We start from the raw sequence: 144,179 nt of genomic DNA on the forward strand, positions 1-144,179 counted from the left end.
AGTTTGCACATCACTGACATAGTCTATTCACTGTTTTCTTAGTTGTCTTCTTCTTCTCTCCCTGCAAACTCATCTCAAATGCCTCCATAAGACTCAAGAGGATTCCCTTCATGTATCCCCATACCATCTCAGCCTCCTCTCTTGTGGCTTCTCTTTGATACTGCAGACCTGGCTCTCATTCCCAATGACACGATTATGCATGTGGTCCAGCAATGTCACCCCTCTCGCTGCCCTCAAACATCTCATTAGAATGGCTTCAAGTCTTCTCAAGTGCCTTTCTTTGGTTGTTCATGTCTCTGATCCATACAGAAGAGCTAGTCTTACCATGGTTTTGTATAGTTGTCCCTTAAGTAGTCTGGGTCTTCATTTATCATAAATCATAGAATGATAGAATCATAGGACTGGAAGGGACCTTGAGAGGTCATCTAGTCCAATCCCCTGCAGTCATGGCAGGACTAAGTATTATCAAGACCATCCGTGACAGGTGTTTGTCTCCACTTATCTTGCATCAGACTTCCCCTGCACTCAGCAGCATTGCTTGTAGTTCTCTGTTGATTTCTCCATTTGTTGCTAACATGTCCCCAACGTACTTAAATGCAAAAGTCTTTTTTAGGTGCTAGCCCTTAATGTTTATATTCATCTGTCTTGGTTCCATGCAAGTCACCCACATGACTTCAGTCTTTTCTATACTTATTTTGAGGCATAGTTTGTTAGTTCCCAGTTCCAGGCATCAGTTGCTTGGACCTGGACCAAATGTTCCTCACTATCAGCCATTAGTGCAATATCATCTGAATAGATCAACTTTGTACCATTTTCCATTTGGATCTGCTAACTTATGAAGTTCATCACAATTATGAATAGAATGGTCTAAGTGCTGATCTCTGGTGGAGTCCAACCTTCACATTGAAAACCTCAGTTACACCAAAGGGCTACAGCACTTTTCTCATGGAGTCATCATACAAACCCATCACCATGTGGACAAGGTCCTCTGATACCCCATATTATCATAGCAGAGACACCAACAGTAGCCTACATACTTTGTTGAATGCTTTCTCCAAACTGAGGAAAGTCCAATTGTGCTCAATGTTTCCTTGCAGCTTCTTTTCCACCAACTATCTAGTGATGAATATATCATCAGTTGTCCCTTTTCCTTTTCTAAAACCAAACTACTCCTTCCTAAACTGGGCCCCACTATTCAGTGAATGCAACTATCAATGATTCTCTGTAACAATTTCATGCAGTGGGATAGCAGCTTAATTCCTCAATACGTTGAACATGTATGTCACCTTTTTGTCTGTATATCAGTACCAGTATGGACTTTCTCCATTCTTCTGGGATTTTCTTCTCTTTCCAAACTACATACAGGACTTGCATGAGCTAGTATACACCAACCTCTCTCAAGGTTTTGATAATTTCTGCTGTGACTTCATTCAGACCTGCTGCTTTTCCAGTTGCCATCTTCAGCAATGCAGGCATGACATCTGCTTCTGATAGGTCATTGACATCCATAATTATCAGTTCATATGATAGTAGTGTAACATATAAAGGATTCTCCTCATTAAGTAGACCCTCATAGTGTTCTCACCATCAGTTACTGTGTTTTCTTTGTTAAACAATTAAATTACATATTTTGACATGGAGATAATATGATTGTTTGACTTTCAATTTCCTATTTTCTATGAGCCTACAATAATCAGAACTTGTATTTTCCCTTTGTTGCCATTGATCCAAACCGTTTTAATATCAATGTGGCAGGCAGGCCCTGTCTAAAGGGTTCTTAGCACTTAACTGAGGATGGCTAACATGGTAGCCACCAGAAAAGCAAAGTCTCATTTTTATACTCCTCTCCCTTCTTTGAGGATTGCCCCCAGTTGGAGTGCAGGGGACAAGCAGTCTCTTGTGGATGTTATGTTTAAACTGTCTCTGTGATGAAATATAAATTTCTCGTTTACCTCTTCCCTGGATGGAGAATGGCCACTTAAGCAGGTGATGGCCCTTTAACACCTGGCTGGGGCCAGCGTGTCTTTTTGGGTGTTACCCAGAATTACAGCATATTTCAGTAACAAACATACAGTAGAATCTTATAACTTCATACATAGTGTTGCTACACATATTTCAACAGGATAATGATATTCAGAAGATCGTAACTTTTCAAATGATACCTCACAAGGCATACTTTATACAAAATGTATCATAGTCTTGTAAAAGGATGAACATAATGGTATAGACTGTCACATCCTTGCAAAGGAAGAGTTTCTGTGCTGGCCCTGTGTGGATGGGCATGCAGTGTACCACTGAAGTGAGCTAGGGGAGGAATCATGACATCCACAATTATATGCATCCACCAACACCCAGGCATGTGACACAGAGAGGCTGTAGTACCTATTATAATTCAGAGACTGGAGTTCCAACCTTAGGGGGTATCACTGAATTCCCATCCCCTGGTCCCAGACTGGAAGGTGGCTTTCACTTTCGACTGCCCACACTACTGTCTGCATAAAGTCAGATCACTCTGGCTTCGTGTGTGAGAATAAAGTGCCCATAAGTATTACTTCTTTTTTATTTATTTGTTTGTTTTAAAGAAGTGGAATCTCATTGAGCTATAACACTTCTAACCAAGTCTTTGAGTCAGATAAGTCCTGAACAGAAGGCTATGGAAAGCTATTCTACGGTTTGGGGCATTTTTTTTTTTTTTGAAAGCTTGCTTTGCATTTTCTGTGGCTGCTAGCTGTAATGATAATAAAGGGCCCTTATGCACAGCATCTGACTGAATGAATATATGGAGTCTAACACAATATGTGAAGAGAAAGAAAATTGGAAAATTAATAAATTCCTTGAGTAATTGTCATACAGTGAAATAGCTTTGTTCTAACAAAGCTGTTGGCATCCAACCTGGAGTTTATGGACAGTCTAATTTCTCATTAGCTTAAAACACAGAGATGCCTGTGCTCTCACAGAAGGAAATGTGGTGCCAAAAATCGATGCAGTTTGATTACTCTGCTGAAATTGTAAACAACCCTGAGATCTAAGTCCTAATATACAGCGTCCACCGTTAAAACTGATTGCCTGGTTTCATCATGTTCATCCTAAAAACAAAAATTGTGTAACTACAGAAGATGAAGTTAGTGGAATGGCCCTACCCACAGCGCTAATCATCAAAATGCCAGGACTTGGCACCTCTCCTGCTAGCCTCAGCCAAAACTGTAAGGATCCTCACTTCCACCTCATTGTGCCCATTTGGCAGTGCAGCTTCTACTGGAGTTTTACTGTCACTGGCTTTCCTGAGTCCTGGGTGCCCCCAACCCCTCATTCTCCTCTTGCTCCCATCTGTGGAGGAAGGAATGGTCTAGAGTTCAGAGGGGCCAATCATTTAAATTACCGCAGAGTCTATTTACAGTAAATTTATCATCTATGCCCTGACCCTGGAAACACTTACATGCTTAACTTTACTACCATGGGACTACTCACCTACAGTCAAGCATGCAGTCAAGCATGTGCCTAAGCATTTGCAAGACTAGGGCCTTAGAAGGGGCACAAAAATGATGAAGGGCCAGATTCTCAATCCCACTTCAGATTTGATGAGTTTAAAGAATAGAAACATTCAATCTCACAAGATATAAAGGGAGATGTGTGAGCCATACACCCTAACCCAAACCTTAGTACAAAACTCCATGGCCTCAAACTAAAACTTTTTTTTAATTTGAAATTTGTATTTTGTCCCTCCCCATTCCACTCCTGTGTGGCCTTCCCCCTTTCCCGCTGGAGGTTTTCATCTAGAACTGGATAGGGATTTTCCAACCAAGTGTTTTGTCTTTAGAAAAGGACAACATTTATCAGGAAAGGGCCAGTTTTGATGACTCTCCCTATTCCCAAAAAAATTGAAAAAAAAGGGTTCTGAAATTGTTAAAACATCTCATTTCAGCATTTTCAAAATGAAAAGTTTTGTCTTTTGGTTCAAAACAGCTTTTTGGGTTGAAATTTTACTTATACTTAAAGCTAAAAATAAATGTTAAAAAGTCAAACCTGAAACAAAACATTTCGAAATAATAAAAACAAAATGTTTTGGTTGATCTGATCTCCTCCCTCCCACCTGCGATCATCAGTTTGTGAAAATTTTCAAGATTTTGACTTTTTCTTCTGATTCCGGATGTGAAATCTCAAATTTTTTTGTGGGACAGGTAAACCATTTCCCATTCACCTCTACTTTCATCTGCCCAGGCCTAGAAGCACTTAATACCATAAAAAACTATTCCTGTGATTTCCCAGGCCAGGCAAAACCATGAGTAATGTGGAATTCAAAATATTTCCAAACAATTAAATTTACATTGAAATTTTAGATGCTTTATAACTGGGCTGGCGCAACCCATTAGGCGACCTAGGCGGTCGCCTAGGGCACTACAATTTGGGGGGCAGCGACCGCGGTGGTATTTCGGTGGCGGGCCGCCTCTGTGGGGGGCCGCCTCTGTGGGGGGCGGCATTTTGGGGCGGGACCTTCCGCCGCCTAGGGCGGCAAAAAAGCTGGTGGCGCTCCTGCTTAACAAGACTGAACATCTAAACTTTTTGTGATTGCGAGTGAAAACAAAATCACTGCTTTTTACTGGTAACCAAACCTGCTTACTATGGCCTTTTGATGAAGCACTTTGATTTTGTCAGTAATAGCCATATAAAACTGCTGCTTTTTATGTAGTCATAGACAGCCTGATTCAGAATCCACTGAAGTCAATGGAAAGACTCCCATTGACTTCAGTGGGCTTTATACCAGTCCTACTGTTAATATAGATAAGCAGTAAATATGTCCTTTTCTTTACCAACCACATCATGCCCTTTAAGGTCACATGAAATGTCATTCAAATACCTAACAACAAATACTAAAAAAATGAGTTAACATCTTTTCATTCAGGTTATAAATAACTTTAAGGTATAGTATTCTACTGAGACCAGGTAACTCCCACTACCAGTGCTGAGAGTTAGCATGGGCATAGAGGAGAACAGGAACTTCTCACCAAGACCTATGTTATAGCTTCTTGTGCTTTCTGGACCGGGTGTCTCAAACAAACATTTTCAGTGTGGACCACATCTTAATACAAATCATCTCACTGAGCACATTTTCCTTCTCCGGTTATGTGGATGACTACACTTCCATTTGCAATCCCTGTTACTACAGCCATTGCTTACATTAAAAATTAACATTATATATATTTGCTGTTTTAGTGCAATACTGTTTTGGCACTATGAAAAAAAAATCATCTCATTCTATTTTTGCTTTTCATTGAACAGATTACATCATCATCTAATTTGATTTCAGTATTGTTTTAAATGAAGAAGAAAAATGTTAAGCTACTCTTAGGGTTTAGAGCAGAGGTTCCCAAACTTTTCTTATTGTGTACCCCTTTCTAGATCTACCAACTGCCTGTGTACCCCTACCAGAATACAGGTTTTATATTTTAATTTTTTAATGCCCAAGCATTGTAGAAAATGTACAAATTATAATACATATAAACACACAGAATATATAGGACTATGATAATAATAATACATATACAGTAACTCCTCACTTAACATTGTAGTTATATTCCTGAAAAATGCGACTTTAATCAAAACGATATTAAGCTAATCCAATTTCCCCATAAGAATTAATGTAAATAGGAAGGGTTAGGTTCCAGGGAAAAAATTTTCACCAGACAAAAGACTACATAGATATATACACTCACACAGTATAAGTTTTAAACAAACAATTAAAATACTGTACACAGCAATGAAGATTGTGAAGCTTGGTTGAGGTGGTGGAGTCAGAGGATAGGATATTTCCCAGGGAATGCCTTACTGCTAAAGGATGAACTAGTACTCGGCTGAGCCCTTAAGGGTTAACACATTGTTGTTAATGTAGCCTCACACTCTACAAGGCAACACAAATGGCAGGAGGGGAGACAGCATGGCAGACAGAGGCAGAGACACACACCCTGAGAGATAGATAGAGAGAGAGAGATGCGCATTGCCCCTTTAAGTATGCTGACTGCACTTTAAGTACATTGCCCTTTTAAGTAGATCAGCAAGTTGAGACAACAGCTGCTGTGAGCAAGCTCCCTTTGTCTGAGCCCTGTCGTGTCCCCCCCGCTCTATAGAGATGGGGTAAGCGGGGGGCAGGAGCAGGGGGGAGGTGGACACCCTGACATTAACCCCCTCTTCTGCCCCCCCGCACAGCAAGCAGGAGGCTCCTGGGAGCAGCTCCAAGGCAGAGGGCAGGAGCAGCACATGACAGTGGGGGGAGGGACAGCTGAACTGCCGGCAATTGCTAGCCTGCTGGGCTTCTGCCGCACAGGGAACTTAGGGGAGCGGGGAGCTGATAGGGGAGCTGCTGGTCCACCCTGGTTCCAAGCCCCCACCAGCTCGCTCCAACGGGCTGCTCTTTCTGCAAGCAGTGGACAAAGCAGGCAGCTGCCAAACAACGTTATAAGGGAGCATTGCACAACTTTAAACAAGCATGTTCTCTAACTGATCAGCAACATAACAATGAAATAACGTTAACTGGGACGACTTTAAGTGAGGAGTCACTGTAATTTATGCCTTTAGTTTTAATGTACGCTTACTTTTGACCAACTTAAACAATGGCTTAATAGTACTACTCACCATTAGTCTGATGGATGAGGTTGTTCGAGCACAGGCGCATAATGTTTGGAGTTAGTAGTAGTTTTCTGCACAAAGGCCCTGACGATACTTTAATTTCATTCCAGTGAGTGATGAAAATCCACTTTCACACAGGTAAGTTGTAGCAAATGGCATCAAAACCTTGACAGCCCTGTCTGAGAATTCAGGGAACTCTGCTCTCATTTGGATCCAAAACTTTGCCAACTGCTTTTGTTAGAACTCAATCTTGAGTCCACTGTCAGTTGAGATGTCCAGGAGATTCTCTTCTTTTATTGACTAATCTTGGGGCAAGGGTACTGCAGAAAAATTTGTGAAAGGGTAGCAGACCCATCTGTTTGCGTTTCCCATTGAAGGAAAGCACTCATGTAATTGCCTTGCTAGTTCAGAGAGATGTTGTTTGATGTCACCCTTAATGCTGTCCTGCAACTGTAGTTCATTTGTTGTCAAGAATTCATGCACATTTGGGAAAATTTCAGTGTGGTTTTCCTCCACACAGTGAGCCCAGAATTCCAGCTTTTTTATCATTGAGTCAGTTTTGACTTGGACATTGAAGACAGTTGCATTCAGCCCTTGAAGTTCTAGTTTTAGCTCATTCAGGCGAGAGAATCTATCTGACTAGTAGCCCAACTGTGAGACCCAGGCCATGTCATGCAGACAGTGAGCAAGTGGGAATGAGTGGTCTGTAAAGAATAACTTGACCTCGGAGTGAGGTCAAAGAACCATGCAAAGACCTTGCCCTGTGACAGCAATCGGAGCAATAGATTGACGTGCTTGCTTCCCACATCATTACATTCTGGAATTCAAGGGTCGAGTTTTTATAACATTTATAACATTTACCATCATTAGAGCTTTGTCAAGCACCTCCTTCAACTTAGTAGGCATGCTTTTGGCAGCAAGTGCTTCCTTATGTATACTGCAACGCACCCACATCACGTTGAGAGTGACTGCTCTGATACGTATCACTACTCCAGTATGCCTACCGATCACTGGCTTTGCTCCATCGGTGCAGATGCCAATACATCATGACCAGATGATATCATGTGGATTTATGAAGCTGTCAAGCAACCAGAAAATCTCCTCAGCCGTTGTTCTGGTAGGCAGCGACTGGCAAAACAAAATGTCCTCCTATTGCACCTTCGCAAATATACTGCACATACAGGAAAAGGTGAGCTAAGACTGCCTTGTCCATGGATTCATCCAGCTGCAGAGCAAAGTCCTTGCTGCTAGTGACACAGTTCACTGAGTTAGGACATCATTGGCCATGTCATCAATTTGACATGAGACTGTGTTGTTTGATAATGGCACTAACTGAATTAATTTTAGGGCCTTCTCTCCAAGCATAGGGCTTACAATGTCTGCAGCTGCAGATAGAATTAGTTACTCCACTATGGTGTGAGGTGTTCCTGACTTTGTAACTCTGTAACTCGCTAAGTCTGAAGCTTCGAGGGCCTTAATATTGTCATCAGCATCAGAGGGCAAAACTTTCTTGCTCAACATTACCTGCGCCCACATCCACTTGAAAAATTCTGGTGGTTTGTCCTTGAGTTATTTATGTTTTGTTTCCAAGTGTCTACATAGAAGAGATGGTTTTAGGCTGCTATTCAACAGGACTATCACACACTGTGGCTGAGAGTATTCACTGTCTCCAGTCCAAGTAAATCATGTTTCAATGTACTTTTCGTCATATTTACCTCTCTTTGATATAGATCCTGTTTTATCCCTTCTGTCAAAATTTCACTTCACAGTCAGAGATCCACCATTACACAATTTCTCATGTACCCCCCACAGATGTCTCGCGTATCCCCAGGGGTAAATGTACCATAGTTTGGGAATGCCTCATCTAGAGGTATGTTGAGAACACACACTCACATACACACTCTCAGTTTTTCCAATGCACAGATGTTGATGGCGAAACATAGTCTTATTTTTTTTTACAATGCAAAATATATTCCTGAGTATTTATACAGGAAGATTTTTACATTATCTTTTGAGACATCATACTCTGATTATAATTTAAAAGCAGAACTAATAGCTATTGGAATGCATTTCATGATACGTTTGGCACCAGGAGGTTTTGGCTAGAAACGCAGTAACTTGATTTGATTAGTCAGTTAGTGTCATTGCTGATGATCTTTTTATGCTAAATTTATGCTGAACTTTGGCATAGCAAGAGAACAGTTGATACAGTGGCAATGCTGTGGCAATAATAAAAAGAACCCTAGATGAATATTATATTGTTGTTGTACTTTCAGAATGAATATCAGTGAAACACACATTTGAAATATGATGGTGGAACCAAGTAATCAGTTGTCATAGCACTGCATACAGAAATCTTTAATGATTTGTGCTGGATGTGAATGATAATTGAGTTTAACAGTGTAAAAGTACATCTACACTCATGACTGTATATGTTCCATGAGCGGGCTTATGCCATAACTCCCTCTATTGTCCTCACAAACTCCTGAAGCATGTGTTTCAAGGTGAATAAGCTAGCATGCCGGAGGGTGTGGGTAAGTACATGACTTAGCTATGTCCCTGCCACATACCTATGCCAATTTGCAGTATAAATGGAGGAGGGGTGAGGGGTTTGTACTTGGTCTTGAGTTTCATTAGTCTTCAACCCCCATTCCTACAATGAGTGGAACCCTTTTCTTCCTGGATCTTGACCCTTACAAAATCTATGTCCCTGTCCCCTTGTGCACTGATAGTAGCATGCTGCACTGACCACAGCAGACCAGCTTTCCATTAAACACATTACAGGTGACAATGGATCCAGCTCCAAGAGCAGCTGCTTGGCCTGCGAGCATGCTCAGGTGCTGCTCAATGGGTAGGGGGAAGTACACTGTCTCCTCATGATTTCGGTTGGAGGAGCAGCAGGAACATTCACTTCTACCAGGACATTTCACAGAGGCTGGAGCAGGCAGGCATTCAGCAAACTCCGACCCAGTGCTGAGAATGGATGAAGCATTTCAGGCTCCTGTACAGGGGGGCGAATGATTCCAGTCGTCGGTGTAGAAGGACTCGTCATACCCTTCTAGGAGGAGCTTGCTTGAGCGCTGCCAAGGCACCCCCAGTACTGAGGTTGAAGTGGCTCTCAATCGCCTCCTCAACTCTTCTGCCTTGTTGTCTGCCAGGGTGAGGAGGCAGCAGGGAGCACGGAGGATACCCTTGAAGACCGAAAGGGTGAGGATCAGGTTAAAGAGGCCCCCAGTGATGAATGTGAGGAGGAAACTGAGCTGTGGCAGGAACCAGGCTGGCAAGGAACTCAGACTGGCAAATTACAATATCGCCTCTTGCTTTGATGTGAAGTTCCTGATTTTAAGATTGAGGGCATTTTGAAGTAATGTGCACTTATTGTTCCTCCCTGGATAATAAGCCATGCATTGCTATGTCTCTGTGTGTTTGAACTGAAATGCTGAAGCCCCATCCCCTTATGGAAACACCTTCAACTTCCCTCTGTCCCTCCAGTCCCCACTCTTCTTCACCCTTAAATGGTCCTCCCATGACCCTCCATTATACATCGAAGATTTTATTGATTTCTGATGAGCCACAATTACTATGTCTGTACATTGTCTTCTAAAGCAAATTTTTCAAACATAGAAGAAAGGAAAAATCAGTGGCTCCCTGTGTCTGTGCATTTCTTGGCCCCGTTAACTGGCAATGGTCCTGGGGCTGCGCAAACTGGTATATTGATGGGTGGTGGAAAGGTCCTGGTTGTGGAAAGGGAACTCGGCTGTAGAAAACTTACAACTGGTTCCCTCAGGAACTGAGAGCACTCTTTCTTCCTTTGAAGTTTACAGACTTCCAGAGCTTCTTCCCTCCCCTCCCACATCTTCTCTTCCCTGGCCAACCAGAAAGGAGGTGGCAGATGAGAGATTGGGGTAAGGTCGCAGAGGGGAAAGGGAACACACAACTGCAGAAAACTTTAAATTGGTTGTCTATTGAAAAGTTAGAGCAGACTTTGTCCCTTGGAAGATTACAGTGGCTGGCCCTGGTCTCTGCCCTCTATGTACAGAAAGCCATGAGAGGGGGTGGGAGAAGGTTCTGGTCTGGGGGTCAGGAAAAACAGTGCAGTATCCCTTTCCAGTTGTCTGAGGGGAAGGCATGTGATGCTGAGATGTATCTTTGGGAAACCTAATAAACTTGCATTGTGCATCTTTCTTTCCCTGTCCATTTCACCATTGTTAGGCAGGCAAAGGGGAAGGAGTTTCGGATAGAGCTGGGAGGTGGGTGTGGTTTGTGGTTCAGATCGTATTTTACATGAAATCTTCATATGCTAGCTCAGTATGGAGTCCATTTCCAGTTGAATTGCTTCCCAATCCTGCAACTTATTTCAGAAAATTTATATTGCAACAGGGAACTCCATCTGGTTCTTGAGGTTCAACCTTGGAAGTGCAAATCTTCTTGGTCCACTTTCATAGTTGACCAAACTACTCCATTCAGCAATATGTAGCAGAAACATCTCCCTAGCACAGATTGCTGAAGCTCCTCTCCAGGACTGGAAAGCCAGTTCTTTTTTTCCATGCTGGTACCTTGAATATTGCTATGTTCTCCAAATGTTGGCCAGCCGCAAAGGAAGAAATTGTGAACTTATATCATAGCCCCAGGAAGGAATTTTCCCACTTTGCCTCATCCCTTTAGGACAATCTAAACATTTTAAATTGATAAAAACACAAATAAATATTTCTCACCATTATGTGCCTCTGCTCCTGTCTCATGGGCAGGTAAAGGTTTCTGAGAACCAAGGATATTGAGACAGTTACATTCCTGGAATGCTGAAAAGTATCAAAATTGTGGCTTCTACAGCAAAGTTATGTTGTGTGTGTATGTGTGATGGGGTGGGTGGGTTTCTCAGCTTGTTCCAAAGGCCAAAAATATAATACTGTTCTTCTCATTGAACTGCAGGAACTATGGCTCCCAAGAGCAAAACCGTGTTGCTACGAGGGCAGGAGCAGCACCCCAGAGGGTACAGGTAGACAAAGGCAGGCCCTGGATGAGCTGCTCATAGAAACAGGAGAAATCATGAGAAATCTCAGGGCAAAGGAGGAGTGGTTCTTCAGCAGGAGGAGACACTCCTGAACGAATTTCTGGTGGTGGAGACATGTCATAGGGAATGGGAACAGTCCCTAATAGAAAGTCTAATTGAACTGGTGGCTGACAGACTGCAGCATCCACCAGCTGCCAAGACTCCAAACCTACCCATCTGCAGCCTCTTCCTCCTCTGACTGCCGACCAGGGTGTTGCTGAGCCAGAGGATCCCGTTCCAATGACCCTCCTGACCAACCTGGAGGAAGACACTGAGCCTCCAGGTATCCCAGAGCACCACCATGAACTGGCCCCTGAAGCTCCTCACAAGAGATGTTCCTGCTTTTCACTGAGAGTAATTTTCCTCCTTTATTCCCCCTTTCTGAGGAGGGAAAGGAGATGGGTGCAAAGACATGGAACTGTGGGCAGTGTTCTTGGGTGGGATCAGTTAATTTTTTAAAAAGATGTTCTGATTTCAAAATCTTCCCATTAAACCTTCTACAGGTTCAGAAATATCTGAAGTCCTACAGGTACACGTGAGAGAAGGGGAAAGTGCAATGCATGTGTTATGTGCTTTAAAAACACTACAAATTTTCAGTGTAACAGATGGGGGTCAATCAAAGTCTTAATGGCTTTATTAAATGTTTTGAAAATCCAAACCCAATAATAATAACAAAGAAAGAGGGAACATATGGGAAATAATAGTCTGCCAGCATCCTGTACAGAAACTGCCCCTCCCACCCTCCGCCCCAAAATCTGAAGCAGTTCAACTGTAACAGGAATTAGTGCTCTCTAGTAGCCTGCTGACAATAAAAAGTCACAAAACTCAATGGTTGCAATACTTCCCCCCACCAAAGCAAACCACCATAAGCTCATTTAAAAAGTTTAAGCATTTCTGATAAGAGAGGTTTCAAAAGAAGTTTGAAAAGCAAGGAAGGAAACATTGAACAACGAGTGCATAACAACTTGGCCACCACCCTCTTCAGCAGAAACCCAGCCCCTAACACAATGCAGGTGCCCTGTTATCATTGCCTTTAATGTGGGCAATGTCACAGGCAGGAACAGCTAATGACTTTCAGCTACAAGCACATCAAAGGTGAACAAAACCCGCACAGAGCTGTAGCCCCATAAGTATGTGCCAATGTTCCCTTATGTGCATTTCAAGCTGCCTTACAGGATGCGAAGGTGTCCCATGGCACAGGCAGATGTCATTCTCTGCCTCTGTGCTGTTCCAAGATGTGAGCACATATGGCATTCCTGGTTTCCCTTGCCTGCTGGGAACCAGGACCAGCATGCTTATGAGTGGAAACTGGTTGCTGGTGCAGAGTTTGTTAACCAGACTTGTCTTGAGCCTATTCGGGATGGAGAAACTCTCCTTTATCGTCACACATGTTATGTAGTGCACCTCAGGTGACGATCACATAAACACATTTTTGCCACACTGGCATACAGACGGGTGCAAAGGCAATACCAATGAGCTTTCAGCCTATTGAGTATTCCACAACCATTCTGAGCTTGGTTGGTTGTTGAAGTAGACTTACGTGGGCTTGCTTTTTCTTTTCTATAAGTGGCATTTTCTATACACAGTGTTATACCCATGTCCAGTACAGCATATGTGGACTCTCTGGAGCTGGTATGGAGAACACGAGTTTGCATGAACATGAGCCAGCACTTGGGTACGCATGACAGTGTAGACATAGTCTAAAAGAAAACTGTAACTGTTTTGCTCTGTACAGTGTTGTAATACTGTTGAGGTGTATCTTCATCATTTTTACAGTTGTGTTATTTCTCAATATTTAAAAAACATTTTGTAAGCTTAAAACTGAAATTTGTCATCTTATCAGTTTTTCCTTTGTATTCACATATGTACATGATAATGGGAAAGCCATTACATTTTGTAAAATTACTTAGCTTTACTGTTTCCCGCCACCCCATATACACACACAATGAATGAAATGTTGTATTCCAAGTAGAATAACACACTCCATAAGAAGGAATTGTTAGAGATAGCAATAGAACTCTGCAAATGGAAACAGGTGGACTTCCAGGTTATACCTCAAAACAAAGGCCACTCCACTCCTGTGATTTTACAACCTAAGAGCTTCAAAAAACACCATTTATTTATGAAAGACTTATAAGAACCATTACAAATTGCATACAGCTGCAAGTGCAGTATATTAATAAAGCATTTATATTGAAATGTACAAGCTTAAAGAAAATAAATTTCCAGTGAGTCCCAATATAAATGTTTTGTACATTTTAAATATTTGTTAATATGTAATTTATTATTTAATCAAGCATTTATATGTATAGAATAGGCCCACATTTTAAAAATATGCATACAAACAGTAGTTCAGTGTACAAAACATGCATTTGCACTAACAAAAGGAGTAATTGTGTGCACATCTGTATGTGCATGCATGTGCAGTGGACTGTGCTAAGTGGGTGATTTGGGTGGGCAACTGAGCATTTGTGTGCACAGGTTTGGATGTTCAGAAAACTTGGGAAATTTCCAAAGCAGAGAGTGGATGGGTATAGTTCTGAAAATGTGGCCCTTCTTTCTTGCATGCATGCTGCCTGAGTTCTCTCACCCTAGCTGTGCAGCTAGCCAATGAGATAATTAAAAGTCAGCTGTCATAAAGCTCAGCTACTGCTGTGCCTACTTATTGCCTAACAGCCTCATCACCTCTTTCCTGCTCTGGACCTCCAAACACTCATCAGGGAGTCATGCAGGGTCTGCTTGGTGACATCTGGATTATTACGAGGGCTGACCAGAAAACAAAAATTCTGTTTGGTGAACACTGAAAGGTTTTGGCATATGGCTCCATTCCACAATGGGACAAAACGGAGACCTTTCCAAACTTTTTAATGGAAAACAAAAAGGATTGAGAGACGCTCCACTCCAGAATGGCCAGTAGCCCTATGATCTGCAACTGGGGCATGGAAGGTCAAGAATGTCTTCCTTGGCCCATGAATCCTGTTTGGAGAGTTATAGGCCAGTCCTAAATATTTCAGCTATAGGAAGCACATACAACCATAGCATGGTCTTGATTTTATTTTTATTTTAGTAAGACTTTTGACACAGTCCTTCATGACACGCTCATAAACAAACTAGGGAAATGTGGTCCAGATGAAATTACTGTAAGGTGAGTATACAACTGATTGAAAAACCATGCTCAAAGAGTAGTTATCAATGGTTCGCTGTCAAACTGAAAGGGCATATCTAGTGGGGGTCAGTCCTGGGTCCAGTGCTTTTGAAGATTTTCATTAATGACTTGGATAATGGAATGGGGAATATGCTTAGAAATGTGCAGATGACACCAAGTTGGGAGAGCTTGCACACACTCGAGAGCATAGGTTTAGAATTCAAAATGACTTTGACCAATTGGAGAATTGGTCTGAAATCAACAAGATGAGATTCAATAAAGACAAGTGCAAAGTACTTCAGTAAGGGCAGACAAATGAAATACACAACTACAAAATGGGGAATAACTGTATAGGTGGTAGTACTGCTGAAAAGGATCTGGGGGTGAAAGTGGATCACAAATTGGAGAGAGTACAGAGGAGAGCAACAAAAATGATAAGCTTTAGAAAAACCTGACCTATAAGGAAAAGTTTAAAAACGGAAGGAGGACCCGATAGTCTTCAAATATGTTAAGGGCTTTAATAAAGAAGATGGTGATCAACTATACTCCATGTCCACTAAAGGTAAGACAAGAAGTAGGGAGCTTAATCTGCAACAAGAGAGATTTATGTCAGATATTAGGAGAAAGCTTTTTAACTATAGGGGTAGTTAAACTCTGGAATAGGCTTCCAAGGGACTCACCATCACTCGAGGTTTTTAAAAACCAGTTAGACAAACACCTGCCAGGGATGGTCTAGATTTACTTGGTCCTGCCTCAGCCATGGTTGGACTTTGGGGGGAGGGGGCATGGGAGGTGTTGCCCCCCCCAAATTGCAGTGCCCTAACCACAGCAGGCCAGCTTTGGGGGCAGCTCCACTCCCCCACCCCCATCTCCCCGTCGAGCCCCACCCCTTGGCCAAGTCAGAGGCTGGAAGATGGCCAGAACCGGACAGTGTGGGGTGGCTGCTGCTCTGGCTAGGTCCATGGAGCAGGCAGCCCTGGCATTCTCCTGCCTGCTGGCTGGTGCCTGGGGATGAGGGGGCTGCTCCACAGCACCCAGTCCCCTTTGAATGCTTGTGCAACTGGTAAGAGCTGCCTGGACGGGGGACCCAGCTCCGAGGCTGGCAGAGCCCTTGGGGAGGAGCGACCACGAGGGGCAGGGGACCCTTCCTGCAAATAGCCCCTAGCTACTCCCTCCCTGCACTCTGAGCTTTCCCCCTGCCTGCTTACAGGCCCTAGCTACCCCTCTCTCTGCATCCTGAACTACCCCTCCTGCCCAAACACACACCAGCTACCCCTCCCTGCACCCTGAACTTAGGGTGCCAAGTTTCTTATTGCACAAAACCGAATACCCTTGCCCCGCCCCCTTCCCCATCCCTTCCCCAAGGCCTCACCCCGTCTCTGAGGCTTTGCCCCCCAGTCACTCCGTCTTCCCTCCCTCTGTCACTTGTTCTCCTCCACCCTCACTCACTTTTACTGGGCTGGGACAGGGGGTTGGTGTGTGGGAGGGGGTTGTAGGCTGTGGCTGGGGTGTGGGCTCTGGGGTGGGGCCGGGGATGATGGGTTTGGGGTGCAGGAAGGGGCTCAGGGCTGGGGCAATGGATTGGGGTGTGGGCTCTGGAAGGGAGTTAAGGTATGGAAGGGGGTTCTGACCTGGGGCAGGGGTATGGGAGGGGGCTTGGGGTGCAGGCTCCAGCCAGATGGTGCTTACCTCAGGCGATTCCCGGTTGGCGGCGCAATGGGGCTAAGGCAGGTTCCCTGCCTGCCTTGGCTCCGTGCAGCTCCCAGAAGAGGCTGGCAAGTCCGGCTCCTAGGTGCATGGGTGGCCAGGTGGCTCTGCATGGTGTGCGCCGCCCCCACAGCTCCCCTTGGACGCGGTTCCTGGCCAGTGGGAACTGTGGAGCCGGCGCTTGTGGTGAGGGCAGCACGTGGAGATTCCCTGGCTTCCCCTGCACCTAGGAGCTGGACTTGCCAGCTGCTTCTGGGAGCCGCACGGAGCCAGGGCAGGCAGGAAGCCTGCTTTAGCCCCACTGTGCCCCCAACTGGACTTTTAATGGCCCAGTTAGTGGTGCTGATCGGAGCCTCCAGGATCCCTTTTTGACCGGGTGTTCCAGTAGAAAACCAGACACCTGGCAACCCTAGCTGAGCTACCCCCTGCCTGCACACAGCCCCTAGCTACCCTTCTCCTTGCATCTTGAACTACCCCTTCTGCCCACACATCCCAGCTCCCTCCTCCCTGCCCCTTGAGTGGTTTTCAAACTTTTTGAGCTGAGCCCCTCCCTTTGGGTTATAATTTTTGGTTGTGCATCCCCACCCCCAATCCGGACAGGCTGGGTGGCCTGCTGAGGTAAATCAGGGGATGAGGTTGTGCTCCCCCACCCGGTCCTGTTGTGTGGAGCTGGCCTGATCCCCGCTGGGCCCTGCCCCCCCAAATATAGAAGTCAAACTATGCCTATGGCCTCAGCACATTCAAGATGCACCTTCCCTTAGTTACTCTATCCTGGCCCCTGCAAATTGCTTGTTACCTCAGCCCCCAACCCACCAGCTACTGCTCGTTCTCTGTCTGTTTGAAACTTTCTCTCTCACTCAGGTTCTACTGTATGCTTTGGATGTTTTATAATCACTTTGTTGTGGGGTTCCTGGGTATGCAATGTTCAGAATAACCAATGAGTGGCTAGTGCCTGAGTGACTTACTTTGCACTTCCTAGTTTAGACGTGCCTCTGACATGACTGATAATAAGGTGATAAGTAACAGTGAGCATGGATTTGTCAAGAACAAATCATGTCAAACCAACCTGATAGATTTCTTTGACAGGATAACAAGCCTTGTGGATGGGGGGAAGCAGTAGACATGGCATATCTTGACTTTAATAAAGCTTTTGATACTCTTGCCCGAACTCATAAACAAACTAGGGAAATGCAACCTAGATGGAGCTACTATAAGGTGGGTGCATAACTGGTTGGAAAACCGTTCCCAGAGAATAGTTATCAGTAGCTCACAGGCATACTGAGGTCCCGCAGGGATCAGTTCTCGGTCCAGTTCTGTTTAATATCTTCATCAGTGATTTAGATAATGGCATAGAGAGTTTGTGGCCAATACCAAGCTGGGAGGGGCTGCAAGTGCTTTGGAGAGTAGGATTAAAATTCAAAATGATCTGGACAAACTGGAGAAATGGTCTGAAGTAAATAGGATTAAATTAAATAAGGACAAATGCAAAGTACTCCACTTAGGAAGGAACAATCAGTTGCACACATACAAAATGTGAAATGACTGCCTAGGAAGGAATACTGCAGAAAAGGATCTAAGGGTCATAGTGGACCACAAGCTAAATATAAGTCAACAGTGTAACACTGTTGCAAAAAAAGCAAACATCATTCTGGGATATATTAGCAGGAATGCTGTAAACAGCACACAAGAAATAATTCTTCTGCTCTACTCTGCGCTGATTAGGCCTCAACTGGAGTATTGTGTCCAGTTCTGGGTGCCACGTTTCAGGAAAGATGTGGACAAATTTGAGAAAGTGCAGAGAAGAGCAACAAAAATGATTAAAGGTCTAGAAAACATGACCTATGAGGGAAGATTGAAAAACTTGGGTTTGTTTAGTCTGGAAAAGAGAAGACTGAGAGGGGACATGTACAGTTTTCAAGTACATAAAAGGTTGTTACAAGGAGGAGTGAGAAGAATTGTTCTTCTTAACCTCTAAGGATAGGGCAAGAAGCAATGGGCTTAAATTGCAGCAAGGGTGGTTTAGGTTGGACATTAGAAAAAACTTCCTAACTGTCAGAGTGGTTAAGCACTGGAATAAATTGCCTAGGGAGGTTGTGGAATCTCCGTCATTGCGGATTTTTAAGAGCAGTTTGGACAAACACCTGATAATACTTAGTTCTGCCTTGAGTGCCGTGGACTGGACTAGATAACCTCTTATATATCCCCCAAGGTCCTTTCCAGGCTTATGATTCTACGACTGTCATACGACCTGGCTAAGCACACAAGGGACTCTGAAGATGTTGACTCGGCACCCAGCCCCTAAATTACACCTCAGCACCACTCTCTTGGAGTACTCAGCCCCTAAAGTGCTTTAGCATGACCCCTGAAGGTCCTCTGAGTGCCCCAATATGCAGTGAACCATAGCAGGGACATTGCCAAAGGACACAATCCAACACCCACTGAAGTCAGTGTGAGCCTTTTCATTGACTTCAGTGGGAGCTGGATTGGGCCCCTATTGTGAAGGTGCTGTGTATTATCAATAGAGGTGCAGATTTTCAAAAACACCCACAGGATTTAGGAGTACAAGCTGACTTTCAGGTAGACTTGTTCTCCAAAATCCTTTAGCAACTTTTGAAAATCTCCAAAATGTTAATGCTATAACTCATCAGTAGGCAGAAGTGAACGCAAGTGCCAAGAAGTAAGATTTTTTTATTCTTATTTTTCAGCTTTTGTACAGAATTTATCTGAAATTTCATTTTCATAATGTGAGCTGCATAAAGTTATTCAAATGATCAACATTCTCATTTCATTTAGTCATTCTTTTTGAGCACATAGCAATGGAAGTTTCTGTTTTGTTTTTTTACACCTTCTTCTTTACTCCCCAGAGAGCACGTGCTAAATATCTAGGCATAATAATTATACTGTCACTAAAATATTCTAATCTCCTTATAATTTAATTAAAACATATTTGCAGTGGATTCATTCAGAGATAATGGATTGTGGTGCTTTGCATTCATTTAGTGATTTAAATGCAATCAGGTTCAGTCAAAACAAAAATGATGCAGCCTAATAGCTCTGGGCACAAATTAACTGATCTGAATGGGTTTGTTTTTCCCCCAACAATCCTGATATCTTATTGAAGAATCGCAAATCCCAGTGATACTGGGAAAGACTTCTGGAATTTCTCAAAGCTTTTTGACATCAGTGTTGCATACATGAGTATAGACAGATACAGGGCCGGCTCTGGCTTTTTGGCTGCCCCAAGAAAAAAAAACGGGGCGGCGCGACCGGAGCGCAGGTGCAGGGGGACCGGCAGGGGGGGGGGGGGGGGGGGGAAAAGGAGGGGGCGGGCGAGAGAGAGAGAGAAGGGGGCGGCCAGGGCTACAGCAGGGGTGCTGCCACGCGGCCCCTCCCGCTGCGCCGCCTCCTGCCGCCTGCCGCGAGGGCTCCGCTCCGGTCGGCGGGGAGGGAAGGAAGAGGACTGCCCTGAAGGGCGCTCTGGTTCTCCGCGCCGCCGCCCTACAGGGTGGCCGGAGCGGAACAAGAACAAAACCAAAACCAAAACAAAACAACAACAAAGAAAGCGGCCGTGCCGCCCTAGGGTTGGGTAGAATGCCGCCTCGAACAATCTGCCGCCCCAAGCACCAGCTTGCTCAGCTGGTGCCTGGAGCCGGCCCTGGACAGATAGCATTGTTCTCAGGAAATTAAAACCTGTACATGGCACACAATCTGTTTCACTTATATCTCTATGTGCAACTGTTCTTGTTGTGTTTATCAATAAGCAACATACAACCCATCCATATTCAATCATTCCCATTCATGTTTTCTTCATGCCATATTCCTCATTAGATCATCCATTTATTTTACTTAGTGTATCAACATTCTGTCTCTTTCAGAAAATGCATAGATAATCTTACCGTAAGAAGTGAAGGAAAAGCTAGAGACTTCTTTTGTTAAAAATGTAGGGGAGAGGGGGGATGAGGCAGGAAATCACTGCAGACAATCAAATCAGTCTGACTGCTTTGAAAACGTCAATTCAAAATATTTTTTTAATTTTTCCACATTACAAGCCGTTTCTCCAGATCAATAGCTATAAAATGCTAATTAAAGTCTAGATTCTGCCACTCTTATTGACACTGAGTAGTACCTTATTTTCTGAGAACTACTATTGGCTTTCATGGGACTACATATGGACTGAGGTACTAAGTGAGGGTAAGGGTGGCAGAATCTAGCCCTAAATGAAATGAAAAGATCAAGAACTATACACTGGGGGAGAAAATGGATCCAGTGTTTTTATATATCCCAGTGTTTAATTTTAATAGCTTTCTTGGACATAATGTAACCCTATTGGTCCTGCTTTGAGCAGGGGGTTGGACTAGATGACCTCCTGAGGTCCCTTCCAACCCTGATATTCTATGATTCTATGATTAGCTCCCTCCCTAGGTTTTCTCCAGCGGAACTTTTTTCAATCTCATCAGAAGCCCATAATGATTTCATCCAGTAAAGTGAAAATCACATCAGCAGAGCCAATTGTTAGGTGAAAAGCTATTGACAAAGGGCTTGACCCTGCAAATCCTCCTCATCTGAACAGGACCATTGGGACAGCTCTTCAGTAGAAGCTGAAGGATTAGGCCTTGTTTGGCCGCTGATGTGGCCAGTCACCTGAAGATGGTTATTTAGACTCCAGAAAGAATCCATAATTCATCAAAGAACATCTTAGATCAGTGTTTCTCAATGACTAGCCCGGGGATGGTGCCGATCCCTGAGATCTTCCAGATACATTTTAGGAAGGCAGCAAGCCAGTTTGAGAATCACTGTCTTAAATAAACTGACTTCTTCCCACTTGACCATTAAACCTAGGAGGCCCATTACCTACTGTGCTGTATCTGAAGATAAACTTTAATTCTTCACTGTCACAAATGGTAAGAAGTGGGAGTGTTGCACAACTACTAGGCAAAGGTAACTGATGAGGCTTGTTAAGAATAGATAAGCACAGATATTCTTATAGGCCTAAAATAAGTTTATGGAAATGCTTGTTAACAGCTCTATGAACTCTATATGTCAATCAGACAGTTGCTTACAATGAGAAAAATCTGATAACCTAACTGCTTTTATCATCTGCCATTTGGATATAAGTCTGAATAGGAGCATTTGCCCAACTCTTCCCTGGTGTGTTGGTACAAATCAGTCTGAGTAGGACTTTGGTTTTGTAAATTAAAGCAGCTGTCAATCTTCAGTGGGGGTGTTGTGCTTCGTAACACTGTCCGGGTGTGGGAAGTGAATCTGTCACCTGTCACTCTGTTTGACATGAGGCTGCTCAGTCAAAGATTGATAACTGCACACAATGACAGTGTACAATTCTTTAAAATGTTAAGCAGATGTTTAAGGAAAAGTTGGCAGTGAAAAAGCAAAAAAAAAAAAAAAAAAGAAAGAAAGAAAAGTGCATTCTTCTCTTTTTAGAAGAGTGAAGAAAAATGCTTGAACCAGTCTGTGAAATAAATCATGCGTTGATTGATTTTGACAAGTCAGATTGCTCAGATCTTAGTGGAAAGCATTTAAAACATTGAAGGGCAGCAGGAGTGACTTTGACAGCTTGCTATAATCTGCAACACAATTGCATATTAACAAGAGGTATTGGTACGGCTAAGATTATGTCACAGAGGTCACGGGATTCACAGAATCCATGACTTCCAGTGACCTCCATGACATTGGGGTCCCCTGCAGCTGACCAGCCGCTGCCTAGCAGCTGCGGGTGGCAGGACCCCCCTGCAACTGACTGGCTGCCAGCGGCGAGAGAGGGACCTGGGGATGGGGGGGCCCCCAGCAGCTGTTTTCACTAGCAATCACAAAAAGTTTAGATGTTCAGTCTTGTTAAGCAGGAGCGCCACCAGCTTTTCTGCCGCCCTAGGCGGCGGAAGGTCCCGCCTCGAAATGCCGCCCCCCACAGAGGCGGCGGAAGGTCCCGCCGCCAAAATACCACCGCCCCCCAAATTGTAGTGCCCTAGGTGACTGCCTAGGTTGCCTAATGGGTTGCTCCGGCCCTGGGTGGGGGGCCCCTGCAGCTTCCCAGCCTCCACCACTGGCAGGGCCCCCCAGATCTCCTGTGGCTGTGGGCACCCCCTGCAGGCTGTGGGCACCCCCCACAGCTCCCAGCCCCACAGGGCGGTGGGGGGACCCACTTAGCCCCTGGGCAAAAGGGTTCCTGCAGCTCCCAGCCACTACAGGGCGGGGGAGCAGGGTGCTGGACCCTCCTCCTCCTCATTTTGTCATGGATATATTTAGTCAAAGTCAGGGACAGGTCACGGCTTCTGTGATTTTTTTGTTTATTGCCTGTGACCTGTCCCTGACTTTGATTAAACATATCCATGACAAAATCGTAGCCTAGGTATTGGTTTTAGAGCATGCAGAGCAAAACTCCATATTTTGTTTTCATTGGCTCTCTGGTTTCCTACCTGAGAATGTAACAGAAGCTTAGAATTTCATGGAAAATCTTGGCAGCCTATAAATGTACAGAATTATATGGAATATATCTTAATAAAAATAATAACAGCAAACACAACATTCAAGCTATGAGATAGGCGCGTGGCCAGAATTTTGATATTGTTGAGTATTCTAAATATGACCCAGATTCAGACTGCTGCTTGATTTCAGTGGGCTCTCTGCAGGTACAGTGGTCTGATCGTATGCAACAAACTGTAGAACATTCCATTACAAACATAAATAAACAAATAAGTACATAAAACCAGACTTTCCAGATCATCTCTGTGGAGATATTCTCAATGGTGGGAATTTTTTTTAGAAAACATCCCAAATACAGCCAAAATGTTGGTCTCTTTTGCAGTGATCAGTGGAACCTGATTCAGAGGAAGAGAACGGGATAGGAGAATCCAAGCCCACAAGAAACAGTGAGAGCTTCTCTCTTAGTTTAAGAAGAATTAAATAGTCCACTGACAGTTGGAGTCTTGTCCTGCCCTTTGGGGAGATCTTCCAATATTATGTAAAAAACCCTTTTCTGCTGGCAATTTGCTAAACTTAATGCAATTTTGAGATTTTATTTCTGCATGTTTTTTCAAAGGGGGAAAAAGATAATACTATAACAAGAGCTTTGAGATTAAATATGGCAGATGTCACCAGTAGTATCTACGGAGTATGAGGCAAGGGGTACTTACTCGCTCCCCCACTCCTCTCAATCCCTCATCAGCCGTGTTATAATGTTTTTTATTTGGATCTGTTTTTTTTATAATTCCTGGGGATTCGGATGTCCAGCTGCACTCCACAAAAACAAACAGCAAACAATGTTTGGGATTAAAGTCCCTGTACAGTTTCTTATGGACTAGTTCTTACTGTACACACCATCCTCCCCATTTAGCAGCTCAAGAAGGGAATGGTGGGGTTGCATTCTTCTCTCACTCATACTGCTTTCATACCAGCGTAACTCCATTGATTTCAGTTTCTCCTGATTTATATCAGTGTAAGGGAGAGGAAATTCATCTGCCATGTCTTAGAAAACAGCTTCTCCTGTAAATCATACCACCAGGGGATTCCGAAGGGATCTCTGATAATGAAAATATTGCTGGATTAAATAACAATAAATCCTTGTCTCCTTCTTTGACTCAAATGGGAAAAGAAGCTAAATTCAATTACACTGTCTGTTAAAGGCTTAGAAACAAAATCTCAGCATCTCGAAAAACCAGTTGCACTATGGAATACAAGGAACAGGAAGATGCTAATGTCAACATCACAAGCCTGGTTGTATACTTTCCTAACACTCTGTATGGTGCTCAACCTGTGGCCCATGGGCCTCTTGAAGTCTAATCAGCACACAGCTGCGTCCCATGTGACATGGCTCAGGGCCAAACAGGTAGTATTGGATGCAGCCCACATAACACACTGTGGGCTGCATATGTGACCCAGAATGGTAAAATAGGTTGAGAACCACACCTTGACTCAGATATTGTGGGGAAAGAGACCTTGTATCATTTTGTAAATTTTCCATCAATTGCATCTAATAATTTGCTTAAATATATTCAACCTTTACTTGCAGCAAGCTGAGCCTTAGCTGTTTGAAAATATAATATGCTTCAGGTTAGATGGTTGAAGACACCAGCTTCTTTTTCTATATTTTAGTTTCTTTAACTCTCTTTTTCCCGGATATAGGACAAGTGAAGTAACGTGTTCTTTAAACTCAGCATTCCTGCTCTCAGCAAAGCGCTAATATAGTTCACTCAAAGATGTTATTTTGTTTGACACACGTAGAATGCCAGCTCCTTTCCATTTTCAGAGAAAGCACAATTAAATAGCTGGGGCCTGCTTGAACAACAGCAACAAATGCAGCAACAAATGCTGAGTCAATCTGAGGAGGTGAAAATCCCTTTGGCTTATGGGGCTTGCTTATGGATATCTAGCTTTACGGGGCTGCCACTACCAAAATAAAGACCAGTCGGGTAATTAAAGATAAGCAGTAGCTAGTTTGCTGGTATGCATCCATGCTGATTTAGAAGCACAGAAGTGATCATGTAAACCAGCAGCCACATTTTACCTTTTGGGATTGACTTAGGGACCAAGAAGTATGAAAGGAATAAAATTAAAAAGGAACCGAGATGAATGAAATGTTTGGGCACCTTCAAATTGTGGGCTAATTAACATCTGAGGCTTTTCTCACCGAGATCATCATTTCAATTCCATTCTGGCAGTGAAGGAAAAAGCAGGGCATATAAGGCAAATTGCAACTGGAGGCAGTATGGTCATTAGCGAGTCTATCGATACATCCCCTTCTTTCTGATATCAAAGACAAGCAGCAGTCAGTGAACACATCCAAGGCGTTCACTGCTTTGCTGGAATCCTAGTAGCATTAGCTTCTGTAGGAAGCACCTGTTTCTCTCCATGAAAAAGCACTACTCTTGTGCCTCTGTATTTACCTATGGTACTTTGCCTAAGAAACACCAGATATAATACATGATGGGCTTAATGAATTAAAAATTGTACCCACAGTGCTGGATGTGGCCAGACCAGGGATTTTCATAGATGAGGATGCAGTACAAACAGTATTGTGAGTAGGATTCATTAAAGAATGTACATGTTAGCCTGTATGGCCATGCATCTACTAGATATAGCTGACCACATCAGAAAAGCTTTGTTTTGAAGACACCAGGGCTGATCAGATGCGTTTAGCTGCAGTTTATCTGGATCTTTATTAACTGCCTGTCAAAACTTAATCCGGCGATTTCTAGATAAAACTGCCAATGAAGTGAGGGCATAAACAATGACAGTGGAATGCAGTCTATTGCTTTGTCTAGCCCCAATTCAGGTATCAGTGGCTGGTAACCAGAGTAGCTGCACCGATACAAACTCCTAGCATAGACAAGGAAAGTGGTGCATTGCACCACTTGAATTTACTCCGCCTCCAAGCTGACTTCAGGATTAAGTTGTGCCATGTGGTCAACATTAGGGATTTGCACTGGTGTAAGTATATCGATGTGTGTGGGCACATCTTTCTACTGCAGACAGGGCCCAGAAGCACACTAATATCTGATTTTCACTTAATTAGAGACAATACCCTTAGGACCTCCACAGTGAGTCTGTCTCCAATTAACTCTCCATGCGGGGAATTCCCTAAGGGATTCAAATGCCTGGGCATAATATGTCGCACAATTTAATGCTAAATCTGCAGCCCACTTCTGTTATCAGCTGACATTGCATTTGGTACTCAGATTTCCATATGACTGCTCCTCTCTTTGAGGATACCTGAAATAACTGGGATATTGCAGACTAGGATTAAAGTGCATTGGCAGAATTATTCAAGAAAACTTAATTTATGCCTGGCTCTTGCAAGTGTTATCAGTCCTTCGTTTGGGATGAGCACCAGGTATACTTAAAATATAAATGTATGGAAAAAAGGCAAATGACACTGATAATGTCCTTCATAGAACTTCGAAGCTCTGAAAGCAGAGCAGGAGGAATTAGCGACAACATGATGATTTTCAACTTCTTTAAAAATCAGTCTCAATAGAATACTGCAATTACAAGTGAAAAGTTATTGTATGACCAAATGCATTGTGTTGCTGGTTTTTGATACATCACTGAATGTCCTGAGTCTCTTCACTTCAGGTTGCTAAGCCATTCATCACATGAAAGGGAAAAGGAACTTACCATTAACTTTCTTGCTTTTGTTGCATTATGTTATAAAACAGCAACATACCAGGTTCCAAGTCTGATTTTTTTCTTAAACAAAAAAACCCCTTACCTACATGGATCTGACTGCAGGGTTAGGGACTAAGATGCTGATACTGGAAACACAGGTGTAAGTGAGTAGTTCCATGGAATTCATACAGAACATATTTATCCTTGGGCAAACATGCGTCCTCTCTGCATTATAGATCCTTGCTCTTTCAACAGCAGAAAATAAATCAAGACTTATGTCCTGATCTTGCCAAGACTTCCATTTGACTTTAGTGGGCATTGGATAAGGTCTTTTGTGTCTCATATCCTCCTCTTCTGGATGAATCTAAGCATCATAATATTGAGAATTGAAGAATAAGGTAAAAGGAATTCTAGCTTATTATTCAGGAGTTTCTACTTGAGGTTCAAAAATAAATCTGATTCCAGCCCATTGCTTATTACTTCTACCCTAGGTTTTCTGCTATGATATTACTATCTAACAGCTGAATCCATGCCTAGACACACTTTCTTAAGAGCCAAACCCGAAGATAGTCATTTGAGAGTTCTATATGCTTTTTTTGGTCCTGGGGAGATGGCCGAGATCCCCAACCACTTAGACTAAAAGAATTCAAACAACCTTTTACATCACCAACGTTTCAATCTAACTCTCACTGAAGTCATTATAAAGACTCCTATTCATTTCACGGAGAGGTGGATCATACCTTAAACAAGGACTTTGAATAACATTCTTAGCTGGTTTGGCTTCTTTAACTGTGAAACAGATACAGGGCAGCTAATTACATTTTAGAAATAATTTTAAATCTACTGTATGTACAAATAGTATTATTATTTATTATTTGTATTATTGTGGTAGCACTTGGAGCCCCAGTTAAAGTCAAGACCCTACAGCACTGGGTGCTGTACAAACACATGGCAAGTGATGCTCCCCACCCCAAAAAATTTACAATCTAATTTTAGCCAAGATGTAACGCGTGAGTGTGACAAAGAAACAAAGCAGATGATCATGTGGTTACATAGGGAACAATTCCACAGCTTGAAGATTCCACATGGTTTCAAGTTTTTTAAAAACAAAATAATTAAAAAATAAGTAGACCTTATATGGTCTTTTGTTCCTTTGAATTCTTTTACTCCATTAACAAAGAACAACAGAAAACAAATCACAAAACAAAACAAAATACCCTCGCCACTCATAAGAAAGACCTGTAAAATAATGATAGGCTCCTCTACAAATTTATTTAAAACTCTTAGATTTTGAACCAAAAATCAATACCCCATCATTTCGTCTATTTTGGCCAGAAATTTTGTTCAGGGTCATATACATTTACAAGATTTTTTCAAAGTTAGTAAGCACATCAATTTCCTTCTTTCTCTGATATAAAATACAGTTTTAATTTATCAAGAAAATGGAAAGTGGACTCAGATACAAACAGATCAAAGTAATATTGCTAAAAGACCTGATTTCAAATTACTTCCTTCATCAAATACATTATTTCCCCCTTTTTATAAAGTACAAGTACTGCTACGTATGCTGAACCTGTCTGATCTTTAATCAGATTCACAGGTAATTTACCAGATTTATTTATGTATGTAATCTGTCAAAGGAAGAATGAAAGAGAATTAAGATTAGAACGCACTGTAATTACCTGATTAAAGGTTGAGTTTTCAGCTTCCAGTTTTACACTCAAAGGAGGAGCAGAGCCCTTCTGAAGCCTTCAGAAATTTCATCCTTTGTCCTATTGTGTACTACCCTCTTTTCACTGGTTAATAGAACATTATATCCCTTAAAAATGTTTCTAGGAACCGGTGCACTGGCTTGGAATTCATCCTTCTGCAGATATTCCTGTTGTGACTGTAAATGTAAAGCTAACGTTTCATTTGTGAATAATACTGTGTTTAAATATACCCTAGAAGTGGGGTCTGAAAATAGGTTATTAAAATCAATATGAATTATACAGGAATGTGCAGTGTAAATTACTTGGATCCATCTAAAATAGTCTAGCCCTGAATAGGATTCATGAAATGGAATAGTTCCTTTCAAGTGAATATAATGTACACCAACATATACCAGCTTTTACTCCTTTGGATCTCAGGAGACACATTTTGCATGTGGGTCTTCCGCCACCCCACAAAGGGATTGTGCTCCTGCATCCTCCTAGGGAGCCCTCTATTGGCCTGGGTTTCCTAGCAGGAGGGAATGAGGAAGAGAGTGGGCATCATACTTCAAAGGCCTGGTCTATACTACCCGCCTGAATCGGCGGGTAGAAATCGACCTCTCGGGGATCGATTTATCGCGTCCCGTCGGGACGCGACAATCGATCCCCGAATCGGCGCTCTAACTCCACCAGCGGAGGTGGTAGTAAGCGCCGCCGACAAAAAGCGGCAGAAGTCGATTTTGCCGCCGTCCTCACAACGGGGTAAGTCGGCTGTAATACGTCGAATTCAGCTACGCTATTCACGTAGCTGAATTTGCGTATCTTAAATCGACTCCCCGCTGTAGTGTAGATGTACCCCAAGTTGCTTAAGGATGATTTAAAAAGGTGAAGACATCTTGAGGCTCTGTGAGCTTTTCTGCAGTGCCCTCTGCACTGGGGAATCCATCTTTAACACAGGGCTGGGGTTCTCAAACTTCATTGCACCGCAATCCCCTTCTGACAACAAAAATTACTACATGATTCCAGCAGGGGGGACCAAAGCCTGAGTCTGCCAGATTCCCACTGCCCTGGGTAGGGGAGCCAAAGCCAAAGCCCGAGCCCCACTGCCCTGGGTAAGGAAGGGGTCAAAGCTGAAACCCAAAGGCTTCAGCCCAGGCAGGGGGCCTGTAACCTGAGCCCTGCTGCCCAGGGGGCTGAAGCCCTCAGGCTTCAGCTTCGGCCCTGGGCGGGGGGCTTGGATTTCAGCCCTGAGCCCCAGCAAGTCTAAGCCAGCCCTGGCGATCCCATTAAAATGGGGTCACAACCCACTTTGGGGTCCCAACCCACAGTTTGAGAACCACTGGCATAGGGGAAACTTCGTAGCTGCTCAATAGAAAATTTCTGTCCTTTTTTGGTATTGAGTTGAAAAGCTGATAGCCACAAAGAACACTGAAATCACTGGGCCCTTAAGCTAAAAGTTACCTTGTGTCAGGGATACCTAGAACTCAGGACACAGACTGCCCCATGAAGGCAGACTCCTTCCCATGCACATACAGACAGGCTGCTCACAACTCACACACACCAATACATGTAAATTGCCTAGGGAGGTTGTGGAATCTCCATCACTGTTGAATTTGTTAAGAGCAGGTTAGACAAACACCTGTCAGGGATGGTCTAGATAATACTTAATCCTGCCATAAGTGCAGGGGACTGGACTAGACAACCTCTCGAGGTCCCTCCCAATCCTACATTTCTATGATTCTATGTAGGTTCCCCTCACTAGACAAACATGCACTACACACATACACATTGGCTGGGGTAGTAAAGGGAAGAAGAGAATGAGAACTATAGAGAGGTCAGATGTTGATAGATGTAGATGGAAAATGTTTCAGTCTTGTTCAGTTGCTGAGATACAGTTATGATAAGACACAGAAGAACTGCGTTAATGGACTCATTAGATAGTTATCAATGTCATAAGAATAAGACCGTGATCAGAGAAGGGGAAGTCTAAGAGTATGTCTACACTGCAGTTAGACACCCGTGTTTGTGTTTGGCCCATGCCAACTGACTCAAGCTCACAGGGCTCAGGGTAAGGTGCTGTTTAATGTTGGTATAGACATTCCGGTTCAGGTTGCAGCCTGAGCTCTGGGACTCTCCCCTCTCACAGGGTCCTAGAGCCTGGGCTTCAGCCCAAACCCGAATGTCTACAGTTAACACCACAGTTAAACAGCCCCTTAGTCCGAGCCCTACAAGCCTGAGTCAGCTGGCACGGGCCAGCTGCGGGTGTTGAATTGCAGTGTCGATTATCAAGACAGTAGGGGGACGAGATAGCAGGAAACAGAACAATTTGCATTTCAGCAAACACAAGCGGGGGAAGAAAGAGCATGGAGCTTTCTTCACCACCAGACTCTATGTTGCCTTCCTCACAGTCTGAATAAACTTTACTTGGAGGGGTAACCTTCAGAAGCATCCACTTCAAAGGTTCAATGGACTATAAAAGGGGATGGAGAACCACAATTTATCTCTTTCACCTAAGAAGACAAAGGCAGCCACACCTTTGGGCCTCTGGAAGAGACCCTGACTGAGGAGAGGGTCAGCCACCATCTTCCTGGAAGATTGTGGGTGAGAAAGGCCATCTTGAACAAAGCCTTGAATCAAAACTTGTTAGATTACGTTTTAGATTTTCAGATGTGTGCTTTGATGTGCTTCTAACCATTTCTCACTTTATCTCTTGTACTTGAACACACTTAAAATACTATCTTCTTGTGTTGTTAAACTAGTTCCACTATTAATCTAAATCAACAGTGCTGCATTTGTAGTAAAGTGAATGTCAACTTCAATTCAGGTGGCAAACTGGTGTGTTTTGTCTCCTTGAAGGAGCAAATGAATCTCATTATTCCTGTGAATGTTGCAGGAGAGGGCTCGACATATCAGAGCACATGGGTCTGGGGAAGTTCGGGACTGGGAGTGTGTTGGGGTCACCCTGCAAGTAGTGGAAGCCAAATCAGGGCTGTAGACAGGCTGCTGGGGTCAGAGCTGCTGAACCAGGGCTGTCTAGCACACAGACACTGAGGGTACATCTACACTACAGGGGGGAGTCGATTTAAGATACGCAAATTCAGCTACGTGAATAGCGTAGCTGAATTCGACGTATCGCAGCCGACTTACCCCGCTGTGAGGACGGCGGCAAAATTGACTTCTGCGGCTTTCTGTCGGCGGCGCTTACTCCCACCTCCGCTGGTGGAGTAAGAGCGCCGATTCGGGGATCGATTGTCGCGTCCCGACGGGTCGCGATAAATCGATCACCGAGAGGTCGATTTCTACCCCCCGATTCAGGCGGGTAGTGTAGACCTAGCCTCAGGGTAGGCTGGTTGTGTGGCCCAGGTTAGGAGCTACAACAAGAAAACATTGTGAGGCACCCAAGGTTACAAAGCAGATGGTGACCCAAACCCTCACTGGTCTGGATTGCACCCAGGAATATGACAATGGAGCAGCGGTAAATGGCATCCTTGAAAGACAGCAGAACATAGAAGGTATTAGTGGATTTTTTTGATTGTGGCATTACTGACCTAATTAGCATATTCAGAGCTACTGTGACACAGATGAATAGTTATTGAAGTGCCGAAGCTTGGAATGTATTTTGCAGCAGGTTTTCCACCTCAGCGGCACTGACTGCTTTAGCTGGCTTTGTTCTTTTAGGGTGTTGCCCCTATATATAGGCTTTTACACCACTGTCTCTCTCTTCTAATTGAGGGTAGGGAATAGCTGATGAATATACAATCTGCTGAGTACATTGAATATCGTTTCCCTTTCTCATTTTGGTATTTGTCAGAAAAAGAAATCATTGCTGGACCTTTTGTCAATATTCATGGCAATGATGAGGTTGTCTTGTTTCATTGCAAAAGCACTTTGAACAAGAGTGACTTATCACAATATTGCTGTGCTTCATAGGCTTTGTTCTCTTTCCTCAGACCCAGATGATATCAAAACCTGAAAATGGCATAAGATTAATGCATTCTGTGATGAAAACTGCAAGTAGAGAAAGAGGTATATTATTAATCAATTGTTGTGACTAGTTTATGTTTTTAATCTCATGGATTTCTGGGGCTACTTTCACACAGAATAAGGGCTGCAGTACTGAAGTCTACAAGTTACTTATGAAGTTTTAGTAAATTACTCGAGGGAAAGCAGCCATGGAACAGTTTTTCATGAAAGCCCCTGTATCATATCAACAATGTAAGAACTGCACACACACATACAAATCCTCTGGCAACTGCATCACAGCCTATCAGCACCGTTCCTAGCTGTTTAGAATAGTTGTTAGAAGGACTACATGTTTTGGATTTTGCAGGTGTGACGTTATGAGTCTAATATAATATCTCATTGAAAGGTGACAGGGCCGGAAAGAGTTAATTAACTCACAGACTGACCTGACCCATGGTCGAACTTTAGAGACTGGTTAGGAAGATATGTAAATAAATAGAGCTTTGAAATGCAAGTCTGCATTGTTAGAGGTAGAAGGGTAGATGTTTGCTCAGGTCTTGTGATGTAAACAAACAAGTCTTGTCTATTGCTATAGCTTTGATTCAAAGATCAAAAAAGGAGTAGTAATATTTAGGAAGATACTTGAGTGAAATAGTATTATTGTCTATATGTCTCTTTGAAGGTTGTGGTAACCTGTATCTGAACTGTTTAATGGATAAATTACCCTGTGCTTATTGCGATGATGTTTAGGAGAAGGAAAGTTAAGCCTATTGTTTTCTCAAGCCAAAAGACTGCAGGAAATGTATAAAAACCTCCTTCATCTCAGATGTGCTTTGGGTTTCAAGAGGGGGAAACCTTAAGCCATAAGGATTGAGATCCCCAGTCACTGACTGAAGTCACCCTGAATATGGACATTGGACTATAACCTATGGACTATTTCTAAAAGGACTTTTGGCAACTACAAACTCATCTCTGCTATGTATCTGAACCTCAAGAATTGAATTCAAGTCTGTATGTATATTGATCTTTTAACCAACTCTCTCTTTTCTTTTTTAATACATTTTAGTTTAGTTAATAAGGATTGGCTATAAGCATGTATTTTGGGTAAGATCTAAGGCCTGGTCTACACTAGGAGGTTATGTCGAATTTAGCAGCGTTAATTCGAATTAACCCTGCACCAGTCCACACAACAAAGCTATTTATTTCGACATAGAGGTCTCTTTAAATCGATTTCTGTACTCCTCCCCGACAAGGGGAGTAGCGCTAAATTTGACATGGCCATGTCGAATTAGGGTTAGTGTGGCCAGAATTCAACGCTAATAGCTCTGGGAGCTATCCCACAGTGTACCTCTGTGTTGACGCTCTGGACAGCAGTCCGAGCTCAGATGCTCTGACCAGCCACACAGGAAAAGCCCCGGGAAAATTTGAATTCCTTTTCCTGTCTGGGCAGTTTGAATCTCATTTCCTGTTTGGACATCGTGGCGAGCTCAGCAGCACTGGCAACGATGCAGAGCTCTCCAGCAGAGGTGACCATGCAATCGCTGAATAGAAAGAGGGCCCCAGCAAGGACTGATCGGGAAGTCTTGGATCTGATCGCTGTGTGGAGCGATGAGTCCGTGCTTATGGAGCTGCGATCGAAAAGACGGAATGCGAAGATCTATGAGAAGATCTCAAAAGCCATGACGGAGAGAGGATACAGCCGGGATGCAACGCAGTGCCGCGTGAAAATCAAGGAGCTGAGACAAGCGTACGAGAAGACCAAAGAGTCAAACGGATGCTCCGGATCCCAGCCCCAGACATGCCATTTCTATGAGGCACTGCATTCCATTCTAGGTGCGGCTGCCACCACTACCTCACCACTGTCCGTGGACTCTGACGATGGGGTATTGTCGACGGCCACTTCCTTGGAACTGTTCGCGGATGGGGAAGATGAGGAAGGAGATGAGGAGGATGAGGCAGTCGACAGCGCTTTCAACGCTGATTTCCCCGACAGCCAGGATCTCTTCATCATCCTTACAGAGATCCCCTACCAACCCTCCCAAGGTGCTAACCCGGACCGTGAATCAGGGGAAACATCAGTAGGTAAGTGTTTTAAACATTTATTTTGAATGGAATAGGCATGGTATGTTAGCAATGGGTTTTTAATGATTAGTTTGCCCTTGGCGCTTAACTTTTTAGTCCTTGCCAGTGCAGCTACTGGAAAAGTCTGTTAATAATTCATAGATTATAGGACTGGAAGGGACCTCTAGAGGTCATCGAGTCCAGTCCCCTGCCCGCATGGCAGGACCAAATACTGTCTGGGGATAGAGTAGAAATCCTCCTGGGACATCTCCAGGAAGCTCTCCTAGAGGTAATGTGAAAGCCTTTGCATCAGGTTCCTGGGGAGAGCGGCCTTATTGCCTCCTCCATGGTAGGAAACTTTTCTGCGCCAGGCTAGCAGCAGGTACTCCAGTATCATTGCCTGGCAAAGCATGGCAAACGGGGGCAGGTTCAGCTTCTGTTTAAACAAAAGTAATAGTCACAGGTTACCCCACTCACTCTGGAACCTAGCTTTCAAAGCTTCCCAGATGCACAGAGCGTCCCGCTGGGCTCTTCTAATCACACGGCTGTCTGGCTGGGCATAATCAGCAGCCAGGCGATTTGCCTCAACCTCTCACCCCGCCATAAACGTCTCCCCCTTGCTCTCACAGAGATTGTGGAGCACACAGCAAGCTGCAATAACGATGGGGATATTGGTTTCGCTGAGATCAGATCGAGTCAGTAAGCTTCTCCATCTCCCCTTCAGACGTCCAAAAGCACACTCCACCACCATTCTGCACTTGCTCAGACGGTAGTTGAAGAGTTCTTTTTCACTGTCCAGGGCGCCTGTATAGGCTTCATGAGCCAGGGCATTAGCGGGTAGGCTGGGTCCCCGAGGATCACTATAGGCATCTCCACATCCCCAACAGTTATTTTGTGGTTCGGGAAGTAAATACCTTCCTGCAGCCATCTAAACAGACCAGAGTTCCTGAAAACACGAGCGTCATGAACCTTGCCCGGCCATCCGACGTTGAAGTTGGTAAAACGTCCGCTATGGTCCACCAGTGCTTGCAGCACCATTGAAAAGTAGCCCTTTTGGTTAATGTACTGGCTGGCCTGGTGGTTCGGTCCCAGGATAGGGATGTGAGTTCCATCTATAGCCCGACCACAATTTGGGAATCCCATCGCAGCGCAGCCATCTATGATCACCTGGACGTTTCCCAGGATCACTACCTTTGAGAGCAGTAGCTCAACGATTGCGTTGGCTACTTGCATCACAGCAACCCCCACGGTAGATTTGCCCACTCCAAATTGATTGGCGACTGACCGGTAGCTGTCTGGCGTTGCAAGCTTCCAGAGGGCTATGGCCACTCATTTTTGGACAGTCAGGGCTGCTCGCATCCAAGAGTCCTTGCACTTCAGGGCAGGGGACAGCAACTCACAAATTTCCTGGAAAGTTCCCTTACGCATCCGAAAGTTTCGCAGCCATTGTGATTCATCCCAGACCTGCAGCACTATGCGGTCCCACCAGTCCGTGCTTGTTTCCCGGGCCCAGAATTGCCGTTCCACAGCATCAACATGACCCATTGCCACCATGATGTCCACGGCGCGGGGTCCCGTGCTTTGTGAGAGGTCTGTGCCACTCTCAGACTTAATGTCCTCACCGCGCTGCCATAGCCTCCTCACCCGATTTCTCAGCATCTGCCTCTGAAAAAGGTGCATGATAAGGCGCAAGGTGTTGACAACGGCCATAACTGCAGCGATGGTCACAGCGGGCTCCATTCTCGCGGTGCTGTGGCGTCCGTGCTGTCAATCACCAGAAAAGTGCGCGAAATGATTGCCCGCTGGCACTTTCATGGAGGGAGGGCGGGAGTGAGGGTTGAATGATGACAGTTACCTAAAACCACCCTCGACACATTTTTTTGCCCCAACAGGCATTGGGGGCTCGACCCAGAATTCCAATGGGCAGTGGGGACTGCGGGAACTGTGGGATAGCCACCCACAGTGTACCCCTTCCAATGTCGATGCTTGCCCCATTAGTGTGGACTCACAAAGTCGAATTACTGTCCTTAGTGTGGATACACACGTTCGACTTTGTAATATCGGTTCCACAAATTCGCTTTAAGTAAAATCGAACTACTCTCGTAGTGTAGACATACCCTAAGTTATAATTGGACCTGGGTAAGTGGCTGATCCTTTGGGGTTGGAAGAACCTTTCTATTATATGATGAGATAAGATTTTCAGTAATCATCATCATATCTGATGTGTGTCTGGACGGAGGCCTGAGGCTGGGCACTTTAAGGGAACTGCATTGTTTGAACTTCTGAATAACCAGTGAGGTACTACAGAAGCTGTTTTGTGCTGGCTTGGTGAATCTAAGTATTGGAATATCCACCAGCCTCTGGGGTTTGTCTGCCCCATTTTGTTTGCAGTTCACCCTAATTGAGTGACCTCAGCTGGCTCCCACGGGCAGCATCGTCACAGCAGGGTGAACCCAGAATCCAGGGTCTTGCCTGCCAGAAAACTGTCCTTGTGATCACATATCATGGTCATTCAGTCTCACTTAACACTTCAGCATTTTTTAAAACAAGGGTCTTAACAGAGAGGTAAAAGAGCATGTTCACATAAACTTGACTGATTGGTGGCATTAGGCAGGCAGGATGGATGGATAGTGTGTGGGAGGGGATGTGGGAGGGAGAAGGTAATGTAATGGGGGTTTTATTCTTGAGGAAGTCCATTCACAAGTTGTTACATGTTGGAAGGTCAGAAAAAAGGTTGGCTGAGGATGGAGAAGTTGGAATATCACAGAAGCGCTCATGACTTTAAGTGTAGGCGGGAAGGAGACTAGAGTGACCAGATAGCAAGTGTGAAAAAATTGGGACTTTTTTTTGGTGAGGTGTGGGGGTATAGTTGCCTATATAAGACAAACCCCCTAATATAGGGATGTCTGGTCACCCTAAAGGAGACAGAATGTGAAAGTAAGAGATAGCGATAGAGGAAGATAGATGAGAATAAAATAATCTTATGAGAATCTTACCGCTGGCTTGTTATTAAGTCAATATAGGCATGTTTGGGTAAGGCTAAATACCCCACCTATGGATCTTTGCTCCAAAAAGCTTGTAATTTAAGGAACATTTGATTTGTTATTTTTCTACCTAATAGCCATTACTCTTACTGTTATTATAAAACTAGAAACACTTTCTTGAATTACATGTACGGTTCAATTCAAGAGAAGTTCCCTATCCCTAAACAGATCTATACGTCCGTCCCCCCCACCCCCCAATATGAAAACTTATGGAAATAAGCTAAGATCACAAACAATTCTGACGTCAACCTTAAGGCACAATTCTCATGACAGAACATTAAACAAAAACATCTCTGTGAGTACTTTTTTTGTGTGTTCAATGTATGTTCAGGTATATACATACAACAGTCACTATTAAGAAGTCAGCACATAGTAAAAGTTACCACATACAAATACGGCAGCTTTGTAGGTACAGAATGAGAAATAGCGGCAGTGTCTCAGATATCACAGTGTAATAATTGTTGGTAAATGCTGACTTTTCAGTGGAGACTATTGTAGGAATCACAGCTGGCTTTGGCACCCACAAAAAGTGGAGAAGGGGACTTTTCCAGTTTCTGGGTAGTCTATATTATGGGCTTGCTCCAAAACCAACTCAAGTCAAGGGAAAGATTTCCATTCACTTCAGTGTGCTTTGGATCAGGCCCTAAGTACCAAATTCTGCCCACGTGAAATGCCTTTTGATTTCAGTACAGATTGAGAATGGGTTTCTAATGGTAGATTTGTCCCTTTTTGTGGGATTGAGAGGTCCGATGGTATGTGAGCTCATTAATTAGGCAGAGAAGGGAACATGTTTGAGGGCATCTGGGTTGGCAAAAGGAGTGATTTAAGGAACAAGAGGCCCAAAATTTCTAAAGCAAGCTCTGCTATCGGTATGAGCTCTGTGTGATTATTTTCCATTGGAAATACAATATTGACATTTTAATGTGTTTTATTTTATTTTGGACATAGAAAATATATGCACTTTTGAACAACATCAGCCCACATTCCTACCTTTTTTTGATTTCTAAATACTTGGGGAAATCCTACTATTGGGAGTTCTGTTTGTATTTGAAAAGTAAAGCCTAGGTGAGCCTTTCAACTTGATGGGTAAAAAACAATGTTGTCGTGTAAAAAAAACAAAGTAATAACATGCAGTCAGCTGAAAGCTATTTCCTTTTCCTCAGGAACAGATTAATTACTTACAGATTCTTAATGGCTTTTACAATGCTAGTTGCTAACCTTTCAGTGTTGCTTTGCTTTCTTTTTGTGTTGGGAAGAGGGGAGGGAAAGGCTGTGAAAACCTTTAGCAGGAAGACGGAATCAATTTTGTGTGGCGTGAGAAACTCCAAATGAAGAGCAGAAGGCTGGGATGTAGACTTGAGGTATCTACTGCTCTACAGTACACACACTTTTGTCTTCCTCCTGTCCTAGGTACCTGTTATCAAACACTCCAGTATAGCAGCTACAGACACATCATCTTCACTAGCAGAGTATGAAAACCTCTGGTCTGTTTGTTTATTTTATTAACTGTGCTGATGAAAGCCAAGGGACTGTCAGAGCAGCAGCCAGAAGACTTCTGTTCATCAGTCAGCCAGGCTGAGTGTAAACACTTCACAAGATTGTGCCTCCTCAAAGAACCTCAACCCCCACCTGGATGTTGTCAGAGATGAAATACATTTTTGCATTGCTTCATGTCGTCTTTTCCCGAGCAATCATGTGGCATTGCTCCACGGTGGGTCTGTAAGTTGTAGGATACAGCCTGCTGGGATTAAATCGATAAAGAACATGAAGCACATTTCACAAGGCAAGCTGAACTCAATTCTGGTTACAAATATGAAACACAGTAATTGAATTTCCTGGGGAAAAGAAGTCATATTCTAAAACCAGGAGACCGCATGCCTCTACTTCTAAAAAAATTTAAAAAAAATTGTGCAGGCACATATTTTACCTTTGCAATAGTACCAGGGGCTACTTAACCTGTACAAAACTGTATTGTTAACTGGTACAATTAGAAATGTAAATGTTTAAAATACAGAGTAGGCTGTACAGTTACATGTGAACCTAGGGGGGAAAAATTGAGGTTATCTGCTTTATCTTCAGACTGACAGAGTACACTTATTTTAGATATCATCATTCCTGGATATATCACCACAGCAAATAGTACTTTTGGGAACGGTTCCATAGTGTTACACCATGATGTGGGTTTCATGATTATTATTTCCAAGGACATTGCTGTCATCAGACTGTTTTAATTTGAATTAGAGTAGGGTGACCAGATGTCCCGATTTTATAGGGACAGTCCCGATATTTGGGGCTTTTGCTTAGATAGGCACCTATTACCTTCCACCCCCCATCCTGATTTTTCACACTTGGTATCCGGTCACCCTAAATTAGAGGGTAAACAATCTTTGAAAGATCCCTACCAGTTGTTAGGGTTTGCAATAGCTTGTTCTTATAACATTTAAATTTTGGGCCTAAATCATCCTAACTGTATCTCGCTAACATCAAATCCAGCTTTGTCCCTGGTGGGGGTGGTATCGCCTTACACGCTAATGGGGTGGTATCAAATGGGGGTGGTATCTCCTTACTGATAAGCTAATGGGGGTGGTATCTCCTTACACGATGGCAGTGTTAAACTTAAGGAGTCTATATTTTTATGAATACATTCGTATATTTTCTAGGTTGACCTGCTATGTCCAATATGTAACCTGTTTCTCCTAGGGTTAGGACTTTCTGTTAGTGTACACACAATTTTTGTTATAGCAAATGCCCAGAAGGAAGGTTGAACCTGGTTCTTGAACTTTAATAACTGGAAAAGTATAAATAATAATTTAAAGTTTTCCAGAACATGCATCTTGCATCTGAAGAAGTGAGGTTCTTACCCACGAAAGCTTATGCTCCCAATACTTCTGTTAGTCTTAAAGGTGCCACAGGACTCTCTGTTGCTTTTTACAGATTCAGACTAACACGGCTACCCCTCTGATACAGAACGTGTTAATTAGCTTAAAAGGGACCTGGTTTTGAGGGGGTATCAAATTCACCTGTATGGTAAATATGCATTTCCAACAGTTCCAGTCTGAGTTAGAATTGTTAAACTTTTATGCCCTGAATCCAAATTTGGGCATAATTAAGCCCAGGTTGAACCAATTCCCAGCTTCTACCAGTTTCCTCAGTTATCATATAGTCTGTCTGTCTTTAGAATCTTCTGCTTCCTGAACCCTACCACTCATCTCAGCTGCCAATCCCAGATGCTTTATACTGCCCCTTAGGCCTGGTCCACACTAACCCCCCACTTCGGACTAAGGTATGCAAATTCAGCTATGTTAATAACGTAGCTGAATTTGAAGTACCTTAGTCCGAACTTACCGCGGGTCCAGACGCGGCAGGCAGGCTCCCCCGTCGATGCCGCGTACTCCTCTCGCTGAGCTGGAGTACCGGCGTCAACGGCAAGCACTTCCGGGATCGATCCCAGAAGATCGATTGCTTACATCCGGACCAGGAAGTAAGTATAGACGTACCCTTATATATACACACAATTTAAGGGTGCATAGCTCACAGTTCTGATTGGCTGATGAACTGTCCTCTTTCAAATCCTCTTAGTTCATGCATTTTATTCAGAGGCTTGGATAGCTCTATACTTGGGCCCTTGCTGGGGGGCCCGAAAACATTTTTTCACCGGGGCTCGAACCCGCTCTTGGCGGTCCTGGATGCAGCTGTGCCGATGTAGTGCAGTATTGAAGACAAGCCCTGAATAATAGTATAACAGTTGCACAATCATCCAATTCACAAGATCCAGCTGTTCACTAATTGTAATGAAACAGCTGCTGATATATTTTAAAGCTCTACTCCCCACCATTTTTATATAAAACAATTGTATTTAAAACTAACTCAAAATAGCAGCACTATTCTATTCGTGATTATACAGATTCTTTGACTTCATTCATCACCATTGCTGTTTATTTTATATATAAAAACTAAAACCCTCCCCCCCATCTATCCAAGATACAAAGCATTTATGTTAGAGAAAGCAAGGTCGAATGAATGTGCCTTGCACTTGGACTGGAAGGCGGTGAGGTTTGTGATGGCCCTTAGTACTTGGGGGAGTTCATTCCATAGTTTCTGACTGGCCCTTGAGAAAGTTCTGTCTTTCACACTGACCAGGACTGAGACCGTGAACTTGATTTGATATTCTATCTGGAAGTCGGTATAGTGAGTGGAAGACAAATCTGATGCACTCGAAGTAGCCTGTGTTACTGGGGTGGGGGGGGGCGGGTGCTGCAGCATTTTGTATTATTCGGACTTTCCTAAATGCTACAGGCTTCATACCCAGGTGTACCACATTGCTGTAATCCAGCCAAGGGTGATGAAGTTGTGAATAACTGAAGTCAGGTCATTGTCCACTAGAATAGGATGTTGATGATTAAAAAGTGTTACTCACACATGCTGCTATGTGGGAGCTTAGCATCAGTGGGGAATCCAAGAGCATTTCTAAACCACAGACTGAAATGACCAAGTGTGGGTGTGTATTGTTCACCAAAAGGAGACTGCACTTTGGCTGCAAACTATTCAAAATACTTTCCTTTGCCTAGCAGCAGCATCTTTGTGTTGCTCAGGTTCAGTTTTAGCCTCAACCATGATCTGATCTGATCCAAGCACTGAGCCATCTTGATGCTAATAGTGTGGTCATATATGGTAAAGGACAGATATAGCTGAATATCATCTACACGTTGCTGGCATCTGAGGCTATGTTGTCAGACCTCTTTACCTAGTGGCTGCATGTAGATGTTACAAAGAACCAGAAAGAGAATTGATCCTTGTGGGACTCCACAAGTCAGGGGTCTAGTGATGGATTTGCCGTTTCCCATCACTATTCATTGGGTGCATTCCTCCAGGAAGGACTCAAATCATTTTAGTGCTTTATCCTGGACAGCTGCCACCTATCTCATGGCCAACCGTGTTGGGTGCTACAGAGAGCTGCAGGACAATGAGAATGGATGTCTGCCCTTCACTGACAGGAAGAGATCATCCATCAGTGCCAATACAATAGTTTCAGCTCCATGTCCTGGCTTGCATCCAGACTGTGCCAGGTCTAGAATGTTGGCTTCAATTAATAGAATATCAGGGTTGGAAGGGACCTCAGGAGGTCATCTAGTCCAACCCCCTGCTCAAAGCAGGACCAAATCCCAACTAAATCATCCCAGCCATGGCTTTGTCGAGCCTGACCTTAAAAACCTCTAAGGAAGGACATTCTGCCACCTCCCTAAGTAACCCATTCCAGTGCTTCACCGCCCTCCTAATGAAAAAGTTTTTCCTAATATCCAACCGAAACCTCCCCCACTGCAACTTGAGACCATTACTCCTTGTTGTGTCATCTGAGAACAGTCTAAATCCATCTTCTTTGGAACCCCCTTTCAGGTAGTTGAAAGCAGCTATCAAATCCCCCTGTAAGGGTGTGGACTCACCCCTGCGACACCTCCTGTTGGTCGTCCTTGGGAATTAGTTCATTTTCCAGCCAGGAGTGCCCTCTGCAGGCCGGTGATCCGCCTTACTACTGGCCCCCGTGTCCCCCCTCCCAGGACCCGGTGCCCCTTTCTCTGTGGTGCTGTCCCCTTGGCAGTAACCCCTCAATCTCAGGGTCTTCCCACCCAGGGGATCCCCCACCCACTATCCCCACTTTGCCTCAGTCTTGGCTGCTGCCAGTCCTCATCTAGCCCACATTCACTGGGGCAGACTGTAGTGTCTAAGCCACTCATCACAGGCAAAGGGGTTTGGACTTGCTGCCTCTGGCTACCCGTAGGCTGCTCCCTGCAACCCAGTACCTAATAGGCCTTACCAGGCCTGCAGCCTGGGGCTTTCTTAGGCTGGAGCTCCCCGGCTCCCTTGGCCTTTCCCCAGCCCTGCTCCACTCCAGAAACCTGGTTAAGCACCCTACAGCCAGGCCCTTATCTCTCTCTGAACGCAGAGAGAGACTGTCTGCTTGAGCGCCTGACTCAAGCCTTTATAGGGCCAGCTGGGCCCTGATTGGGTCATGGCCCCAGCTGAGCCTACTTCCTCCCAGTCAGCCCAGGCATCTTGCCCTTCCACAGCCCTCCTCCAGGGCTGTTTTAAACCCCTCAGGGCAGGAGCGGGTAACCACCTGCTACACCCCCTCATTCTTCTCTTCTGCAGACTAAACCAGTTCCCTCAGCCTCTCCTCATAAGTCATGTGCTCCAGCCCCCTAATCATTTTTGTTGCCCTCTGCTGGACTCTTTCCAATTTTTCCACATCCTTCTTGTAGTGTGGGGCCCAAAACTGGACACAGTACTCCAGATGAGGCCTCACCAATGTCGAATAGAGGGGAATGATCACGTCCCTCGATCTCCTGGCAATGCCCATACTTATACAGCCCAAAATGCCATTAGCCTTCTTGGCAACAAGGGCACTCTGTTGACTTATATCCAGTTTCTCGTCCACTGTAACCCCTAGGTCCTTTTCTGCAGAACTGCTGCCTACCCACTAGATCCCTAGTCTGTAACAGTGAATGGGATTCTTCCATCCTAAGTGCAGGACTCTGCACTTGTCCTTGTTGAACATTATCAGGTTTCTTTTGGCCAAATCCTCTAATTTGTTTAGGTCCCTCTGTATCCTATTGCTACCCTCCAATGGATTCCTTGAGTACCTGCTCCATGATTTTGCCGAAGACTGAAGTGAGGCTGACTGGTCTGTAGTTCCTCGAGTTCTCTTTTTCCCCTTTTTAAAATATGGGCACTATATTTGCCTTTTTCCAGTCGTCTGGGACCTCCCCCAGTCCCCACAAATTTTCAAATGGCCAATGGCTCTGCAATCACATCAGCCAACTCCCTCAGCACCCTTGGATGCATTAGATCTGGACCCATGGACTTGTGCATGTCCAGCTTTTCTAAATAGTCCTTAACCTGTTCTTTCATCACTGAGGGTTGCTCACCTCCTCCCCATACAGTGTTGCCCAGTGCAGCAGTCTGGGAGCTAACCTTGTCTGTGAAGACCGAGGCATAAAAAGCATTGAGTACTTCAGCTTTTTCCACACCATCCATCACTATGTTGCCTCCCCCATTCAATAAGGGTCCCACATTTTCCTGATCTTCTTCTTGTTGCTAACATACCCGTAGAAACCCTTCTTGTTACCCTTCACATCCCTTGCTAGCTGCAACTCCAATTGTGCCTTGGCCTCCCTGATTACACCCCTGCATGCTCTAGCAATATTTTTATACTCCTCCTGAGTCATCTGTCCAAATTTCCACTTCTTGTAAGCTTCCTTTTTGAGTTTAAGCTCACCGAAGATTTCACTGTTAAGCCAAGCTGGTCGCCTGCCACATTTGCTATTCTTTCTGCACTTCACGATGGTTTGTTCCTGCACCCTCAGTAAGGATTCTTTAAAATACAGCCAGCTCTCCTGGACTCCTTTCCCCCTCATGTTACTCTCCCAGGGGATCCTGCCCATCAGTTCCCTGAGGGAGTCAAAGTCTGCTTTTCTGAAGTCCAGAGTCCGTATTCTGCTGCTCTCCTTTCTTCCTTGTGTCAGGATCCTGAACTTGACCATCTCATGGTCACTGCCTCCCAGGTTCCCATCCACTTTTGCTTCCCCTACTAATTCTTCCTGGTTTGTGAGCAGCAGGTCAAGAAGAGCTCTGCCCCTAGTTGGTTCCTCCAGCACTTGCACCAGGAAATTGTCCCCTACACTTTCCAAAAACTTCCTGGATTGTCTGTGCACCACTGTATTGCTCTCCCAGCAGATATCAGGATGATTAAAGTCTCCCATGAGAACCAGGGTGTAGCCTGATTTAGGGTGTACTGATAATATTAATTTTGATAATATGGGAATTTAATTTATTAATTTAATTGTATTTGATTTTAATAATAATATTAATAATAATTATTATTAATATTAATTATTATGGGTTTAGGCTGGCCAATCTGTTTGATCAGAAGATAAAAGTTCTTGTCCTGAATCAGGCTCCACAGAATTTATAAAGGACCTCGGGGGTATGACAGGAAGCTCACACTGAGACAGATATAGTTTTAAAGACTTTTTATTAAAATTAATAATAGCAAGTAAATGGTAAAATACTCAAGAGTTACAAAGTTATAATTGCATTACTGCTATTCAAAAGATACATATGATAATATAGTATTACATGCAACAAATCTATGGTTAACATACTCACACCCTTCCTTGATAACCTGGTGGTAAGAGACACAGGACCAGCCTTGCAGTTCAGGTTTTTCAATTCTTGAGTGAGGGATGCAGTGCTTAGAAAATGCTAAGCGCTATCAAAGCTGACTAGGGTTTACTTGACTAACTTAAACTTAAATAAAAACCTAATAAACAAACTAAGAATAAAACTTAGAGAAACCAAGCTTAGCCTAGTTCCCTTGAAACTTAAAGTTTAAGAACTAGTATAGCCTACAAGTAGTAGCAGTCATTGTAGATAGAGTGGAGGAAGTAAATGAGAATAGAGTAAAGGGAGAACAGAGATAGTGAGAAATGGAGATGGAGTAAAGTGAGAACGGAGGAAATGGAGAAATGGAGATACTCTGTTGAGGTGGGTTACCTCTTTTATAGGGCAAATGCTGGACCTCCTTCCTCTTATGCCCAAATTTCATTCCTCACCCACAGAAATGTTAGGGTATACTTACCCCATAGGCTAATATGTATGTGCATATTGATGACAGGTATGTACACACATCAGTCTCTTGTGGTGTACTTGTTAAATCTGTGGGAAACCCCCCCTATGCCATTTTCCATTGTCTATTGGTCTAGATAAAAGGTCATAGACATAGGCGTGGGTACTCATCTATTTAGGTAACAAGCTATAGGTCAACTTTGCTTTTTTGAGTAAAAGGTCTTAATATAGATATGCTAACTTTGCCTTAGCTTAACATACAGGATATGGCCTGTCGGTCTCTTGCATTACAGCCAAACTTTAATATAAATCTACAAACCTATTAATACTTAATCAAATACTTAAACTATAAGAAAAAATATATATATACACATAAGCAAGCAGGTTAGTCCTATAGGCTACAATGGCCTGCGATCTAGCTTCTGCTAGTTGCCAGAAGAAAGCCTCGTCCACCTCATCCCCCCTGGTCTAGTGGTCTATAGCAGACTCCCACCACGACATCACCCTTGTTGCTCACACTTCTAAACTTAATCCAGAGACTCTCAGGTTTTTCTGCAGTTTCATACCAGAGCTCTGAGCAGTCATACTGCTCTCTTACATACAATGCAACTCCCCCACCTTTTCTGCCCTGCCTGTTCTTCCTGAACAGTTTATATCCATCCATGACAGTTCTCCAGTCATGTGAGTTATCCCACCAAGTCTCTGTTATTCCAATCACATCATAGTTCCTTGACTGTGCCAGGACTTCCAGTTCTCCCTGCTTGTTTCCCAGGCTTCTTGCATTTGTATAGAGGCACTTAAGACAACTTGCTGATTGTCCCGCTTTCTCAGTCTGAGACAGGAGTCCTCCCCCTTGCACTCTCCTGCTCGTGCTTCCTCCTGGTATCCCATTTCCCCACTTACCTCAGGGCTTTGGTCTCCTTCCCCCAGTGAACCTAGGTTAGCCAAAGATCTTGTTGTTGGCCATTGGTTAGCTTTCCGATGAGCTTTTCGATGAGCTTGCTCAGGAATGGAAGGTTTGATGCTGGGTGGGAATTGGCTAAACCTGTAAAAGTATCCTATGTGGTTTTCTTCAGCTTTGGTCAGACTATTGCATGTTTGAAGAAGGAAACAAAGATTCCTCTCTGAATGATGCATTGACTATTTCAGGCAGAAATGGCACCGATATATCTTTCAGAGAAACATAACCAACTGGTCGAGCAATATAAATAGAAAGATTCTGTAGGCCCCATTTTTAGAGGTGCTGAGCAGGCCCTGGAGATGACTAAACCTAAATATATTTAATTTTACAGTTCACAATAAAAAAGAAAGAGATTTGTAACTTCCTAAGATCATTTTTACCTTTCAGGCTTCTGCTGGAGGTGGAAGTGGAGGAGTTTTTGGTACAGAGGTTCTGCGGGCCTAGTTTATGAATCACTTAATTATCCTGCTTCACCTCAAAGAACATTGGCCAAGTCTGTAACAACATAGCAAAGTGAGACTGGCACAAATGTGTCAGCCCCCCATGGCTGCTGTTTATTGTAATGTGCATGTTCCTCTGCTACTTTCAAAAAGGCTGTGCTTACACAGATTTTTTTTCCTCCTAAAATTTCTTTCAGTTGTTGATGCCACTTGTTAAGCTCCACTAATAGCAGCAGCAAGAAGGAGTGCTAGTGTGGAGAGGGCTTCTGGCAAGTGCTCTTGTTTTAAACATAATGCCATCTAATCCTTCTCGGAGGAGATCCCTTGTCTTATCTACTGAAGCCATAGTTGCTGAACTGGTGGTAGCAAAATCCTAACAGAGACAAAGCCAAAGAGTAGGGTGACAATTACTCAGCAACTTATTTTCAAGAATCCATGACAGTCTGCTTCAAGTGATGTGACACAGCAGAACTCTGGCTCTCCTCTAACCAAGATGGTAGATCAGCTGACACTCACATCAACAAGACAGCTAATGTAAAATGTGTCAGCTATGTTAGGGGTGCATTCCCCACCCCCCATTAACTCTTCTGAAAGTTCTGCAGCTGGCCCAGTGTTTAGAAACACAGGAACTGATATACCAGTTCAGATTATCCTAGTCTGGTATCCATTTTCTGAAAGTGGCCAGAACCGATGCTTCAGGGGAAGGTGCAAGTAAGTGACTAAATGTTTTTTTTGTCAAAAGATGCAGTTTTGAAGCCAAAACATTTTGGAGAGATATCAGTTTTGATAAAGTTTGCGACAGGAAGGTTTCTGAGGTCCAGGGTGGACTCTGGCTACTTTGTATAAAATACTTGAAAAGTCATTGAGCTAGAAAGAGAGACATAATGAATGACTCTATAGCCTGGTGATTAGGGCACCCACATGGGACACCCAAGTTCGAGGCCCTGCTCCACTAATTATTTATACACAATGAACATCTTCAGCAGAAGAGATTGAGAAAGCCCTGCTCTATGTGTTCTCTTAGCCCAGTGATTATGGCAGTCTCCTATAAAGTGGGAAGACCTGAATTCAAATCTCTGCTCCATATCAGGCAGAGAGGGGAGTTGAGCCCAGTTCCCATATTCCACATGAGTACCCTAACCACTGAGCTAAAAGTCACAAGGTCACTTCCTCCTGTTCTGTGAAAGGTGCCTAAGTCCAGAAAAAAAAATGTGACCAAAGTTTTATGGCAAATTAAGGTCAAATTTGTGAATAGTTTCTGGTTGACTGAAACTGCATTCTTTTGGGGAAATATGATTCTTCCACAGACATTGCCCATTTCTAGTTACAGCACAGTTATCAAAGATACCATGAATTTCCCCCCATCTGTGGCACAGGAAGTAACTTTGGTAACAGTTGACAAATGGTGATTATTAATGGCAGACCCTGTACTTAATTGTTTGTGATTCTTTCAGATTTCACAAACTAAACAGAGTTGATAAGGGTCATCCCGTGAATGGAAAATCTCTGATGAGCACCACCTTGGACGCAAATATCCACGATTTTTGGAATGTTCAAAATCCAGGTAAAATGTTTGTAGATTGAGCTCATTTCTAATACGGAACCAATGCCCTGGCATTCAGGAAGGGAAAACATTCTCATTTCACAGATTTCTGTTGTCTGGGCTTGGGGCTGAATTTTTCCCTCCAAGAAAACTGTTACCAGCCCTCAGGAATAGGTTGGGTCCTACTTTTCATCATCTAGGGGCAAAGTGTACAAGAGAAGGAGAGCTAAAATCAAATCCTACTTTGTCAGTCACCATTAAGGCTTTCACATCTGGAACAAACTGTGCTTCAGTTTGCACACACCAGATATGAAATGTTATTGAATCACAGTCATCTACGTTTTCCTTATGAACACAGTAAGAGCTCTGTGGGGATGTTCTTTTTGATAATGTCTCTTATGTGAGATGCTATTGATCAGAGGAAATGGAGGAACTACTACGAGACAGAAAGCCTAGACTAATTTTTCTCATTCCAATGTTATATAAAAAAAAAAACCCTTAAGATACAGAGCTAAGAGCAGTTGGATTCTAGAAAGTCACTAAGGTCTAAGTTTTTAAGTGGATACTTTCATACTCAGAGAAATGGCAAAAACAGCACACGAGAGACAAAAACATTTGGAAACTAGAAAACGTGCTAAAAGTTAATGGCAAGAACTTTTAAAGTGACCAGTGATTTTTGGTGATTACTTGAGACACTTGAAAGGGGCCAGATATACAGAAATTGCTGAGGATCTATACTGTGAAAAACAGGCCCCACACGTCTCCTTTAACTTCCAGGCTACTCTCTACTCCTGGAGTACTATGCTCTCTGCACTGTAGGATTTCAGAGTGAAACTATCTACAGTTATTGTTAACGTTCCACTTTGCTCTGGAGCTACAGAACAGGATAGATGTGCTGGGGCTTTGAGGCAAAATAACATTTAATAATTTTCAACTGGAAGATCTGCTTTGTCTGGAGCACAGCAGGGGAGGGAGAAAAGAGGGAACAGATCAAGGGAAAGTTAGTAGCAGTCTCCCTTGATCCTGCCAGGAGTTTGAGAGTGCGCTACAGAGTTAGTGTTCTCCTCCCTTTCAACCACTCATCAGCACTCCTAGTTCAGTCTGAAGCATAGAGCTGCAAGAGTGCTACATGTGCTAATTAGGGAAGTGCACGGTTTAACACATTCAACTGCTCCTCCACTCGGTTTTGTGCATCAGGCTGAGCATAAAGCACTGATCATTGGAGTGCCAAGCGACATAACATGACAGCTGCTCTTTCCTACTGCCTGTAATACTGGTAAGTGAAGGAGAAGAGAAATGGTCTGAAAGGGAGTGGGAAAATGATGATACCCAGAGGTATAGGTCCTGCTCCTTATGATCATCTGGATAGAATGTGGTCCGGGGTGTGGGATCATTTTGTTTCAAGGTACCAGGAAATGTGTCACTTGCAACCATTGCCACAAAAATGGTTAAATATCCTCTGTGGCAGCAAAGATCAAAACACAAAAACGGCTATGTGGAAAGTCTTAACAATAGCATTGGAGAGCCAGTATGGTGCTGGCAGTAGCGTTGTAGTGCCAGAACAATGGCTGTCCTGAGGAAGTGTATGCATCTAATGAATAGCCACAGCAGAAGTGGAACTTGGTGGAAGACTGGTTCCAAATATTATGGGCCAAGTCACGACTCAGTCAGGGAACTTTTCTTTTGAAAAAACATTAGCCCTGTAACATATGCTGAAGGGCCAAACAAAAATTAACATTTGCTAACATTTGTTCAAAGGAAAAACAGTACGCTAGCTAACACAGGCCATTCCATGATGGAGTGAAAGGAGAGGCTAAGATTTTATTTAAAATGTTCTGCTGTTTTCCAGCTAGATCAGAGATTGTCAAAAACCTGGGCAATCTCTAAGAAAACAAGTGAAATTGTTTCTGCTGGCTCCTTGATCAGCAGGATCTATCAGGAATCCTAGAAAGATACCATCTGCCCTTTCCCAAGTAACCTACATTACTAGTGAAAAGCAGAATCAGAGTAGTTAAGCTGGGGGGAGAGGTAGATTAGGTTCAACAAGGACAAGTGCAGAGTCCTGCACTTAGGACGGAAGAATCCCATGCACTGCTACAGGCTGGAGACCGACTGGCTAAGCAGCAGTTCTGCAGAAAAGGACCTGGGGATTACAGTGGACGAGAGGCTGGATATGAGGCAACAGTGGGCCCTTGTTGCCAAGAAGACTAATGGCATATTGGGCTGCATTAGTAGGAGCATTGCCAGCAGGTTGAGAGAAGTGATTATTCCCCTCTATTCAGCACTGGTGAGGACACATCTGGAATATTGTGTCCAGTTTTGGGGCCCCCACTATAAAAAGGATGTGGACAAATTGGAGAGTCCAGCAGGGAGGGCAACGGAATTATTAGGGGGCTGGGGTACATGACTTACAAGGAGAGGCTGAGGGAACTGGGCTTGTTTAGTCTGCAGAAGAGAAGAGTGAGGGGGATTTGATAGCAGCCTTGAACTATCTGAAGGGGGGTTCCAAAGAGGATGGAGCTCAGCTGTTCTCAGTGGTGGCAGATGACAGCACAAGAAGCAATGGTCTCAAGTTGCAGTGGGTGAGATCTAGGTTGGATATTAGGAAAAACTATTTCACTAAGAGGGTGGTGAAGCACTGGAATAGTCACCTAGGGAGGTGGTGGAATCTCCATCCTCAGAGATTTTTAAGCCCCATCTTGACAAAGCCCTGGCTGGGATGATTTAGTTGAGGTTGGTCCTGCTTTGAGCAGGAGGTTGGACTAGATAACCTCCTGAGGTTTCTTCCAACCCTAATCTTCTACGATTCTATGATTCTACCCAGATAGGGGAAAAAGTTCATACTCAGCTTTGACAAAATGTTTTAGAGCACACAATAATATTCAGGCAAACCATAGCTGGTTCATAAAAACAAGCTTAACTCAACAAAGGTTGATTTATAAAACATTCATTCATTTCACTCCACAACTCCTTTTCCCATTTACACAGCACTAGAGGTACCCAAGATTCTTCACCACTCCTTTCAGAGCACAGCACAGGTTCCTAGGTCTTGGAGTTCCAGTCCTTTTCTCTTCAAACTTCTCTTGACAGAATCTTTCCATTGTATCCTCAGTCTTCCACATCCTTTCTTCCTATCCTCTACCTTCTATGCTTTCTTTACTGGTCATCCTTCTCCCAATCTTATCTCATGTCCAGCCCACCTCAAAAGGGTGCTCTCCAGATTATCTATCATTGAGAGTCCTGGATTCATCTTGCCCCTAATGCACACTCTGTCTGCTCTCCTCTTGCCTGGCATTCTCTTCAGTATATTATTTTCTACCTATATCTTCTTTCTTCCATTTTCATAAGACCCACCATTTCCAAACCATAAAGCAGGCAGGGACAAACATACACAGCAAATACTTTTCCTTTTAGTTTGTTACTTAACTGCTGGTCTCATAGTACTGCTGCCACCTTTTTCACTGCTTCCCACACACATTGGGTTCTTTTTTCAATTCTCCAGATCTCTCTCTAATGGTACTAAGTGTACTTTCCATGTACAGAAATCATTTCTTCTGCTTCAACTTCTCTCCTGAATCTTCAAACAACAGCTCCTCTTCCACCTTCCCTACTTGCATAAAGTTTGTGTTGACCATCAAACCATAGTCTTCAAACACCAATGCTATCTTTGATCCCCTGTTTACCAATTCTGCTCTTCTGTCAGCCAAAAAGGGCTAGATCATCAGCACACATTAGTTTTCTCTGGGTATGTCTACACTGCAATATAAGCCCAGGGTTAGTGGGACTCGAGTCACCTGACCTTTGGTTAGACAACCCAGGGTTTCAGCATCTACACTGATTGTTAACCCTAGGTTAAGAATTTTCTAACCCAGGCTCAAAACTTTTCAACCAATCAGGAATTTACATTAATGGACAGGCTGGGACACTGTTTATGACAATGTCATTTGGTCGAAATAGAGTTACCATCCCCATCAGTATTCTGGGGGACCTCGCATGCTCCTTTTGCCTTGGCTTATGAAACCATACCCTGAGATCAGAGGGCCTGGCAAAATAAGGTTTAATTACACTCACAGCAGGTGTAGAATGGTTGTTGAATGTGCTTTTGACAGTTTTAAATCCCATTGGCGATGTCTACAGATGCTATCCGCATTACTGTGGCTTGCTGTGCTCTTCACAATCTTTGTGAAGCAGACATGAGCCATTTTCTTCTAAATGGACCTATGACAGTGAGGGGCTGCTGAATTGGTATCCTCAGCCAGAAAGTGCAGCTACCATAGCTGGAGCTTGGTGCACCTGGGCAACAGAAATTTGGGATGCTTTGTGCTCCCACATTATGGACTTGCATGGCCCAATGGAAGAGGAGGGATAGTACCTTAATGAATGTGCCTGGGGTAGGGGGAAAGGGACTGATTGCTTGTGGAGGCTTGAGGATGGGTGGAGGGTTGATTGCCTGGCAATGTACTTATGAATGACCTGACCACTTATCAAATGGGGGGCAGGTGAGTTGATTCACAGTGTGGATTGATGTAAGGAAGTGATTGATGTAGCTAATTGTAGTAAAGAATAGCGTTTATATACAAAATTCCCAATTGTCCCATATCATGTGTTTCTATTTATTATTTGAAATACATGTTGTATGATGGGATGCAGTGATAGCAATATATTTTTTTATAAAATAAAAAGCTTTATTTATAAACATGTTAGAAAAGTACATTAACTCATTGTCAGGCAGCTGCCATTACTACAAAACCACAGTAACACAAAACCTTTAAAAAAATCACCAAAAAATAAAGTGCAAGAACAAGTACAAACTGTGAAATCATGTACAAGGCCGAAATTTCCCTACTGTTGCATCACCCCATCCTCCTTTCCCTTCCTTCCACATTTGCTGCACACTTGATGCTAGGGGAGTAGGTGGGAGGTGTCCAGCTGGGAGGAAGTCAAGATGGAGAACCTCATGGGGCACCAGCAGCTCATAGGGCCCAAGCCACCCAGCCATGGAATTGCCCGAACAGGTCCTGGACTGCACAGAGGTACCATGGAAAGGACACAGGCTATGGTACGGGTGCAGCAGGAACTGGTACTCTTGAAGTCATTAGTAATAGCAGCAGCTGCTCAAACAGTTCTTTCTGCTGGGCTCTGTAATCCACTCTTAGTCACTGTTACTGGTCTCAGTTGTATAGCCAGCCTGAGCCTTTCCTTTTGCCTTTTGCCATGCCTTTCTTCTAGCTGTAAGTCCCTCTGTCTTTGGTACTGAATGTGCTTGTTGGATCTGTCCAGCACTTCCACCATAAGTTCATCATGGAAATGCTTTCTCACAGAACGGTGAGTGAAGATATGTTGCCCAGGCTTCTTCTGCAGTGTGGGCAAATTGTGTAGTTACTGCAGTCTGCAGAGGTTGAGGGGCCTGGAATAGGACACAACACAGAAGGTTACTGCCCCAAGGAGCACAGAAAAAAATCCTTGTGGAATTTCAAGGACATAAAATGTTACTTTTCCAAACTGAACTTCAGTATATTGTGAGAGAGATGTTTCAGGCCACAGAAACTCCGCAGGCACAGCCACAGTGAAAGAAGTGCCAAGACAATGGTAAATTGAAAAAAAATTAAATCTGCTTTTTCCTCCCTTGAAAATTGCAGAACAACTTGGGATTGGGGGGGGGGGTGGAGGAGGGGAGGGAGAGGGCAGTTGGTGGCTGAGCTACAAAAGGTTTCTCTATCATTTCAGGCATTTCACATTTGGAGGACATAACAGTTCTAGTGGTGCCAAGCTGGCAAAGACAGATGTTATTCCAAGTTGCTGGTGGGAAGCCAGCAGTATATGGTCTAGTTATTACTTACTTGAATGCAGGGGACCGGACTAGACAATCTCTCAAGGTCCCTTCCAGTCCTATGACTCCATGATTGTTGAAGTTTAATGTTTCACACCCCACAGATGTTGTAGAGTCAATTTTGATATATTTGTTGTATTACTGTAACGTTCATGTGTGTAACACATGTGTTCTATTTGTGTGGAAAAAAATAATGCCCCCTCACCCCCCCACAGAAAAACAACAAAAAAAAAACCCAACCTCAACCCACCATACAAGAGACTTTAGAAGAACAGAGAATGTCTGACAGGCTTATTAGCTTTTTGAAAATGTTCAAATAAAGTTGCTATGAAATTAACAACTGTCATGCATCTGTGAAACTGTGACCTGCTTTGTTACCATTATGCATGATAGTTTTATAAGCCGTGTACTACAACTAGAAATCATTAAGCAATTATATTCATGCACTGATTAATTACTACTCACCAATTTACCAGGTGGCTGAATTTATCTTTTATCCAGCATTTTTTTTCCTGTGCTAAATAGCAAAGCTCAGTCTATTTCCTATGTCTTTTTGTGCCAGAGGGCTGATTTTAGCTAGCTAAACCTAATACATCACAGCTGCTAGTAAAGGAAACAGATAGAAGAGCAGGTCTGAAGATCAACTTTCTGAGAATCCATCAAGGTCTGCTGTGAAATGCAGATATCTAAGTGTGCTGAGCTAATAACTGTTATACTGGACTTGCAGATAAGAAAAAAAGGTTACTTTCATAATTTAAAGCAATTTTGGTCCCACGCAGGATTTAGGGAGTAATTTCCTCAGTTCCAGCTGAATCTTTCCTAACTAGAAGACTCCTAACTCGAAAGTCTCCCATGAAATTACATGTAACAAGGAGTCAATTTACAACTATTTTCTCTCTTTTATAACAACATTACTGTTACCCAAAGAGAGTATCACTTGCATTGCAACATGCATCTAAGCATGTGTAATGCTGCCATTTCGGAAGATGCACTTCATTTCCATTCCTCGTTACTTTACTTAGTCTGCTATTGGCCCCAAAGAGATTTTATTCTGACAAATACAATTCTGATTTTCTTTTCTGTTTTAAATGGTTAAATTTGGGACTTGTGAAAGTGAGGGGAAAAGCAGTGGTAGCTGAAGGAAATGCTGATGTCAGGCAGGTGCAGCTGTGGAAGCTTCTGCCAGCATCTCTGCTAAAGCAGCTGAATCCTGACCTGCAACAACTACTGCTTTATCAGTCTTTAAGGTAAGACCACTCCCAAGTCTGAAAGATCTTTGGGACACTTTTACAACTTGTTGATGTAACACCGTGTACCAAATGGCCCAGGGGTTATTATAGTAATCTTATTAATAAATACATTATAAAAACGTCACCTTCATTGATGCCCTACAGCAAGTATTAGTATTGCCAATCCCAGAAGTTCCAACATCATGACCCATGTTAAGGGTTTTCCCTTCATCCTTCCCTGGCTCTTGTCACGCAGACAGAAAGCAGAAGACCAGAAGTCCAAAGTACAGGCAATGCGATATTTATTGGGGTTAATCAAGCAGCATATCCATAGTTCTGTATGCCACAGAGACTTCCCAGTGTTCCCCTTTCCATTCCTTAGCACTCATCATTACAGCTGTAGTGCATGGCCTGGGTCCCACCTCTTACAATTTATGGTCATGTTCCATTTTGGAGGGTCTTGGTACCACCCCTTCTGTATCCCATAGGAGGGGTAAGGAATGAGGTTGTGTACTGGCCAATGCCAGGCTTTTCTTTGGCTTTTAGTGTTTCTTATACCTCCCCCCTACATCACCCTTGCCCCTCATGACTGGTTGCTTGATCTTGTCTTGGGAGAGGAGTTGAGGCAGGACTGTCCTTTAGGGTGACCAGATGTCCCGATTTTATAGGGACAGTCCTGATATTTGGGGCTTTGTCTTATATAGGCTCCTATTACCCCCCTCCCACTGTCCCGATTTTTGACACTTGCTGTCCAGTCACCCTACTGTCCTTCAAGTGTACACTCGTATATTAAACTCTGCCCAGCAACACTTTAGCTCTATCTCTTTTCACCCCATCTGCTTGTGGGCAGATGTAACACACAGTGTCTTTGTTCACACATATTAGTAAGAACATACAAATATCAATAGACAAATGGGAAAACGACCCAAAATTCTGTCCCAGGCAAATATACAGGCCTGAATACTACATAACCTAATAACTCCTAACAACCCCGAACCAATATGTCATGAGATTGATCCCCCCCCGACATATCATAAGATTTGTTAACAAAAAGATGAAATTATGATTGGGTTTTTTTTGCGGAGGGTGGGGGGTAGATGTCTATATTCTAATTTTTGAACGTTCCTTGCCCAGCACACAAGTATATATATATCAATTAGTATTGCCAGCTCTCCCAAATGTAAGGAGAGTAAGGAGATTTTGGACCCAACACTCCTACATCAACTAATTATGCAGCTTGTCAGCCCCACATCAATTTTGTGGTCCACCCAATACCTAGACACAATCAGCTTTGCACAGCCCCTTCCCCCAGAGCCCCACCTCTGCTCCTCCTGCAGCTCAGGAGGCTTTTCACCCTCTTTCAGATATGAGGGGAGCAGCTCTGGGGTCTTTCCCTTCCCTCCCAGGGCTAAGGGAGAAGAGCTGCTCCAGCTGGGTTCCTCTTCTCTCCTTTCCCAGGCCTGGTGTTGCTGGGATGTGGGGAGAGAAGTTGGGAGAAAGAGAGGGAAGGCGGTATAGAGCTATCCAAGCCTCTGGGCTCTTTTCTGTTTTCTTATCTCTTTCCCTTGTGAAACTGGTACCAGCTGTTCTCTGAACCTCCTCCCCATCCCAATTCCTGAGAGGAGTGGGGAGAGCTCTGCCTGCTTCCTGAAACAGCTCTGATTGGCTGCTGTTCCCCAGGAGATGGGGAAGGACTCCAATCAGAGGCAGGTTTTCCTTTTGGCAGTTTGAAAATTGCCTGAAAACCGTAGCTTTTCCTTTCTCCAGGAGACTAGCTACAGCAGGGGCCAACATACATTAATGGCAATAAAATCACAAGAATCGTCACCAATGCATGGCCTCAAGTCTAAAGAGACCGAAAGCAAGGCTGCAATTTTTAGAAGCAGTTACTGATTTTGAGTGCCTTTGATTTTGGCTTGAAGATACTTTTGACCTGATTTTTAAAACGGTGCTGAGTGTCTGCTGCTCCTGCTAGCTTTCATGGGATCTGGGGGTGAAAATCAGAGGCAAAGATCTCAATTTGGACATGCAGGAACTGAGGTGCTTCTAATTTGTGATAACATTTTAAAAAAAGAGTGGCCATTCTGTCTGCTATGATTTTTGCTATTTTAGTTTACTTACAAAGTTAGGCCTCTATTGTGCAATGAGCTAGGTGGGGGATCTGATGCCCAAATGGAGCTCACTGCAGGACCAGGGCCTTCGAAAGAAAAAGGCAGACCTGTAGTTTCAGTAATTCCATTGTACTCTACTTAACTCAGAAAATTAGTTAGAAAGCATCTTGTTTTCAGCTAAGTTAGTGAGATAAGACTGACAATGTACATGCTTGCCACACGTGTTACTGAAAGTGCAAAAAGCCAAAAAAGGGAAGATTTTCTGTTAAATCTTTGTTTATATTGATCTCCCACTTTCACTTGTATTTGTTGTGCCATTTGATTTATTAGAATTTTCCTGCTTTTCCTTATCGTAGTGTGCTCTTCTATAGAAAAAAAAAAAAAAGCAATTTAAAACTTATTGTGGCTTGAAGGCACATTATGCTAGAGCCAGTGAGATATCCAATAGAAAATACACTTGCATTTCAAATGGTCAATTTGATGAAGTGAGTGAAGCTAGTTTACATACCAAATGATACAAATGGCTATTTTATGTCACAAAATAACCAACATGTTATAAGGAGATCAAGAACCTAATTAAATTGCCATTTTCCACATATGCAAATATGATCACTTAATGTATACAGACAGCTGAAGTAAGCACAGTGAGTTAAATTTGTAGGAAGTCTCTCAGATTAGTAAGCTTATTAAAGTAATATTTCATTATGAAAGGAAGCAAAAAAAAACAGTAATTAGCCTAATGCTTTTGCTACTCAAAGAACATGATTAAAAATGATGATTTTTCTAAATTCATTCTTTCATTTCCCACTTATCATTGAAAATAGGTTCTAAACACTTATTAGCCAGATCCTCAGCTAGTGTAAATTGGTATAGGTCCATAGAGTGCAATAGAGCAATGCCGATTTTCACCAGCTAAGGATCTGGCCTTTTGTACTTGGTGTTTGGCATTTCTTTAGCAAGAAACAGAACAGAGAAAATGTTTCACTGAGTTAGGAGAGTGAGAAAAAATGGCACTAGAAGTGTTTCTATTTCTTCCAAGATTAGATCTGTGAATGCTTTCCTTCCGGGGAGTGAGGGATCACATTTCTTCACTTTGCCTTGAATTGTTTAGGGCAGAAAAGCCATATTTACTGGGCCAGATCCTTATGGCTACTTTTTTCTCTTAGGCCTGGTCTACACTAGGCGTTTATGTCGAAGTTAGCGCCTGTCATAACTATAAAGGGAAGGGTAATAGCTGTCCTGTGTACAGTACTATAAATCCCTCCTGGCCAGAGACTCCAAAATCCTTTTCCCTGTAAAGGATTAAGAAGCTCAGGTAACCTGGCTGGCATCTGACCTAAAGGACCAATAAGGGGACAAGATACTTTCAAATCTTGGGGGGGGAAGGCTTTTGTTTGTGTTCTTTGTTTGGGAGTGTGTTCGTTCTCGGGGAATGAGAGGGACCAGACATCAATCCAGGTTCTCCACATCTTTCTAAACAAGCCTCTCCTATTTCAAACTTGTAAGTAAATAGCCAGGCAAGGCGTGTTAGTTTTCCTTTGTTTTCTCAACTTGTAAATGTACCTTTTACTAGAGTGTTTATCTTTGTTTGCTGTACTTTAAACCTGAGACTAGAGGGGAGTCCTCTGAGCTCTTTAAGTTTGATTACCCTGTAAGGTTGATTTCCATACTGATTTTACAGAAATGATTTTTACCTTTTTCTTTAATTAAAAACCTTCTTTTTAAGAACCTGATTGATTTTTTCCTTGTTTTAGATCCAAAGGGGTTTTGGATCTTGATTCACCAGGAGTTGGTGGGAGGAAGGAGGGGAATGGTTAATTTCCCCTTGTTTTAAATCCAAGGGGTTGGATTTGTTTTCACCAGGGATTTGGTGAAGGTTTTTCAAGGTTTCCCAGGGAGGGAATCCATTGAAAATGGTGGCAGCCGAACCAGAGCTAAGCTGGTAATTAAGCTTAAAAGTTTTTTATGCAGGCCCCTACATTTGTACCCTAAAGTTCAAAGTGGGGATCTCAGTCCTGACATGGTGGCAGCGGTGGGATCATTTTAAACCCAAAAGCCAGTGAGATTTTTTTTTCCTTCTAGCTGCTTGGAAAGCCGAGCTGGAAGTAGATAGATGAATATCTTATCTCTCCTTGCCTGAAGGCAGAGGTGTTAAGTTTTTTTTACAGGTCCTTTGTTAAGAGAAGGGTTCAATTAGCAAATGACTGGTAAAAGGTATTTACAAGCTGAATTGTTTTTTTTTCTTTTTACATCCTCGGGAGTAGCTAGTTAGCAAGTTTCAGAAAACAGCTTCCCAGTTTCAGTCAACTGCAGAGGGGGTTACCCAGCACAAGAAAACAGGAAAATGACTACCAAAGAAGTAGCTAACAAAATAGAACTGGCCAAACTAGAAGCAGAAGAAAATGAAAGAAAACATCAGAGACTGCTTCAATTAACAAAACTCGAGACAGAGCAGAGAGAAAGAGAAGAAAAAGCCAAAGAGGAGGCCCACAAGAGAGAGATGGAGCTGAAAGAAAAAGAGATGGAGGAGAGAGAAAAAGAAAGGAAGCATGAACTGGAAGTAGCAAAGGCTAAGCAGGATGCACCAGCCAATGCTAACAACCCCCCTCCAGGTACCACTTCCCATCCCAGAAAATTCCCCATCTACAAGGCAGGCGATGATACTGAGGCCTTCTTAAAAAATTTTGAAAGGGCCTGCCTTGGATACAGCATCACTGCAGACCAGTACATGGTAGAGCTGAGGCCGCAGCTCAGTGGACCCTTAGCAGAGGTGGCGGCTGAAATGCCTAAGGAACACATGAACAGTTATGAACTTTTTAAAAACAAGGCCAGACTCAGAATGGGGCTAACACCCGAGCATGCCCGTCAGCGGTTCAGAGCCCTAAAGTGGAAACCCGATGTGTCATTTACCCGTCATGCCTACCACATTGACAAAAATTGTGATGCCTGGGTATCAGGAGCAAATGTTAAATCTCTGGAAGATCTGCTTTCCCTAGTAAAAATGGAGCAGTTTTTAGAGGGTGTTCCTGAGGAAATAGAAAGGTACATCCTAGATAGGAAGCCCAAAACTGTAACTGAGGCGGGGGAGATTGGAGCCCAATGGGTGGAGATGGCAGAAAAAAAAAAAACTAGTAGCAGTTGGAGCGAATATCAGAAGGGGCAAGCCAAAACAAAACCTTACCACCGGGGACAACCCAAGGCCCCACCCACATCCCAAGGGAAACCCCAGACGCCTTCTCACCCCACCACACCGGTCTCCACCAACCAACCTCGTCCCGGTGATACCTTAGCAGGGCGATGTTTTAAATGTAATGAACTGGAACATATAAAGGCTCACTGCCCCAAGAACCCCAACCGATTACAGTTCATTACACCCCAATCACACCAAAGATCCCCAAACCCAGATGCCTCTCTCATACCCTCGGAGCGAAGGGAAACCTTGAGAGTGGGTGGAAAGAAGGTTACCGCTTGGAGGGACACTGGGGCTCAAGTGTCAACTATCCACCAATCCCTAGTGGACCCCAAACTCATCAATCCAGAGGCTACAGTGACAATTCAACCCTTCGTGTCACAGTCTGTAACCTTGCCTACAGCCACGTTGCATGTCCAGTACAAGGGCTGGTCAGGAATGTGGACTTTTGCAGTCTATGACAATTATCCCATTCCCATGCTGCTGGGGGAAGACTTGGCCAACCATGTGAAGCTAGCCAAGAGGGTGGGAATAGTCACCCGCAGCCAGGCTAAGCAAGCTTTCACCCCCATCCCTGTTCCTGAGCCGTCCACCAGGGCCCCGTCTGTGTTACCGGAGACCCAGACAAAGGTGGTGGAACTGGATCCCCTGCCAACGACTGCAACAGCCGTAGTGGATCCAATCCCAGAGACCCAGCCAAAGCCAGTCCCAGAACCGGAACTGGCAACGCAACCAGCACCAGAACCATTGCCAGCCCTGAGTCCAGCGCTTGCAAACCCGTCTACAACTCCAATGCCAGAGGGCACCAGTGAGCCTGACCTGGCGGAAGCAGCAGATAACCCTACCCAAGAGGCTCAGCCAGAGCCTAAAATCCCACATAGTGCACCAGCGGACAGCGGTTCACAGTCAATGGAAACAGCCCCAGCACCTGCATCGCTTCCAGAGGGACCAAGCCCCAGTCCACAGTCCAAGGAGGAACTGATGTCTCCAGCATCAAGGGAACAGTTCCAGGCCGAGCAGGAAGCAGATAACAGCCTTCAGAAAGCTTGGGCGGCGGCGCGGAGCACCCCACCGCCTCTCAGCTCTTCTAACCGATCCCGGTTTGTTGTAGAACAAGGACTTTTATACAAGGAGACTCTTTCTGGTGGGCACCAGGAAGACTGGCATCCTCAAAGACAGTTGGTAGTTCCCATTAAGTATCGGGTAAAGCTCTTGAGCTTAGCCCATGATCATCCCAGTGGCCATTCTGGGGTGAACAGAACCAAGGACCGGTTGGGGAAGTCCTTCCACTGGGAGGGAATGGGCAAGGACGTTGCTAAATATGTCCGGTCTTGTGAGGTGTGCCAACGAGTGGAAAAGCCCCAAGACCAGGTTAAAGCCCCTCTCCAGCCACTACCCATAATTGAGGTCCCATTTCAGCGCGTAGCTGTGGATATTCTGGGTCCTTTCCCAAAGAAGACACCCAGAGGAAAGCAGTACGTACTGACTTTCATGGATTTTGCTACCCGATGGCCGGAAGCAGTACCCTTAAGCAACACCAGGGCTAAAAGTGTGTGCCAGGCATTAACAGACATTTTTGCCAGGGTAGGTTGGCCCTCCGACATCCTTACAGATTCGGGAACTAACTTCCTGGCAGGAACCATGGAAAACCTGTGGGAAGCTCATGGGGTGAATCACTTGGTTGCAACCCCTTACCACCATGAAACCAATGGCCTGGTGGAGAGGTTTAATGGAACTTTGGGGGCCATGATACGTAAATTTGTAAATGAACACTCCAATGATTGGGACCTCGTGTTGCAGCAGTTGCTTTTTGCCTACAGGGCTGTACCACATCCCAGTTTAGGGTTTTCACCATTTGAACTTGTGTATGGCCGTGAGGTTAAGGGGCCATTACAGTTGGTGAAGCAGCAATGGGAGGGGTTTACGCCTTCTCCAGTCTAGACTTTGTAAGCAACCTACAAAACACCCTCCGACATTCTTTGGCCCTTGCTAAAGAAAACCTAAAGAATGCTCAGGAAGAGCAAAAGGCCTGGTATAATAAACATTCCAGAAAACGGTCCTTCAAAGTAGGAGACCAAGTCATGGTCTTAAAGGCGCTCCAGGCCCATAAAATGAAAGCGTCGTGGGAAGGACCATTCACGGTCCAGGAGCGCCTAGGAGCTGTTAACTATCTCATAGCCTCCCCCACCTCCAACATAAAGCCTAAGGTATACCATGTTAATTCTCTTAAGCCCTTTTATTCCAGAGAATTAAACGTTTGCCAGTTTACAGCCCAGGAAACAGATGACGCGAAGTGGCCTGAAGGTGTCTACTATGAAAAAAAAAAGAATGGTGGCGTGGAAGAGGTGAACCTCTCCACGACCCTGGGACGTCTGCAGCGACAGCAGATCAAGGAGCTGTGCACAAGCTTTGCACCAATTTTCTCAGCCACTCCAGGATGGACCGAACGGGCATACCACTCCATTAACACAGGTAATGCTCAACCTATTAAAACTCCACCCTACCGGGAGTCACCTCATGCCCAAACTGCTATACAAAGGGAGATCCAGGACATGCTACAGATGGGTATAATCCGCCCCTCTAAGAGTGCATGGGCATCTCCAGTGGTTCTAGTTCCCAAACCAGATGGGGAAATACGCTTTTGCGTGGACTACCGTAAGCTAAATGCTGTAACTCGTCCTGACAACTATCCAATGCCACGCACAGATGAGCTATTGGAGAAATTGGGACATGCCCAATTCATCTCTACTTTAGACTTAACCAAGGGGTACTGGCAAGTACCACTAGATAAACCCGCTAAGAAAAAGTCAGCCTTCGTCACCCAGGCAGGGGTGTATAAATTCAATGTACTCCCTTTCGGGTTGCAAAATGCACCCGCCACCTTCCAAAGACTTGTAGATGGTCTCCTAGCGGGATTGGAAGAATCTGCAGTTGCCTACCTCGATGATGTGGCCATTTTTTCTGATTCATGGGCAGAGCACATGGAGCACCTGGAAAAAGTTTTCGAGCGCATCCAGCAGGCAGGACTAACTGTTAAGGCTAAAAAGTGTCAAATAGGCCAAAACAGAGTAACTTACCTGGGGCACCAGGTGGGTCAAGGAACTATAAATCCCCTACAGGCCAAAGTGGATGCTATCCAAAAGTGGCCGGTTCCAAAGTCTAAGAAACAGGTCCAATCCTTCTTAGGCTTGGCTGAATATTATAGGCGATTTGTACCCCACTACAGCCAAATCGCCGCCCCGCTGACAGACCTAACCAGAAAGAAACAGCCAAATGCAGTTCAGTGGACTGATGAGTGTCAAAAGGCCTTTAACCAGCTTAAGGCAACACTCATGTCTGACCCTGTGCTAAGGGCCCCAGACTTTGACAAACCGTTCCAAGTAACCACAGATGCGTCCAAGCGAGGCGTGGGAGCAGTTTTAATGCAGAAAGGACCGGATCAAGAATTCCATCCTGTCGTATTTCTCAGTAAGAAACTATCTGAGAGGGAAAGCCATTGGTCAATCAGCGAAAAGGAATGCTATGCCATTGTGTACGCGCTGGAAAAGCTACGCCCATATGTTTGGGGACGGCGTTTCCAACTACAAACAGACCATGCTGTGCTACAGTGGCTTCATACCGCCAAGGGAAATAACAAAAACTTCTTCGGTGGAGTTTAGCTCTCCAAGATTTTAATTTTGAAATACAACACATTTCGGAAGCTTCTAACAAAGTGGCTAATGCACTCTCCCGGGAAAGTTTCCCAGAGTTAACTGGTTAACAATTGTTTTTGGAATGAAACATATTGTTAGTTTTTATATAATCAGTAGTATGTCTAAAGGTACATGTGTCTTATTAACTCTGTTTTCTCCTAAAACTCCAGGAAGAAATCACAGCCAGTGTGGAACCGAACATCCAACACTATCTGTGATTTGTGGGGCGTGTCATAACTATAAAGGGAAGGGTAATAGCTGTCCTGTGTACAGTACTATAAATCCCTCCTGGCCAGAGACTCCAAAATCCTTTTCCCTGTAAAGGGTTAAGAAGCTCAGGTAACCTGGCTGGCATCTGACCTAAAGGACCAATAAGGGGACAAGATACTTTCAAATCTTGGGGGGGGAAGGCTTTTGTTTGTGTTCTTTGTTTGGGAGTGTGTTCGTTCTCGGGGAATGAGAGGGACCAGACATCAATCCAGGTTCTCCACATCTTTCTAAACAAGCCTCTCCTATTTCAAACTTGTAAGTAAATAGCCAGGCAAGGCGTGTTAGTTTTCCTTTGTTTTCTCAACTTGTAAATGTACCTTTTACTAGAGTGTTTATCTTTGTTTGCTGTACTTTAAACCTGAGACTAGAGGGGAGTCCTCTGAGCTCTTTAAGTTTGATTACCCTGTAAGGTTGATTTCCATACTGATTTTACAGAAATGATTTTTACCTTTTTCTTTAATTAAAAACCTTCTTTTTAAGAACCTGATTGATTTTTTCCTTGTTTTAGATCCAAAGGGGTTTTGGATCTTGATTCACCAGGAGTTGGTGGGAGGAAGGAGGGGAATGGTTAATTTCCCCTTGTTTTAAATCCAAGGGGTTGGATTTGTTTTCACCAGGGATTTGGTGAAGGTTTTTCAAGGTTTCCCAGGGAGGGAATCCATTGAAAATGGTGGCAGCCGAACCAGAGCTAAGCTGGTAATTAAGCTTAAAAGTTTTTTATGCAGGCCCCTACATTTGTACCCTAAAGTTCAAAGTGGGGATCTCAGTCCTGACAGCGCCGTTACATCGAATTAACCCTGCACCCGTCCACACCGCGAAGGTATTTAGTTCGACATAGAGGTCTCTTTAATTCGACTTCTGTACTCCTCCCCGACGAGGGGAGTAGCGCTAAATTCGACATGGCCATGTCGAATTAGGCTAGGTGTGGATGGAAATCGACGCTAATAGCTCCAGGAGCTATCCCACAGTGCACCACTCTGTTGACGCTCTGGACAGCAGTAAGAGCTCGGATGTTCTGAACTGCCACACAGGAAAAGCCCCGGGAAAATTTGAATTTGAATTCCTTTTCCTGTCTGGCCAGTTTGAATCTCATTTCCTGTCTGGACATCATGGCGAGCTCAGCAGCACTGGCAACGATGCAGAGCTCTCCAGCACTGATGGCAGTGCAATCTCAGAATAGAAAGAGGGCCCCAGCATGGACTGATCGGGAAGTCTTGGATCTCATCACTGTGTGGGGCGATGAGTCCGTGCTTTCCGAGCTGCGATCCAAAAGACGGAATGCAAAGATCTATGAGAAGATCTCTAAAGACATGGCAGAGAGAGGATACAGCCGGGATGTAACGCAGTGCCGCGTGAAAATCAAGGAGCTGAGGCAAGGCTACCAGAAGACCAAAGAGGCAAACGGACGCTCCGGATCCCATCCCCAGACATCCCGTTTCTACGAGGCACTGCATTCCATCCTCGGTGCAGCCGCCACCACTACCCCACCACTGACTGTGGACTCTGAGGATGGGATAGTGTCCACGGCCGGATCCTCGCACATGTTACCGGACGGGGAAGATGAGGAAGGAGATGAGGAGGACGAGGCAGTCGACAGCGCTCACAACGCTGATTTCCCCGACAGCCAGGATCTCTTCATCACCCTTACAGAGATCCCCTACCAACCCTCCCCAGCCGTTACCCCGGACACAGAATCTGGTGAAGGATCATCCAGTAAGTGTTGTAAACATCTAAACATTTATTTGTAACAGAACATGATTATTAACAATTTAAAAAATGGGTTTCTCATGATTAGTTTGATTAACTTAACGGTTCAGTCATGGGCAGTGCAACTATTTGAAAAAAATCTAGCAATGTCCGGTTTTGCATGATTGTCCTGCCCAAGCCGCTCTACTGTTTAGTCCCTGCTACTGCAGCTACAGTAAGATGCGGTCTATATGTCCGGGGATGGAGCAGAAATCCTCCTGGGAAATCTCAAGGAAGCTCTCCTGCAGGTAATTTGAAATCCGCTGCATTAGGTTCTTGGGGAGAGCGGCCTTATTGGGTCCTCCGTAGTAGGACACGTTGCCGCGCCACGAGACTAGCAAGTACTCCGGAATCATTGCTTGGCACAGCATGGCGGCATACGGCCCTGGTCTTTGAAGTCTTTCCCGGAGCATTCTCTGTCTGTCGCTCTCAGAGATCCTCATGAGGGTGATGTCGCTCATGATGACCTGCTTTGAATGAGGTAGGGGAATGTTAGTGTTGGGACTGCTTTACCGTTCCTTTACAGAACTGTAACCGCTGGTTTGCAGCCACGCGGTGGAGGCGGGAGAGGGTCAGCCGAAAGGGATCGTTCCCGGGGACAGCCGCGAGGGTGTGGGACAGGAGCAGACTTCCTGCTTGCCGGATTGCTGGCAGCAGGGACCGACATTGATTTCAATGTGAAATGAGGCCATTGCTAATATTAAAGTTTTAAGCTGCCACGAATCTACGGCTTACCATGTCTGCGTGCAAGAGCAATTCCGTTGTCCTGACAGGGTTCTCAAAATTGCTCTGCAAAACCCCAGACACTGAATGCGAAGGCCGAGAATTCGACCTTGTGCTGAGTGCGCATGTGATAGGTGCTGTGCATGGTCCTGTTCACAGAGAAAGACTATGTTCTTTGTTCACAACTACATTTATCTTTCTGAGGAATTCACTCCTTTTTTCCCATTCCCACAGCCCCATCTGCGACTGTCTCACAACCTAGCCTGTCATCACACTCCCAGAGGCTAGGGAGGATTAGGCATAAGAAGAAGAGGACACGGGAGGACATGTTCTCAGAGCTTATAGCCTGCTCCCGAGCCCAGGCAGCACAGCAGACCCAGTGGCGGGAGAACTTGTCCCAAATGCACCAAGCCAACATGGATCGGGAGGAGAGGTGGCGTCAGGAAGACCAGCAGGCGACTCAAACCCTGCTTGGACTACTGAGGGAGCAAACGGACACGCTCCGGCGCCTTGTGGATGTTCTGCAGGAACGGAGGCAGGAGGACAGAGCCCCGCTGCAGTCCATCTCTAACCGCCCTCCCCCGCCACCAAGTCCCATACTCCCTTCACCCAAAGTGCACAGAAGGAGAGGCGGCAGAGTCCCTGCTAACTCTCACTCCACCCCTGCAGAGAGCTCGAGCAGCAGAAGGCTCTCATTCCCCAAAGTTTGACAAGTTCTTTCCTTCCCGCCTGACACAAGCCCCCGTCCAAGTTTCACTTCCCAGTCCCATGTGTAGTTGATAATAAAAAATATGTTTCTGTTAACTACTGTTTCCATCATGTTCTTTTGGAGGGGGGGGGAAAGGGGGTTGGTAATTGGACAGGACAGTCACCTTTGGCAGGGTACATAGTCGGGGGCAGGCACAGCAGCAGGGCACATACATAGTGCAGTGATGCAGTGACTACTTACCCTGGTTAGTCTGGGAGGTTGTTTTCATGTTATGTGGTGGGGGGTGGGTTGCTCTGTGACTTTGTGTCAGGGGAGGGCAGTTAGAGATCTTAAGCGGCGGTCCTTAGGCAGGATCACAGAGCCACACAGCAGGGGATCTGTAACCGTCCCCCCCCGCCACAAACTCACATAGACCCCCCATACACACAGTCCGTATCAGGAGGGGTGACAGGCTCCGTTGAAAGAACCATCCCACCGCAGCGGAGCCTGTCAGTCCTTGAGTTGAGAAGCTGCATTCGTGCGACTACACTACACCCGCTCCGCACCACAGTCTGCGTCCCAGTTTTAAAAAATTCCCGCGAAAACAGTATTAAAGAAAACGGTGTGCTTTAACAAAGTAGAACTATTTTTATTTTGAAACGTGTGTTGGAAGTGGGGTGAAGGCTTCTCTGTACACAAAATTAGAAAGTCACAGGTTACCCTGCTCACTCAGGAACTTTGCTTTCAAAGCCTCCCGGATGCACAGCGCTTCCCGCTGGTCTCTTCTAATCGCCCGGCTGTCTGGCTGTGAGTAATCAGCAGCCAGGCTAATTTCCTCAACCTCCCACCCCGCCATAAAGGTCTCCCCCTTGCTCTCACAGAGATTGTGGAGCACACAGCAAGCTGCTATAACAATGGGGATATTGGTTTCGCTGAGATCACAGCGAGTCAGCAAGCTTCTCCATCTCCCCTTGAGACGTCCAAAAGCACACTCCACCACCATTCTGCACTTGCTCAGCCGGTAGTTGAAGAGTTCTTTTTCAGTGTCCAGGGCACCTGTATAGGGCTTCATGAGCCAGGGCATTAGCGGGTAGGCTGGGTCCCCGAGGATGACTATAGGCATCTCCACATCCCCAACAGTTATTTTGTGGTCCGGGAAGTAAATACCTTGCTGCAGCCGTCTAAACAGACCAGAGTTCCTGAAAACACGAGCGTCATGAACCTTGCCCGGCCATCCGACATTGATGTTGGTAAAACGTCCCCTGTGGTCCACCAGTGCTTGCAGCACCATGGAAAAGTAGCCCTTTCTGTTAATGTACTGGCTGGCCTGGTGGTCCGGTGCCAGGATAGGGATGTGAGTTCCATCTATGGCCCCACCGCAGTTTGGGAATCCCATCGCTGCGAAGCCATCTATGATCGCCTCCAAGTTTCCCAGGGTCACTACCTTTGGCAGCAGTACATCAACGATTGCCTTGGCTACTTGCATCACAACAACCCCCACGGTAGATTTGCCCACCCCAAACTGGCTCGCGACTGACCGGTAGCTGTCAGGCGTTGCAAGCTTCCAGAGGGCTATGGCCACTCGCTTCTGGACAGTCAGGGCTGCTCGCATCCGGGTGTCATTGCGCTTCAGGGCAGGGGACAGCAACTCACAAAGTTCAAGGAAAGTTCCCTTCCGCATGCGGAAGTTTCGCAGCCACTGTGATTCATCCCAGACCTGCAGCACTATGCGGTCCCACCACTCAGTGCTTGTTTCCCGTGCCCAGAATCGCCGTTTCACAGCATCAACATGACCCATTGCCACCGTGATGTCCTCGGCGCTGGGTCCCCTGCTTTCTGAGAGGTCTGTGCTACTCTCAGACTTCAGGCCATCACCGCGTTGACGTAGCCTCCTCGCCTGACTTTTCTGCATCTGCCTCAGGGCAACCTGTATGATAAGCTGCGAGGCATTGAGAGCGGCCACAACTGCAGCGATGGTTGCAGCGGGCTCCATGCTCACAGTGCTGTGGCGTCCGCGCTGTCAATGACTGGAAAAGTGCGCGAAATGATTTCCCGCCGGCGCTTTCAGGGAGGGAGGGAGGGCGGGAGTGATGGACGGATGACGACAGTTACCCAAAAGCACCCTGGCCCCTTTTTTTTTTAACCCAGAAGGCATTTGCGGCTCCACCCAGAATTCCAATGGGCGGCGGGGACTCCGGGAACTGTGGGATAGCTGCCCTCAGTGCACCGCTTCCAATGTCGACGCTTTCCCCGTTAGTGTGGACTCACAAAGTCGAATTACTGTCCTTAGTGTGGACACACACGTTCGACTTTGCAATATCGATTCCAAATATTCGATTTAAGTAAAATCGAACTACTCTCGTAGTGTAGACAAGGCCTTATTCTCTTATTCCTTTCCTACTCTTCACAGTGGAAGGCTTCATTACATAAAACAAACTGTTTTAAAATAGGTATATTTTAAAAAGCGACATGTAAAATTTACCACACTTACTTCAATAACAATAAGTCATTAGGGGATGTGCATTAAATAGGTGGTTGGCACACTTTTGGGTGGTTGAAGACACTCTGCTTTCAGCTATGTGCTCTACAATTCATTGACAGTGTACCGAATAATCGACTCTTGTGTCTTATCGATATAATAGAATTTAGCTCACATTCTAAGCCTTGCTGGCTCTGCTTTACTAAAAAGGGTAGAAAGCAATAGAAACTCATTTTGGTAACTAAAGTGAGCATATAGAACTGAATATACACAGGGAGCAAAGCAGATCTGTTGAGTAAGAAGAGGTGGGTTTTTTTCAACGTAGATTTGCATTTTGGGTAAAATTCACTCCTGTGCAATGATCCAGCAGAAGGCCCATAAAACTACTGAAATTCAATTTATTAAGCCCTATTTCACACATAAAACTTCGGGGTTAGTAGAGAAGCCTATTGTCCCATGTATATGAGTCCAAAAGATAAGCACCTGCTGTAATCCTGCATAGAGTTGCTCAAACTCTTTTGTGGACTCTGTTCCACAAAATATCTATTACTAATTTTTTTTTGCAGAAATTTGCTGGATTTTTTTTTTTACACTATGGGCTGATGATAATTTCAAGAAAATCTACTTGTTCATCCATAATTATTAGCACTGAAAGTGATGTTATAAAACAAAAGCTATTTGGGTGTATGTATTTGAATTAGAACAAGTTGGAAGTATTGCGAGTACATGCGACATAAAGTCAGAGACTTTGAGAAAGGTCAAAGTGGAAGAGTACTTAAAAGGCACAGTATCTTGTATCTTCTGACAGGAATAGTCAGTGAAGTGAGGGATAATAAATGAAAAACTAGCATTTAAATATAATTTGCCTTGCTGTTATCTGTCTTCTTGGAATATGAGAATGCTACTTCCTCTTTGCTGTGTACTGTGAAAACAGAAGTCCACCCACTGGGATCTATTGTATGTGGAAAACCTTTATTTTAATGGTGAGTTATTTGTTCAGTGTTGTTCCAAAGTACGAGTAATACAGATACAGTATTACAAATCTGGAAGAATTTTAATGGAATACTAATGTTACTGTGATTCCTACTGGAGTATCTTTACACTGTGTATATAATAAACACATTCATACTGTAAAGCATTTTACATATGAAAATTGTCTCCTACAATTGTCTGTATATATGCTTTATCTGTGTGCAATACAGATTCAAAATCAATTTAATCTCTGCCTCGGTGAGGAGATTTCTCTGTGAAAATTCTGAACTGTAAGAAAAAGTGCAAAATAAACTCTAGCTTGAAGTCTGAGATTAAAAGTTGATTTTTAAATGAAATAAGAAAAAAACAACAACCACTTTTGCATCCAAAGCCTGTCAGGAGTATTGAACCAATTCAGCTTATCTTCGAGAGTCACTTAAATATAAATACACACAACCAAAGAAGAAACAAACATGGTTCTGAAGGTTACATTAGATACAACATGACTGGAAAAATGTATTAGATGCTGACATCAGAAGTCTACTCCAGGTTATGAAAACTGGTGGTGTACAGAGATTTTGCTGAAGAAAAAATGATTTATTATTCCTATTTCATATTTCTCAAGTCAAAGCCAATAAAATGATCATCATTATTGTCTGACTTCCTGCAGCTCTCTTCTGAGCAGAATCTTAAAAAGATTTCAGACTGATTTTAAAAAAAGAAAACAGGAAAATGGTAAGCAAACTGTTCTACATTTCTCCAAAGCAGTGGCTCTCAACCTTCCAAGACTACTGTACCCCTTTCAGGAGTCTGATTTGTCTTGTGTACCCCCAAGTTACACCTCACTTAAAAGCTACTTGCTTTCACAGACATAAAATTACAAAAGTGTCAGAGCACACTGTTAATGAAAAATTGCTTACTTTCTCATTTTACCATATAATTATAAAATAAATCAATTGGAATATAAATATTGTACTTGCATTTCAGTGTATAGTATATAGAGCAGTATAAACAAGTCATCGTCTGTGTGAAATTTTAGTTTGTTCTGGCTTCACTAGTGCTTTTTATGTAGCCTGTTGTAAAACTAGGCAAATATCTAGTTGAGTTGATACCCAGAGGTACGCATACCCCTGCTTGAGAACCACCGCTTTAGAACATGCCTTCGCTATCGATTTCTTAATTAAAGCATCTAGCAGATTAATATTGTGAAAGCTTTTCTTCATTAGATTATTTCCAATGGTGTGGACCATCTCAAATTAATGGAATTAAGACAACAGATTAGAGCTCTTTAATCCTGACCGTCTCCTTTTGTTTGTTTGCTTTTGATGGATTGTGTTTTTTGTTTGAGGACCTAGGATCTTCACTGGAAAAAAAATGACATCCTTTAATTCTGCAAGGCCTTGAAACAATAGGTCTCCTTCTAGTCATCCCTTGTGGCTTCAGGGCGGCCCTGCAAGTGGCCCCTTGCCACAGTTTCCCTCTTGGGTTATCCAAAGTACTCCACTTCATGGTCTTACTTAAACAATACCCATCCTGGGGGCCAGTTTATTACAACAAGATAGTCCAAAACAAAAGTCCCAAAACACAGTCCATATCACCCCCAGTATGCATAGTCCTTGTTCTCACCATACCCTGGTGTCTTTTGTCACAACTAAGCTCCTTATCAATCATTTTCCATCCCTGTGCCAGGACAGCCACCCCAGCCCTTCCTTTCGGAGCCCAACCCGGCTCTTGCCAGTGGGAACTCCCACAGCCTCTTTGCAGGAGCATCCATGCTGTGGGAGCATCCCTCACTCCCCTGGGACCTCAGACTGTTCCTTGGGGTCCAGGTCTCCAGCAAGGAGACATCAGCGAGTAAGCCTCTCCGCTGCTCCTACTTTCTTCAACCATCTCTGGCCCTAGGCTCCATCTCTCTGGCTTAGAGCCAGCCGGGTATCTCCCACTGCTGCTGCTACCACTGCCATCTTCTGCCTTCTCCAGCCCTGGCTTGGGGACACCAGCCAGCAAACTCCTTTTGCTTCTCTCCTGACTTCAGCCCTCCCCCAGGAACCACCTTCTGACTCCAGCAGTGCTCATCTCCTGTTCTTCTTCTGCCTGACTTCTGACTGACCTTTTATAGCCGCCCTAGTTTTGCCCATCCCTCTTAATTGGCCTAACTGGGAGTGAAATACGAAAGCTGAGACTGGTTTCATTTAACCAGCTACTCTGTTACCAGCCCATGAAAACCAAAATGATTTTAAAACAAACAATTATCTAATTTAACTCTCTCTTCTAGGGTTCCCATTGCCACCCCTTTTGCCTCTGGCCATCTCAGACTGTCAGCTTTCTGAGACATAGACTGTCTTTATCTTTATCTTGTGCAGCATGGAACACATCATCAGGGTCAAACATAAAAGCAAACAATTTTAGCCTACTGTCTCGCCAGTCCAGGATATCAATGTCAGTAATCAGAGAGAGACTGCCATAGGAAAGGTGTCAGATTGTCTATATCAAGGCAAGGCTCAGACACCGATCCAGTTGAGAGAGAGATGAATACCCAGAGCATGAGTGATTAGCCTGTGAGAACACAGATCCACATAGGCTATGTCTACACCAGGGGTCGACAACCTTTCAGAAGTGGTGTGCCGAGTCTTCATTCATTCACTCTAATTAAAGGTTTCGCCTGCCAGTAATACATTTTAACGTTTTTAGAAGGTCTCTTTCTATAAGTCTATAATATATAACTAAACTATTGTTGTTTGTAAAGTAAATAAGTTTTTTTAAATGTTTAAGAAGCTTCATTTAAAATTAAATTAAAATGCAGAGCTCCCCGGACCAGTGGCCAGGACCCAGGCAGTGTGAGTGCCACTGAAAATCAGCTTGTGTGCCGCCTTTGGCACCTGTGCCATAGGTTGCCTACCCCGGTCTACACTATGAGCTAGGGGTACGATTCTCCTACTACTGTAGATGCAGTAGCAAGGGTAGTAGTGGCAGAGGCATGGCTGAACTGGTTGGAATACACTTGGCACTGCTAGGCTGTGCCTCTGCTGCTGCTACCTGTGCTAGTGTGACTACGTGACTGCTATTTATACTCACACTAGCTTGATAAATAGCAGCAGGGGAATCATGCTCCTAGCCGGTAGTGTAGCTGCACTATGCGGGGGAGAATGAGGAGAGCTGGATTAGGGATATTCCCAGAAGCAGGACTGGCAGTGAGATTGATCTAGAAAAGCTTATATGAAGGGATTGGAGAATAAAGAAAAGAGAGATAGATGGCCACCACAGTAACAATTGGGAAAGGACAGAAATAAGGCCTACTGATGGGCACCTGCTGGAGACTACTGCTTCTGATCTGCTTATTTGTGACCAACAAACAAACCTAGCCAGTGTTTACAAATGGCTAGCCTAAGTGAAAACATGCTTATATCATTATTATCGCTTCCTTCCTCACCCTCTTTGCCATTTGCTTGTTTCAGTTACCTGTTGTGCGTTGTGTTACATTAAGATAATAAACTTTTCAGGGCAAGGGCTTGCTTCTGTCTGTACATTGCTTAGAACAATGTGGTCCTGATTATAGCTAGTCAACTGGAAGAGAAACACTCATGCCCATTACCAGTGCCCTTGTAATAGGGCTCTCTGGCTCCTGCCTCTGCTCTGGTCCATAAACTGCTCAGAGACCCTGGTGCTGGTCAAACACCTTGTGTAGCTTATTTACAATATCAGTACCCACCAACTTCATACTCTATATAGTTCTGCTCCAACAGTCCTAGGGAGCCCCCAGCTCCTGCAACAAGCAGGGAAGATCAATCTCTTCCCTCTGCCTCCTTTCCCACCCCCTTCTAGTTACTCTTGTGCCTATTTATAGCCTTTGTCTAATGTCTTAATTAGCCTTCCAGCTTTCCTCCACCCACAAATTAGGCACGGCTTTGTTTAATCAGCTCCATACTGTATTGTTTGATTGGCACTTCTGTGACCAGAGGACTTGTCTCCTGTGTTCTTGCCTAGCACTCTGTCACAGCTCTACATTTAATTTTTTAAACTTCCCTGGCCAAAATTCCAAATCCCACTCTTGTGAGGTAACAACTCCCAGATGAAAGAGGATTTGCAGGATGTATTCAAGCCACATCAGTCTAATTGACAAGACAGCTAACAAAAATGTAGGGACAAATTCTACCTTCAGATTTGCTTGGGCAGCTCCCATTGAAGTCAATGGTATGTATGCCTGGGTGAGAACCTGAGAACAAAATTTGGCAATTCAATGACTTCTGTTGACAAAGCCTTTGAAATGCTTTTCTACATTTAGGTGGATATAAATTAGCAAGTGGTGCCCATTTCTTGTATCTTTATTACTGTCAATGGGTCAAAAGCCAAACTTTTTATCTGATCTTCTCTGGAATTTAGTGCTTCCAATAGAACCCAGAGCTGCATTAACCTAGGTTTTAATTTTGCAAAATCTAAACCATGCTTCCTTAGGTTTACAGATATGGTCGTGATGGACTTTACTAAGAGAAGAAAGAAGTTCCAGCCCACTCTATTACTGGAACTGCTGTCTGGGGTCCTGAAACCAGGGACTAGAGGCAGAGCTTCTGTCCTAGTACCATGCTGTTTTTCAGTGGACACTTCTCCTTGTCCTTGATGTCAGTATCTCCTTGTCACACTTTTCCTTTATTTAGGGTAATTTTATAAAAGGGAACATTGCTGCCAGGAGGATTGCTGTTTTCGGTGTGTGTGCGTGTGTGTGTATTTATTGACTCACTTGAGTTCTGCAATATTTGTCTCATTCCTGGAAAAGATGAGTCCTTCAGCATGAGCAATCTATATGGTTTGAGTAGGATCAACATTATTCCCTTGGGGTGGGGGGATTATGTTATTAACAAACAAATGGTCTTTAAGACAGCTTAACACACCTTCCCTCCAGTCTGAGACTTCCCTCTGGGCTTGGTTGCTCATAGGGCTTTTAGCTCAAGGCTGCTCAGTTCACCCCGTAGGTCTCTCAGATCCAATATCCCACTGTCAGGTCAACCCACGTAGGAATTCTGCTTCCCCCTTTTAATTCCCTCAGGCTGGAAGGGTCTCTCGTTGGAATTGATATTATGGCAGATGTTGAAGGGAAGGGCAGGGTGGAGTGTAGCAGGACAGGGCTGACTTCAGCTTCTGTCTGCAGGACAGACCGTTAACTCCTTCCCGTTATGATTCAGTGTGGGGACTGACTGCCCCCTTACCTTCAATTTGTGTGACAAGTCTTTTGCTAGAGTCCTTTTCAAATATTTTTAAATGCATATCTCACAGTCTCAGGAAGGAAACTATTTATTGTAATTGTTCATGAATCATGATCTGAAAATCAAGTTGATTTTATTTTAGAGCACTGATTTGTTCCAAATATACTTATGAGTTATTCATACTTAAGTTTTTGCATAATGGAGGCCACTATGGTAAAAAAAAAAAACTCTAGAAAATTTCATGACAGCCAACTTCCTATGAAATCATCATCACAACAGGAGGTAAATAAAGTGTGTGCATATGCATCTATATAAGTATAGTATGTATGTATCTATATAAGTATGTGTCACAATAAGGATGGAGGTAAATCATGTGCATGAGAGGGCCTCAATTATTAGATTAGGTTTTATAAATAGGATGAAACTATAAATATGATGCTTTATATTTTCATTGGTAGTCACGCAGCAGAGTTTTTTTCATGAAAATATGTCATTTTTGTATTTATAAAAAAGTAGGGGCCTAGAATACAGCAGAAGACAAAAATCCAGTCACTAATCAGGCAAGCTCTTTTACACAAGAAGAGGTTATAGAAAGTGAAGCAACACTGAGCACACTATTGCTGCAAAGGCTAATCATAGGAGCTTTACAAGAAGTCTTGCTATGGGCAAGACTCTGTCAGTAAATCAATTGCACAATATAGAAGAAAGTACAACCTACATGTCTAAAGTCTATTGGCTTTCTGACCTTGTTAGTGTGTAATTCTGATATTAGATTGGTACCCTAGGAGACAGCTGCAGGCTGTAGTCATTAAAATTTGTTCTTCCTGATAAATCAAATGGATATCCCTGAGAATTCTAATACAAAGATTTTTCTACTTCCTGTCCTTAACTGTTGTGCAGTTTTGCTGAGTCATTTCCAACAGCATAATCAGTTTATATTTCATTGATGTGTGTATGTGTCATATATGAGAAAGCAAGAAAAGAGATGGTCATAATTTTTTGTTCAAAACTTCTTGTCAATTAAAATTGGCCTTTTATGAAAGCCAAATATTTTCCAGGAAAGCCTGTTAAAAATATTTTCCACGTTTTCTCAAAACGGAAAATTTTGAAATTTCAAAAATGTTTTAATGTTAATTTTATTTTCCCTTTCTCCCTTTCTGACACTGATTGCAATAGAATGAATTATGTTGTTTGTTTGTTGTTTTGTTTTGATTTTACACTTTCATTTTTCATTCTGCCTGCCTTTCTTCCTATGCCTTTTCAAACTTCATCAAGTTTGATAAAGCTTCAGAATAGCAAGAGGAAAAATGAAAATCTGTAATACTGATATTCGAATTTTCAAAACTGCCTCAACTTTGAACACAGAATTACATTGTTTTATTTATCCTTTTGCCACTTACAAGCTTCCTCAACTTTGAAAAAATTAAAGTTACAGTGTAGAAAAAGGTTTCAGGGTGGTAGCCGTGTTAGTCTGTATCAGCAAAAAGAACGAGGAGTACTTTTTGGCACCTTAGAGACTAACACATTTATCTGAGCATAAGCTTTCGTGGGCTAAAACCCACTTCATCGGATGCATGAAGTGGAAAATATGGTAGGAAGAGCTATATATACACAGAGGACATGAAAAAAATGGGTTTTGTCATACTAACTGTAACGAGAGTGATCAGTTAAGGTGGGCTATTATCAGCAGGAGAAAAAAAACTTTTGTAGTGATAATCAGGATGACCCATTTCCAACAGTTGACAAGAAGGTGTGAGTAACAGCATGGGGAAATAGGTTTTATTTTGTGTAATGACCCATCCATTCCCAGTCTTTATTCAAGCCTAATTTAATGGTGTCCAGTTTGCAAATTAATTCCAATCCTGCAGTTTCTTGTTGGAGCCTGGTTTTTTTTGGAGTATTGTGACTTTGATGTCTGTAATCGAGTGACCAGGGAGGTTGAAGTGTTCTCCAACTGCTGTTTGAATGGTATAATTCTTGACGTCTGATTTGTGTCCATTTATTCTTTTACGTAGAGACTGTCCGGTTTGGCCAATGTACATGGCAGAGGGGCATTGCTGGCACATGATGGCATATATCACATTGGTAGATGTGCAGGTGTTCGAGCCTCTGATAGTGTGGCTGATATGATTAGGTCCTTTGATGGTGTCCCCTGAATAGATATGTGGACAGAATTGGCATTGGGCTTTGTTGCAAGGATAGGTTCCTGGGGTAGTGTTTTTATTGTGTGGTGTGTGGTTGCTGGTGAGTATTTGCTTCAGGTTGCGGGGCTGTCTGTAAGCGAGGACTGGCCTGTCTCCCAAGATCTGTGAGAGTGAGGGATCGTCCTTCAGGATAGGTTGTAGATCCTTGATGATGTGCTGGAGAGGTTTTAGTTGGGGGCTGAAGGCGATGGCTAGTAGCGTTCTGTTACTTTCTTTGTTGGGCCTGTCCTGTAGTAGGTGACTTCTGGGTACTCTTCTGGCTCTGTCAATCTGTTTCTTCACTTCCACAGGTGGGTACTGTAGTTGTAAGAATGCTTGATAGAGATCTTGTAGGTGTTTGTCTCTGTCTGAGGAGATGGAGCAAATGTGATTGTATCTTAGAGCTTGGCTGTAGACAATGGATCGTGTGGTGTGGTCTGGATGAAAGCTGGAGGCATGCAGGTAAGTATAGCAGTCTGTAGGTTTCTGGTATAGGGTGGCGTTTATGTGACCACTGCTTATTAGTACTGTAGTATTCAGGACGTGGGTCTCTTGTGGTGACTGGTCCAGGCTGAGGTTGATGGTTGGATGGAAATTGTTGAAATCATGGTCCAGACCTGACATTCATTTGCTTGCATTCAGTGGCAAAGGGAAAAAGGGGGGGAGGGGGAATCAAATCCAAACTTTAAAAATGTTTCAATTTTCAAAACTGAAACAAATTTCAAATTAAAAGTGATTTTGTTTTGAAATGTTCTGTTGATTTTTTTTAAATGTATCAAAAAAGTTTTCCCATGAAAAATTTCATTTTCAACAAAATCCAACTTTTGGGCAGGAAAACGTTTTGGTCAAAAAATGTCAGCCAGTTCTCTAGACTGCTCTTGTATCAGATAATTTCACACACAATGCCCCAAAAGAAATGAGAATTCCACAACCTTGAGACACCTCATTTTCCCCTCATGGTGTCAGTCAGATAGGGCATGAACAGAGAGGTGTCCTCTCTTATTAAGGTGTACTGCAAAGGGCCATGGCTGATAAGTACAGGGAAGAAGCAAAAAAGAATAAGGAGACATGAGTTTGTGGGCTTGTGGGTAACACATAGCCTTTGGGGAAAATTGCAGAGAGGAGCCAGCCAGCGATGTTAGCTGGTAAGAGCACAAACAGCCAAAGGCATAACTTCTGGACATTCAAAGAACTTTCTACAGTTCTGACTGGACTGCCTCAGCCCTTTGCTGATTGGCTGTTTGCTCCATCCCCATTCCCCAGTCTCTTCACTTAAGCTTCACTCCACTCCTGCCCCTCTTTTCTTTTGCCCTGTCCCCCCTCCCCTTTCCATTTAGCTTATCCCCTCAACTAAAGCAAATTGTGGAACTAACATGAAGTTTGCTGCTAGTACTTTGTTTGCCCTGCTTGTGTGGTGTACCATACCCTGTGTCTGCTCATCTTTTTAGTTTGTAAGCTCTTCACGGCAAAGAGGGTCCGCTACCCTGTGTTTATACAGTGCCTAACACAATGGAGCCCTGTCCTTGGTTGGCAATACCATAAGAACCAATGATAAATAATAATAAGCTTTCCCTCCATTGCATTAGAAGGCTGATGTGATAAATTGGTTTGCTTGTGAAAGTGTTGGAATCCTACCCTAAGAAAGATAACCACCACCAATAAGGCCATGGTGCCAAATGTGCTTGTGAGAGTATAGTCACAAGAAGACCAGAATTACAGAAGTCTTGTCCCCCAAGTCAGCTCCTTTGCCTGCTTCTACTGCAAAGATCACTATGGGATAGAACACATTGACGGTAAAAAATGACAATTGTGGAGAATGTGCTCCAAATCTATTTACCAGCAGTACAAAGACTTCCTGCAGGACTATACTACCACAGTAGAGGATGTAAGGTGAACCTTCTTTCTTCTGCAGTCACAGGAGCAAAATCATATCTGGCATAGCTATTCTGTATGGATTCAGCTAGTTTAAGGCCAGAAGAGATCATTAGATCATCCAGTTTGATCCCCTGTATAACACACAGAACATAGAATTTCATCAAATAAAATTGGGTTTGATTAAACCATATCTTTCAGAAAGATATCGTCTTGATTTGAAGACTTCAGGAGATGGAGAATCCACTACTTCCCTTGACAGTTTGTTCTAATGGTTAATCACTAACGCTGTTAAAAGCTTGTTCTTTTATTTCTAATTTTGAAATTGTCTGGCTTTAACAAGAAGCAATGGCTAGAAGTTATGTCTTTTTCCACAGACTAAAGAGCTCTTCAGTACATGCTATTTTCTCCCTGTGAAGGTACTTATACATTGTAATCAAGTCACTTCTCAATCTCCTTTCTGATAAGCTAAACAGATTGAGCTCTCCAAGTCTCTCCGTAAACCTTTATCTTTAGTCCTTGAATTATTTTTGAGTCTCTTTTCTGCCTCCTCCCCATTTTTTCAACATCCCTTTAAAAATGTGGACAGCAGAACTATACACAGTATTCCAGTATCCGTCTCACCAATGTTATATATAGAGGTAAAATCACCTACCTACTGTTACTCACAATTTCCCTGTTTATACATTCAAGGATCGCATTAGTCCGTTTTAACACAGCATCATACAGAGTCACTGCTTTCCAGGATACAGTCCTCCATTCTGTCAGCATGACCTACATTCTTTGTTTCTAGATGTATGATTTTGCATTTAGCTGTATTCAAACACCCCTATTTACCCATGCATGGTGTCAAGTATCAGGGAGTAGCCGTGTTAGTCTGTATCTACAAAAACAACAAGGAGTCTGGTGGCAACAGATCTGTTAGTCTTTAAGGTGCCACCAGACTCCTTGTTGCCTATTTACCCAGAGATCCAGATTGCTCTGTAAAATTGCCCTGTGCTCATTGTTATATACCACTCTGCCAATCTTTAGGTTATCCATAAATCTTATCAACTGTTCTTTTTATATTTGCTTCCAAACATTTGAAAAAAATACTGAATAGTTGAGTCTAGTACCAACACCTAAAGAATCTCAGAGACATCCTCACTCAATGATGATTCCCCATCAACAACAAGGCTTTGAGATTTCAGCTAGCCAGTTCTGAATCCATTGAAAGTGCTTTATTGATACTGTATAGTGCTAATATTTTAATCAGAGTATTGTGTGGTACTAAGTCAAATGCCTTACAAAAGTTTAAGTATATTATATCAATGCAGTTACCTTTAATTGACCTTGTATCAAAACATGAAATCAAGTTTATTTGACAAGAACTGTTTTCTGTGAAACCATCCTGACTGGCATCAATTATATTCTAACCCTTTAATTCTTTATAGAGACTGAGTAGCAAAGAGCGCTCAGCCTACTTTGCAGAGAGGAACAATAAAATACCAGAGGATCTCCGCAAGGCAGAAAACTCTAAACTATGCCAGCACCTTTCTTTTTGGAGATGCTAAAGTAGATCCAGGAGGTAACTAAAAAATGCAGAAGATAAGCTTCTGAGGTCATGAACTTCCAGCATAGCATTTGCAACTGACTGAGATTTTAAACAGACAATGTTCCAGGGCTAATTATCCTTCATCAAGTAGATTAGGCTAGAGATCAGCACCAAGAATCTTATTAAAGTGATCAGGCTGTAAGAGTGATGTGTATATATAAAAAAAGTAAGCTTATGCTCAAATAAATTCATTAATCTCTAAGGTGCCACAAGTACTCCTGTTCTTTTTTTGGTATGCTACAGTGCATCAGTGGATAATAAAATGTCACCAATTCAGCTACTAATGGGAAGACAAATCTAGCTAACTCAGCAATTAAGGACTACTCAAGACTCATCGTTCAGAAGGAATAATACTGTGTAAAGAAAAACAGAAAATCAGTTTTGATAAAAAAAAATCATGCAGTCTTCCACCATTTGAATATGTCAATACAGTGATTTCATGACAACTGCAACACCTATGAATGTTGCTAATGAGACACCATTGAAAGCAAAACTGATCCAAAAATCTGATCAAGATATCAGAGAAACACCTAGGCCTTGATTCTCCATTGCCTTGTACTTTAAGGAGCCATTTACACCTGTGATGAGTGAGCACAAAGTGGGTGCCAAATGGCATCACTGAAAGGTACAGGCAATGGAAAATCTTAGAATTCACATCCTGAGGCTGCAGGTACAAATGATGATGACAATTAGCCTGTAGAATTTTTGCCATCATTGGAAAGAGAAATGAGACTTTAAAGCCCATTTCTATGAAGAATGTACTTTAGGATTCAATCAAGAAGTTAACAAATCCTTGTCATTCAGGCCAATATTTTCTAAAGTTTATACTTAGTTATAATAAGCAACAAGGAGTCCTGTGGCACCTTATAGATTAACAGACGTATTGGAGCATAAACTTTCATGGATGCATCCGACAAAGTGGGTATTCACCCATGAAAGCTTATGCTCCAATACGTCTGTTAGTCTATAAGGTGCCATAGGACTTTTTGTCGCTTTTTACAGATCCAGATTAACACGGCTACCCCTCTGATACTTAGTTATAATATAATCAAAATTGCCGATCACTTAGCAGCTCCTATGGCCTTCAGTATATTTATACTTCTGCTTGGGTAGCTAGGATTCTCCTTGGGGACAGGAATTCCTCTGAGAGATACATTTATCTCCTTGTCTTCAATCTCTGCCCATTACCCCAAGGTGAATCAATGTCATGTCACCACATGGCTCCAAGACCTATTGCAACAGCCATTAGAACTGATGAGCTCTTTTCCCATTTTGATCCTCTTTAACAACTGACTATAACATCGCTAACAGCTTCCACATCCTCTTTGCTAAAACCCTAGTATGTGCTTTGGCATTTTCTTGCCTGGATTGCTGTAGCCTTTTTCTTTCCAATCTCCCTGCTTTCTCCCTCCTTTTTCTTTTTTCTTTCCAATCTCCCTCCTTTCTTTAATCCATCCCCAATGCTGTCTAATTTTAAATGATTTATACTGAGTCAAATGTACCATGTACCATGAATTTCCAGTACGTAGTCAGTATGCCAAAATCTGTATAAAATGTAATTTTGCGAGATAATAGAACAAAGGAGGAAAGGAAAAAGGTGTAAATGCCTTTTCATGCTTGACAAAATCCATACACCACACTGTCAATTTTTCTTCACTCAAGAGCTTTGCACAAAAGAAAGTTGCATTTACCCAATAAGACTCAGACTTTATTTTAGCTAATTTTTATTTCTTTCACATCAGTCACCATTTATACAATAGTGCATCTAGAAAACAAGAGATTTATAACATCAGAAAAAAAACGTCATCTAATTTATCCTGCCATATGTGGATGTTTGCATTATTCAGATTCAAACTGAAATACAAGTTGTATCTAAAGGCATCCAGCTAATCTTGTTATAAATCACAATCACACCTAAAGAAAATGAAAAATATATACATCTTGTGTGAAAACCTGGCCCCACTGAAGTCAAGAAGAGTTTGGCCCTAATGACTTCAGTGGGACAAGGATTTCAATCATTCCTAATTTATTGCTGTTAACTGTTTTAAGTTATGCACACCTTATATGTTTGTGCATTAACATTAGTTAGTGCAACATTTTGAATTATACATGTAAAATTTGTAAAAGTACCTTAGTGATTTAGGAACCCAAGTACCATTTCTAAAGTGACTTAGGCACTTAGAAACCTAGGTTTCAGTGAAAGTCAATGGGATTTAGATCCCAAGGGCCAGATTTTAAAGATATTTAGATGGCTAAATATATAAACAGGCACCTATTGAGATTTTAAAAAACACCTAACCAGGTTAGGCACCTAAATCTCATTGAAATCAATGTTGTTCGTGGTGTTGTGGAAGAGGTGTTGGTCCCAGGATATTAGAGAGAGAAGGTGGGTGAAGTAAGATCTTTTATTGGACCAACTTCTTAGTGGTCCAATAAAAGTTATTACCTCACCCATCTTAACTCTCTGTTGAAATCAATGGAGATTTGCACCTACCCTGCATAGGCACAGGACTAGATTAAAGAATTTTGGGGCTCTATGCACTGCGGAAATTGACCCCCCCCCCAACCACCACCTTCCAAAAACTAGACAGCAAAGAGCCCCTGCCCCAAGTCCTACCCTACACAGAGACTCTCAAATGCCTTTCCCACCCCACATTTACTCCAAAAACCCTCCACATGCCCCCACCTATCCTTACACCCCTCCTCACACCAGCAGCCCTGACATACATCCCTCTCACTGCAGCCCAAAACACCTCATCCCCACCGGCCACAGCCCCCATTCTCTTCCACAGCCCCCATAACTCACCCCAAGCATCTCCCACTTGCCCCCAACCCCTCAACCCACAGATGCCCACCAACTCATCCCCAGCCCCTGACCCATTGCCGCTGAGACCTTCCTGTCCTCTCAGGGACATACCTAGGGTTACCATATCTCAAAAATAAAAAAAGAGGACTCCCCACGGGCCCTGGCCCCGCCCATTTCCCCACCCCTAGCCCCACCCAACCCCGCCCCTTCCCCACCCTAACTCCGCCCCCTCCTCCCTTCCACTCCCAGCCAGGGGGAAAGGGCTGCCCCAGTGCTACCGGCTTCAGGGTTTGCCGGGCAGCCCCCAGACCCTGCGCCCCCAGCCGGCGCTTCCCCAGCGCAGCTGGAGCCCGGGAGGGGAAGCACCCAGCCGGGGGCGCAGGGTCTGGAGGCTGCCCAGCAAACCGTGAAGCCGGTAGCGCTCGGGCTTTGGGCAGCCCCTATGCCTCCGGACCCTGTACCCCCAGCCGGGCACTTCCCCTCCTGGGTTCCGGCGGCGCAGGGTCCGGAGGCACGGGGGCTGCCCGAAGCCGGTAGCGCTCAGGCAGCCCGGCTCTTAAACAGAGCCGAAGAGGAGCAGAGCCTCCCGGCACGGCGGTTCTGCTCCTCCCCGACTCTTTGGCTCTGTTTAAGAGCCAGGCTGCCCGAGCGCTACCGGCTTCGGCCAGCCCCCTTGCCTCCAGACCCCAGCCGCTGGCCGGGCACTTCCCCTCCCGGGCTCCGGCGGCGCAGGGTCTGGAGGCACGAGGCTGCCCGAAGCCGGTAGCGCTCGGGCAGCTCGGCTCTTAAACAGAGCCGAAGAGTCGGGGAGGAGCAGAGCTGCCATTTTCCCGGACATGTTCGGCTTTTTGGCAATTCCCCCCGGACGGGGGTTTGAGTGCCGAAAAGCCGGACATGTCCAGGAAAAAGAGGATGTATGGTAACCCTAGACATACCCTGCTCAGCAGTCTGTTCCCGTCCAGGGCCAGGGAGGCTCCTCCTGCTCCCAGATGCCCAGCTCTGCTACCTGTGCACTCACATGGCCCTGGGCCTCTAAGGTTTGGCCTTGCTGCCCTTCCATCGTGATGCAGGAGTGGCCGGATCAAACTTGAGTGACTGTGTTGCGACTTGGCCAATGGAGTCACAGCATCACTCAGATTTGTTTTGTTTTTCCCCATCATTGTCTCCCTGCCCCAAGATGGGGTCTCTCTGCAAGTGTACAGAGAGCACATGGTGTAGGATAAATATAAAATTAAAGAATTAGGATTATCTTAAATTTGGTTAAGGAAATATGTGGGTTGTAAAGAAAGGCCCTAGCTAGCAAGTAGAAGGAAAGCCTTCAAAATAATGAGTTATAAAGCCAGAAGGAATGAAGTAGGGAGGATGCCTGGTGTGACAAAGTGGGGATTTCCCCTTGTTATGTTGTATGTGAGTTTTAATGTTAAGCCTATGTGAGTTTTACTGTTTGCATGAATTCTGTGTGTGCCTCAGTTTCCCTGTGTGCTGCACCAATACCTTGGTGGTGGGAATAAGGGTGTGTGACTTTGGCTGAGACCTCTGGGGCAGGTGAGGCTGCTCCAGTTATCTGCATGTATGCTCTGACCAGTGCCCTTCATAACCTGAGACCCAGGAGGGGGATGCAACCAGGTGACGACCAGGTGACTCTGTGCCCAGGAAGTGAGACAAAGACAAGGAGGAGGACCAATGGAGGGGAGAGGTGTCGGAGGTTGGGTCGCTGGAAGCTGGGAGTCTGCTTGGGGAGACTGGAAGAGGGTGAGTCCAGGGCTTCTGGCCCAGGACTCCCCAAGATAGATTTGGCTGAAAGTCACTGATTTCTGTGCTAACAAGTTCTGTCCTACACTGTGTTCCTGTCAACTAATAAACCACCTGTTTTACCAGCTGGCTGAGAGTCACATCTGACTGCGGAGTAGGGGTGCAGGGCCCTCTGGCTTCCCCAGGAGCCTTGCCCAGGCGGACTCACTGCGGGAAGCATATGGTGTGGAAGGGGATGCTGAATGCTCCGAGGTCAGACCCAGGAAGGTCGAAGCTGTGTAAGCTTCTTTCCCTGGTGACAGTGTGCTCAGAGAGAGGAGGCATGCTCCGCCAGAGTCTGATTGGCTTCATATGGAGTAGTTCCAGAGCATCGCCCGGTGACTCTGTGACACCTGGTTCAAAGAATAACTAATGAAATAAGGGGAAGTTTCTAAAAAGGAGACGTCTGACCAATAGTGGTGACTGCAGATGGTTTGAAATAAGACAAACCTAATCTGTCTTAAAAGGTGACAACATGAGCTGGCTCACCCCGTATACCAGTGTTATCTTAAAAGTAATTCCTATATAAACCCAGGTGTAATGGAAAAACTGCTGGTCATATGGAGGAAAGGCCTTGAGGGAAAAGGAGGGTGTAAATCTTATCTGGATTAAGACTGAAAGTAAGGCTGAATTGCCAGTAATTGGTAATGAGACAATTTGTTTGTTAAAGGGTATAAAGATTTATGAATTTGAGGGTTCTTTGTCATACCCTACCTGATCATGGGTGCAGTTCAGATGTGGTAGAAATCTGGCAAGAAGAAGGATTATTAAAGATTTCCTCCTTTTTAAGATGAAGACTCACAAGAAGAGCTCAGCAGATTTCAGCCCTGTCAGATTGAACCCAGCCCCCCAGCCTAATCTGGATATGGATCCCAACACTGCCTTGTCAGCCCATCACATACACAGGCAATAGAAACATGTGCACTCTCTGTCACGCTGACCAGCATCCTGCTTACTGTGTGCTCTGGAAAATTCCAGCTAGAAGAGTTCCTGCTGCATTTGCTTGCTGTTTTAAGTGATAGCCTCCAGTCATAGCACAGACAACTGCTGTCAGAGTAGCACAAATTCAGCTTTAGCTATCATAGATGGATATTATGTAATCTTCTAATCAAGTCTTTCTCTCGGTTTTTGCTACCCTCAGCAAATCAGAAAATATAATTCCTCACTCAGGCCAGTCATTTTACACTGACTGTCCCGAAACATTTGCTGTTCTACCAGAAGATCTTCCTTTTACTGTACCCACTATCCAAGGACTAGATATGTCTCCTCTACAGATGGATGGTGATGGGACAATCTTTTTTCCCTCTCTAGTGAGGCTACACCTACTATTCCAAATTCAGTTCTGGGCGCCTCAAGAAAAAGTGAGCAGACTGATGGTGGAGGGATTCCAGAACTGATTTAGGAGCTGGTTTTGAGATATCAGAAATGAGTAAAAGAATTATGTACCATTTGGGTAAAGGACAACTAACTAGTAGAGTGGAACACAGTAAACATATAGTATTCACATATTTGCGTGGTGTAAATGCCAACAAGACAGAGGAACTTAGGTAGTTAAATGTGGTGACGATGCAGGAAACAGAACGCCAGGTTTGTTGGTAGCCAGAGAGCTTTACAAGCCTCTTGCAAAAAGCCTCCCAGGAAAACTTTTCCTGGGGTTTTTATTTCTCTCCTTGCTTTGTTTACAACACTTCTTAGTGGTTACATTTCATGCGCATAAAAAGGCCAGGCAGTATACATGCACATAAGATAACAAACCCATCTCTTGAGCGCGTGAATGCCAGCTGCGAGGAAACAATCAAATCAGCCAAATAAGTTTCCCAAACATAGGCGCTAGAACAAGGTCACTCCTGCCTCATTGCCAAGGGAACAGTTTGCCGTTCTTCAAGGCTTGTGATTAGGGAGCAACACATTCCTACAGTTAAAAGTGGTTGTTACTAGGAATTTAAGGATAAAAATTGAATAAAGGACAATATAGGCTGAATATCTGGTAAAACTGCCTGATAGAGAGATCCATTTAGATGATGGAATAGCCTTCAAAGGGTAAAAAATGGAAGTCCCATTTGAAAATCTGGATAAAGCACCAGTAAAATACTGTATGCTAATATGAACAGCATTGTTTGGTAGAGAAGTTTAACAGTCTTATTTTGGAAGCGTTATGAAAACAGATGGAGCTTTGAGTCATTGCTGTTAACAAGGTGGCTAAGTTGAAGCAGGTATAACTACTGAGGATTGAAAATAAACACAAACAGAAGGAAGGCTAGCAAAGCATCTCTGCACTGACTAGTTCAAAGATTCCAGGAGCATCACCAGAATTAAGGAGCTTGTACTGCAGCACCGAACAGCTAGCAAATTCAAGACAGTCCAGTGCAGAAGCTGGGCAATGTTCCCATTTCTGAATGAAGGCCAGGAATGTTACATAAGTATGAAGTGTAAGATGGAGGAGGAACTAGAAATCTCAGATGGAAACCAGGGAAACCAAATCCGACATGTCACAAATAGAGGCAACAACAAGAAGAAATAAAGAAGGTCAAAATCAGTGAATTTAAAGGGGTTCTTCCAGGTGCAGGGAGAGAAGAAGCAGAAATCCTCTGTCTACACTTGCAATTAACTGCCCTTGCACTTGTCAAGTTCTCCTGCCTTACAACACAGTGAAAGAAGATCCAAGAATTATTTAGGGTCCTTGGGAAGGAGATTCTTCCAGTAATAAGCGTGAACTGAGCAAAGAGAAGATCTTGTTGTAGGCATGGGGATTTCATAGCACTATTTGCCTCTGCCTGTACAAACCATGACCCTAAGATGAGCAAAAAAGAGGCAAAAAATCATCAGTAAGGAACTAGACATATTTGTACCCCTTTTAAAAAAATCCCCTCAGATTCTAACAATGAGAAGAAACAAGTGAAAGCCTTCACAACTCCAAGTAGCAATTTAAAGATGATGAGAATATTCACTTCCAAGTGACCACAACTCACATACTCCTTCCTGGCAAACATAGGAGGCTCCAGAGACATGCAGCACTTTCAAAGGCCTCAGAAGAAACAGACATTCCTCTTTACCCAGGAGACCGAGGGACAAATTCAGACTTGGTGTAAAATGGGTGCAACTCCATTAAAGTCAGAGACAGTGATGTTGTCCATACTTATGCTAGGTATAAATTTGCTCCAAGGCCAACCAATGGGATTTCACAGTTAAGAAAATTTAGTATATCTCATTTTATATGTTGTATTCTGAGGATGGGCTAAAAGAATGAGCCTTGGATGGTATTATTGACTCAGTGTCCCACCCCTCAAAAGATCAGTAAGATAGAAAAAAGGATACCAGAAAATATCCCTTTGCCTGCATTTCTGGAATCAAACAGTGAGGTGTTTGAAAGTGAGATAGCTGGTGACTCACTTGTATGATCATCACAAATGGCCCACAGAAGATCATATGATTAAACTGATTCCCCTCTGATTGTTATGAAAACTTAAAAGGTTCAAATTAATTCAATCAGGAGCAATGTAATCACACATACCAACCACAGAGCGTGTGATAGATCATCAGAATTAGCAAGTGATTTAAAACCTCCTCTCAGAACTCTAATAATGTTTTTCATGTATTGGAACAATCTGTCCTCCTAAACTCACTACAAATAGAAACTGATCGAGTTAGTTCAACAGAATGAGTAGTCAGCCTAGTTACTGTATATTTTGAAATCTAAGCTAATTATAGTAAAATAAAAAGAGAAAAAGATCAAAATTGAAATGAAACATTTTGATTGACCCAAACTTGTTTTGGATTGTCAGTATCAGGGCCGGCTCCAGGCACCAGGCAACCAAGCACATGCTTGGGGCGGCACCTGGTAAGGGGTGGCCAATCTTGGGGTGGCAGGGGGCAGCGCAGCGCGGCATTCCGCGGGGGGCGGCGCGGGGTGTGGCGCTCGGGGGGGTTCCGGCGGCTCGGCGGGGGTGGGGCGGGCTCCGGCTGGGGGGCGGCACGGGGCGCGGTGCTCGGGGGGGGGGGGTTTCTGGCGGCGCGGTGCTCGGGGAGGGGGCGCTCGGCGGGGCGGCGCTTTTTTTTGCTGCTTGGGGCAGCAAAATAGTTAGAGCCGGCCCTGGTCAGTATTCAAAAAAATTCAAGATTTTGACTTTTTCTCCCAATTCAGGATAGGAACCGTTTTCAAAATCCCCATTTTCCCCGCCGGGATGGGGAAACGATTGCCCACCCAGCTCTAGCTGACACTGTGAATGCTCCCCACCTTCTGCTAAAATTTGTGATATACTTCAGGGCAAGAATATACATTTACAGTCTATGGGTGAGATCAGATATTTGTCTTCTAAGACAGGTAATAGTTCCACAGGAATCTGTTTATGAGACTTTCAAGATTTTGGAGGACTCTGAAAATCATTAAAAGTTGTTTGTAGTGTATATGATCTGTGAATGATTATGTAATTGGAATATGACAACTTGATTTGTTATGATAATAAGAACTATTAAAATGGTTTTATGATGTAAGTGCTACTATCCAAAGCTGAGGTAGGAGCAAGTACAGCTTTTATCTTGTATGGCCATTAATGTAACCTGTGTATTACCAAAGGGTACAGATCAACTGTGTGTTTTTCCTGATTTGTGTCATAGAATCATAGAAGATTAGGGTTGGAAGAGACCTCAGGAGGTCATCTAGTTCAACCCCCTGCTCAAAGCAGGACCAACCTCAACTAAATCTCGCCAGCCAGGGCTTTGTCACGGTGGGCCTTAAAAACTTTTAAGGGGAGATTCCACCATCTCCCTAGGTAACCCATTCCAGTGCTTCACCACCCTCCTAGTGAAATAGTTTTTCCTAATATCCAACCTAGCTCTCCCCCACTGCAACTTGAGACCATTACTCCTTGTTCTGTCACCTGCCACCACTGAAAACAGCCGAGCTCCATCCTCTTTGGAACCCCCCTTCAGGTAGTTGAAGGCTGCTATCAAATCCCCACTCACTCTTCTCTTCTGCAGACTAAACAAGCCCAGTTCCCTCAGCCTCTCCTCATAAGTCATGTACCCCAGCCCCCTAATCATTTTCATTCCCCTCCGGACTCCCTTCAATTTGTCCACATCCTTTTTGTAGTGGGGGGGGCCCAAAACTGGACACAATGCTCCAGATGTGGCCTCACCAGTGCCGAATAGAGGGGAATAATCACCTCCCTTGATCTTCTGGCAATGCTCCTACTAATGCAGCCCAATATGCCATTAGCCTTCTTGGCAACAAGGACAGCCTGTTGACTCATATCCAGCTTCTCATCCACTGTAATCCCCAGGTCCTTTTCTGCAGAACTGCTCCTTAGCCAGTCGGTCCCCAGCCTGTAACAGTGCATGGGATTCATCCATCCTAAGTGCAGGACTCTGCACTTGTCCTTGTTGAACCTCATCAGATTTCTTTTGGCCCAATCCTCCAATTTGTCTAGGTCACTCTGGACCTTATCCCTACCCTCCAGAGTATCTACCTCTCCCCCTGGCTTAGTGTCATCCACAATCTTGCTGAGGGTGCACTCCATCCCATCATCCATATCATTAATGAAGATGTTGAACAAAACCGGCCCCAGGACTGACTTTGGGGGCACTCCACTTGATACCGGCTGCCAACTAGACATGGAGCTGTTGATCACTACCTGTTGAGGCTGATGATCTAGCCTGCTTTCTATCCACATTATAGTCCATTCACCCAATCCATACTTTTTTAACTTGCTGGCAAGACTGGGAGACTGTATCAAAAGCTTTGCTAAAGTCAAAGTATATCACATACACCACTTTCCCCATATCTACAGGGCCAGTTAACTTATCATAGAATGCAATCAGGTTGGTCAGGCATGACTTGCCCTTGGTGAATCCTTGTTGACTGTTCCTGATCACCTTCCTCTCCTCCAAGTGCTTCAAATTGGATTCCTTGAGGACCTGCTCCATGATTTTTCTGGTCTGTCTCTCTATTAGATATTTTAATCCATTGTTGAGACTATATAGCAGTCAGTCACTCATTGATAACAGCTGATGGGGGGGAGTGGTAATTTGTCTTATGCAAATTTAGTACATTTTATATTAGACTCTTATAATAATGTGGCTAATTTAATGGGGGAAATCACCTAGCTGTTTGTTTCTATGGTATTTATTACTATGTCTACCTAGTAAACTGGTGTATGAACATCTGTGTTGAGAAGTGTTTTATAGTTGGATCAAACTATATATGGGATATGGCAGAGATATTTACCTTTATTTTTATGGTAAAGAAATATTAATTGGGGGTAATTATTATATTCCACCTGAAAAGGTTGCTTGTGTCAGTGAGAAACTGATGTAAACTAGACATCCCCAGAAGGCTGCTTCTTTCCTTTTACAAAGATTTTTCAGAGTCAGACACCTGATCCACTGTATACTGCTGAATGCTGAAATATTATTTTGGTAACCACATTTATAATTCCTCCCTGTGCTCCTCTCTAGGCCTGGAGAGTATACCAATTGCTGCACGCTTCAGGGGGCTAACACACTTATCTCTGTATTACAGGTTCTGCTTTGAGATGGAATGCACCCTCAGGAGTGCAAGGTTGGAGCAGGGCCTGTGTTACTATGAGAGGAAGAACCAGAACTGTGGATAGCAATCGAGGTTCCTCGCACCTTTACCACACTACCTGCCATGCATGGGCCAGCCACAATAAGTTAAGTACATTAGCAGAGATGCTCTTGCATTTGTATTTTCTCCAGTTTCCCTCCAAGCCCAGGAAGTCTTGTTCCTGTGAGAAGGCCTGTGTTGGATCTGAAGATGAAACACATTGTTGCTCCTTTGCTGAGCGGACACAGATTCTGAGGCACTGTAAGTAATTTTCCTGTTCTGAGAAAAAATTGGTGACACCGCATCAGGTATTAGTGTAATTTGTAGAGCTTGTTGGAATTTTTTCCCCCTCCTTGGAAAATTTGAACCTGTCAGTGAAAGATCAAACCCCAAAAATGTTTTCATCTGAAAACCAGAAATTTTGATATATAAATGCTTCCATGGTGCTCGTGGAAGTTGTAGTTCAGGCTCCTGATTCACCCAGGGTTCCCCAGCCAGACTGAATCTCTCATGATGCACCACAGCCTGGGACTCCCATGATGCACTGTGGTGGATCAACAAGAGGGGAGATCATGATGACTCATGGGAGATGTAAGCTGGCCAGGGAGCACCATTCACCAAAACAATATTGTATCAAGGCACCTGTTCCATGTACCCATTTTTCTTGCTTAATATTAGTAGGTGAATTGTTTCTTACATCTGATTCTGACCACCTCTTCTGCATTGAATTAAATTAGCAGTGTCTCCAGAGTGACCATTGTCTCTGAGGACCTGAGTGGTATCTGGAGAGAAAGGGAGTAACAGAAGCTTGCAGCAGAGTGAGAAATAATGGGTTTTCTAAAACCAGAAACTATTTGAAAGATACATACTACTGCTGGGAACATGGAAAAAAATTAAGGACAGGAAAAGGAAGGTAAGCAGTAAGAGAAAAGCAGGCTCAGACTTCCCTAAAGATAAAAGCAAACCTGGAGCCATAGTGCAGAAGATGTGGAAGATAAGGCCTAGTCAGTTACCCCTCCCCCTAGACACTCCAATCCCAGATGTATGCAGAGGAGGAAGGCCCCCTTCACACATACACATATACATGCATAATCTGGGGCACCAGGACCCATGCAGCCCCACCCTTACCCCAGCCAAGTGGGAGGACTCCAGGGCAGAGCCAGTTTGGGATGAGGCAGACACATAGTCTGCAGGACCAGACACAGAAACAGCTGCAGCAGGTCCCTTCAGACTGATGATGTCATCAGAGTTCTTTTTCACTCAACATTCTTTCCCATCCAAGCTGTTTGTTCCAACCTTCCCCATTCCCAGTCTCTTCACCTCAGCATAACTCTCACTGTCCTCCATGCTTTGTTCTTTCTTTTCTTCCTTCCCCACTTACCAACCTCCCTTCAATATCCCCTCTACCTTTACCTTCTTTTTGTCCTGCCATTCAGCTAATGCCCACCCAACAAACCCCCACTCAAATAACCAACAGCCCTAAACGACAAACAAAAAATATGGTGGAATTAACAATGTTTGCAAGGCATCATATTAATAGATTTCAAATCCAGAAAGGACCGTTGTGAACTAGTCTGACCTCCTGTATAATACAGACCATAGAACTTCCCCCAAATAATTAATATAGCATATCTTCCAGAAAAACATTGAATCTTGATTTAAAATTTGCCAGTGATGGAGAATTCACCGTTATCCTGGGCAAATTGTTCCAATGGTTAATTCACTCTCTGTGTTAAAAATGTATGCCTTAGTTCCAGTCTGAATTGTCTAACTTCAACATCCAGCCATTGGATCATGTTATACTTTTCTCTGCTAGCTTGGAGAGCCTTTTTTTTTTTTTTAGATTGAAGAATCTTTTCAATTAATGAAATTGAAGATTAAATATTTGTTCCCCATTTAGGTATTTATAGACTAATCAAGTCATCCCTTAACCTTCTCTTTGTTAAGATAAATAGATTGAGCTCCTTGAATCGATCACTATAAGCCCTGGTTTCGAATCCTTTAATCATTCTCCTGCCTCTTCTCTGAGCCTTCTCCAATTTATCAACAACTGTTTTGAACTGTGACCACCAGAACTGGACACAGTATTCTAGCAGCAGTTACACCAATGCCAAATACAGAGGTAAAAATAACCTTCACTCCTTGTGACGCATGGCTAGAAAGGGTTAAACAGCTTCCAGGCTGAATGACCCAAAGCCCACCTTGAAAGTCATGTTAGAAAGAAATGCGGATGATAATTAGGGCCATTCATGCTAAATAGGCTAGAACTTTGAAATGCAAACCTATATTGTTAGAAGTAATACTAATTGTGTGCATCTTAGATGCTACTCCTAAACAGACAGATTCTGTCTGTCACTATAACTATTGATTCAGAGATCAAAAGAGAATATTAACATTTGGATGAATTTGGGGTAAAATAATGTCATTGTCTGTATATCTCTGAAGTTTGTAATAGACTGCCTAATGGATAAATTGCTCTATGTTAACTTGTGTGACTAATTACTGGTGGTGTTTAGAAAGCAAAAGGTTACATCAAAAGCCTATTGTTTAACCAGGACCGTGTGGTCAAATGAATGTTAGGACGCTGTATAAAAAGACCCCTGGGTCCTGATTCTGTCATCTCAGATCTGCTTAGGCTTCATCAGGAGAAGTTTGAGTCACAAGGCTGAAGTCCCAGTTATGCTGGTATGCCCTGAATATGATATTTGGACATTGAACTATAAACTCTGAACTATTTCTGAAAGAACTCTTTGCAACTATAAAGCTCACCATCTCTGCTATGAATCTGCACCTAAATGAATTGAACTCATGTCTGTATGTACATTGATCTTTTAACCATACTCTCTTTTGTCTTTTAATAAAGTTTAGTTTAGTTAATAAGAATTGGCTGTAGTGTGTATTTCGGTAAGATCTGAAACATTCATTAACCTGGGAGGTAATATGTCCGATCTTATGGGATTGGTAGAACCAGAAATCATCATATTTGTCGTGAGTACCTGGATGGAGGCCTGAGGCTGGATCATTTTAAGGAAACTGTGTTGTTTGGACTTCTGAGTAACCAGTGAGGTAATAAAGAAGCTGTTTTATGCTGGCTTGGTAAATCTAAGTATTGGAATATCCACCAGCTTTTTGGGGCTGCCATGTGCTTTGCAGCTCACCTAATTGAGTGACCACAGTTGGCCTCCACTAGGACCCCGGTCACACTCCTACTTGAAATTTCCTTGTTTATGCATACCAGGATCATATTAGCTCTTTTGGCTACAGTGTCACACACACAGAGCTCATGTTCGGCTGATTATCCGTCATGATCCTCAAATCTTTTTCAAAGTCATTGCTTCCCAGGATAGATTCCCCCTCCAGTAAGTAGGGCCTACATTGTTTGTTCCTAGATGTATACATTTACATTTAGCCCTATTAGAACACACATTGTTCACTTAGGCCCAGCTCACCAAGCAATCCAGATCTCTCTGAATCAGTGACCTTTCCTGTTCATTATTTCTACTCCTCTGATTTTTGTGTTATCTGCAAGCCTTATCAGTGATGATTTTATGTTTTCTTCCAGGTTATTAATTAAAAATGTTAAATAGCACAGGGCCAAGAACTAATCCCTGTAGGACACCCTTAGAAACACACTCATTTGATGATGATTCCCCATTTACAATTACATTTTGAGATGTATCACTTAGCCAGTTTTTAATCCATTTTATGTGTACCATGTTAATTTTATAGCTTTCTAGTTTTTAATGAAAGTGTCATGTGGAAGTATGTCAGGTGCATTGCAGAATTCTAAGTATATTATTACATCAATACTATTACCTTTATCAACCAGACTTGTAATCTCATAAAAAAAAAACTATCAATTTAGCTTGACAGGATCTATTTTCCATAAACCCACTGAAAAACAAAAACCCATAAAAATATTGTTCAATCAATTTGTATATTGTACGTCCTGCACCTCCTCTCTTTGTCTGTCTTGTCTATTCGGATTGTGAGCGCCTCAGGGAAAGGATTGTCCCTTACTCTATGTTTATATGATGCCTAGTATAATGGGATCCCAATCTTAGCTAGGGCCCTTAGGTGTTACCATAATACAAATAATAAATAATAAAGAAAGCTGACTACATATCCAAAATTGAGAGAGAGATGCTGTGACGGGTTCCCCCTGGAGTGCTACCTGGAACTGGGGTACCACTGAGCCCTCTGACCCACCGGCCTGGCGTCCCTCTCACACTCTGCTGCTGTGATAAGTTGCAAAGCCCTCCAAGCCTGCACTTTCACCAGCATTCACACAGGTAGGGATACACCCAGCTGCAGTCACATGCAGGCTCTTTAACTACCAGCCGCCCAGCCTAGGACCCCAGAGCAGTATTGTCCTGCCCTGGTCAAATCTGGCCAGTATATGGGTTTAACACTTGGTCCGCCTCTCCTTCAATGTGAAGAGGACCATGTACACTTGTGGTAACCAGGCTGAGATTTTTCCCCAGATACCTTAGTCCAGGGGTCGGCAACGTTTGGCACACGGCTTGCCAGGGTAAGCACCCTGGCGGGCCGGGCCAGTTTATTTACCTGCTGACGCGGCAGGTTCAGCTGATCGCGGCCCTCACTGGCTGCGGTTCGCCGTCCCACGCCAATGGGGGCGGCGGGAAGCTGCGGCCAGCACATCCCTCGCCCACGCCACTTTTTGCCTCCCCCGTTGGCCCCGGACGGCGAACCGCGGTGAGTGGGGGCCGTGATCGGCCGAACCTGCCGCGTCAGCAGGTAAATAAACTGGTCTGGCCTGCCAGGGTGCTTACCCTGGCGAACCATGTGCCAAACGTGGCCGACCCCTGCCTTACTCAAACACACACTGGTTTCAATTAAAACATAAAATACGTTTATTAACTACAAAAGGATAGATTTTAAGTGATTATAAGTGACAGCAAGCAGATCAAAGCAGATTACCTATTAAATAAACAAAACCACAAACTGTGCTGAACATACCAGATAGGTAGGATATGAATTAGCAAATTCACACTCTGATTGATAAACAGGTTGGCAGATTCTTGGCTGTTGTGGCTTTGCAGATTGGGTGTCCCACGTTTTCATACACAGGCTAGAAATCCCTTTAGCCTGGGACCATCACTTCCCCCCTGTTCAGTCTTTATTCCTCAGGTGTTTCCAGGTGTGTTGTTATAGGGAGAGTGAGGTCCCCCTCATGATGTCATTTCTCCCCTTTTATATCTTCTTCCCACTTGCTGGAAAGTTCTTTTGTTGTGACCTGGGTCTGACAATTCCCACTGAGTAGTGCTATCTCTGAGAGGTTGCTACACAGTTCCTGGGATAATCCTTGTCTTTGTGCGCATTTCCTCAATAAACCATTCATATTGTTGGCCTTTTTACTGTTGTACCTGAAAGGCTTGTGGGTGTTTTCAACCTCACAACATGTTTCAGTAACACACACATAGCCAAACTTCATAACTTCACATACGAAGATAACACATACAATCCAATGAGATATTCATGATACCTTTTAGAATGATACTTTGGCATACTTTGTACAAAACATATCCTAATTATATGACAATGGTGAATACTGGGATGCCAGGGTGTCACAGATGCATCCTCTGATGCCTCAGATGCTCCTTAATGTCAATTTGAGTGAGAGTTACAGAATAGGAAAGCTCCCAAAGGCCTTATCTGGTTTTCATGTACTCCCACTGCACCTATGCAGTAATTTATTCATTATATTGGACTTGATTCTCCACTCAGTTAAACTGGTTTTGAGCTGGTATGACTCCACTGCTTTCAGTGGAGTTCTTAAAAAATCATGCAGTGTACTGGAGGGAAGCTTCAGGCACATTATCAGAATGGGCTTTAACTGCAGGTTACCCCTGAAACAATATATATATATATAGAGAGAGAGAGAGAGAGAGAGAGAGAGATACACACAATTCCTCTTATAATCTCATGCGTGGAACATTCAGATGACAGGTTGGTGAGTAGGCCAGCCAATGAAATCCCATTCAGACACAGCTTTCCTAAGTCATTAATCATAAACTAAAGTCAAGTACACAGCAAGGAAACAACAGCCTAACATTGTAAAGGCATAGAACTATTTCTGGCAATGATGGAGGATGAAGTTTGCTTATTGTTGGTTAAATTTTATTTGTTGATTTTCAATCTTTTTAGCAGAACTGTCACCCTTTTTTCCACCTCTTAAAACATTTTTTTAAAATCTCATATATATGAATTTGTATTTCTCTCTCCATTCGATATTTATAACAGTGTAGCAAATTATGACTGCGAGGCCACCAGAGTCACTGAAACTGTTACAAGTGGGAACACAATAAACAGAATGTACTTCTACTATGTTAGAAGGCAAATGATCTAACCAAAGAATAAAATTAAAGTTGGCAAAGGCTTGTTAAATATAGGCTTGCAATCTGCTGATATAGTGATAGCAACACTGCTTCTGAGTTCGGTTGCAGTTATAAAATACTTCATCACTCTTTTTTATTTCTTCAAAATTATTTTGGGACTGATGTTATTCTATCATCATTTATAAATGGACCGAATTTCAGACAGGTCATTTCAACTCAACCTGATTGAGTGTCTCCAAATCTTCTCAGAAAGCCTGGTAAATGCAATCCAATGAGCCATGCAGACCCACTTACTTAAAAAGAAAAAAAAATCAATAAAACTTGATTGTCTTCTTAACCATCCTGTCTAAGTCTTATACCAACTCTGTTGGGTTAAGGCATGAATAGAGAGAAAAAGGCAGGTGCTAAAATAGGTAAATGCACATTCTGTTGTTGTACATCATTGTTTCTAAGCAAAAAGAAAACGTGAAAGCTGCATTTTACTCCCCTCCCACCCTTTCTAGATTTGATCATTTTTGATCAGTGAAGTACACTTTAATCACACACAGTTACCTCATTTGGAGCCTGCAGGAAAGCAGGGGTAATTGGCTTCCCTGTTTTTGTGTTTGTTCTTGTCAGAAAAAGCTCTTTGTAGACCAGGAAGATATTTAATTTTAATTATGTCTTTTGGTTCCTTTGCCATAGCACAGTAGAATAGCAGGTAAGAACTTATTGGCACATTCAGTGAGATCACAGCAAAACTGGCTGTCTTTTTTCTTAAGATCATGAGCAAACAGCTTAGTCTATTGACTTGCTGAATTAATGGTAGTCATTACTGCTTAAGAACTTCAGTGAACATTGTGCAATTACTTTGCCCTGGCTCTTTTAAATCATGTCCTTGAGTATTTAGTCATCCCCTGAAACCTTGTATAATGCTAAGTTTGAAAAAAGATAATGGATTTGTAAGTTTCTTTATTTTAGTGTGTTCAAGCTAAATGTACCAGAATGAAACATTCAAAATGTTTAAAAATCTCATTTTTCAACACTGCCTTTACAAAATAAGGACAGGTTCCCCTGCTGGATTAGAATTTACATTTCAACACTCCGGGGATAATATTTACTTTGGAACTAAATCTTGGTTGTAGGAGGGAGGGGGAAGCATCTGGTATTTAACACAGGGACTAAGTTGTGGGTTTGCTCCTCTATGGTGAACTGGAAAATGGGGTGGAGGTTGGGTGTCTATGGAATGGAGCTAGGGTGACCAGATGTCCCAATTTTATAGGGACAGCCCTAATATTTGTGGCTTTGTCTTATATAGGTGCCTATTACCCCCATCCCCTGTCCTGATTTTTCACACTTGCTGTCTGGTCACCCTGTGGAGCTGTAGTGGCCAAGTGTAGGTGCTCTGAGGCATTTAGATGCGGCAGATAAGCCTCAGGCAGAATGCTTTAGGGAGTATGCTGTATAGAGCTGTCTACTTACCAGTCTTTTTTTTTTGTGAGATAATCTTGTGCCTCTTCCTGTACATCTTCTGCAGATGCTAGCAAGAGGCAACAAAGGGGAATGGGGCTCCGACCACTCTACCAGCCTGTGGATTATCTCTGTGTGTATGAGCCAGCCCCATGGCCTGAGACAGAGCACTAGGACTTTATTGTGCTTGGCTCCTGGATGAGTGCACTTGTGTTTTTCTCCTGTACCACCCAAACGCCTCAGTTTTTGCCCTCATCCCCCTTTATTTCAGGCAACACTCCCTTCTTAGAAACAGCAGGTGGCTCTGTTCATCCTACCCCCGTCAGACAGTCCAACCACTGTCTGCTTTACCACAAGCTAGGGGTGGACAGCTATCCACTGCCTCATCCTTTGCAACTGGTGCTTCTGCTTAAAATTGAAAACAATTCAGAACACAGTGCCACTCTAGTCTGCCTCAGAGGTATTACCAACCACAGATACAATGAAAAGATGTTTAATGGGTGTGAGCACAATACTCCTCCCATGTTATTTTTGTTCCACTCCCTGTAGTGACTTCTCATCTGTTTCTGGATGCTATTAAGAACCTTTGGTTTTAAGCCCTATATGGCTTCCAACCTAGCTACCAACAGGCTTTTATATTTCCCTTTATGCCATGATTGTGGCTGAAATGAGGGTGCTGACAGTTCCTAGGTGTGACGGAGGCTAGATGTTTTTGGAGAAGGGAATCTAGCTGTGAAATTTACTGTATCTGGAGGTCTGGAGCACAGTTTCCAAGGCAGAATGCAAGGCCGATGAATGACTCTAAATGAAGGTACACGTTATGATTAGTGAGTTTCAAACTAGTGGTGAATTTTATTTTGAAGCCTGTAATGGGCCCAGATGGGGTAAGGTGATAAAATTGACAGTTATTTACATTCTGGTAGCAAATTTTCTGTTAAATAAAACAGGGTCTTTTGGGGTTTTGCTTTCTTATCATTCGCATTATTCCTTCAGTTTTTCCTCCTACGTCTTTGCCTCAGTCTTGTCCAGGATATGTTCTCAGACTCATTTTTTGTATCATTAGATTTCAGTTCATTTTTTTCTGCCCAAAACATTCTTTTTGTTCTCTTTCTTTCAGCTAATGTCCATTTTCTCCTTGAGTATCATTTTTATTCGGAAGCTTTCCCCTTTCATTTGGTATACCTCCTTGGACATTTTCCAGTCTACTTAGCCCCCTCAATCCTTCCATGCTTTCATCTCCCTCAGGGAAGAAGGGACATTATAAGGGGAAGGCTGTTATCTGCTCCTGGAGCCAGTTAACAGCCCTTTCCCTTGGCGGTGTATGAGGAAGAAAACATCAGCCTACTTGAGAAGAGTTGAAGCACTTGCTCCCTCCATCAAAAAAAAAAAAAGAGCCTTAAAAAGGAGGGAGAACACAAGCTAGCTGGAGTGCTCTCTTTTCCCTCAAGCTCCTTTCTCAGCCCACATCCATGGATGCTCTCTCCAGCCAGCTCACCACAGTAGGATTGTACTGACCAAAAATCCACCCCCCCAAATCACTGTAGAAAAAGAGCTACAGAGTTGCTAGTGGCCCTGGTTTTGTGGTCTTATCCAGAGCCCATTGAAAACAATGGAAAGGGTCCCACTAAATTCAGTAGGCTTTGGATCAAGCACCCTTGGAAGGGTAGGCAAAGTTAAGCAGTATGCTGGCTCCATTTTTGTTTTCCCCCAGGCTTTCCTCAATGAGTCTAATTGTAGCAGGGTGGTCCCCCCACTCCTGCCCGGAGGGGTTAAAAACAGTCCTGGAGAGGGCTCTGGCTGGGGAAAGGCTGACTGGGGAAGCAGCCTCAGCTGGAGCCACGCCCCAATCAGGCTGCAGCTGGCCCTACAAAGGGGCTGCTAGGCTGGCACTTAGAGAGTCTCTTGCTAGCAGTTGAGAGGGATGGGCCTGGCTGCTGGGAGCTGAGCAGGGTACCTAGACTGGAGCAGGGCTGGGGAAAGGCCAGAGGAGCTGGGGAGCTCTGGCCTGGAAAACCCCCAGGCTGCAGGCCTTGCTAAAGACCGGAAAAGGTCCTGGGGTTGCAGAGGGCAGCCCAACAGTAAGCAAAGGCAGCAGGTCCAAACCCTCCTTGCTGATGATGAGTGGTAATTACACTGCAGTCCATCCCAGTGAGTGGGGGCTAGATGGTGACTGGCAGTAGCCAAAGACTGAGGTGAGGTGGGGCTAGGGGGTTGGGGGTTCCCTGGGGAGGGGAGACCCAGCGAGACTGCGGGTTACTGCAGGGGGCAGAATCCTGATAGAAGAGGCACTGGGATCCGGGAGGGACACCGGGGTCCAGCAGCAAGATGAGATACCGGCCTGCAGAGGGCACTTTGGAAGCTGGCGAGCTAATTCCCTGGACGACCAGCAGGAGGTACTGCTCGGTGAGTCGTTGCCCCATTACACTAATCATGAGGATGAATGATTGGGTACTAGACCCATTGGATGGGAAGATTTTGACAGACCAGTAAAGGGCCAGGGACCACTACCGATAGGGTTCTACTGATTATCACACTTGTTGCTAACAGCAGCCAAACTTGTGGGCCTTTTTGTAGGCCTGTGCAGCTTAGCATGACTAAGCCAGAAGGGGAGGGCGTTTGGATCACCACAAGGGACCCTCTTGTTTGACCTTTGCCTGACCCTGTGCCCCTCCCTGATGAAGTCTCCGTTGAATGTGCTGGGGTCTGTGTTTTGGGAGAAAAACAGAAGCTTATTTATATTTGCCTTCTGGCATGTATCTGTCAGGGCCTTAAGGCATGCAGACTCTGCAAGAACACATCTGGCTAATTAGTAATCTGAAGAAACTGCTTGCCGAACAAGTTTTTTTGATTGATGTGTCATTATCTACTAACAAGAATAAATAAGGGGGAAAATGTTTGGGTTAGTGGGATCTCTTTATGGACACAATTTAGGTTCCCAATGGCAGCTGAAAGATGGGCCAATCAGAAGGCTGCTGTTGTACTACTCAAGAGCCCCACCAAACTTGGGTAACTATTGAGGGTTGGGGGTGTTTTACTAACCTGTTGAGGACATAAGTGCTTGAGACTAAATAAAGTACAGCTTTAAGTGAGAGCATTCTTGTTTTGTACTGTTTGTGCCAGTCATCTATCGGTCGGACAACCGTGTCTCTGTTGATTTATTTCCTGACACCACCTCACGCAGAATAGTTACCAAGAGCTTTGGGTTGAAGGAACCCCGGGTAACACCATGATGTACTCTCTGCCCTCCAGCAAACAGAAAGCCAACTTAGTGAGTCCAACTCACAGTGGCTTCAATCAACCATACCAACCTCACCACCACCAGAGGGAGACTTAACAGGTTTTTCTCCTCCTCAAAGCTCCCCTTGTTGACCAATTTGTGTGTCCTGAAAACCACAATTTAACTTGGGGAGCTGAACTTTTTAATTATCTGGCTCCACCCCTTACCAAAGAAAATAGAAACTGCTCTGCAGCCAGGGCCGGCTCCAGGGTTTTGGCCGCCCCAAGCAGCCAAAAAAAAAGCCGCGATCGCGATCTGTGGCGGCAATTCGGCGGAAGGTCCTTTGCTCGGAGCGGGAGTGAGGGACTGTCCGCCGAATAGTTGGACCTGCCGCCCCTCTCCGGAGTGGCCGCCCCAAGCACCTGCTTGCCAAGCTGGTGCCTGGAGCCGGCCCTGTCTGCAGCTATAGAAAGATTAAGAAATAAAACTGACAAGAGGAAAACCTACTGGTTGGAATCTATGCTGCAGTGACAAACTATTTCCCACCAAATTTGGTCAGCACTAGAGATACTGCTTCTTTTGTTCCTACCTGAATGTGATCTTTATGAATCAGAGTGCCTATGCTACAGGCAGAATGCGCTTTCATTTAGTAGAAGCCAATTAGTGGTGCTTCACTAATAGGTTTAATTGCCCAAAGTAGTTAAAGATGCCTTTCATTATTCAAGTGTGTCTGAAGAAGAGAACCAACTTGTTGTTATTCCCTTTGGGGTTCTATACATAATAAGTCTTGGTGTACCTTATGTTTCATTCCTTCCTTGCCAAATAACTTATGCTGTTTGGGTCTATTTCAGAGTAAGAAAAATAAGATGAGGTACAGTATCTTCACTATTTCTGCACACATTTCTGCTATAGCCATATCAAAATCTTTCAAACCAAGCCAGTTTATTTTACAGGAGCTGAAATTTTAGCTGTAATATTTGCAGAAAAAATACTGAGGTGTTCTAAAAACTAAGGAAAATATGCAGTACTCATATGCCATAGTATGGCATGAGGACTAATGCCTGTGCCTTAAAGTTGAACATTACCAATGATTTCATGCTAGAACAGATTTTTGTAAGAAGCCTTTGAGTATTGTAAGTAAGAACAAGGTACTAGAGATTCTGACCAACAGCATGATGCCCACCACATTAAACATGGATTTTTTTTGGCGAGGTAAATATATTTTAAATTCAAATATACTTTATTAGTATTCCGATACAAAGGTTCTCTTTGTCCTTTTAAATTACTTGGGGGGTGTGTGTGTGTCATAACTATAAAGGGAAGGGTAACAGCTGTCCTGTGTACAGTACTATAAAATCCCTCCTGGCCAGAGACTCCAAAATCCTTTTCCCTGTAAAGGGTTAAGAAGCTCAGGTAACCTGGCTGGCATCTGACCTAAAGGACCAATAAGAGGACAAGATACTTTCAAATCTTGGGAGGAGAAGGCTTTTGTTTGTGTTCTTTGTTTTGGGAGTGTGTTTGTTCTCGGGACTGAGAGGGACCAGACATCAATCCAGGTTCTCCACATCTTTCTAAACAAGTCTCTCCTATTTCAAACTTGTAAGTAAATAGCCAGGCAAGGTGTGTTAGTTTTCCTTTGTTTTCTCAACTTGTAAATGTACCTTTTACTAGAGTGTTTATCTTTGTTTGCTGTACTTTGAACCTAAGACTAGAGGGGAGTCCTCTGAGCTCTTTAAGTTTGAGTACCCTGTAAGGTTAATTTCCATACTGATTTTAGAGAGATGATTTTTACTTTTTTCTTTAATTAAAAGCCTTATTTTTAAGAACCTGATTGATTTTTCCTTGTTTTAGACCCCAAGGGGTTTGGATCTGTATTCACCAGGGAATTGGTGAAAGGTTTCTCAGGGCTTCCCAGGGAAGGAATCTAATTGGGAAATGGTGGCAGCGGAACCAGAGCTAAGCTGGTAGTTAAGCTTAGAAGTTTTCATGCAGGCCCCTACATTTGTACCCTAAAGTTCAAAGTGGGGATACAGCCTTGACAGGGGGTCTCAAAGAAGATCGCTTTATGGCACTGCTAGATGTTGCTAGGTTCCTTTTATGCCTGTAGTCCACTGATAAAGTTTTGACTAGAAATGGTATTCTTAGAGTTTTAATGGGAATTCAAGTGCATAAGACAGCAAACTATTAGTAACAATTCAGTCACATGAAATATAAAGGCTGAAATACTGTGTTCTGTTCAAAAGGAAATTGTTTCAGGGGTGACCAAAACAACAGCAAAGTGGTTTGCATTGTAGATAGATTTATCTTTTTCCTCTTAATGTGACATGTGAGGTATGCCAGAAAAAATGCAGCAAATAAGGGATCCTATTCCTGTGAGGTGGAAAATGACTTCCTGGATACAGAAAGAAGATTGTCACTTTAATGCCTCGAGTGCTGAATATTCTTTTCGAGGGAGCATTGTTTCTTTTGAGTTCAAGAGAGTATTAAGATGAAAAGGAGTTTCACAAATGTTTTAAAACAAAATCATATACATTTTGTGCTTTTTTTTGGGTAAAGCTTTCCCACATAAGAACCTACAGCAATCCTTTCAAAGCCAAAGTTCTCAGTGCATTCAACATTTAGGATGTGCTACTTAAGACAAGGTTGTGCAAGCTATTTCCAAAGAGATCTTGCATGGTATTTACTTACACCCCCCCCCCAACCAGAACTTTCTCCCTAGCTTATACCTATTTGTTATTTATCAAATCTCATTTGCTTTATTGTAAGTGATATGTGACAAGGTAAAGTCATTGCAGCCATAAAAGGTTAACAGGTCCTTGCCTTTTACCCATGGCTTCTTGGGGCAAAGTATAAAAGGAGAAGGAAGCCTGTGGAAATCATTGCCCCAGTGTTTACAGCTAATTTGCTTTCATTTTGAAGAATTACATTTTGAAGATAATGCTTGGAGCTGTATTTCTTTTCCCAGGTGGGTAAAACTGTCCACCAGTTTACAGACCCACTCCCAAAAATGTGCTTTAGAAACAGCACCTTGATGAGATTTTCAAAAGTGACTAGTGCTTTGGTGTTCCCAACCTGAGAGGCCTTACAAGGTCTGATTTTCAGAGGGTAGATGCTCAGCATTTTTTGGAAAATGGAGTCCAGTTTGTCATCTCAAATTGGGAGCCCCCAAATTAAGGAACCCCAAATCACTAGTCACTTTTGAAAAAAATTGGCCCTAAATACTACAGTGATAAGACCAAATGAAACAACTGATTCTACATTAAAATCTACATATGTTAGAAAATCTTTTAGAAAGCTGTTGAATTAGTTTGTATGCTTTGCTGTGCTATTTAAGGATAACATGTGCCTTGAGCAACTGCTAAATTGCAGAATATTTATAACATTATCCAAGAGATACAGGGATATATTCCGAAGACACACATCAATATTTTATACATGCATATAATGTTATATATAGAACGTGTCTTCATCAGCAAGATATGATAAATTTACCACTTCCTGAGATTTTGAAAAGGATTTCTTCCTCCCCATATCTGTCAGGGTCCCTCAGGACTCCATCCTCCCTTCAGGTCCAATCGTTGAATGACTGCACACACTCTTGAGGATTCAGTTGCTAGTTCTATGCCAAGAGCTCCAAAAATCTGCTTCTTCATTTCTCCTCTCCCACTCCATCCACTCCTGAGTCTGTAAATGTCTGACATCTCAACTCAAATTTTCATGGTAGGAAAGGAACATCTATTTCTCTACACCCCAAATCCAAAAACCAGCAGCTACTTCCCTCCTCCCTTCTTGCTAACTGAGAATTCTAATCTTCTTCTGATTAACCACGCTCAGAACCTTAATGTCATTTGATTTCTCTCTCTGTTCCCCACTCCCCTTCCTACCCAGACTACTGGTAAATCCTGCTAGTTCCTCCTCTAAAATCTTCTCTAGTCTCCCTCCTCTCCTTAAATCCCTGCACCGGCTTCTGGTCTCCTTCTGTACCACATTCATAGAGTCATAGAAGATAAGGGTTGAAAAAGACCTCAGGAGGTCATCTAGTCCAACCCCCTGCTCAAAGCAGGACCAACCCCAACTAAATCATCCCAGCCAGGGCTTTGTCAAGCCGGGGCTTAAAAATCTCTGAGGATGGAGATTCCACCACCTCCCTAGGTAACCCATTCAAGTACTTCACCGCCCTTCTAGTGAAATAGTTTTTCCTAATATCCAACCTAGACCTCCCACACTGCAACTTGAGACCATTGCTCCTTGTTCTGCAACATGCCACCACTGAGAACAGCTTAGCTCCATCCCCTTTGGAACCCCCCTTCAGGTAGTTGAAGGCTGCTATCAAATCCCGCCTCACTTCTTTTCTGCAGACTAAATAAGCCCAGTTCCCTCAGCCTCTCCTCATAAGTCATGTGCCCCAGCCCCTTAATCATTTTCATTGCCTTCCTCTGGACTCTCCAATTTGTCCACATCCTTTCTGTGACGGGGGGCCCAAAACTGGACACAATACTCCAGATGTGGCCTCACCAGTGCCGAATAGAGGGGAATAATCACATCCCTCGCTGTGCTGTCAATGCTCCTACTAATGCAGCCCTACATGCCGTTAGCCTTCTTGGCAACAAGGGCACCCTGCTGACTCATATCCAGCTTCTCATCCACTGTAATCCCCAGGTCCTTTTCTGCAGAACTGCCACTTAGCCAGTCGGTCCCCAGCCTGTAGCAGTGCATGGGATTCTTCCATCCTAAGTGCAGAACTCTGCACTTGTCCTTGTTGAAACTCATACTTTTTAGCCCAATCCTCCAATTTGTCTAGGTCACTCTGGACCCTATCCCTACCCTCCAGAGTATCTACCTCTCCCCCTGGCTTAGTGTCATCCACAAACTTGCTGAGGATGCACTCCATCCCATCATCCAGATCATTAATGAAGATGTTGAACAAAACCAGCCCCAGGACCGATCATGGGCACTCTGCTTGATACCAGCTGCCAACTAGATATTGAGCCATTGATCACTACCCATTGAGCCTGACAATCTAGACAGCTTTCTATTCACTTTATAGTCCATTCATCGAATTCATACATTTTTAACTTGCTGGCAAGAATACTGTGAGAGACTGTATCAAAAGCTTGGCTAAAGTCAAGATAAATCACATGCTCTTCTTTCCCCATATCCACAGAGTCAGATATCTCATCATAGATGGCAATCAGGTTGGTCAGGCATGACTTGTCCTTGGTGAATGCATGTTGATCACCCTCCTCTCCTCTAAGTGCTTCAAAATGGATTTCTTGAGGACCTGCTCCATGATTTTTCCAGGGGCTGAGGTGAGGCTTACCAGTCTGTAGTTCCCTGGATTCTCCTTCTTCCTTTTTTAAAGATGGGAACTATATTTGCCTTTTTCCAATCGTCTGGGACCTCCCCCGATCGCCACAAGTTTTCAAAGATAATGGCCAATGGCTCTGCAATCACATCAGCCAACTCTTTCATCACTCTCGGATACATTAGATCTGGCCCCATGGACTTGTGCATGTCCAGCTTTTCTAAATAGTCCTTAACCTGTTCTTTCACCACTGAGGGCTGCTCACCTCCCCATACTGTGCTGCCCACCGCAGCAGTCTGGGAGCTGGCCTTGTCTGTGAAGACTGAGGGGGAAAAAAAAAAGCATGGAGTACTTCAGCATTTCCACATCATCTGTCACTAGGTTGCCTCCCCCATTCAGTAAGGGTCCCACACTTTTCCTGACCACCTTCTTGTCACTAACATACCTGTAGAAAAGCTTCTTGCTACCCTTCACATCCCTTGCTAACTGCAACTCCAATTGTGCTTTGGCCTTCCTGATTACACTCCTGCATGCTCAAGCAATATATGTATACTCCTCCATAGTCATCTGTCCAAGTTTCCACTTCTTGTAAGCTTCCTTTTTATGTTTAAGCTCACTGAAGAATTTTCTGTTAAGCCAAGCTGGTCGCCTGCCATATTTGCTATTCTTTCTACACCTTGGGATGGTTTGTTCCTGCACCCTCAATAAGGCTTCTTTAAAATACAGCCACCTCTCCTGGATGCCTTTCCCCGTCATATTAGCCTCCCAGGGGATCCTGCCTATCAGTTCCCTGAGGAAGTCAAAGTCTGCTTTTCCCAGTTCTCTCCTTTCTTCCTTTTTGTCAGGATCCTGAACGCAACCATCTCATGGTCACTGCTGCCCAGGTTGCCACCCACTTCTACTTCCCCTGCCAATTCTTCCCTGTTTGTGAGCAGCAGATCAAGAGAAGCATGGCCCCAAGTTGGTTCCTCCAGCACTTGCACCAGGAAGTTGTCCCCAACATTCTCCAAAAACTGCCTGGATTATCTGTGCATTCAGGTTCTTCGTACTCCCCTGTGCATCGAATACTACTCGTGACTGAGCATTTCTCTTCTAGAAGATAAGTTATGGGTAGTTCCAGTGTTCATCTTAATTCTGCCCAGGAGACTGTGGACATGTCTACACTACAGCCCTAAGTCAACCTACGTTAGGTCAACTTACAGCCACTTCAGTAATTACTGGGTGGCTGATGTCAACACTACAGTTCTGTCGGTGGTGCGTGTCCTCACCAGGAGCGTGTCCGCCGACTGAAGAGGGGCAGTGTGGAGGGTTGAGAGTCCAGGCTCTCAGCTCTGTGCAGCTCCTGGCGGGAGCCCAGCTGTGTCCCCCTGGCTCTCTGCTCCCCTCTCCTAGGGGGCAGCCACGCAGGCTTCTTGCCTACCAGAGCGGGAGGTGGGGAGCCTCTAGGCAGCAGCCCAACTAGGAGTGGGGAGCTGGGGGCAGCTGGGCTTTAGCTACTCATCTTTCTTGTCAATTTCACAGCTTCCTCATGAAAATGACAAGACACCCAACAGCCCATGTAAGTAACGCAGGGTCTACACAGACTAGTGTCACCCTAACTACCCTGACATACGTGTTATGCCTCTCGTGGAGGTGGAGTAATTATGTCGGAGTAGTAGGGCACTTACGTCAGCAGGACGAGGCTGTAGTGTGTACACTGACATCATCAGGTCAACATAAGCTGCCTTACATTGACCTAACTGTGTAACATAGGCCAGGCCTGTGTGAGCCTCACTAAAAGCTCTTATTTGCTTAGTCATCTGTTCTTGTTCTACTCTTATGTACTGTAAAAAGCCTTGTGAAAAACCTGGATGCTCTATGGAGGGTGGGGAGAGTGTTCAGCTTTTATTTTTAAACAGATGTGCGGTTGCCAAATCCTCTAAGTAAGCCCAGCTAGAAGATGCCTGGTAAATGTTAACACATTTGAAAGAGCTGGATACTTTGACACGACATGAAACTATACTGAGAAGTTTTAAAATAAAGCAGGTCAAATAAATTGGATGTTAAACATGTTGGCTGACTTGAGACTTTAAAATATTCCCATTTTGCTAATTTTGGATATGGATGAATTCCACCCCTCCCATCAATAAAAACAATGAATCAGGAATCTGTCTTTGGTGATCCAGGGCAAATCCACTTTCGAACTGTTTGTTTGGAGTCATTACTTTGGATGAATGCTACAAGGTTCCTGGCTAGTGCAATAAAATTTGCATGACTTTGACAGATTTCTCAGCCTTTTACCAAATGGAAACTGGGAAGAATAAATATTAATTGCATCCAGAAAAGAGTATCTAATATTCCTCTGCAGACCTTTGCACTACAGAGACTCAATTACAGTGGATTTGCTTTGCTGGTAAGAAGAGTCAGTGTATTTCCTGTTGCATAGAAACTAGATTTCTGAGGATGCGAACAAAAGTATCTTTGGGGGTCACTAGTTGAATATGCTGAAGGAGGAACATTCACAGCTACTGTATTATGCTACATTATTTATTTTCAAAGAAAATGGCAAAAGTGTTCCTGCTGTGTGTATATTTCTACATAAGCCCAGCAGCATAGATGTGGGTGCATTCCTGGGTCATTAAAAAGACATTAGCAGGCTGGTAAGTCCTATTATTTTTATTGCATAATTCCATAATATTACAGTAAATTTTGATACTGCAGGACAAGAACAGAAATAAAGATATTAAACCCAACAACTACCTGCATCAGCAATGGTTTAATTTCAGTGGCTTTCTTGGTATTGATGAATTATTAGGATGGAAAACCAATGAATTCCAAAATGGGGTTAAGCTTTGGAGGCATGATAGAAATGGACAAACTGAATATCCAGCCAGACCACTTTAAGGACCTCACTAGAGATCAATCTGTGTAGTGCTCAATCTCTAAAGAGGCTGTGCCCTTCAGATGATCTACACCACATTAGATATTTAAACTGGGATTTTCAAAGGAGCCTAAGGGAGTTAGGTGCACAAATGCTATTGAAATTCATTGGGATTTGGATGCCTTGGAAGACCCTTTCCTTATCCTAGCCTTATTCTAGTAACTGGTTGGGACAAGAAAGCCTTTTTTCATATTACTGTATAAATATTGATCAAAATTTTCAAATGTGGGTGTCAAAAGTTAGGCATCCAAGTATAAACATTCTGGCCATTGTGTAATGACTTGTTTTTACTATACAGAGTAACTTGTCACAATGTACTTAACACAGTTGTTGATAAATTGTATGGACCTCACACTTTGGTTTGTTATGAAATATATTCAAGAGACCAAATAACCAATGCCAGTCAGGTTTATTAATATAGTACAGGAAAAAGGTTCTATGGAAAAAGAAGCCATCTCATGCAGTGATGTTACATTCACCTTGCACAGAAGGCGTGCTCCCCAAGTTACACAATTTCAGTTGGTATTTATATGATGATTGTACAAGTTACACATCTCTTTACATGGCATTAAAATCCAACCCATTGGTTTGTACCAGTTCCCTAACTTTGTTTTGGATACTAACATTCCAGGTACAGGTCTGTGAAGGGACTTCCCTAGCTTGCACTAACACAAACATTCATTCTATTATATATATATATATATATATAGGCACTAGCCAGCACATATTAGTCACCACTGTACTATTTCACATCTTCTTCCTTAATTAGGGTGACCAGATGTCCCAATTTTATAGGGACAGTCCTGATTTTTGGGTCTTTTTCTTATATAGACTCCTATTACCCCCCCACCCCTTGTCCCGTTTTTTCACACTTGCTGTCTGGTCACCCTATCCTTAATCCATACCATCCATAAAACTGAACAAAAATGCTATATAAACTGTATCCTTTTCTCTATGTATTTCTGTGCAAGAGGCCTGATCCAACACAAAACGAAATCAAAGGAAAGACAGTCGTTGATTTCAGTGACAGTTAAATGGCTAAATTACATCTTTCACATCTGTACACAGCTTGCCCATTTTGGAGCAAAGAAGTCAAAAGTGATTTCATTTTTAAACAAATATTTTCTTGAGGCTGTTGGAGAATGATACTGAGTTACTCTGCATATGATTTTAAAATCCAAATTGTCTTCATTATTGTTTCAACTTGGTTACTGTGCAAGTACAGAAACATTTTAATAATCATATGCACAGGAACATCTTAATCATATTATACACCCTAATGAGATGTCATGTCAAAGATTTGTCTTAAAGCTTTGAAAGATCCAAAATATTTCAGCTGTTTTTTTTTTTTTAAAAAAAAGAAAGATGGCCCAATTGGATTCTATAAAGGGGTTCTTGTGACCTATTTAATGTGTGTAAATATTTACACATGAGACTAATTTCTCCAACCAGCAGTTACATTGTATTTCATCGTATCAACTCAAGGACTTATAGTCCGGTCACTCCTTTTCTGCAGGCAGGAGGTGTCATGTTCCCAAGACCTCAGTGGATCTCATTGCCCTGCATCCAAGGAGAAATGTTGAAGTGACAGGACTGTAGCTGAGCGTGACATTCATTCCTTCTCATTAACACTGGCAACAGGATGGTGACAATACTGACAACCAAAGAAAACATCAGTGAAGCACAGGCTGACAGGAATGTGTGGGGTCTGCATGATGGTGAGGGATTTAAAAATTAAATGCGTCTTGGAAGGTTTTGGGGAAGACATGGAATGACAAGGGGAATAGGTTTATCCTTGTGTGTTATCACACCTGAGGCGAGTCTCCCTTTCATCCTCCTCAGTTCATTCACAGTCCTATTGGTTGAAATGAAATATTTTTACAGTATTTTTCATCCACAAATTGCAAAGTACTTTACAAAGAATTAGTATCCCTATTTCACAGCTGAGAAAACAGAGGTAAAAGGGTGCCTGATCCTCAGGTACTTTCAATGGAACTATGCCATTTTTACATCAGGTGAGGATCTGGCCCAGAGTATTTAAGTAACTTGCCCAAAGACAAACAGCAAATCAGTGGCAGCGTCAGGAATAGAATTTAGGTATCTTGCTTCCAGTCTTATGCCCTGTACACTGGATCACATTGCCTTAAGCTAAAAGCCTGAATATATTTTCAGGTAAGGGGCACAGACAAATCTGAGGTAGCACATGGTGCAGAGCAGGATATGAAAAAATAATGAAATAGACAAGACCAAACTAGACAGAAGATAGTATGTTATTGATTTTCCTTTTGATTTATGATGTGCAAACAGAATAAAGTCCACACCAGTGATATATAAACTTGGTGCTTAAAAAACAAACAAACAAACAAAAAAAGCCAATTTCACAAAGCTGAAAACAATTATGAGCCAAATCATATGAGAGGAAGAATTTAATTGGAAAAATGTGAATGATAACAGTAATTGTTTAAGAATACTTTACGAGATGGCAAAAATCCACAATTAAGGAAGGAGGTCATTTTGGTTAAAGAAATGAACTGGTTCAGAGGGGAAGCTATAATTATATATAACAACTGGCAAAAAGGGGACATTGGTAGTGATGAATATAAATCAGAAGCAAGGAATTGTAGAAAGTTTCTCAGGGAAGCAAAAGGACACAAGGAGAAATCTGTGGCCGGCAGAGTTAGACTGTTACAGGCCTCAACTCACTGCTGTGGCGCCTCCTGCTGGCTGTCCTGGAGATTAGCTTAATTTGCCAGTGCATCCTCATCTGGTGGTGGCCCGCTGTCACTTCTGTTCCTGTATCCACATCTCTTCCAAGGATCGTAGCATCCTCTTCAGCAACACTGCCCTCCGGCTGTGCCACAAACGGAGCTCCAAACTGCTGTCCACTGTCCACTTCCCTCAGTGGCCAACTGCAGTCCACTGTCTGGCCACTTGCTTCAGTAGCCAACTGCAGTCCATTACCCCAGGGCCACCTCCCACGTGGCTCCAGCACCCTCCTTGCCCTTGTGTCAGGAGCTCAGTCTGTAAACCCCAAGCAGCCAGCCAGGAGCTGTCCCTTGCTCACTCGGCTCCTGCTGGCAGCACTGTTCTGTCCAGGGTGCTGGCAGTTCTCTCAACCCTTCAGGGATGCAGTCCTTCCTCCCTGGATTTCCAACAGAGAACTGCATCATACTGCCCTGCAGCTCCCTTTTTATATGGGCCTCCTTTGCCCTGATTGGCTGCTCCCTTCAGCCCTTCTCTGATTGGCTGCCTCCCTAGGTCTGCTTTTAACCCATTTTCTGCCAGTGTGGGGCAGATGCCCTATCACAAAGTTTATCAGGAACAACAAGAATCTTGACAATGCTACTGGTCCATTAGTAGATGGAAATGGTAGTCATAAATAATAAAGCAGAAAAGGCAGAAGTGTTCTGTAAATTACTCTTCTGTGTTTGGGGAAAAAACACATAACACTTTCTCCATTCCAGAGGTATCTCAGGAAGATGTTAAACAGCAGCTAATAAAGTTAGCCCTTTTTAAATCAGCAGGTCCAGATAACTTGCATCAGAGAGTTTTAAAAGAGCTGGCCGACGAGCTAACTGGAGCATTAATGCTGATTTTCAATAAATCTTAGAACACTGGGGAAGTTCAAGAAGATTGGAAGAAAGCTGATGTACCAATATTAAAAAGGGGTAAATGGGATTAGCTGGGTAATTATCAGCCTGTCACTCTGACATTGATCCTGGACAAGACAGAGCCATAACGAGGGATTTTAGTGCCAGGGTGAGCAAACTTATTTCCACCCTCTAGAGGTGATGTGGGAGGGGACGCGGAGTCACTTGCTCCCCCGCCCTCGATTTCTGCCTTGCAATTATCACAGAGGTTTTCAAACCATCACCTCTTCCAGGAGCTGGCAGATCAGAAGCTAGTGGGAGCCACCTGACCCACTCGGGCCCCTGGCTCTGTGTGTTGTGGGAGCTGGGGCACTGGATGGCTGCCTACCAGCTCTCCTGTCCTGCTCCCTGAGCTGGGCCACCTCAGCATGGCCAGGCACTCCCCAGGCAGGACGAGCAGCACAGCTTTGAGCTGTGCTCCCAATGTGCTCTTGCCTCTCCCCTGAAGGAGCCCCATACCAGCTGGTGATTCCCCCTGAGCTGCAGAGCCAGGAGCACCATGGCAGTAGTGAGCGAGCATCTCAGGGAGCATCTCATAGCAGGGAATGGGGCAGGGGATGGCTCCATGGAGTGTTGCTGGCTGGACTCCTTTCAGGGAGAGGCAAGGCTTGGAGCTGTGCCACCCACCCTGCCTGGGGAGTGCCTGGCTTGGGGAGCAGGGAGGGCTACTTGGCAGCCGACCTGTGTCCCAGCTTCCACAGCGCAGAGAGCCAGGGGCCCTAACAGGCCGGGGGGCTCGCACCAGCTTCCAATCTGCCAGCTCCTGACAGGAGGTGACTGTTTTCAAACTGTGAATGCCCCCCAGGGGGCGAGCCCCACAGTTTGAAAACCTCTGTGCTAAATGCAAGGCAGAAATATGGGGGGCACATGACCCTGCATGCTCCCCCATGCTGCCTCATTTTTCCACGTCCCAGGCTCTTGGCCCACTTGCCCCACCCTAGTTACAGTCCTGGGGCAAGACAATGGAGCAGCTAATATGACACTCAATTAGCACAGAATTAAAGGAAGGAATATAATTAACATCAATCAACATAGGTTTATGGAAAAAAGATCCTGTCAAACTAACTTGTTATTTTTTTTAATAAAATTAGAAGTTTGGTTGATAAAAGGTAGTAGTGTTGATGTAAAACTATACTTAGACTTCTCAAGGCATTTGACTTGGTACCACAAGACATTTTTATAAAAAACTAGAAAGATGTAAAATTAACATGGTACACAATAAATGAATTAAAAACTGGCTAACTAATAGGTCTCAAAATGTAATTAAGAAAGAAGAATCATCATCAAATGGGTGTGAATTGGTTCTTGGCCCTAAGCTATTTAACATGTTTATCAATGACTAGGAAGAAAACATAACATCATCAATGGTAAGATTTGCAGATGACAAAAATTGTGGGAGTGGTAAAAAATGAACAGGCCGGGTCACTGATTCAGAGCAATCTGGATTGCTTGGTAAGCTGGGCTCAAGCAAACAATATGCATTTTAATAGGGTTAAATGTAAATGTACACATCTAGGAACAAAGAATTTAGGCCATATTTACAGGATGGGGCACTCCATCCTGGGAAGCAATGATTCTGAAAAGATTTGGGGGTCATGGTGGATAATCAGCTGAACATGAGCTTCCAGTGTGATGCTGTAGCCAAACGGGATAATGATATCCTTGGATGCATAAACAAGGGAATCTCGAGTAAGAGTACAGAGATTATTTTACCTCTGTATTTGGCACTGGTGCAACTGCTGCTGGAATACTGCACATAATTCTGATGCCCACAGTTCAAGAAGTTTGTTGATAAATTGGACAGGGTTCAGAGAAGAGCCACAAGGATGAGTAAAGTAATATAAAACATGCTTTATAGTGATAAGCTAAATATACTGAGCTTCTTGAGTCTAACAAAGAGAAAGATAATAGGTGCTTTGATTATAGTCTATAAGTACCTACATGGGGAACAAGAACTAGAGAAAGGTTTAGCATGATCCAATCGCTGGAGGTTGAAGCTAGACAAATTCAGACTGGAAATAAGGCATATATTTTGAACAGAGTAATTAATTATTGGAACAATTTAGCAAGGATCATGGCGGTTTCTCCATCACTGACAATTTTTAAATCAAGATTGGATGTTTTTCTAAAAGATCTGCGCGAGGAATTATTGTGGGGAAGTTCTATGGCCTGTGTTATACAAGAGGTCAGACTAGATGATCACAATGGTCCTGTGTGGCCTCGGAATCTATGAATCTATACTTTCTAATGCACTACGGATTCTGTGTCTCTTTACGCTCTCTGAAGACCTCAGAGAAGGGACCATGCATTCTAATATCTAGTACAGCAGCAAGCACACTGCCAAATGTACTTAAGTAACAAACAACAATTAATAAAATAAAAAGCTAAACTAAACTACATGCAAAGGTATCTGGAAGAGTCAAAATGAGAGTTTGACTATTTTGACAAAAAGGAATTTTGTAGCAAAGCTGAACACTTACAAAACTCCAGTAACTACTTTCACTAAGAACATTTTGTATTGAACAAAGGAACACACACAAATAAAAAGAAAATGAAAATTCAGCTCCTAACCTCAACATTTCCACACACAGCCTGAAGCTTCCGAATATTGTCAAATGTTTCTTTTCTACATCTTGTAGTGTCTGTGCAGCTATAAAAGCTTAGTCAGTATAGTTGGAACATGAATTGTTGGCAGGTTGAGACTTAACTTTATATCTGATTTTGGCCTGCAGTAGTACAGCCCTGTCTTAATGAGTTTCACTCTAACTGTTTTGTTGTGTTTGTTCTTTTAGCACTAGATAAAGTGAATGGAAATGAAAAAGTAAAGCCATAAAGTTTTTCCAGACACCTAAGAATACAGAAATCCACAGGTATTTTGTAGATCTGAGCAAATATTGCTAAATGACTAAAATGACCTCCCCCTTCTTTGGTGTTTTTAAGCAGAGCACAACTGAATCACATTTATACACTGATTTGTTCATATTTTTTTTCTCCATGGACTGATCATAGACAATTGTCTGTATTCGTACTTGATATTCTAGCTGTGAATTTTTATGTGAATTAATACGTATATTGCAATAGTGTCTAGAGAGCCTTGCTCTGTTTGGGCCCCAACTGTGCTAGGCACTGTACAAACATATTCATGAAAGTTCCAGACCTCAGTTGACAACACAACATAATAGGGGGATGAAAAAAACAAGGAAGTGTGTGGGAGGACGGGTACCCAAAATAATGATGTTTTAGTATGGACTAGCTGAGTTGTCACATCAGTTATGTGGTATTGTCTCTATTATGTGATTTGACAGCCCTTCAAGTGCAAATACTTGTGGAAATTAAATTTTACATGTAAACATGGGAGTACTTACGCACGACTTTGACATTCATTTTCTGCAAACATTTATGCCAAGCAAACTCAATTGTTCAAATATTTATAGAAAGCAAATGCAAAAGGGTATGAACACGGCCAAAGGCAATTCATTTCACTCTTTTTTTCCCACTGCTTGTGCAGCTTTGATATGTTGCCATTCGCCCAGTTATCCACTGAGGCCCCAATTCAGCAAAGCACTTACACATATGCTTAAGCATGTGAGCAAGCATATCCCAATTCAGGAAAGGATTTAAGAATATGCTTCAATGTTTTAACAGGGACGATCTTAAGTATGTGCTTAAAATTAACCTCAATGGGGTTTACACACATGCTTAAATTGTTAAAAAGGGATGGGATCATTCATCAGCTTAAAGTTAGGTACAAACTTAAGTGCCTCCGTTTTTTTGTGCTGTCGGGCGTGTGGGCCACATATACGCACACCATGAATGGATGTGTGTGGGTAGAGGCAGATTGAAGGGTAAGAAAGAGTGCAAGAGAGTTATTAATCATTGCAATTAACTATTACAAGGGCTAGAGAGGGATAAATATGGTTCTCTCCAACCCCTCCTTGTACTGTAAAGTGTCCTAGATTTTGAGTGTGTTTTTAAAAGCTAAATTCTCCCCTTTGTGTCTTTGCACATTCATGCATTGCAGTCTATATAGACAAAGACTTACTTCAAATGGATGCTCTTTTGAAAGGCTTAGCTGTAGATGTGTGTGCACATGTGGCTAAATAAGCAACAGAACTTGAGTTAAAAATAAACTAATGTTTCAGAGCCATAAGTGCAGGGTTTTTTTCATGCTCCTTCCTCCGCCTTTCCAGTTATAATGCTTAACCTAGCTTACATTAAACATGAATGGTCTATTCTAGCTCCACCTAAATAAAGTACCTTCTGTTTCTTAGCTAGCTATTGATTTTGCCATACTAGAACTTCATTGACTGTTTTAGACATACTAGAACTGTGCAGGGGGCAGGAATCATCCTCCCATGCCGTACAGTGTCTTAGCAAAAACAACAAGGAGTCTGGTGGCACCTTAAAGACTAACAGATTTATTTGGGCATAAGCTTTCGTGAGTAAAAACCTCACTTCTCTATGCATCCGAAGAAGTGAGGTTTTTACTCATGAAAGCTTATGCCCAAATAAATCTGTTAGTCTTTAAGGTGCCACCGGACTCCTTGTTGTTTTTGTAGATACAGACTAACACGGCTACCCCCTGATAAGTGTCTTAGCAGTGCTCTGTAGAAGCTACTCCAGTCAAATGGCTGAAGCTGACTCTGTGGTCCTTTGTACTGTGGGCACTGGAATACATGGGAGGATTTTCACTACAGACTATGGCTCCAATTCAGGAAAGCACTGAAGCTGGTTTTAGCGTTAAGATTAAATCCCAGTGAAAACAAGTTCTTAAGAGCTTTCCTTAATCAGGGCACATACATCTCCAAAACAAGTGAGTACAAATCTGGTTCACAGCTGTGGAATAAGTGCCAGATTTGAGAATTTTTGCATATGGTTTGAAAATGTTTTTTTTTTTTTTTAAGTTTTGATCAAAACATCAAGCATGTACAATATTTTACTTCATGTTTTTGGCTTATTGAATCCAGATACTTGCGTTTTAAATAATTTAAAAGTTACATTAAACTAACTTAAACTTCAGCAGCATTCTCAGTAGAAAGAATACACGTGTTCTAGTCTCAAAGAGTGAAGCGGAATGCAGGCTAAGTTGAACAACAGGAACTTTAATAAACGTTGTCCATGTGGCAGAGTTGCTTCCAACCTAACATCTCACATTCCCTCTTCCACTGGTGTCTCCTCAATAACAGTCCCTTTGGGTATGGTAACCAGACAGCAAGTGTGAAAAATCGGGACGGGGGTGGGGAGTAATAGGAGCCTATATAAGAAAAAGATCCAAAAATTGGGACTGTCCCTATAAAATCGGGACATCTGGTCCCCCTATCTTTGGGGAACGTGGGCCCTCTGATTCCAGTTCCACTGATCATTACACAGTGGGAGGGAAAGTGACTGAGCATTCATTGTCAGAATGAATGTGTGTGAATGCATGGATCCCATTATCATGTACTAATAAACTCTGTGGTCATCCAGAGTCAGTTAAGAAGATTTGGAATCCATATTTCGGCTTGTATCTGTTTTAGTTATTTTATAAATATTATATGTATTATGCTAGCACCATACCAGGATGCGGGCCCCATTGTTCTAAGCCAGTGACATGCAGACTGAGGCTCGCACGTGGCTCTTTAATGTGTCTCCTGCAGCTCTTTGCAGCACATGATATTAAAACACTGTGTGATTTAATTAATAACCAATCTTAGTTATTAACCAATCCAGGATGCTTCTACTATGTTTTTAATCTATTGCAGTTGATAAAATAATAATACTTGCTCTGGCATTTTGCTATGAGAATAATATATTAAATATATTAAATATTTCCTCTCATACTGTTTAAATATGACTATCTAGTGCTATAGTAAATGAAACAATGAATTCACACTACTGTGGCTTTTTTGGCTAGTATTGACTGCTAATTTGACTCCTGAATCTCTGAGGTCTGAGTATCACTGTTCTAGGCACTGTACAAACCCATAGGTGATGGCAAGCCCTGCTTACAGTCTAAGCAGACAAGACAGACAAAGGTGGGAAGGGAAACAAACGTTAAGTAGCTTGCCCACCTCACAAAGTAGGTAAGAGGCACAGCCGGGAAATGAGCCCAGGTTTCTTCAAGCCTAATCCAGCACACTATTCCCTGGAGCATGCTTCTGCTCACATTGCAATTAAAGAAACATTTTGAATAGTTGTTTTTAAGGTCAATTCACTAAAATATTGTAAATATATTTTTATAGAAAGGATGTTGTGTGTTAAATATACATAGCATTTACGTTTCAAAGACCTGTATCTGACACCTTCATGAGATGGATTCATTCTGACAGATGTTCTCTCTCACTGCTGTGATCCTGTAAAATGGAAGCTACTGTTTTGAGTCTCAGATTCTTACTTTCTCTTGTCTTTGCTTTAATGTTTTCACTTCAAAAACCTCGAACTTCTGACTTTTCTTTGTTTTGCCCCAACACCACAACACCAGGTTGTGATATGTTTAAATCTTTACTTTTCATTCTTGTTGCCAAATAAGCCTAACACAGCCACTTTGGGTCTGATCAGTGCCTGCTGCAGCCAATGGGAACTTTTTCTTTGATATGAAAGGGCATAGGATCATAGGATTAGGATCGGTGTCCTAATCATTAAGATTCAGATGCAGTAAATCTCTTAAACACATGCTGAAGATTAAGCCTGTAGGTCCAGCTGTATTCAGAATAAACACTTAAACATATGCTTAATGCTTTGCTGAATCAGGGCTTAAAAAAATCACTACAAGAAAAAAGCTTCTTTTTATTATTCTAACTCTTCATGACTTTATTTACTAACATTTACAAAATAATTGGTGAGTTAGTTACAGGAGGCAGTTGTCATAACAGTGCCCTAATGCTCACATTTTACATCCATGTGCCCTAATGCTCTAATTTTTTATATCCATGTGTGGAATGAATTTTGTTCTGTGCACCAACATGGAGGGGATGGGTGGCGGGGGTGGGGCTGAGGGGTTTGGAGTGCGGGTGGGGGCTCAGGCTAGGGCAGAGGCTGAGGGGGGTGAGGGCTCTGGCTGGGGGTGCAGGCTCTGGGGTGGGGTCGGGGATGAGGAGTTTGGGGTGTGGCAGGGGGGTCAGACTGGGGCACAGGGTTGGGATGCGGGGGGTGGCTCCGGCTGGGGTGTGTGGGCTCTGAGGTGGGGCTAGGGATGAGGGGTTTGGGGTGCAGGCTGCCCTGGAGCTGCATCAGGGAGAGAAGACTCTCCCCAGCCAGCCCTCTCTTGCCGCAGAAGCCTGGGACCAGGGGAGAGCACCTCTCCCTGGCCGCAGCAGTTCCGGGGGAGAGGTGCCTCTCCCTGACCGTGGCAGCACTGGGTCTGGGGGAGAAGCACCTCTCCCCGCCTGTGTGGCCCTTGATAGCCTGCTCTGGGCCGCACAGCTTAGAGGGAACTTAGCTCACAACATAAGCATGGAGAAATGTGAAAAGACCATTCACCTTGCCTTTTCTGATGCACTTAAAGCTTGATTAGGGAGTGGCATCATGACATTGGTGTGAGCTGAATTCCAGGTTCTTGGGACCCTTTAATGAATTAATATTATTTTAAGGTTAAAGAAGTCGCTTTATTTAAAATATCCAGGTCAGCATGAAATGCAAGTGATAACACACTCCTAGAGTGCTCTGTCTCAGCACAAAGCAGGTCATACTTAAAGGTCAGGCTAGATTATTTGGCAGTTGTCCCAAAGTCTGAGACAAGGAGTCTGATGGGAGATTTTCAAAACATTCCCCTGGAAGGTGTCTGTATTGGTACAAAGCCATTTGTCCTTCCGGGTGACTGGCTGCCCTGCAGCTACCATGCAATTCAGTTTTAATGACCACTACTTACAACGATCAGTTCATTATAATGATCAATTTCAGTAAATCTAACGCCTCATGATAATGGATTGATCCTATAAATAGTGGTCACTAAAACTGAATTACATGGTAGCGGCAGGGCAGTCAGTCACCCTGACAGACAAGTGGCTTTGATGTAACACTGACCCTGTCCACTGCGATGTACATAAGAGCCAGTGCCAAGGCAGAGCTGCTTCTCTCCCCATTGAGAACCAAAACCAAACAAAACCCAATGTCTGCTAGTGTATGTGTAGAGACTTTTGTTACAACAATTTGGAGATTTTGCAGTTCATTGAAACAATGCCCACAGAACCAGATCTCTCTCATTTGCAACATTTCAACACTCCCCCCCCCAGGTTATCCTATAAACAAGACATATGGAGTGAGGGGTCATCACTATTAAAATCAAGGTCTTTTTCCATTGTTTTCCAAAAAAAGTATGAATACTGATATAGTTACACAGCCTCAGATCCAGATGGCAATGTTCACTGTTGCAGCGCTTAACGTTTGGTGCTGAGAGAACCACTTGAACAAAACTGTGCTCCACAAAGCCTGTGTTAGGTGCCTAATCTCCCTAGGCAATGAATGGGGAGAATTAGGTGAGTAAGCATGAGATCCACAAAAGCCAGCACACTAGCCGCCTACAGGAGATGCCAATGAAAGGAATGTGTCCTAAGCCTAACTGTGCATAAGTACTTAAATTGTCACTGGGCCTGATAGGGAGAGCAAGAGAATGACTCAATAGCCTGGTGGTTAGGGCATTCATCTGGGAAACCCAGCATCCAGTCACCCTGTTCCAGTTACTATTTAATTATTTATACACAATGGAATAGCTTGAACAATGTGCAAAAACTCCACATTAGAATATTCCATAGCTCAGTGGTTTGGGCACCTCCGTCCCCATTAGAGGTGGGAGAGCCTTGTTTAAATCTCTCCTCTCCCTCAGGCAAAGGTGAAAATTGAAACTGGGTCCCCCACATCCCAGGTGAGTACCCTAATCACTAGGCTAAAACTTAAGGTGGGCACCTGCTGCTCTATCCAGATTTTGAATGGGGCCTAGGGGACTATTGTAGCGGAAATTGAGGCACCAAGTGAGTTTAGGTGTCTACAGGGTCAGATGACAGCCGGGAAGGGGTTTTGTGAATCACAATAGTGCTTCAATCTGGGACGTAGGTGCCTAAGGCCCTTTGGGGAATCTGGGCCACAGTAACTTGAGATCCACACGCTAACATCAAGGCTTTGCTTTAAGCTGTGATGTTTTAAGATCCTCTGCTAATGCAAATCAGCTTAACTGCCCCAAGTCAATGGAACAATGCCAATACACACCAGCTGAGGATTTCGTCTTATTTACTTTTTACTATTTAGCCTTCTTTTAAAGCACTTATCCCTCATGGTTCCAGGTGCAGTTATAAGGCTAGCATGGGGCTTACTTGTGTAATAGTGTTTAATAAATATAGTATTGAAAGGAAAGTCAAGTAACATTAATTAATTCATGTTCAAGTCATTGACTAAAGCCATTTATGATTATTCACATAAGGAAACATTGTCCAAATAGGTCCTTATAATCAAATTCAACTGTAATCCATGGTGACTGGGTAACCATTCATTAGGAGGAGTTTCTCTTAAGTCCAAGGAAAATATCTGGAAGGACAAAGTGTAAAAAAAAAAAAAGCAAACCAAGGAAAATCAAGAGGGAATAAAAAAGGATATTAATTTCCAAGCAAAATTTGAGGATATTGCTGTGCTAAATACTTGTGAAGGTCTCAGATCCCTTTTGCAGAGAGGTTAGGCGCTAGATTAAGTGCCACTTTTGGTGTTTAAAACCCAGAATCAAGTCTTACAGTGTAGCTCCATGCCAGGTGTCCAATGTCCAGATGCAGAATGCTATGCAGACCAGGGGATAACTGCCTGAACCCACTTGTGGGACCCAACCTGGTAAGCAGGCTCTGGAGAAAACTTAGTGGATCAGGACCCTATTAGTGAGCTTATATAAAGTGGCAGGGGGAAGCCCTCCCTTGTAACTTTTAGCCCAGTGGTTAGGGTACTCACTTGAGATGTAAGAGGTCTCCAGTTCAAGTCCCCTCTCCACCTGAGGGAGAGATAAGATAGGAACAGGGATCTACCTCCTCCCAGATGAGTGCCCGGATGATGGAATTTTCTGATGTGGGGCTTCCTCAGTCTCTCCTGTTGAAGCTGTTCCACTGTGGCTTAAATAATGAAAGAAAATTGGTCTAAAGATACAGAGCTCAAGCATGACAAGGACTTTGTATCCTGGTGGTTAGAGCACTCACCTGGGCATCAGGATGTCCCCTAGTCCAGTGGTTAGGGTTGGGCATGCATCTGAAAAGTGGCAGAGCCCTGTTCAAATCCCTTCTCCTGGTGAGGTGCAGTGGGGGGACTTGAGCTGGGTGAAGCTGAGAATCCCAAGCAGATGGGGGAGCTGAATTCCCTGAAAGGGGAAGGGCTTAGGACATACCCCTCTCCTTGGCACCTCCTATTGGCTAGCTTAGGTAGCTCCCTGCCTAGCATGCTTGCTTTTGTGAATCCCATTCTAAGGCACCTCTCTCCCCATTCATTATATAGGGAGCCTAGGCATCTAATTTAGGCTTTGTGAATCCAGCCTGAGCTGTTTAACTCCATTACATTTTGAAAGTAACTCTTGGGGAAGAAAATATTTTCTTAGAAGTCACCTTGTGGACTGTTGGGTCCAAATCCTGCTCATTTTACTCACTCTACTAGTTCATTTTGGTAAATGGGGTTCAAAATGAGTGTGACCTGCAAACTGTGCATGGACGAAGGGTAGAAAGATTTTGTGTAGTAGTAAAAAACTAACACTAATATCAAGTATGGGCCTATCTAATCTTCAAATGACTATTATAAATCCTCTTTTAATTTACAAATTATGACTTCCCTAACCTGTTCACATGAACATTTTACTCTTTACATTTTCCGCCATACATGCCATACGACTTTCAATATCTACAGTAGAACTACACAGACTGCAGATAATCTGGTGTCAATTTCTTTTTGTCACTCTCACTGTGGTGTTACAGAACTCAGTAATGACAAGGGGCTCCTACACATTTTTTCCTCTTACTCTATGCTAGAGCGTATGTATCTGCAATGTACATGGGAACAGAGAAGAAGAGTAAAGGACTGTGAAAACTATTCATTTATTTCACCAGTTAAACAAAAATGTTTTCTCACGGCCATAATCAAGAGGGGAGGAAAGGCCACTTGACTAACATGAATATTAAATTGTAGTTTGCTGAGCATATTTATACGTTGTTCTGGTCAGTTATACTGAGCCAACTGACAATACGGAACAGTGTTCAACCTGATTATGTGGGATGGAGAGGGAAAAATCTCTCATGAAGTCTCCTCCCCAGGACTCTTTTGAAAATACCTGCCATTTGATGCAATCTGGTGCATTCTAAAAGAGGGGGGGAAATTGCTCTTCAGAAGAGATATTTTGTCTGCCAAGGATGATTTAGCAGGGAAATTACCCCATTTCTCCCTTTAATGCGGTGGCAGAATCTTAAGAAGGAGCTCTCAAAGCCCTGAGAGCCCCTCTAGCACATCACTGTAGAAGCAGTCCTAATGAATTTAGGACAGCACTTCCCATATCTACAGCATGTTTAAAAGTAGGCTGAGGCATTTCTCTCTCTTCTGCTAAGCCTTTTAGCTGGTCTAATTGAGGGCTCTGACTATTTTGTGCTCTCCTGAAAGGCACTTTATAAAATGGGTTTGGCTTTGTACTACCTCTAAGGGTTTTAGCTCTAAATGCTATTCTCACAACTCAAAATGTCATCTTAATTACTTTAGCACATTCTTCAGTCCGTGTGAAGTCTCTGAATAAGATAGGAGTCTTCGATATATTTTATCTGACCATACATCCTACTTTTACTAATGGACAGTTCTATGACCAGAGTAGCAAATGTGAGTGAGATATTTCCCATTAGGGTTGACAGCCACATACGGAAGGAATTTTGAGGGGAACAATGCACTTTATTACTAAAAAAGTGTTTACAAAGCAAAGAACAAATTCTCAAAAAGTTTGCCTTCGTGATGTAATCAACACAAATGTATTTACTCATTGTGCTAAATGTATTTTGCCATGTAATATGAAAACAATGATCTGTTTAGATTAAAGATGTGCTGAATATTGGGATTTTTGCACAACTACATATATTCCCTGTGCTGATGCCAGGACAGCTCCGTAAACAAACTTGTGCTTGCTGTGTTAACCAAGACTGTAATGAGATCATGACAGTGCTCCACTTAGCTCAAGGGGAACCTTGTAAAAATATCAGTGTGTGATGGGGTGGGGGCAGAGGAGAAAAAAGTTGGTGGCATGAGAATCAGCCAATTTCAGTTCTAGTCTTGGTTCTGTCAGTGACCTGCTGAATGCCCATGAGCAAGTCATTAAATCTGTCACTCTGTTTCCCTTCCAAACCTTTGTCTGCCTGCCAGACTAGGCTCTAAGGCACCTAAGTCCCAGAGTTGGCTCCACTGTTATCCACACAAGTCCTGCTAAACCTGGTAGGCACTTAACTTTACTTGGTACCTAAGTTTTTGCAGTAAGAGCTTCCTAGGCACCTATGTTTGTGCTTTTGAACATGTGTGCTGCTGCCTCACTTGTGGTGTCTGGATGCTTGTGTCCCACCTCAGTCCCAGACTTGGGTGACCAGATGGCAAGTGTGAAAAATCGGGGCAAGTGGTGGGGGGTAATAGACACTTATATAAGACAAAGCCCCGAAAATTGGGACGGTCCCTATAAAATCAGGACACCTGGTCACCCTATCCCAGACCAATTCACAAAGCAGGGAAGGATTGGGCCAGAGAGAGAGAACCTATGTCTGTTCCACTGTGGATAAATATTTAGAGTCATTGGATCAACAAGAGCAAGAAGGAGTCTCTAGGGCACCCACCTACAAGCTATAAGATCTCAGTTTGAGTCCCTCTGCTCTAATCACGCGTTATTTATCCATAGTGCAACAGCTTCAACAGGAGAGATTGAGGGAGCTTCACATCTAAATATATCATAGTGGAGTGGTTAGCACAGTCTCTGGACAGATGAGAGACCCCTCTTCAAATCCTTTCACCCCCTTTGGTTAAAAATGTATGGGGGGGCACCACCACCACACCCTCCTCCTGTTTTCTGTGGAGCAGGGCAGGCACCTCACTCATTCCTGCAAGGAACACCTTCAGTGCCTAAGCCACCTGACTCCAGGCAGCAGCTTCTCCTTCATGAGTCACTAAACAGAGCTAGGCCCCTCCCTGCAGCCTGGACTTAGGCACCTATCTCAGAGAGGGGTGGAGCTTAGGGCACCATAAAGGGACTTAGCTGTTACAACACTGAGCATCATGGCACCTAACTTTTAGGCACCTGGGGGGTGGCGAATCACAGGAACAACACTGCAATCTACACAGCCTGAGTTAGGCACCTGGGCTCCCTATGCAATGAATGGGGAAAGAGAAATGCCTAAGAAAGCAATCCAGAGAAGCCCACACACTAAGCAGGGAGCTGTCTAAACTAGCCAAGGGGAGATACCGATTATGGGATGTATGCTAAGCCCAGTCTTGTTCCCAGAGATCAATGCCTGGGCTGCAGAGGAAACACTTATCTCCGCTTAGTGATTCACAAACAGGAGCCAGCCACCTGGAGTCAGACTGCTAAGGTGACAAAGCCACTTCTTGAGGGAAGGAGTTGGGTGGCTGCCAAGCACCACACAAAATGGCTGGAGGAGGTGGTGGTCGTCATATTCACCTTCTAACACAGTGGTGAGCACACTCATCTGCTCTCTGAGAGATCCAGGTATAATTCCCTCTTCCTTGCTGGAATAAGAGAAAAGGATTGGAACAAAGGTCTTCCACCACTCAGGAAACTGAGCTACGAGATATTATGTAGGGGGTCTCCTTCAATCTCATCTGTTCCACTGTGGATAAATTATGAAAGGGACTGGAGCAGGGGGACTACAGCTGAGGTCTCCCACCTTGCAGGTGGGTGCCTTAAGTACTGGGCTAGAGTCATTCTCTCTCTTGTCCTCACCCAGTGACTGTTTCACTATGGCTAACAACTGAATAGCCATTGGGCCAGAAAGAGAGAGAGAGAGAATGACTCTGTAGTCCAGTTATAAAATGGGCGCTACCTCCTCGTCCAGCAGGATTTTGAATGGGACCTAATCTGGTAAACTCTCTCTGATCCTGCCTACTAGATTGGGCCCCACACACAATTTGGGTGGCCAAATGCCTGTCTTCCCCTGGTTCATGAACCACTGTGAGGCTTGAGCAGGAAATAAATGCCCAGATGCCTAGGGTGAGGCAGTGGTGTGCAGGCCCAGAGACTGAAACAAATGTGCCTACAGGGTTCAGTGGCAGTTTTGTGGATTGCAGTGGAGCCAAAACTGGGATTTAAGCACTTAAGTCAGAGGCTGAGGCACCTAAAATACCTTTGTGGATCTAGACCATATTGCTGTGCTACGTTAGAGATGGGGAAACTGAAGTTGAGAGGAGAAGGACCAAATTCATTCAACAATGGTGTAAGTTGCACATCAAGGTACAGCAAGAAAAGCAGAAAAAAGAAGATTGTCCTAGTCCTTCTTTCAACTCTCTTTGGTTGCTTTTCCTGCTGCAACACCCTTCCATCTCACTTAGCACGCAAGATACACTTACTGATATGTAACTTAACCCCCCACTTACATCATCTTTGAATTCGGCGACAATGGGATTATTTGTGGAGTAAGGTACGACTAGTGGTGTGTACCAGAAGCAGAGTCTGGTCCCAGGTTATTCACCCTAGGCCACATAGCAATTCAGTAGCAAAGCCAAGATCCGAACTCAGGGTTGCTTAACTCCCAGGAAGATTCTGGTTAGTTCAGATACTCTCGAACAAGTTTGCCAGACCCTAGTAATGACTAGTATTTTGTGTCTTCTGAGCTAGAGGCATACTATAGGTACTGAAAACATGAAGATATAATAAAGCGGGTTAGCTAATTATTACACAGTGCATTGTCAGTTGAAATAAAGCAACAATGAAAACAATTCTAAAATTTTCCTCACAGATGGCGTGATCCAATCTGAAACCATTCAGCATGTAGAATGTCAAAGTCTTTTATTACAGTACATGAGAAAATGTGAAGCTGAAAAGCACTGGTTGATTTTTTAATACTAATATTTGCATTCCTGAATAGCATATCAGGTACCAACTACGATCTCAGGTGCTAGACAGTGGATATAACTATCAGGCTATAATTTAACCTTTTAAGGAACACAGATTATAGACACAGCCTACATTTACTGTGTAATGATACTAAAAGCAGGAAGCAATTTTTTATATCAGAGCCTGACCAAGGTAGATATCCTTTTTATATAATTAATTGAGCATTAGCAGGATTTAGTCTGATGACTTAATATTTAATTCATTTGTATGTAAAGACTAACTGGTGAACAGGAGAAAGTTCCAAAAGGTTTTAGGAACTAGTCTTATGGAAAACAAAATTATTTTGTTCTCCCCTAATGCCCTTCCCAGTTCAGATCAGGCCTGTTTAGAAGGGACTAATCTAAAAACCAGTCTATGTGACCACATGATAAAACTGTTCAGTTGCAAAGCCAAAACTGGGGTTTAAAGCATGAATCATAGAGGGAAGCTGATGCTTGATTGTGCTGTTTACTTGAATGTGGTTGGTTTTAAACCATGTGTGATATGTGGACATTTTCCTTGTTTGCTATTAGAGATTTCAAGAGTGGCAGTTTCAAAATGTGGGAACACTGACCAGCATTAAAAAGAGAGTTAATAAAAAACAGGACTAGTTAGCCTGGTACCCCATCTTAACTTGAAAGGTGCAATTCTAAAGGGACCTACAACTAACATCACTTCTATTCCAGGTTTTTGTTTTTTTATGCTATACAAAGAATGAAAGGAAGAGAATGGCACCCTCTTTTTTACACACACACACACACACACACACACACACACACACACACTTTAAAAAAGTTGTAAATAAAATCTTGTGCTAAAACTACTTTTTTGAAATAAGCATTAAAATGGAGTGAGTTAAGCAGCTCTAATCACCACCATGGCTGGACAAACGAGGCACTTCTATCCCGACTGCTTACTTCTATCAACAACGCATGATGGTACTTTGTCACAGTGAACACTACCTTACTGTTGGTTTAGTAGCACAGCCTAAAATCATTATTCACTTTTCACTCAGGTCGCTGTTGCTACATTTTCGGAAAAGAAAAGGCAGTTGGAAACAGAGCAATGTAATTGTCAACAGACACTAACTGTGCATACCAACAGAGATGAACCATGTTCCCCCTGCACTTTCCACACCAGTGGATGTGCTGTATTCAGAGTTTATATAATCTTTCAGCGATATGTGGCTTGTACAATACTTTCTTGGCCTCAAAGGAAAGAGTGCATTTAAATTCAAGCACGGGGCACGACTGTTAATGTAGAACAGCTGAGCATTCATTATGTTTAAACAACAGAACCAACAGACACCAAGATACAAGGCAGCGTTATCTCTCCTCTGCCACAGGGGTGCACTGGGCTAAGCAGAGAAGTAATGTATCCTGAGAGGATAGGGAGAGAAGAGGAGATTTGGAGCTGCAGAGGCAGTGATTTTTTGCCCTAGTAGGCTTCTTTCTGTGTTGGTGGAAGCAGAGACAATCATTTCCCCAGTATCCTCCCTCAAGTGCACATATGTGTTATGGAGTATGTTCATAATGACCAGACTCTACATTATTTACTTGGATTCCTCCTCTGTAGGCTGGAATGATACAAATTACATTTTGCACTGGGAATAAAGAGGAGAGGAAAAATCAATCAGTGTATAACTCCCCCTCCCCACAGCATTCTAGGCATTCCTGTACTCACTAACGTGGCATGAAACCTCACAATGAGTATCGATCTACAGTAGAAATACCTTTTTTGGCTATACTTGCAGGATAGAGCATCTATTTACTGTTCTGCTTGGACTATTACTATTATTTGAATGCCAGTAGCCCTCCAAAGGCCCAAGTCAGAATCAGCCACCCCCACTCTCCCCCCTGTGGTAGGCATTGTGCAATCCCATGGGAAGACATCATCTCTGGCCCAAAGAGATTCCAGTCTCATTTGAAACAAGACAAAACACGTGAATTTAAGAAAGTGTAGGCGGGTAAGGGGGAGGCAGACAGGGTGACAATGAGCTCATAGTCATAGTTTAGCTATCTGTGCAACCTGAGGGTTCTGAGTCATTTGAAAATATTTTTTTCTATTATAAATAAATAATATCTGCTACCCACAGCTGCTGCTCACTACCCATCGTTAACTTATTTCCTGTGTATCTGCTACTTCTTTTTCAGCAAACTGTCTTTCTGCAACTCCCATAGCATTCTTTCTGTTCTGAGCTAGTAGAGACAGACTTTGGACCTGGTCTGGTTTTTAGACATGTTCCCGCACTGCTCTACTGCTACATTTTCTGTGCTTGGTCCTCCAGCTCCCTTCCGGCACAGCTCCTATCCTCTTTCCAGCCTGCAATTTCTTTCAGTGCCATATACTTGTATTACAGAACAGCATTAAAAGCAGATTTGTGCTAGAGCAAGTGTCCAGAGTTTGATTTTAACTTTATACAAAACTAATCTGTTTCATTGGGCAGACTTGTCACCATTAGCATATTTACTTCTGAGGGTACAAATTCTTGTTTCATAGAGCTAGTTCACTAAATACCTCTCTAAGTCATCTCATTTCCCCCTATTCTGCTGTTTCAAGATTCAGATGAAGACTTTCACTGCTTTTTTACTTCCACTGGCATGGCCCAGCTCCCTTGCTGTAATCTTCTAGGGTAAAATTCACCTCTATTCTTTTGGAAAGCCTGTAAAGGGCTTAAGGCCTTACCTGTAGCCTGTGCCTTAATTAGGTGACCAACGGGCATATGACAGTAGCCCAGAAGCAATGGCTACTATAAGAGGGGCTGTCTCCCTTGCAGTGGAAGGAACACCAGTGGAAGTGGAAGGTTTCTTCACAGCAATCTGAAGAGGGACAGCTGTCCCAGATCCACAATGAGACTGGTGGAGCTCCCTGAGTAGAGTGAGCTGGGACAGGAGCCCAGGAGGAGCTCAGCAGCGTCTGACCAGCAGGAAGTTTTGTTATGAACAGCAATGAACTGTGTTGGACTTGGAGAGCCCAGGAACAGCAGAGAACTGCTTGATCCTGGGATGGCCAAGGGAAAAGTTCCTCATTGTGTTTTAATAAACTAGGTCCCAGAAGAGGGAATGTTACTTGAAGAGTGTGTATGTGTATTTATTAGTCAGTGGGGAAACAGATAGCACTACTCTGACATATAAGTGCTTTGTGCTGTCCCTGTGAAGAGAGCCGAATTTCACCCTTAGATTATTTAGATTAGATTATTATTTATCAGAAACATTACCATTTTACTCACAACCTGAATTACTGTAGCCCTAAGCAAGTGCAAATACTTTCTCAGAATCTGCTGTAAACTCAGTCTCTGACACTCAGAAATATACAGCTCTCATCCTCCCAAATGGATTGCAACAGACAGTATAAACTAAAATATGCAAGGGATTTTTGTACCATGATGACATATAGGGCTTTCCTACTATAATGAATAATATGAACCAGTATTGTAGATTCACACATGTATTGGTTCTTTTTTCAATGCTGAGAACATAGAACTGCAAAAGATGATATCTGAACGTCTGTCTTTGTAAGATGTAGACCCACTGTATAATATGTAGCTTCTTCATGAAACACCAGTGCATCATCCAAACACTCAAACGTCAGTTAAAAAGAATTAATGTTCTGAAATTCTGGAATGAAATCACATTTAATGAGTACAGAACAGCAGCTTCAATATGCACGTCTAGTTGGCAATGTTTTGTAAATGTACTTTCAGATGAATTCAGTGCATTATCATCCATTGTAATGACTGCCCTAAGGACAATGAACGTTTCCAATCACACAAAGCCAGCTGTTAAAGCATACACTGAAGGGCTACATCACATTTTGTTGGGATCTTAAACTCCCTGTAGAGTTGTCTTCATGCATGATGAGAACAAAGTCTCTTGTGCCCAAAACATTAAAGAGCAAATAGTCTGCTCAGCTCATGTTTCCAAGGTAATTGTAGAAAACCTTGGTCTATTTCCCCTCACAATGGAACATGGTAATGGTAGCGCGGACTTAGCATTATGTAACCAAGGTGAATAACTCTTCAGTCTCTTAAAACCTCATATCAAAAAGCCTTAAGATGTACATTACGAAGTTATCTACCACTTTGCAGATATTTTTCAGACTATCTTACTTGGAGAAAGTGAAAATTGGAGAACATGTTTTTTGCCAAGGAAATTATGGCACTTTCCTGGTAATTCTCAAACGAACATCTGTGCATGGTTTTTAATGACCAAACCAAAAATGGGACAGATGAACAAAGAAATGAGAAAAAGATTTACTATTTACATTAATAAAAGAAATCTTTACATATATTTTTTAAAAAAATCTATGGTGTCATCAGCTCAGGTGGCTAAATAGATACACTAATAATTTGGGCCTTAAATTCTCAAATGTCCACTAATTTTGGGTACACAACTTGTTGCACTTAAGGCCCAATTTTCCAAAAGTGCTGAGCATTCACAGTTCCCACTGACTTCAAACTGCAAGTATGGGGTGCAGCCCCTCTACAAATAAATTAATTCATTTTTTAAAATAAAAATCAAACCTTTGGTGTCTCCATTAGTAGAAAATATTGAAAACATAGGCCTTTGTATTTCAGTTTGATCATCATAGATGACTGTTATCAACAATTCTGTCCCACCAGATAGCTATTTTTTATCTCAGCCACTGGACCACAATATCTCAGAATAGCATACTCTACTCAGAGATCTGTTTAAATATGAATATCCCTTAAAGAACCCAAGGATACTGATTAGCAATGCCTACTGTTTAACTGAGTCAGTATTAGGATTAATTCCACCTAATGAGAATTTGGCCATTGCCATTGTGTTTGGCCAGTATCAAGCAAACATTAAAAGAAATGATAACAGAGAAACACAGTAGAGGCATTTTCTTTCCATTTTGTTTGTTGCTCTTAAACAGACCTTACTCTTCACTGGGAAACCTACTTTTAACATAATAGCCTAATAGCACTGGGGGGCCCAAGCAGATCATATTTGTACGGTCTTTGATGTCAGCTTACAAATTGTTCTGTTTTCATTTTCAATACAAATCTGTGAATAGAAGCTTTTGGAGTTTGTCACCTATCCTGTTTTTTTCACAGGTACAGCTGACCCTTAGTCTCTCTCATTGTTGTATTATTTTTCCCACTCTCCCAAATAAGTAACTTTTTAGGTTGGATTTTAATCAGCTCCCTACAGAATTTCAGGAGGGTGAATTTCTTGGACTGCATCACGTGTCCTTAGTCTAAATCATTCAAATCTCAATATCTGGACCTTTTCCTATGTCTCATAGTTCACCTGTATGTCATCCCATGCTTCTCATTGTGATTGCTCTTTAAGAGTTGCCATTAAAATAATGTTGCATTACATATTTTTTGACTTGTGTCTGTCTTTGGGTTTTACTTAGTACTACAAGTTAGTGGAGAAAACAAACATTCTATGCAGTCTCCTCTCCTTGGGCTGGATCCAATGCCCATTGAAGTCACTAGAAAGACTCTCTGACTTTACTGGGCATCGGATTGAGACACTTATTACTCCTGGGGGAATTCTGTGCCACTGCATGTGCGCATATTTAATAGGCTGTGCATATTTTTATTTTTATTACAGAAAATAGCTTCTACTGAAAAGTTGCTGCAGTTCCACCTTTTGCCCACCAGAGAGCACTGTGGCAGTAGAACACAGCAGCTGCTCCTGGCCAGCCCCAGCTAGGATAGGGAAGAAAAAGAGCCTGCCTTTTTCACAGCGCCTGTCAAGCCAGGTCAGAAGACTGGGGATATGGGGAAACAGGCAGTGTGGGGCTGCGGGGTGTGTGTGTGTGTCAAACAGGGGCTCATAAGGGCTAGTGGGGAAGGACAGACTGGGGCAGGGGCTGAATGGTAGAGGAAGCGCAGGGCCACATGGGCAGAGGGGGAGGGGGTACAGAACTATGGGAAAAAGGGGATGGCTGACTGGGGGCACAGAGACACATGGGGATGGGGGTGCAGGGACACATGGAGATGAGGGGAAGGGGTGACTGAGGGGTGTAGGGCCACATGGACATGGGGGAGTGGGTGTCTGAGTGGGGGTGAAGGGACATATGGGGATGGGAAGATGTGCCTGACTGAATGGGAGAAGCTAGGGGGTCAGCCAGGGTCTGCATGGGGGACACTCCCTAACAATCCCTCCCTGCCCCACCCAAAAATCTGATCCATACTTTTCCCATCCATATGCAACAACCCGTCAGGTTCATATCCAGGCTCCTTCCCAGCAATTACTTCCCTCTCCCTCAGCTCCTCTGTTACCCCTGACTCCCCCAAGCCTTTGCACTGCTTCTGAGAGGTGTGGGAAATAAAATATGCAGAATTTTAAAATATTGTGTGCAGAATTTTTAATTTTGTGGTGCGGAATTTTTAAATTTTGGCACAGAATTCCCCCAGGAATAACTTATACATAAAGATAAAGGCCCTGCTTGACAAAGCCCTGCCTGGGATGATTTGTTGGGGTTGGTCCTGCTTTGAGCAGGGGGTTGGACTAGATGACCTCCTGAGGTCTCTTCCAACCCTAATCTTCTATGAGTCTATAGAGCTGTATGCAAATTACCTCCCCAGTCTCCTAGTAGAATGTCCTCAGTTTGGTATGGAATGTGGATGTAGCTAACAGAGAAGCAACCCAGAAAATTCAACAAAAAGACATTTCTTGCAGCTCTGAGATTGCACTCTGCTTACATCACAAATGGATCCAGCTGGTTCACTTCCTGGCATGTCTGTCTGTTGGGTCTCTTTAAGGCATAGTCCACTACATCTGGTGTAAAGGTTAGAAATGGAGATCTTTAAAAATCCATTTAAATGATATGCCCTCAAAATAAAATAAAGGCAGTCCTCAACAAAGATAAGTACAGAGCTGCTAGTATTACTATAAAACTGATTGAAAATAACTGCATGGGAAGCTAGGGAGAAGGTATGCTGGATCTAACATAGTAGCTAGGGGTGAGGATGGAAAAACTGTAGTTTTTACAATAAAGCTTTATAATAAAAGACATCTATTTATCGACGAAGAGCTTGTCATTTTATACCATCTGACAATCCCGTCCACATACTGTTTCTTCTTCAAACCTACTTAGTTCTGGAAGGATAGACAACCTAATTTGCTTGGATCATTTCTGTCATGTACCTTTATACACCCACTCAATCTAGTTTTAATTGTATTTGATTCAGAGCATGTTTTGTGGGAGTTGGGAAAGAACATCTGTCTTTCAGCTGTGCATACCGTTCCTAAAAATAAAGAAAATCAGACCTTGGGTTCATACCTTGCTATTATTTACTTAGGTACATTACAAACAGTACATGACACTCAACAAAATATGATATCATAGGAGAGCAGATGTCTTTGTTATGAACTTCCCATTTTCACTCGTATCTAATATGTTAGATCCAGCATTAGATTGCCAAAGTTACTTTCAGTCAGTTTTTTACAGTTAATTTGTGGACAGAAACTGCACTAGACGAAAGACAGAATATTCCATAATTATTAACATGATAGTTGAAACGAGACAGTCTGTGGCTTGCATACAACAATTGATTTGTTAACCTTCGTCATATCAGCTTGTTCACACTATGGTGGGAATCTGGGTAATTTTGGTAAAAGCACATTTTTCTTTAATTCCTATGAAAAAGTATTTGCAGAAACACTGTCAAAGACAAACAAGACTACCATGCAACAGTTCCTGGAAATCTGAATAGTGATTTCCATATTTTCAAAATGCCTACTGCAAATGGTGATGTTTGAAAAGGCCATGTTTGTACAGTTACTCCGCTAACTGAAAACTAATTATTTCATGGACTCCACAAAGAGCAGTTAACATTTATTAGTTTCAACCCCCTCCTGTCTCTTCCCCGCCCAAGAGTCTTTGCAGAATTCTTTCCATGAGAAGCAAAGTCTGTGCGACAGCCAGAGAACAGTGAGCTCTGCCTGTATACAGTCCTGCTTTCAGGGCTTTGCAGACCAACTTCCAAAAGGCCAGATGGAGCAATTTGCTACGATCCTTTGGACACACTGACATTTTGACTTAGTTGAATAGCAATGGTACGGAACACAAGGCGCATTTCCCTCCAGTGCCTCCTGTAAGGACTAAGCAGCATCCATTTCCATTGTAGCCCCAGTCCCTGCTGCCCAGCAAGGAAGAGGCTTGTGTTCTAATAAGACTGAGAATCACAGTGTAGCTTATTTCATAAGAGGAAGAAAGTGGGGGGAAAAGAGACCCCCTATTATCGTGGCATGGCTGGCGGAACACCCCCTTATGGACCCTCCAGGTGCTCCAACACAACCACAGGTCTCCCTGAGAGGAAGAAAAAGTCTATTTCTGGTGTCCACTGAGGTGGGCTCCAGCTCACCAGTGAATTGTTTCTTCAGTCTTGTCCCCCACAGGGCGGGGAGGCAGGAGGGGGGAAGGGCTTAATTCTAACCAAATGTTTTAAACAAAAAACAAACCCAACTCACTACTGGGCTGTCTACCAGGCTCCCTGTGGGGGCATCCCTGCCTTTTCCTTCAAGCTTTGTTTCCAGTCAGTCTCTTACTTGGGTGATGCTCGCTTCTTGGGGCCTAACTGCTTCTCCCCAGTGGCTGCTCTGGCTATCAGGCCAACTTTCTACAGCTCTACAGGCAAAAAAGCTCTCTTCAGGCTGAGAGGCAAAGCTCCACCCTCCTTCCTGCCCAGTCAGCCCTGAATTAAGCTCCTTTTATTTTCTCTCCAAGTGTGGCATTGGCTGCAGTTATAGTGGGGCAGGGTTAGCTGCACCCAAAGGCTCTCCTTAACCCCTTCTGTACTGGTATGGTGCCTCTCTGCCCCATCACATCTATATATTTGAGTTCTTATATGGTCCTCATCACCAAACATCACCATGGGTAAAATCCCACAAAGTAAATAAGGACTGGGTGTGCAAAGGATCTGGTCTTAAAAAGTGAGCATGAAACTTGCACTATGGTTCAGTCTTCATGCATGGTTTTTACTTCCAGATATTTGTTCCAAACCATAGTCAAGACCTCATGTCCCAATTTTCTTTTTGTTTTGCTTGGGCTTCCAATTTCATTTTCTTTTTTTTCTTTTTTTTGGTATGAAGATACCGCATCCCCTTTCCCACCCAAAAGGAGAGAGAGCAAGAAAAGAATCAGACTTGGGATATTTAAACCATATTCATTGCTGCCCTTTGCTATTAGCTTGATTTCATAGTTCAGTGCATATTATCTCCCTCCCTTATCCTCTTGTCCCCTTGGGGCAATGCACACACTGGTGAGCAAGAGGGGGCAAGAGGAAAAGGGAGGGAGATAATATGCACTGAACTATGAAATCAAGCTAATAGCAAAGGGCAGCAATGAATATGGTTTAAATATCCCGAGTCTGATTCTTTTCTTGCTCTCTCTCCTTTTATACCAGTGTAACTGTACCGACTTCAGTGGAATTACTCCTAAATACACTGTCAGAGTAGAATGAGGCCTTCCATATTTTGTTCTTCTATTACCCTCTCTCTCTCCCCCTCTCTTTTCTGTACCCTGTATGGAACCTATATTAATAACAAAGAATTACATTTTAGAAAGTGGGAGTTAGCAGGGTTTATTAACCGCACTAGCAGGAGTATTGATTAAGGAGCAGATCAACAGAGGGCAAGAGGAGATCAGAGTAAGCTTCTTTTTGAAAGCTTGGTTTATACCCATTTCTGCAGATGCACAAAATATTGTATTACGGCAATATATTCATATTAAATGCATACTGTACACATGGACACACACATATAGGCAGAATCCAAGTACCTTGTACATTCTGTATGTGCGTTTGTGTATAAATGTTGTCTGAAATGATCCAAAGTTGTGTTATTTTCATGTCAAGTGCATGCTCAGTAGCCCCTCAGAGCAGCAAGTGGATTTATTGTAGGATTACGAATCTCATTATTTAGAGTTTGTGTCTCTGACACTCCTATGGCATAGAAAATTTCCCCCTTGTGTAAGTGAACTGAATCCCAGTGCCAATCCATGAGCTTCACTCCCAGCTTGCACATTTGGTATAGCAGCAAAATTATGCAACACCCACACAACTAATTTGTTGTGAATCAAGCCCAGAGTTATAATTTGTGCCTGCTCTCTGAAAGTGGACTGTTGAGGATTGTCCATTAATACTTTATGCCAAACATGACTGTTCAAATATCTGAACAATTAAAATGGGGGCCTCCAGTGTTTCAGGCAGCTTTGTTTACAAGTCCAGCTGCATTTTAGTTGGTATTAATGAAGCACTATCAGGCCTGCCTCCCACCCAATTCCCTCTTTTTAATCCCAATAAAGCGAGATGTTTCAGTCTGTATTACAGCTATTGTTCTGATCAATTTTCTCTCAAAGTGCAATTGATTACTATCCATTTGATTATGGCTCTCAAAATTTGATATTTTTTTCTGTTTAGAGGCCAACATTTCAAGTGCATTAGCTAATCTGGGTAAATGCTAATAGTAAACTGCTTTAGAAGATGGGTTTATCCCATATTAATAAGGGGAAATAATTTGAGAATACACTGGTATATTCCAAGAGTCAGTCTGTAAAACAATGGGAAATATGTCCCAAATGCAATTTATAGGAGAGCCACAAATACACCTATTGGGAATAAGTCTGGATATTTTTAAAAGTGAGAAAAATCCATAAACTATCAGCAGATTTATAATGCATCCTGCATAAATCATTGTACAGTTATTGATCTTTTCTGCCTGACAACCCATGAACATGGATATTTAGTATAACTGATAAACTTTCTTCTAAAGGAGAGAAAATGAGACAATTAAGCAAAAAGTAACTGAAAGAGGTAAGCCCTATATAATCTCCCAAAACACAGCTTCCTGCCCTGCAGGGTGCCAGGCTCATCTCAGGATACACAGGTAACCATCTGAACTGTCACAGGCAATCAGGGAGCAACAGTGCTAGCAGCTTCCTTTCCCCCATGGGGTGCTATACAGTGCAGCTCACTAACAAGCAGAACCTCCACGGAAAACAATCGTGTGCCATGGGCTTAGAACACAAAGTGGCAGCAGCTGGGCTGTGAGGCAGGAAAGATTCTCTCCCAGGCTACATGGAATAGGACAGAACCCGGAGGAGCTGAAAAGCACAGCTACAGGAAGCAAACACCTCACCAAAAATCAAAACAGATGTGCAGTGGGGAATCAAAAGGCAACAGCTTCTCCTAGGAGATATCATAGGTTGTAGAAGGATATGGACAGAAGAAGGGATCGACGACTCCAACCAGGATGGCTGGGAACAACTGCTAACAAGGCAGCCACACAAGAAATTCCCAACAGACCTCTAGGAATGAATTGCATAGATAAGGACCTCAACTAAAAAAACCTTGTACCAGGCCTGCTCCTGGCCAAACCTAGGCACTGAAAGCAGACCTGCCCTGGCTGAATGCAGCTGCTAAGAATGGACATAAAATGTAAAGTGATTACTCCAAAGGGTAGATTTCATATGTTATTGCTAAAGCCTTGAATTTCATCATTGGGCTTTTACTCAAATACCAAATATCACATCTACTACATTCCCTTATCAAATTTGTCCTAAATTTATTGTGTTTGAACTTGTCCCATGGTGCCATGATTTGCCCTAGGATAACACTTAAACATAAGGCCTATGGATACAGCATATCCATACCTGGCTTTCCAGGTATGCTTTGAAGTGCAGTCTCGGCAACTGAGTGCATACAGTGGGTTTATCTATCCCCCTCACTTCATATACTTTGATACCATCATTTTAACCAGATTTGAGGAGGTACAGTGTGTGGCACTATTACATACAGGATGATTTTTTTCAACATTTTGTAAATGATCCATTCAAATATATAACTAGTTGTATTCATGTCTAGCGCTGGGTGAAATGTTTTGATTAAATAGTAAATTTGCCAGAAAATACCATTTTGGAACCACTAAAACTCTTCCCAAATTTGGATCAGATTCAGTGAATGTTTTCAGCAAAATAAAAAAATGATTTTTTATTTGTAATGGTTCATTTAGACATTTTTCAAAATTTAACATTTCAACTTTAGCTATTTGTTCAATTTATCTTTTTAAAAAAGAACACAATGAAACAAAAACATGAAAAAAAAAAAGTTGGAGGTGAACTAAATGCTTTGTTTGACCTAATTTTTTTCCTGGTTTTGTGTTTTGGTGAGAAAAACTAAAAAATGTCATTTAGAAATTAACATTTTCCCCTGGATTTTTGGTTCAGCCACCAAACTGGAAATTCAGGTATTCACTCAGCTATATCCATGTCCCATTGAAAGAAGTGTGAGCTTACAGAAACCAGCCTAACAATTTGACATGAATGCTGGCTGCCTTGTTC

The sequence above is a fragment of the Trachemys scripta genome, chromosome 2 (genome assembly GCF_013100865.1).
Source record: "Trachemys scripta elegans isolate TJP31775 chromosome 2, CAS_Tse_1.0, whole genome shotgun sequence".
Taxonomy (NCBI): Eukaryota; Metazoa; Chordata; order Testudines; family Emydidae; genus Trachemys; species Trachemys scripta.